This window comes from Durio zibethinus, chromosome 8 (genome assembly GCF_047325235.1).
Source record: "Durio zibethinus cultivar Kanyao isolate XHJ-2024 chromosome 8, ASM4732523v1, whole genome shotgun sequence".
NCBI lineage: Eukaryota > Viridiplantae > Streptophyta > Magnoliopsida > Malvales > Malvaceae > Durio > Durio zibethinus.
Genome location: NC_143169.1, coordinates 28,603,022 through 28,747,200, shown reverse-complemented (window position 1 = coordinate 28,747,200; position 144,179 = coordinate 28,603,022). Strand labels below are relative to the sequence as shown.

Here is a 144,179-nt window from a genome sequence, read left to right as displayed (position 1 = left end):
TATTAATAAATTAGTATTATTTTAATGTGAATAAACTTTTACAAGCAGAAATTATTGTTTTGTAATATAAAAAAAAATCATAAGAATTTGAAATAAATAATTGCTCAAATAGTCATAACTTTTGAACTGGTTTGTTAAACGAATTTATTTTTTTAAATCTATTATTAATTTTTGAAATATTAATAGATTAGTATTATTTTATTTTGAACAAACTTATGTGAACAAAAACATTTGTTTTATGACAAAACAAAAGGTCATAGCGATTTGAAATAGATAATTGTTCAAATAGTAATAATTATTTGAACTGGTTAGGTAAATAGAATTATTTTTTAAATCTCTTACATATTAATTTTTGAAATATTAATAAATTCAATATATATTTTTTTCCAAATAAGCTAGTATGAGTTGCAAAAAAATTGTCATAGAGATTTGAAATAGATAATTATTCAAATAGTCATAATTATTTGAACTGGTTAGGTAAATAGAATTATTTTTTAAATCTCTTACATATTAATTTTTGAAATATTAATAAATTCAATTTATTTTTTTTCCAAATAAGCTAGTATGAGTTGCAAAAAAATTGTTTTATGACAACAAAAATGATTTGAAATAGATAATTGTTCATATAGTCTTAACTATTTGAACTAGTTTGGCAAATAAATTTATATTTTAAATCTCTTAATTATTAATTTTAAGAATATTTTCATATTAGTATTGTTTTATTTTGAATAAGCTTGTATGAACATAAATAATTGTTTTATGGCAAACCAAAAGGTTATAATGATTTGAATTATACAATTGCTCAAATAGTTATAACTATTTAAACTAGTTCGGTATAAAGATTTTTTTTAAATCTCTTACTTATTATTTTTTGAAAGATTAATAAATTACTATTATTTTATTTTGAATAAACATATATGATAAAAATCAATTGTTACATGACCAAACAAGAGGTAATAACGATTTGAAATAGATAATTGTTGAAATGGCCATAATTATTTAAACTGAATCGGTAAATAGATTCACCTTTTAAATTGCTCATTAATTTTCAAAATAGTAATAAATTAGTATTATTTTATTTTGACTAAGCTTGTATGAATTCAAACAATTGCTTTATGACAAAACAAAAGGTCATAACATTTTAAATAGACAATTGCTCAAATGGTCATAACTATTTGAATTTGTGCGATAAACAAATTTATTTTCAACTCTTGGTTATTAATTTTTGTATTATTAAGAAATTAGTATTATTTTATTTTGGATAAGCTTTTTATGAATTGAAACAATTGTTTTATGTTAAAACAAAAGGTCATAATAATTTTAAATAAATAATTATTTAAATAGTCATCACTATTTGAACTTGTTTGGTAAATAGATTTATTTTTTCAAATCATTTCCTTATTAATTTTTTGAATATTAATAAATTTAGATTATTTTATTCTAAAAAAGCTTGTAAAATATGAAACAAATATTTTATGACTAAATAAAAGGTCAAAATGATTTGAAATAGATATTTATTCTAATAGTTCTAACTATTTAAATTGACTCGGCAAACACATTTATTTTTTAAATATCTTACTTATTAATTTTTAGAATATTACTAAATTAGTATTATTTTTAATCAAATAAGCTTCTATGATCAGAAACAATTGTTTTATGACAAAACAAAGATCTTAACAATTTGAGATTGATAATTGTTCAAACAATCATAACTATTTGAATCAATTCGGTAAACATATTTATTTTTTAAATCTCTTACTTATTAATTTTTGAGATATTAATAAATTAGTATTATTTTATTTTGAATAAGTTTGTATGATGAAAAATAATTGTTTTATGACAAAACAAAAAGTCATAACAATTTGTAATAGATAATCATTCAAATGGCTATAATTATTCTAACTAATTCGATAAACAAATTTAGTTTTTAAGTTTCTTACTTATTATTTTAGTAAGTATTAATAAATTAGTATTATTTTATTCCTTCTAAGCTTGTATTAACTGAAACAATTGTTTTGTGACAAATTAAAAGGTTATAATGATTTTAAATAGACAATTGTTCAAATAGTAATAACTATTTGAACTTGTTTGATAAACAGATTTTTTTAGATCTCTTTCTTATTAATTTTTTGAATGTTAATAAATTAGTATTAATTTATTCTGAATAAGCTTGTATAAACTAAAACAATTTTTTTATGACTAAACAAATGGTCAGAACGATTTCAAATAGATAACTATTCTAATAATCTTAACCATTTAAACTAATTCAATAAACAAATTTATTTTTTAAATATCTTATTAATTTTTGAAATATTATTAAATTAGAATTACTTTAATTAGAATAAGTTTGTATGAATACAACATTGTTTTATGATAAAAGAAAAAGGTCATAATGATTTGAAATAGAGAATCATTCACATAGTCTTAACTATTTGAATTGGTTTAGTAATTAGATTTATTTTTTAAATTATTTTGACTATTAAGTTTCAAAATATTATTAAATTAGTATTATTTTATTTTGAATAAAGTAGTATGAATAGGACCAATTGTCTTATGACAAAATAAAAAGTTATAATGATTTGAAATAGATAATTAATCAAATAGTCAAAACTATTTAAAATGGTTTAGTTAATAGATTTACTTTTTAAATCTCTTATTGATTAATTTTTTGAAATATTACTAAATTAGTATTATTTTATTCCGAATAAACTTATATGAATAGAAAAAATTGTCTTATGATAGAACAAAAGGTTATAACAATATGAAATAGATAATTATTCAATAGTCATAACTATTTGAACTGGTTCGGTATACAGATTTATTTTTTAAATCTCTTATTAATTCTTGAAATATTAGTAAATTAATATTATTTTATTTCAAATAAGCTTCTATATTGAAAAGCAATTGTTTTGTCAGAAAACAAAAGGTAATAACAATTTGAAATAGATAGTTATTTAAATGGCCATAATTATTTGAACTAACATAGTAAAATAATTTATTTTTCAAATCTCTTACTTATTAACTTTTGAAATATTAATACAGTAGTATTATTTTATTTTGGATAAGTTTTTGTGAACTAAAACAATTTTTTATGATAAAACAAAAGGTCGTAACGATTACAAATTGATAATTATTCAGATACTCATAACTATTTGAACTTGTTTAGTAAACAAAGTTATTTTTTCAAATCTCTTATTAATTTTTTGAATTTTATTAAATTTGTTTTATTTTATTCCGAATAAGCTTGTATGAATTGAAACAATTATTATATGACTAAACAAAAGGTCAGAATAATTTGAAATTAAAAATTATTCTAATAGTCTTAAATATTTGAACTAGTTAAGCAAATACTAATTTTTAGAACATTATTAAATTAGTATTATTTTTATCCAAATAAGCTTGTATGATTAGAAACAATTGTTTTATGAGAAAACAAATATCATAATGATTTGAGATTGATATTTGTTCAAATAGTCATAACATGCTTTTTAATTATTGAAATATTAATAAAGTAGTATTTTTTTTATTTCGGATAATTTTTAATGAATTGAAACAATTATTTTATGTCAAAATAAAAGGTCTAACAACTTTAAATAAATAATTGTTCAAATGCTCAAATCTATTTGAACTTGTTCGGTGAATAGATTTTTTTTAAATCTCTTACTCATTAAATTTTTGAATGTTAATAAATTAGTATTACTTTATTCTGAATAAGCTTGTATAAATTAAAATAATTATTTTATGACTAAACAAAAGGTCAAAATGATTTGAAACATAAAATTATTCTAATAGTCTTAACTATTAGAACTAGTTTGGCAAACACTTTTTTTTTAATCTCTTAGTTTTTAATTTTTGGAATATTATTAAATTAGTATTATTTTAATCTAAATAAGTTTGTATGAAAAGAAACAATTGTTTTACGATGAAATAAAGATCATAATGATTTGAGATAGAAAATTCTTTACATAGTTAAAACTATTTAAACTGTTTCTGTAACAAATTTAGTTTTTAAATCTTTTATTAATTTTCAAAATATTAATATATCAGTATTATTTTATTTTGAATAATTTTGCATGAACAAAAATAATTGTTTTATTAAAAAATAAAAGGTCATAATGATTTGAAATAGATAATTGTTCAAATGTCAAGGGCTTGGACGCATTGCCTGATAATGCCCAAATGAAAAGATTATGGCTCAAGTAGAGGAAGACTTGGAGGAAAATAAAGAGAAGCTGGCTAAAGAGGATCAAAACCTTAAAAAGTAGAAATAGGTTACCTATGGTGATTGTAGAGCATCTTTAGTCATACAATTTAACTTGAGTATCGCACCTATTAAAAAAGAATACTAGTTGTGTAAAAAAGTGTTCCACACTCGGTCTATTACCCAACAATTTGAAATAAATAATCGTTCAATTAGCCATAAAGATTTGAACTTGTTTGGTAAACAAATTTATTTTTTAAATCTTTTAACTATTAATTGTCTTATTATAAATAAAGTATATTATTTTATTCAAAATAAACTTGTATGAATAGAAAAAATTCTTTTGGTGACAAAACAAAAGGTTATAGCGATTTCGAATAGATAATTGTTCAAATAATTATAATTATTTAAACTTGTTTGGTAAATATATTCATTTTTTAAATTTCTTAATCATTAATTTTCAGAATATTAATAACTTAGTAATATTTTATTTCAAACCAGTTAATATGAACTGAAATAATTTTTTATGATAAAATAAAATGTCTTAACAATTTTCAAATAAATACTTACTCAAATAGTCATGACTATTTGATTTTGTTCAATAAACATATTTATTTAAAAAAATTTTTACTTATTAATTGTTGAAATATTAATAAATTAGTATTATTTAATCTGATTAAACTTTTACAAGCAAAAATTATTGTTTTGTAATATAACAAAAAATCATATGAATTTCAAATAAATAATTGCTCAAATAGTCATAACTTTTTGAACTGATTTGTTAAACGGATTTATTTTTTTAAATCTATTATTAATTTTTGAAATATTAATAGATTAGTATTATTTTATTTTGAACAAACTTATGTGAAAAAAACATTTGTTTTATGACAAAACAAAAGGTCATAGCAATTTGAAATAGATAATTGTTCAAATAGTCATAATTATTTGAACTGGTTAGGTAAATAGAATTATTTTTTAAATCTCTTACATATTAATTTTTGAAATATTAATAAATTCAATTTTTTTTTTCCAAATAAACTAGTATGAGTTGCAAAAAAATTGTTTTATGACAAAACAAAAATGATTTGAAATAGATAATTGTTCATATAGTCTTAACTATTTGAACTAGTTTGGCAAATAAATTTATATTTTAAATCTCTTAATTATTAATTTTAAGAATATTTTCATATTAGTATTGTTTTATTTTGAATAAGCTTGTATGAACATAAATAATTGTTTTATGGCAAAACAAAAGGTTATAATGATTTGAATTATACAATTGCTCAAATAGTTATAACTATTGAAACTAGTTCGGTATAAAGATTTTTTTTAAATCTCTTACTTATTGTTTTTTCAAAGATTAATAAATTACTATTATTTTATTTTGAATAAACATATATGATAAAAATCAATTGTTACATGACCAAACAAGAGGTAATAATGATTTGAAACAGATAATTATTGAATGGCCATAATTATTTAAACTGAATCGGTAAATAGATTCACCTTTTAAATTGCTCATTAATTTTCAAAATAGTAATAAATTAGTATTATTTTATTTTGACTAAGCTTGTATGAATTCAAACAATTGCTTTATGACAAAACAAAAGGTCATAACATTTTAAATAGACAATTGCTCAAATGGTCATAACTATTTGAATTTGTGCGATAAACAAATTTATTTTCAACTCTTGGTTATTAATTTTTGTATTATTAAGAAATTAGTATTATTTTATTTTGGATAAGCTTTTTATGAATTGAAACAATTGTTTTATGTTAAAACAAAAGGTCATAATAATTTTAAATAAATAATTATTTAAATAGTCATCACTATTTGAACTTGTTTGGTAAATAGATTTATTTTTTCAAATCATTTCCTTATTAATTTTTTGAATATTAATAAATTTAGATTATTTTATTCTAAAAAAGCTTGTAAAATATGAAACAAATATTTTATGACTAAATAAAAGGTCAAAATGATTGGAAATAGATATTTATTCTAATAGTTCTAACTATTTAAATTGACTGGGCAAACACATTTATTTTTTAAATATCTTACTTATTAATTTTTAGAATATTATTAAATTAGTATTATTTTTAATCAAATAAGCTTCTATGATTAGAAACAATTGTTTTATGACAAAACAAAGATCTTAACAATTTGAGATTGATAATTGTTCAAACAATCATAACTATTTGAATCGATTGGGTAAACATATTTATTTTTTAAATCTCTTACTTATTAATTTTTGAGATATTAATAAATTAGTATTATTTTATTTTGAATAAGTTTGTATGATTAAAAATAATTGTTTTATGACAAAACAAAAAGTCATAACAATTTGTAACAGATAATCGCTCAAATGGCTATAATTATTCTAACTAATTCGATAAACAAATTTATTTTTTAAGTTTCTTACTTATTATTTTAGTAAGCATTAATAAATTAGTATTATTTTATTCCTTCTAAGCTTGTATTAACTGAAACAATTGTTTTGTGACAAATTAAAAGGTTATAATGATTTTAAATAGACAATTGTTCAAATAGTAATAACTATTTGAACTTGTTTGATAAACAGATTTTTTTAGATCTCTTTCTTATTAATTTTTTGAATGTTAATAAATTAGTATTAATTTATTCTGAATAAGCTTGTATAAACTGAAACAATTGTTTTATGACTAAACAAATGGTCAGAACGATTTCAAATAGATAACTATTCTAATAATCTTAACCATTTAAACTAATTCAATAAACAAATTTATTTTTTAAATATCTTATTAATTTTTGAAATATTATTAAATTAGAATTACTTTAATCAGAATAAGCATGTATGAATAAAACATTGTTTTATGATAAAAGAAAAAGGTCATAAGGATTTGAAATAGATAATCATTCACATAGTCTTAACTATTTGAATTGGTTCAGTAATTAGATTTATTTTTTAAATTTTTTTGACTATTAAGTTTCAAAATATTATTAAATTAGTATTATTTTATTTTGAATAAAGTAGTATGAATAGGACCAATTGTCTTATGACAAAATAAAAAGTTATAATGATTTGAAATAGATAATTAATCAAATAGTCAAAACTATTTAAAATGGTTTAGTAAATAGATTTACTTTTTAAATCTCTTATTGATTAATTTTCTGAAATATTACTAAATTAGTATTATTTTATTCCGAATAAACTTATGTGAATAGAAAAAATTGTCTTATGATAGAACAAAAGGTTATAACAATATGAAATAGATAATTGTTCAATAGTCATAACTATTTGAACTAGTTCGGTCTACAGATTTATTTTTTAAATCTCTTATTAATTCTTGAAATATTAGTAAATTAATATTATTTTATTTCAAATAAGCTTCTATATTGAAAAGCAATTGTTTGGTGAGAAAACAAAAGGTAATAACAATTTGAAATAGATAGTTATTTAAATGGCCATAATTATTTGAACTAACATAGTAAAGTAATTTATTTTTCAAATCTCTTACTTATTAACTTTTGAAATATTAATACAGTAGTATTATTTTATTTTGGATAAGTTTTTGTGAACTAAAGCAATTGTTTATGGTAAAACAAAAGGTAGTAACGATTTTAAATTGATAATTATTCAGATAGTCATAACTATTTGAACTTGTTTAGTAAACAAAGTTATTTTTTCAAATCTCTTATTAATTTTTTGAATTTTATTAAATTTGTTTTATTTTATTCCGAATAAGCTTGTATGAATTGAAACAATTATTATATGACTAAACAAAAGGTCAGAATAATTTGAAATTAAAAATTGTTCTAATAGTCTTAAATGTTTAAACTAGTTAAGCAAATACTAATTTTTAGAACATTATTAAATTAGTATTATTTTTATCCAAATAAGCTTGTACGATTAGAAACAATTGTTTTATGAGAAAACAAATATCATAATGATTTGAGATTGATATTTGTTCAAATAGTCATAACATGCTTTTTAATTATTGAAATATTAATAAAGTAGTATTTTTTTTATTTCGGATAATTTTTAATGAATTGAAACAATTATTTTATGTCAAAATAAAAGGTCTAACAACTTTAAATAAATAATTGTTCAAATACTCAAATCTATTTGAGCTTGTTCGGTGAATAGATTTTTTTTAAATCTCTTACTCATTAAATTTTTGAATGTTAATAAATTAGTATTACTTTTTTCTGAATAAGCTTGTATAAATTAAAATAATTATTTTAGGACTAAACAAAAGGTCAAAATGATTTGAAACATAAACTTATTCTAACAGTCTTAACTATTAGAACTAGTTTCACAAACATTTTTTTTAATCTCTTAGTTTTTAATTTTTGGAATATTATTAAATTAGTATTATTTTAATCTAAATAAGTTTGTATGAAAAGAAACAATTGTTTTACGATGAAATAAAGATCATAATGACTTGAGATAGATAATTCTTTACATAGTCAAAACTATTTAAACTGTTTTTGTAACAAATTTAGTTTTTAAATCTTTTATTAATTTTCAAAATATTAATATATTAGTATTATTTTATTTTGAATAATTTTGCATGAACAAAAATAATTGTTTTATTAAAAAATAAAAGGTCATAATGATTTGAAATAGATAATTGTTCAAATGTCAAGGGCTTGGACGCATTGCTTGATAATGCCCAAATGAAAAGATTATGGCTCAAGTAGAGGAAGACTTGGAGGAAAATGAAGAGAAGCTGGCTAAAGAGGATCAAAACCTTAAAAAGGAGGAAGAGGTTACCTATGGTGATTGTGGAGCATCTTTAGTCATATAATTTAACTTGAGTATCGCACCTACTAAAAAAGAAGACTAGTTGTGTAAAAATGTGTTCCACACTCAGTCTACTACCCAACAATTTGAAATAAATAATCGTTCAATTAGCCAAAAAGATTTGAACTTGTTTAGTAAACAAATTTATTTTTTAAATCTTTTAACTATTAATTGTCTTAGTATTAATAAAGTATATTATTTTATTCAAAATAAATTTGTATGAATAGAAAAAAATCTTTTGGTGACAAAACAAAAGGTTATAGCAATTTTAAATAGATAATTGTTCAAATACTTATAATTATTTAACAATATACTTATAAATACTTACTCAAATAGTCATGACTCTTTGATTTTGTTCAATAAACATATTTATTTAAAAAAAATTTTACTTATTAATTGTTGAAATATTAATAAATTAGTATTATTTTAATCTGAATAAACTTTTACAAGCAAAAATTATTGTTTTGTAATATAACAAAAAATCATAAGAATTTCAAATAAATAATTGCTCAAATAGTCATAACTTTTTGAATTGGTTTGTTAAACGGATTTATTTTTTTAAATCTTTTATTAATTTTTGAAATGTTAATAGATTAGTATTATTTTATTTTGAACAAACTTATGTGAACAAAAACATTTGTTTTATGACAAAACAAAAGGTCATAGCAATTTGAAATAGATAATTGTTCAAATAATCATAATTATTTGAACTGGTTAGGTAAATAGAATTATTTTTTAAATCTCTTACATATTAATTTTTGAAATATTAATAAATTCAATTTATTTTTTTTTCCAAATAAGCTAGTATGAGTTGCAAAAAAATTGTTTTATGACAAAACAAAAATGATTTGAAATAGATAATTGTTCATATAGTCTTAACTATTTGAACTAGTTTGGCAAATAAATTTATATTTTAAATCTCTTAATTATTAATTTTAAGAATATTTTCATATTAGTATTGTTTTATTTTGAATAAGCTTGTATGAACATAAATAATTGTTTTATGGCAAAACAAAAGGTTATAATGATTTGAATTATACAATTGCTCAAATAGTTATAACTATTTAAACTAGTTAGGTATAAAGATTTTTTTTAAATCTCTTACTTATTATTTTTTGAAAGATTAATAAATTACTATTATTTTATTTTGAATAAACATATATGATAAAAATCAATTGTTACATGACCAAACAAAAGGTAATAACGATTTGAAATAGATAATTGTTGAAATAGCCATAATTATTTAAACTGAATCGGTAAATAGATTCACCTTTTAAATTGCTCATTAATTTTCAAAATAGTAATAAATTAGTATTATTTTATTTTGACTAAGCTTGTATGAATTCAAACAATTGCTTTATGACAAAACAAAAGGTCATAACATTTTAAATAGACAATTGCTCAAATGGTCATAACTATTTGAATTTGTGCGATAAACAAATTTATTTTCAACTCTTGGTTATTAATTTTTGTTATTATTAAGAAATTAGTTATTTTATTTTGGATAAGCTTTTTATGAACTGAAACAATTTTTTTAAGTTAAAACCAAAGGTCATAATAATTTTAAATAAATAATTATTTAAATAGTCATCACTATTTGAACTTGTTTGGTAAATAGATTTATTTTTTCAAATCATTTCCTTATTAATTTTTTGAATATTAATAAATTTAGATTATTTTATTCTAAGAAAGCTTGTAAAATATGAAACAAATATTTTATGACTAAATAAAAGGTCAAAATGATTTGAAATAGATATTTATTCTAATAGTTCTAAATATTTAAATTGACTGGGCAAACACATTTATTTTTTAAATATCTTACTTATTAATTTTTAGAATGTTATTAAATTAGTATTATTTTTAATCAAATAAGCTTCTATGATAAGAAACAATTGTTTTATGACAAAACAAAGATCTTAACAATTTGAGATTGATAATTGTTCAAACAATCATAACTATTTGAATTGATTCGGTAAACATATTTATTTTTTAAATCTCTTACTTATTAATTTTTGAGATATTAATAAATTAGTATTATTTTATTTTGAATAAGTTTGTATGATGAAAAATAATTTTTTTATGACAAAACAAAAAGTCATAACAATTTGAAATAGATAATCGTTCAAATGGCTATAATTATTCTAACTAATTCGATAAACAAATTTATTTTTTAAGTTTCTTACTTATTATTTTAGTAAGTATTAATAAATTAGTATTATTTTATTCCTTCTAAGCTTGTATTAACTGAAACAATTGTTTTGTGACAAATTAAAAAGTTATAATGATTTTAAATAGACAATTGTTCAAATAGTAATAACTATTTGAACTTGTTTGATAAATAGATTTTTTTAGATCTCTTTATTATTAAGTTTTTGAATGTTAATAAATTAGTATTAATTTATTCTGAATAAGCTTGTATAAACTGAAACAATTGTTTTATGACTAAACAAATGGTCAGAACGATTTCAAATAGATAACTATTCTAATAATGTTAACCATTTAAACTAATTCGATAAACAAATTTATTTTTTAAATATCTTATTAATTTTTGAAATATTATTAAATTAGAATTACTTTAATCAGAATAAGCTTGTATGAATAAAACATTGTTTTATGATAAAAGAAAAAGGTCATAAGGATTTGAAATAGATAATCATTCATATAGTCTTAACTATTTAAATTGGTTCAGTAATTAGATTTATTTTTTTAATTTTTTTGACTATTAAGTTTCAAAATATTTTTAAATTAGTATTATTTTATTTTGAATAATGTAGTATGAATAGGACCAATTGTCTGATGACAAAATAAAAAGTTATAATGATTTGAAATAGATAATTATTCAAATAGTCAAAACTATTTAAAATGGTTTAGTAAATAGATTTATTTTTTAAATCTCTTATTGATTAATTTTCTGAAATATTACCAAATTAGTATTATTTTATTCCGAATAAACTTATGTGAATAGAAAAAATTGTCTTATGATAGAACAAAAGGTTATAACAATATGAAATAGATAATTATTCAATAGTCATAACTATTTGAACTGGTTCGGTATACAAATTTATTTTTTAAATCTCTTATTAATTCTTGAAATATTAGTAAATTAATATTATTTTATTTCAAATAAGCTTCTATATTGAAAAGCAATTGTCTTGTGAGAAAACAAAAGGTAATAACAATTTGAAATAGATAGTTATTTAAATGGCCATAATTATTTGAACTACCATAGTAAACTAATTTATTTTTTAAATCTCTTACTTACTAACTTTTGAAATATTAATACAGTAGTATTATTTTATTTTGGATAAGTTTTTGTGAACTAAAACAATTTTTTATGATAAAACAAAAGGTCGTAACAATTTTAAATTGATAATTATTCAGATAGTCATAACTATTTGAACTTGTTTAGTAAACAAAGTTATTTTTTCAAATCTCTTATTAATTTTTTGAATTTTATTAAATTTTTCTTATTTTATTCTGAATAAGCTTGTATGAATTGAAACAATTATTATATGACTAAACAAAGGGTCAGAATAATTTGAAATTAAAAATTATTCTAATGGTCTTAAATATTTGAACTAGTTAAGCAAATACTAATTTTTAGAACATTATTAAATTAGTATTATTTTTATCCAAATAAGCTTGTATGATTAGAAACAATTGTTTTATGAGAAAACAAATGTCATAATGATTTGAGATTGATATTTGTTCAAATAGTCATAACGTGCTTTTTAATTATTGAAATATTAATAAAGTAGTATTTTTTTATTTCGGATAATTTTTAATGAATTGAAACAATTATTTTATGTCAAAATAAAAGGTCTAACAACTTTAAATAAATAATTGTTCAAATACTCAAATCTATTTGAACTTGTTCGGTGAATAGATTTTTTTTAAATCTCTTACTCATTAAATTTTTGAATGTTAATAAATTAGTATTACTTTATTCTGAATAAGCTTGTATAAATTAAAATAATTATTTTAGGACTAAACAAAAGGTCAAAATGATTTGAAACATAAAATTATTCTAATAGTCTTAACTATTAGAACTAGTTTGACAAACATTTTTTTTAATCTCTTAGTTTTTAATTTTTGGAATATTATTAAATTAGTATTATTTTAATCTAAATAAGTTTGTATGAAAAGAAACAATTGTTTTACGATGAAATAAAGATCTTAATGATTTGAGATAGATAATTCTTTACATAGTCAAAACTATTTAAACGGTTTCTGTAACAAATTTAGTTTTTAAATCTTTTATTAATTTTCAAAATATTAATATATCAGTATTATTTTATTTTGAATAATTTTGCATGAACAAAAATAATTGTTTTATTAAAAAATAAAAGGTCATAATGATTTGAAATAGATAATTGTTCAAATGGACATGACTTTTTGAACTTGTTTGGTAAACATATTTTATTTTTAAATCTCCTACCTATTAATTTTCAAAATATTAATAAAATAGTATTATTTTATTTTTAATAAACTTGTATGAATAGAAAAATTGTGTTACGACAAAACAAAAGATCATAACTATTTGAAAAAATTATTGTTCAAATAGGTATAATAACTATTTAAACTTACTCAGTAAATAGATTTATTTTTTTAAATCTTATTAATTTTTGGAATATTAATAAACTAGTATTATTTTATTTCAAATACGCTTGTATGAATAGAAACAATTAATTTATAACAAAACAAAAGGTCCTAACTTTTTGAAATACATAATTATTCAAATAGTCGTAACTATTTGAACATGTTCAAAAAATAGATTTATTTTTAAAATTTTTTCTTATTAATTTTTTGGGATATTAATAAATTAATATTATTTTATTTCGAATAAGCTTGTATGAACAAAAAATTATTTTATGACAAAACAAATGTCATAACGATTTGAAATAAAAAATTATTTAAATAATCATAACAATTCAAACTTGTTAGTAAATAAATTCATTTTTTAAATCTCTTGCCCATTAATTTTTGGAATATTAATAAATAAGTATTATTTTATTTCAAATAAGCCTATATGAATTGATACAATTGTTTTATGATGAAACAAAAAGGTTATAACGATTTGAAATATATAATTATTGAAATAGTTCTGACTATTTGAACTTTTTAGGTAAACATATTTGTTTTTGAAATCTCTTACTTATTAATTGTTGAAATATTGATAAATTAATATTACTCTAATCCAAATAAGCTTCTATGAACAAAAACTATTTTATGACAAAACAAGGAGTCATAACAATTTAAAATAAATAATTGTTCAAATAGTTATAACTATTGGAATTTATTCGGTAATAGAGTTGTTTTTTAAATCTTTTACTTATTAAGTGTTTGAATATTAATAAATTTGTATTATTTTAATTGAAATAAGCTTGTATGAATAGAAAAAAATATTTTATGACAAAACAAAAGGTTATAGCAATTTGAAATAGGTAATCGCTCAAATAGTCATAACTATTTGAATTTATTCGATAAACAGATTCAGTTTTTAAATCTTTTACTTATTAATTTTTGGAATATTAATAAATTAAAATTAAATTATTCCAAATAAGCTTGTAGGAACAGAAACAATTGCTTTGTGACAAAACAAAAGGTCATAATGATTTGAAATAGATATTTGTTCAAATAGTCAAAATTATTTGCTTATTAATTTATTTTATTGAGGCCATTTATTAATAAACAAATACATTTATTAATTCTAAAAAAGCTTGTATTATTAATTTTTGTATTAATATGATAATTTAGATAATACATAATAGTCAAAATAGTCAAAATAAATTAATATGATAATTTAGATAATACATAAAAGTCAAAATTATTTGCTTATTAATTCATAGTAAATAAATTGAATTTATTAATATGAATTTAAAATGCCAATGAATTCATTTTTTATGTCCATTACTTATTAATTTTTAGAATATTGATAAATTAACATTACTTTATTCTGAATAAGATTGTATCAATAGAAAAAATTGTTTTATGACAACAAATAGTCATAACAATTAGAAATAAATAATTGTTCAAATTGTTATAACTAATTGATCTGATTTGGTAAATTAATTTATTTTTTAAATCTCTTATTAATTTTCAAAATATTAATAAATTAATATTATTTTATTATGAAAAAACTTATATGAACAAAAACATTTGTTTTACTATAAAACAAAAAGGTCATAACCATTTGAAATAGATAATTATTCATATAGCCTTCACTAATTGAATTGGTTTGGCAAACAAATTTACTTTTTAAATCTCTTAGTTATTAATTTTCATAATATTATTAGATTAGTATTATTTTATTCTGAATAAGTTTGTATGAACATAAATAATTGTTTTATGACAAAACAAAAGGTTATAACAATTTGAAATATATAATTGTTCAAATAGTCATAACTATTTGAACGAGTTCAATAAACAGATTTATTTTTTAAATCTCCTACTCAATAATTTTTGAAATATTAATAAATTAGTACTATTTTATTTCGAATAGGCTTTTATGATGAAAAATAATTGTTTTATGACAAAACAAATGTTCATAAGAATTTGAAATAGATAATTGTTCAAATTGCCATAATTAAACTAGTTCGATAAATTGATTTATTTTTTCAATCTCCAACATCTTAATTTTTGAAATTTTAATAAATTAATATTATTTCATTTTGGATAAGCTTTTATGAATTGAAATAATTATGTTATTATAAAACAAAATGTCACAACGATTTTAAATAGATAATTGTTCAAATAGTCCTAACTATTTGAATTTGTTCGGTAAACAAATTTATTTTTTAAACTTTTTTGCTTATTAATTTTTTGAATAAAATAGTATTATTTTATTTAGAATAAGCATGTATGAACTGAAACAATTGTTTTATGACTAAACAAAATAATTGTTCTAATAGTCTTGACTATTTGAATTAGTTCAGCAAACATATTTATTTTTTAAAACTCTTATTAATTTTAGAATATTATTAGTTTAGCAATATTTTACTCCAAATATGCTTGTATGAATAGAAGCAATTGTTTTATGACAAACCAAAGATCAAAATGATTTTAGATAGATAATTGTTCAAATAGTCATAACTATTTGAACTGGTCTACTAAATAGATTTAGTTTTTAAATCTTTTGCTTATTAATTTTTGAAATATTAGTAAAGTAGTATTATTTTATTTTGGATAAGTTTTTATGAGCTAAAACAATTGTTTTATGACAAAACAAAAAGTCATAACAACTTTAAATAGATAATTGTTCAAATACTCAAATCTATTTGTTCTTCAGTAAACAAATTTATTTTTTTAAATCTCTGGCTGATTAATTTTTTAAATGTTAATAAATTAGTATTACTTTATTTTAAATAAGCTCGTATGAACTAAAATAATTGTTTTATGCCTAAACAAAAATGTCAGAATGATTTGAAATTAATAATTGTTCTAATAGTCTTAATTATTTGAATTAGTTTGACAAACACATTTATTATTTTAAATCTTTTACTTATTAATTTTTGAAATATTATTAAATTAGTATTGTTTTAATCTAAATAAGCTTGTATGAAAGGAAACAATTGTTTTATGACAAAATAAAGATCATAACGATTTGAGATAGATAATTATTCAAATAGTTATAACTATTTGAAATGTTTTCTTGAACAGATTTAGTTTTTAAATCTCTTATTAATTTTCAAAATATTAATATATTAGTATTATTTTATTCTAAATAATTTTGAATGACTAGTTTGTTTTATGCAAAACAAAAGGTCATGACGATTTCAAATAGATAATTTTTCAAACATACATGACTATTTGAATTGGTTCAGTAAATAGATTTATTTTTTAAATCTCCTACCTATTAATTTTTAGAATATTAATAAATTAGTATTATTTTATTTTGAACAAAACTTATATGAACAAAAACATTTGTTTTATGACAAAACAGAAGGTCATAACAATTTTAAATAGATAATTATTCAAATAATCATAATTATTTGAACTGGTTAGGTAAACGAAATTATATTTTAAATCTCTTAATTATTAATTTTTGAAATATTAATAAATTCATTTTATTTTATTCCAAATAAGCTAGTATAAATTGAAAAAAATTGTTTTATGTCAAAACAAAATGTCATAACGATTTGAAATAGATAATTGGTCATATAGTCTTAACTATTTAAACTGGTTCGGCAAAAAAAATTATTTTTTAATCTCTTAGTTATTAGTTTTGGAATATTATTAGATTAATATTATTTTATTTTGAATAAACTAGTATGAACAAAAATAATTATTTTATGATAAAACAAAAAGTTATAACGATTTCAAGTATACAATTGTTTAAATAGTCAAAACTATTTAAATTGATTTGGTAAGCAAATTTATTTTTTAAAATCTCTTACTCATTAATTTTTAAAAGATTAATAAATTAGTATTATTTTATTTCGATTAAACTTGTATGATAAAAAAAAAATTGTTATATGACCAAACAAAAGCTAATAACGATTTGAAATAGATAATTACTGAAATGGCCATAATTATTTGAGCTGATTCGGTAAACATATTCACTTTTTAAGTCATTTACTTATTAATTTTCAAAATATTAATAAATTAGTATTATTTTATTTTGAACAAGCTTGTATGAATTGATACAAATGTTTTATGACCAAAGAAAAGGTCATAACAATTTTAAATAGATAATTGTTCAAATAGTCAAACTATTTAAATTTATTTGGTAAACAAATTTATTGTTTAAAACTCTTCCTTATTAATTTTTGAAATATTAAGAAATTAGTATTATTTTATTTTGGATAAGATTTTATGAACCGAAACAATATAATTGTTCAAATAGTCATAACTATTTAACTTGCTTAATAAACATATTTATTTTTTTTCAAATCTTTTGCTTATTAATTTTTTAAAGCTAATAAATTTGGATTATTTTATTCTAGATAAGCTTGTAAGATATGAAACAAATATTTTATGACCAAACAAAAGGTCAAAACGATTTGAAATAGATAATTATTCCAATAGTTTTAACTATTTGAACTAGTTCGACAAACATAGTTATGTTTTAAATCTCTTATTAATTTTTGAAATATTATTAAATTAGTATTATTTTTAAGCAAATAAGCTTCTAAGACTAAAAACAATTGTTTTATGACAAAACAAAGATCTTAAAAATTTAAGATTTATAATTGTTCAAATAGTCATAACTATTTGAACTGGTTTGGTAAATAGATTTATTTTTTAAATCTCTTATTAATTTTTGAAATATTAATAAATTAGTACTATTTTACTTTGAATAAACTTGTATGATAAAAAATAATTGTTTTATGACAAAACAAAATGTCATAATGATTTGAAATCAATAATTGTTCAAATGGCAATAATTATTTTAACTGATTCGGTAAACATATTTATTTTTTAAAATTTTTTACTTATTAATTTAGGAAATATTAATAAATTAGTATTATTTTATTCCATCTAAGCTAGTATTAATTGAAACAATTATTTTATGACAAATCAAAAGGTTATAATGATTCTAAATAGACAATTATTCACATAGTAGTAACCATTTGAATTTGTTTGGTAAATAGACTTATTTCTTAAATCTCTTTCTTATTAATTTTTTGAATGTTAATAAATTAGTATTAATTTATTCTGAATAAGCATGTATGAACTAAAACAACTATTTTTTGACTAAACAAAAGGTCAAAATGATTTGAAATAGATAATTGTTCTAATAGTCTTAACCATTTGAACTGATTCGATAATCAAATTTATTTTTTAGATCTCTTACTTATTAATTTTTGAAATATTATTAAAATGATTATTATTTTAATCTGAATAAGCTTGTACGCACATAATAATTGTTTTTTCACAAAACAAAGGGTCACAACGATTTGAAATAGATAATTGTTATAATAACAATTATTATATGACAAAACAAAAACTAATAACGATTTGAAATATATAGTTGCTCAAATGGCCATAATCATTTGAACTGATTTGGTAAACTGATTTATTTTTTAAATTTACTTATTAACTTTTGAAAATTAATAAAGTAGCATTATTTTTATTTTGGATAAGCTTTTATAAACTAAAACAATTGTTTTATGACAAAACAAAAAGTTATAATGATTTTAAATAGATAATTGTTCAAATATTTATAAACATTTGAACTTGTTCGATAAATAAATTTATATTTTCAAATCTCTTGCTTATTAATTTTTTGAATATTAATAAATTAGTATTATTTTATTCCGAATAAGCATATATGAATTGAAACAATTATTATATGACTAAACAAAAGGTCAGAACAAAATAAAATAATACTAATTTATTAACATTCATAAAATTAATAAGTAATATAAAATAAATCTATTTACTGAACAAGTTCATATATTTATGACTGTTTGAACAATTATATATTTCAAATTATTATGACCTTTTATTTTTATCGTAAAGTGTATCCAAAATAAAATAATATTACTTATTAATATTTCAAAATTTGATAAGATAGAGATTTAAAAAATAATTTAGTTTATCAAATTAGTTCAAAAAATTATGGCCATTTGAATAATTATCTATTTCAAATCATTATGAACTTTTGTTTTGTCATAAAATAATTGTTTTTCATCATACAAGCCTATTCGATATAAAATTTTATAATACTAATTTTCTAATATTTAAAAAATTAATAAGTAGGAGATGTAAAAAATAAATATGTTTACTAAACTAGTTCAAATAGTTATGACTATTTGAACAATTATATATTTCAAATTATTATAACCTTTTGTTATGTTATAGAACAACTATTTTCTGTTCATACAAGTTTATTCGAAATAAAATAATACTAATGTAATAATATTCTAAAAATTAATAACTAAGAGGTTTAAAAAATAAATGCATTTGCCAAACCAGTTTAAATAGCTAAGACTATATGAACAATTCTTTATTTTAAGTCATAATTACCTTTTGTTTTGTCATAAAATAATTTTTTTAGTTCTTAGTAACTTATTCAAAATAAAATAAAACAAATTTATTAATATTTCAAAAATTAATAAGTAAGGGATTTAAAAAATAACTTTGTTTACCAAACTAGTTCAAATAATTATGACTATTTGAACAATTATCTATTTCAAATCATTATTACCTTTTGTTTCATTATAAAACAAATGTTTTTGTTCATATAAGTTTATTTGAAGTAAAATAATATTAATTTATTAATATTTTGAAAATAAAAAATAAGAGATTTAAAATATAAATTTGTTTACTAAACCAATTCAATTAGTTATACTATTTGAACCATTATTTATTTTAAATTGTGATGACCATTTGTTTTGTCATAAAAGAATTGTTTCTATTCATATAGTCTTATCTAGAATAAAGTAATGCTACTTTTTTAACATTCTAAAAATTAATAAGTAACGGATTTAAAAAATGAATTTGTTGGACAAGTGCAAATAGTTATGATTGTTTGAATAATTATTTATTTCAAATTCTTATGACCTTTTGTTTTATCACAAAAAAATTGTTTCTATTCATAAAAGCTTATCTAAAATAAGATAATTCTAATTTATTAATATTCTAAAAATTATTAAGTAAGAGATTTAAAAAATGAATTTGTTTACCGAACAAGTTCAAATAGTTATGACTATTTGAACAAGTACTATATCAAATTGCTATAACTTTTTGTTTTGTCATAAAACAATTTTTTCTATTTATACAAGCTTATTTTAAATAAAATGATTCAAATTTGTTAATATTCCAAAAATTAATAAGTAAAAATTAAAAAAAAAGTTTTCTAAGCACATTCAAATAGTTATGACTATTTGATCTACTATCTATTTCAAATAGTTATGACCTTTTGTTTTGCCATAAAGAAATTGTTTCTATTCATACAAGCATATTTGAAATAAAATAATACTAGTTTATTAATATTCCAAAAATTGATAAGTAAAAGATTTAAAAAATAAATCTATTTACTGAGCAAGTTCAAATAGTTATGATTGTTTGAACAATTGTTTATTTAAAATAGTTATGATCTTTTGCTTTGTCATAAAACAATTGTTTCTATTCAAACAAGTTTATTTGGAATAAAAAATACTAATTTATTAATATTTTAAAAATTAATAGATAGGAGATTTAAAAAATAAATCTGTTTACTGAACAAGTTCAAATAGTTATGTCAATTTGAACAATTATCTATTTGAAATCATTATAACATTTTCTTTTGTCATTAAACAATTGTTTTTGTTTGTGAAAATTCTTTTAGAATAATATAATACTGATTTATTAATATTTTAAAAATTAATAAGAGATTTAAAAATAAATTTGTTCATGGAAACGATTCAAATAGTTATGACTATTTAAACAATTATCCATCTCAAATCGTTATGATCTTTATCTATGCTTTGTTTGATACCTAATTCAAAAGTGAGAATTTGTACTTTTTTTGTTACTTAATTTTTAAAAATCAATTGATTTTTATTTATTTACTAAGCTTTATGAAGTTTACTTGTCAATTTCTTGACAAGGCCTATTCTTTAATATAAGGTAGGGCCTCATTTAAAAATTTGATATGCATAAAATGGATTAATTTGTTTTTTATATTTGTTTTGATCTTATTGTATATATTATGGTTTGTTTTGATATTTGCTATTAATTGTTTATTATTGTAACTTCAAATGCCCCAAATTCACCATCAACACAATCACCTTCAACACAAGATTTGGATTGAGAGCTTGAAGATAAGATTACGATGACTACCTATTTCGTAGTTTTGATACTCTTTGGTTTTTAAACAACATTATTTCTATATGATTTTCGGGTAGACTTTAGAGAATACACAACATTTAAAAACTAATTCAAATATTTGGTGGATTTGTAAGAACATTGCATTAGATTATTCTACCAAAATGACTATGACAATGACAATTTTATTTTATATATGAGATTTAATGATGTTAATTGTGTCACTAATACTGTGATGATTTATTTTTCATTACTAATATAATTTTATCATTTATTTAGTTATGATTAAATCATTTAATGACTTTTTTTTATATATAGCTAATGAATCTAATGTCACAAAAAAAGCATAAGGTGACATTTGATTTTATTGTGACATTTGACATTATCTTACAATAATTTGCGACAATAATTGTGTCACCAATATTGTGACAATTTATCTTTTGTCACTAATATATTAGATTTTATCATTTATTTTGTGATGGTTATAGCCTTCAATGATGTTTTTCTTCATAAATAACTAACAAAAACTAACGTCATAAAAAAAGCATAAGGTGATGTGTAATTTTATTGTCACATTTGACAATATCTTATAATCATTGGTGATGATAATTATGTCACAAATTCTATAATGATTTACATTTCATCATAAACATATAAGATTTTATCATTTATTTTGTGACAATTATAGCCTTAATGACGTTTTTGTTTACAACTAGTTGATGAAAACTAATGTCACAAAAATTAACGCATAAGGTGACATTTGATTTTATTGTCACAATAGATATTATCTTACAATCATTGATAGCAATAATTTTTGTCACTAATACTATGCCGATTTACCTTTTGTTACTAATTTATTAGGTTTTCTCATTTTTTTGTGACAAATATAGCCTTAAATGACTTTTTTTTTCCATAAATAGCTAATGAAAACTAACATCTCCGAAAAAAAAAAATAGGGTGACATTTTATTTTATCATCACGGTAGATTCACAATAGGTGATGATATTTTGCTTTCATCATATTAGACCTTTTAACAACGGTGCAAATGTGACAAACGTCATGACGTTTAATTTTTTATCATGAAATATATAGGGTGATGAAAAACAAATATTTAGTGACATTATTTGATGCACCACTAATGACCAAATTTGTTGTAGTGCTTGTTCAATAAATAGATTAATTTTTTTAATCTTTTACTTTTTAATTTTCCAAATGTTCATAAATTTGGATTATTTTATTTCGAATAAGCTTCTAAGACATAAAACAAATATTTTATGACTTAACAAAAGGTTTGAATGATTTGAAATAGATAATTATTCTAATAGTTTTAACTATTTGAACTGGTTCAACAAATACATATTTTTTAATCTCTTATTAATTTTTGGAATATTATTAAATTAGTATTATTTTTAACCGAATAAACTTCTATGATTAGAAACAAATTTTTATGAAAAAATAAAGATTTTAACAATTTGAGAATGATAATTGTTTAACTAGTCGTAACTATTTGAATTGGTTCAGTAAACAGATTTATTGTTTAAATTTGTTACCTATTAATTTTTGAAATATTAATCAATTAGTATTTTTTTATTTTGAATAAGCTTGTATGATCAAAAACAATTGTTTTATGACAAAATAAAAAGGTCATAATGATTTGAAATAGATAATTATTCAAATGGCCATAATTATTTTAACTGATTTGGTAAACATATTTATTTTTTAAATTTCTTATTAATTTAGGAAATATTAATAAATTAATATTATTTTATTCCATTTAAGCTTGTATTAATTGAAACAATTATTTTATGACAAATTAAAATGTTATAATGATTTTAAATAGATAATTGTTCAAATAATAATAATAACTATTTGAACTTGCTCAGCAAACAGATTTATTTTTTAAATCTCTTTCTTATTAAATTTTTAAATGTTAATAAATTAGTATTAATTTATTCTAAATAAACTTGTATGAAATGAAACAATTTTTTTATGACTAAACAAAAAGTCAAAACGATTTAAAGTATATAATTATTCTAATATTCTTAACTATTTGAAATGATTCACTAAACAAATTTATTTTTTAAATATCTTACTTATTAGTTGAAATATTATGAAATTAGTATTATTTTAATCAAAATAAGCTTGTACAAATAAAATAATTGTTTTACAACAAAAAAAGAGGTCATAACGATTTGAAATAGACAATCACTCATATAGTCTTAACTATTTGAATTGGTTCAACAATTAACTTTATTTTTTAATTTTCTTGGTTATTAAGTTTTGAAATATTATTAAATTTGCATTATTTTTATTTCTAATGAAATAATATAAATAGAACCAATTGTTTGATGACAAAATAAAAGGTTATAATGATTTGAAATAGATAATTATTCAAATAGTAACACTATTTGAAATTGTTTGGCAAGTAGATTTACTTTTTAAATCTCTTACTGATTAATTTTTTAAATATTAATAAATTAGTATTATTTTATTTTGAACAAACTTATATTAACAAAAACAATTGTTTTATGACAAAACAAAATATAATAACGATTTGAAATAGATAATTGTGCAAATAATTATAACTATTTGAACTCGTTTTGTAAATAGAATTATTTTCTAAATCCTTTACTTATAAATTTTTGAAATATTAATAAATTAATTTTATTCTATGTCGAATAAGCTTGTATGAGCTGAAATAATTGTTTTATGACAAAGCAAAAGTTTATAACAATTTGAAATAAATAATTGTTCATATAATCTTAACTGTTTGAACTGGATCGATAAATTAATTTATTTTTTAAATCTTATAGTTATTAATTTTTAGAATATTACTAAATTATTATTATTTTATTCTGAATAAGCTTGTATGAGCAGAAAAATTATTTTATGATAGAACAAAGGTTATAAAAATTTGAAATAGATAATTATTCAAATAGTCATAACTATTTAAATTGGTTTAATAAATTGATTTGTTTTTTAAATTTATGATTAATTCTTGAAATATTAATAAATTAGTATTATTTTATTTAGAAACAGCTTGTACATTGAAAACAATTGTTTTATGATAAAAAAAAAGGTAATAATGATTTACAATAGATTGTTATTTAAATGGCCATGATTATTTGAACTGATTCGATAAACTGATTTATTTTTTAAATTTCTTACTTATTAATTTTTGAAATATTAATAAACTAGTATTATTTTATTTTGGATAAGCTTTTATGAACTAAAACAATTGTTTTATGATAAAACAAATGGTCATAATGATTTTAAATAGATAATTGTTGAAATAGTCATAACTATTCTAATAGTCGTAATTATTTGAACTGATTTGGCAAAGACATTTATTTTTTAAACCTCTTATTAATTTTAGAATATTATTAAATTAGTATTATTTTTATTTGAATAAGCTTGTATGATCAAAAACAATTGTTTTTTGAGAAAAAAGAAAGATCATAATGATTTGAGATTGATATTTGTTCAAATAGTTATAACTATTGAAGTGGTTCAAAAAAGAGCTTCAATTTTTAAATCTCTTGCTTATTACTTTCGAAAATATTAATAAAGTAGTATTATTTTATTTCAGATAAGTTTTTATGAACTTAAACAATTGTTTTATGACAAAACAAAAGGTCATAATGACTTTAAATAGATAATTGTTCAAATAGTCAAATCTATTTCAACTTGTTTGGCAAACAGATTTATTTTTTTAAAATGTATTGCTCATTACTTTTTTGAATGTTAATAAATTAGTATTTATTTTATTTTGAATAAGCTTGTATGAACTGAAATAATTATTTTATGACTAAACAAAAAGTTAAAACGATTTGAAATAGATCATTATTCTAATAGTCTTAACTACTTGAACTAGTTTGACAAATACATTTGTTTTTTAAATTTCTTACTTACTAACTTTTGGAATATTATTTAATTAGTATTATTTTAATCCAAATAAGCTTGTATGAAAGGAAACAATTGTTTTTGACAAAATAAAGATTATAAAGATTTGAGATAGATAACTGTTCAAATGGTCATAAATATTTGAATTGTTTTGGTAAATAGATTTTGTTTATAAATCTCTTTTTAATTATGAAAATCTTAATATATAAGTATTGTTTTATTTTGAATAATTTTGCATGAACAAAAACAATTATTTTACGACAAAACAATGTCATTATGATTTGAAATAGACAATAGTTCAATAGACATGATTATTTGAACTTATTTGGTAAACAGATTTATTTTTTATATCTCAAACTTATTAATTTTTATAATACTAATAAATTAGTTTTATTTTATTTCAAATAAAATTGTATGAATAGAAACAATTTCTTTATGAAAAAACAAAAGATCATAACAATTTAAAATAAATAATTGTTCAAATAGTCAAACTATTTGAACTTGCTCGACAAATAAATTATTTTTTAAATCTTTTACTTATTAATTTTTGGAATTTTAATAAATTTGCATTATTTTATGTCAAAAAAAGGTTTCACAAATAGAAACAATTGGTTTATGACAAAAAAAAAAAGGTCATAACAATTTGAAATAGATAATTCTTCAAATAGTCATAACTATTTGAACATGTTTAGAAAACATATTTATTTTTAAAAATTTTACTTATGAATTTTTGGATTATTAATAAATTTAAAATATTTTATTTGGAATAAGCTTGCATGAACAGAACCAATTGTTTTATGACAAAACAAAAAAGTTATAATGTTTTGAAACAGATAATTATTCAGATAATCATAACTATTTGAACTTATTTGGTAAACATATATTTTATTTAATTCTCTTACTCATTAATTTTTGGAATATTAATAAATTAGTATTATCTTACTTCAAATAAGCTTATATGAACTGAAACAAGTGTTTTATTGCAAAAGAAAAGGTCATAATGATTTGAAATAGATAATTATTCAAATAGTCATGACTATTTGAAATTATTCAGTAAATATATTTATTTTTTAAATCTTTTACTTATTAATTGTTAAAATATTTAGAAATTAATATTATTTTAATCTGAATAAACTTGTATGAACATAAATAATTATTCTATAACAAAACAAAAAATCATAACAAGTTGAAATAAATAATTACTCAAATAGTCATAACGATTTGAACTTATTTAGTAAACATATTTATTTTTTAAATCTTTTACTTATTAATTGTCTTAATATTAACAAATTTATATTATTTTATTTGAAATAAGCTTGAATGAATAGAAATTTTTTTTTTTACAAAACAAAAGGTTATGCTATTTCAAATAGATAATTATTCAAATGATTATAATTATTTAAATATGTTTAGTACACAGATTCATTTTTTAAATCTCTTTATTATTAATTTTTGGATTATTAATAAATTAGTATTATTTTATTTTGAATAAGCTTATATGAATTGAAATAATTCTTTTATGACAAAACAAAAAGTCATAACGATATGAAATAGATAATTATTCAAATAGTCATGATTATTTGGTCTAGTTCAATAAATATATTTATTTTTAAAATTTTTGACTTATTAATTGTCGAAATATTAATAAATTAGTATTATTTTAATCCAAATAAGCTTGCATGAATAGAAACAATTATTTTATAATAGAACAAAAAGTCCTAACGATTTAAATAAATAATTGCTCAAATAGTCATAACTATTTAAACTAGTTTGATAAATAGATTTATTTTTTAAATCACTTATTAATTTTTGAAATATTAATAGACTATTATTACTTTATTCTGAACAAACCAAGATGATTAGGTAAACAAAACAAAAGGTCATAATGATTTGAAATATATAATTCTTTAAATAGTCATAATTATTTGAACTAGTTAGGTAAATAGAATTATTTTTTAAATATCTTATTTATTATTTTTTGAAATATTAGTAAATTCATTTTATTTTATTCCAAATAGGCTAGTATGAATTCAAACAAACCTCTTTTATGACAAAACAAAAGTCATAATGATTTGAAATAGATAATTGTTTATATAGTTTTAAATATTTGAACTAGCTCGGCAAACAAATTTATTTTTTAATTCTCTTAGTTATTAACTTTTGGAATATTATTAGATTAGTGTTATTTTATTTCAAATAAACTTGTATGAAAAAAAATAATTGTTTTATGACAAACCAAAAGGTTATAACGATTTGAAGTTTACAATTGTTCAAATAGTCATAACTATTTGAATTAGTTTGGTAAATAGATTTATTTTTAAAATATCTTACTTATTAATTTTTGAAATATTAATAAATTAGTTTTATTTTATTTCAAATAAGCTTGTATGAACTGAAATCATTGTTTTATGATAAAACAAAAGGTCATAATGATTTGAAATATATAATTGTTCTAAACCACTTCAACAAACAATTTTATTTTTTAAATCTCTTACTTATTAATTTTTTGAATATTATTAAATTAGTATTATTTTATTTCGAATAAGCTTATATGAACTGAAACAATTATTTTATAATAAAGCGAAAGGTTATAAAATTTTGAAATAGATAATTGTTCAAATAGGAATTGGTTTGGGAAAAAGATTTATTTTTTAAATCTCCTACTTATAAATGTTTGAAACATTAACAAATTAGTATTATTTTATTTCAAATAGGTGTGTATGATAAAAACAATTGTTTTATGACAAAACAAAATTTTCATAACAATTTGAACTAAATAATTGTTCAAATGCCCATAATTATTTGAACCAATTTGACAAACTGACTTATTTTGTAATCTCTAACTTATCAATTTTTGAAATATTAATAAAGTAATATTATTTTATATCAAATAAGCTTTTATGAATTGGAATAATGGTTTTATGATAAAACAAAAGGTCATATTTATTTTAAATAGATAATTGTTCAAACAGTCATAACTATTTGAACTTGTTCGATAAACATATTTATTTTTTTAATTTCTTATGTATTAATTTTCTAAATGTTAATAAATTAGCATTATTTTATTTCAAACAAGCATATATGAGCTGAAAAAATTATTTTATGACTAAATAAAAGGTTAGAACAATTTGAAATAGATAATTGTTCTGGTAGTCTTATCTATTTGAATTGGTTTGTCAAACACATTTATATTTTAAATCTCTTATTAATTTTTAAAATATTATTAATTTACCAATATTTTACTCCGAATAAGCTTGTATGAATATAAACAATTGCTTTATGACAAAACAAAGATCATAATAATTTGAATTGGTTCAATAAACATATTAATTTTTGAATCTCTTATTAAATTTTGAAATACTAAAAAATTAGTATTATTTTCTTTTGAATAATTTTGTATGAATCAATAATTGTTTTATGACAAAAAAAAATGTCATAACAATTTGAAACAAATGATAGTTCAAATGGATATGACTATTTGATCTTATTCAATTAACAGATTTATTTTTCAATCTCCAACTTATTAATTTTTAGAATATTAATAAATTAGTATTATTTTATTTCAAATAAAATTGTATAAATAGAAACAATTGTTTTATGACAAAACAAAAGATTATAACGATTTGAAATAAATAATTATTCAAATAGTCACAACTATTTAAACTCTTTTAGTAAACAAATTTAGTTTTTAAATCTTTTATTTAATAATTTTTGGAATTTTAATAAATTAGTATAATTTTATTCCGAATAAGCTTTTATGAACAAAAAAAATTGATTTATGACAAAAAAAAAGGTCATAATGATTTGAAATAGATAATTCTTCAAATAGTCATAATTATTTAAACGTGTTCAGAAAATATATTTATTTTTTTAATTTTTACTTATTAATTTTTGAAATATTAATAAATTTATATTATTTTATTCAAAATAAGCTTGCATGAACATAACCAATTATTTTATGGAAAAACAAAAGGTAATAATGTTTTGAAATAGATAATTGTTCAGATAGTCATAACTATTTGAACATATTCGATAAATAAATTCATTTTTTAATTCTCTTACTCATTAATTTTTGGAATATTTATAAATTAGTATTATTTTATTTCAAATAAACATATATGAACTAAAACAATTGTTTTATTATAAAAAAAGAGGTTACAATGATTTGAAATACATAATTATTCAAATAGTCATGACTATTTGAATTTGTTTGAAAAATATATTTATTTTTTAAATCTTTTACTTATTAATTGTTGAAATACTAATAAATTAATATTATTTTATTTCAAATAAGCTTGTATGAACAAAAACAATTCTTTTATGACAAAACAAAGAGTCATAACAATTTAAAATAAATAATTGTTCAAATAATCATAAAGATTTGAACTTGTTTGGTAAACATATTTATTTTTTAAATCTTTTGCTTATTAATTGTCTTAATATTAATAAATTAGTATTATTTTATTTGAAATAAGCTTCTATGAATAGAAAAAATCATTTTATGACAAAACAAATGGTTATAGTAGTTTCAAATAGATAAATTGTTGAAATAGACAAACTTGTTCAGTAAACAATTCATTTTTTAAATCTCTTAATTATTAATTTTTGGAATATTAATAACTTAATATTATTTTATTTTGAATAAGCTTATATGAACTGAAATAATATTTTTTATGACAAAACAAAAGGTCATAACAATTTGAAATAGATATGTATTCAAATAACCACGACTGTTTGATCTAGTTCGATAAACATATTTATTTTAAAAAAATTTTAGTTATTAATTATTGAAATATTAATAAATTAGTATTATTTTAATCTGAACAAGCTTGTATAAATAAAAACTATTATTTTATAACAAAAAAAAAAGTCATAACAATTTGGAAGAAATAATTGCTGAAATTGTCATAACTTTTTGAAGTGGTTCGATAAATAGATTTATTTCTTTAAACCTCTTATTAATTTTGAATATTAGTATATTAGTATTTTTTTTCCAAGAAAACTTATATGAATAAAAACATTTGTTTTATGAAAAAACAAAAGGTCATAACAATTTGAAATAGATAATTGTTCAAATATTCATAATTATTTGAACTAGTTAAGTAAACAAAATTGTTTTTTAAATCCTTTACATATTAATTTCTAAAATATTAATAAATTCATTTTATTTTATTATGAATAAACTAGTATGAATTGAAAAATTATTTTATGGCAAAATAAAAGTGATTTGAAATAGATAATTGTTCATATAGTCTTAACTATTGGAATTAGTTCGGCAAAGAAATTTATTTTTTAAATCTCTTAGTTATTAATTTTTAGAATATTATTATATTAGTATTATTTTATTCGAATAAACTTGTATGAACAAAAATAATTGTTTTATGACAGAACACAAGGTTAGAATGATTAGAAGTATACAATTATTCAAATAGTTATAATTATTTAAATTGATTTGATAAATAGATTTATTTGTTAAATCTTATACTTATTAAATTTTTAAAGATTAATAAATTAGTATTATTTATTCTGAATAAACTTGTATGATAAAAAATAATTGTTACATGACAAACAAAATGTAATAACAATTTTTGAAATAGATAATTGTTGAAATGGCCATAATTATTTGAAATGATTTGGTAAATGGATTTATTTTTTTAAATCACTTACTTATTAATTTTTAGAATATTAATAATTAGTATTATTTAATTTTGAATTGTGTGAATTGAAACAATTTTTTTATGACAAAACAAAAAGTCATAATGATTTCAAATAGATAATTGTTCGTATAGTCTTAATTGTTTAAACTGCTTTGACAAACAGATTTTATTTTTTAAATCTCTTAGTTATTAATTTTTGAAATATTATTAAATTAGTATTATTTTATTCTGAATATGCTTATATGTACTGAAAAATTATTTTATAATAGAATAAAAGGTTATAATGATTTGAAATAAGTAATGTTCAAATAGGAACTAATATAGTAAATAGATTTATTTTTTAAATCTCCTACCAATTACTTTTTGAATATTAATAAATTAGTATTATTTTATTTTGATTAGGCTTATATGATGAAAACTAATTGTTTTATGACAAACAAAAGTTTGTAATGATTTGAAATAAATAATTATTTGAAAGGCAATAATTATTTGAATCGATTTGATAAATTGACTTATTTTTTAAATTTCTAACTTATCAATTTTTGAACTATTAATAAAGTAGTATTATTTTATTTTAGATAAACTTTTATGAATTGAAACAATTGTTTTATGATAAAACAAAAGGTATATTTATTTTAAATAGATAATTATTTAAAAAAGTCATAACTATTTAAACTTACTTCGTAAACAGATTTATTTTCTTAAATTTTTTGGTATTAATTTTTTGAATGTTAATAAATTAGTATTATTTTATTTCAAATAAGCTTGTATGAACTAAAAAAAATTATTTTATGACTAAACAAAAGGTAATAATGATTTAAAATAGATAATTGCTCTAATAATCTTAACTATTTGAATTTGTTCGGCAAACATATTTATTTTTTAAATCTCTTACTTATTAATTTTTAGAATATTATTAATTTAGCAATATTTTACTCCAAATGAGCTTGTGTGAACAAAAAAAATTGTTTTATGACAAAACAAAAATCTTAACAATTTGAACTGGTTCGATAAACAGATTTAGTTTTAAATCTCTTATTAATTTTTGAAATATTAAAAAATTAGTATTATTTTATTCTTAATAATTTTGTATGAATAAGGGCAATTGTTTTACGACAAAACAAAATGTCATAACAATTTGAAATAGATAATAGTTCAAATGAACATGACTATTTGAACTTGTTCGATTAACAAATTTATTCTTTTAATCTCCAACTTATTAATTTTTAGAATATTAATATATTAGTATTATTTTGTTTCAAATAAAATTGTATGAATAGAACAATTGTTTTATGACAAAAAAAAAGATAATAACAATTAGAAATAAATAATTGTTCAAATAGTCATAACTATTTAAACTTGCTTGGTAAATAAATTTATTTTTTAAATATTTTATTTAATAATTTTTGGAATTTTAATAAATTATTATTATTTTTATTCCGAATAGGCTTTTATGAATAGAAACAATTAATTTATGACAAAACAAAAAGGTCATAATGACTTGAAATAGATAATTCTTCAAATAGTTACAACTATTCAAATGTGTTTAGAAAACATATTTATTTTTAAAATTTTTACTTATTAATTTTTGAAATATTAATAAATTTATATTATTTTATTTCAAATAAGCTTGCATGAACAAAACCAATTGTTTTATGACAAAACAAAAGTTCATAATATTTTGAAATAGATAATTGTTCAAATAGTCATAACTATTTGAACATGTTCAGTAAACATATTCATTTTTTAATTCTCTTACTCATTAATTTTTGGAATATTAATAAATTAGTATTATTTTATTTTGAATAAACTTATATAAACTGAAACAATCATTTTATTGCAAAAGAAAAAGTCACAATGATTTAAAATAGATAATTATTTGAATAGTCATGACTATTTGAACTTGTTCAGTAAGTATATTTATTTTTTAAATCTTTTACTTATTATTTATTGAAATATTAATAAATTAATATTATTTTAATCTATATAAGCTTATATAATCAAAAACAATTGTTTTATGACAAAACAAAAAGTCATAATAATTTAAAATAAAAAAATTTTCAAATAGTCATAAAGATTTGAATTTGTTCGATAAACAGATTTATTTTTTAAATCTTTTACTTATTAATTGTAAATTTGTATTATTTTATTTGAAATAAGCTTGTATAAATATAAAAAATCATTTTATGATAAAACAAAAGGTTATAGCGATTTCAAATAGGTAATTATTGAAATAGTTATAATTATTTAGACTTGTTCGGTAAATATATTCATTTTTTAAATCTCTTAATTATTAATTTTCAAAACATTAATAACATAGTATTAATTTATTTCAAATAATTTTATATGAATTGAAATATATTTTTTTATGACAAAAGAAAAGATCATAACAGTTTGAAATAGATATTTATTCAAATAGTCATGACTATTTGATCAAGTTTGGTAAATATATTTATTTTAAAAATTTTTTACTTATTAATTGTCAAAATATTAATAAATTAGTATTATTTTAATCCAAATAAGCTTGTATGAATAGAAACTATTATTTTATGATAGATAAAAAGCCATAACAATTTGAAATAAATAATTCCTCAAATAGTTATAACTATTTGAACTGGTTTGATAAATAAATTTATTTTTTAAATCTTTTATTAATTTTTGAAATATTAATAGATTAGTATTTTTTTATTTTGAACAAACTTATATAAACAAAAATACTTATTTCACAACAAAACAAAAGGTCATAAGGATTTGAAATAGATAATTGTTCAAATAGTCATAATTATTTGAATTGGTTAGGTAAACATAATTACTTTTTAAATCTCTTACCTATTAATTTTTTAAATATTAATAAATTCATTTTATTTTATTCTAAATAAGCTATTATGAATTGAAAAAATTGTTTTATGGCAAAACAAAAACAATTTAAAATAGATAATTGCTCATATAGTCTTAACTATTTGAACTAGTTTAGCAGATAAATTTATTTTTTAAATATCTTAGTTATTAAGTTTTGGAATATTATTATATTAGTATTATTTTATTTCAAAATAGCTTGGATGAACAAAAATAATTTTTTTATGATAGAACAAAAGGTTATAATGATTTGAAGTATACAATTGTTCAAATAGTCATAACTATTTTAACTAATTTGGTAAATGGATTTATTTTGTAAATCTCTTACTTATTAATTTTTGAAAGATTAATAAATTAGTATTATTTTATTTTGAATAAACTTATACAATCAAAACAATTATTATATGACCAAACAAAAGGTAATAATGATTTGAAATAGATAATTATTGAAATGGCCATAATTATTTGAACTGACTTGGTAAACAGATTGACTTTTTAAATCACTTAATTATTAGTTTCCAAAATATTAATAAATTAGTATTATTTTATTTTGAATAAACTTGTATGAACTAAAACAATTATTTTGTGACAAAACGAAAGGTCAGAATGATTTTCGATAGACAACTGTTTAAATAGTCATAACTATTTGAATTTGTTTGGTAAAAAAAATTATTTTTTTAAACTCTTGTTTATTAATTTTCGAAATATTAAGAAATTAATATTATTTTATTTTGGTTAAGCTATTATGAACTGAAACAATTGTTTTATGTCAAAACAAAAGGTCATAATGATTTTAAATAATTAATTTTTCAAATAGTCATAACTATTTGAATTTGTCCAATAAATGGATTTCTTTTTTCAAATATTTTGCTTATTAATTTTTCAAATTTTAATAAATTGAGATTATTTTATACCAAATAAGCATGTAAGATATGAAACAAATATTTTATGACTAAACAAAAGGTTAGAATGATTTAAAATAGATAATTATTATAATAGTTTTAACTATTTAAACTGGTTTGACAAATAAATTTCTTTTTTAATCTCTTATTAATTTTTGAAATATTATTAAATTAATATTATTTTTAACCGAATAAGCTTCTATGATCAGAAATAATTGTTTTCTAACAAAGCAATGACCTTAACAATTTGAGACTAATAATTGTTTAAATAGTCATAACTATTTGAATTGGTTTGATAAACATATTTATTTTTTAAATCTCTTACTTCCTAATTTTTGAAATATTAATAAATTAGTATTATTTTATTTTGAATAAGTTTGTATGGTCAAAAACAATTATTTTATGACAAAAAAAAGGTCATAACAATTTGAAACAGATAATCGTTCAAATGACAATAATTACTTTAATTGATTCGGTAAACAAATTTATTTTTTAAATTTTTTCTTATTATTTTTGGAGATATTAATAAATTAATATTATTTTATTTCAACTAAGCTTGTATTAACTTAAACAATTATTTTATAACAAATTAAAAAGTTATGACTATTTGAACTTATTCAGTAAACATATTTATTTTAAAATCTTTTACTTATTAATTTTTAAAATATTAATAAATTAATATTATTTTAATCCGAATAGGCTTGTATGAAGAAAAACAATTGTTTCATGACAAAACAAAAAGTCATAACTATTTGAAATAAATAATTGTTCAAATAGTCAAACTATTTGAACTTATTTGATAACAAGATTTATTTGTTAAATCTTTTACTTATTATGTGTCTACATATTAATAAATTTATGTAATTATATTTTAAATAAGCTTGTATGAATAGAAAATTTTGTTTTATGACAAAACTAAAGGTTATAGCAATTTGAAATAGATAATTGTTCAAATTATCATAATTATTTATACTTGTTCGGTAAACAAATTCATTTTTTAAATCTCTTACTTATTAATTTTTAGAATATTAATAAAATAGAATTATGTTATTCAAATAAGCTTGTACGAATATAATCAATTGTTTTGTGATAAAACAAAATGTTATAATGATTTGAAATAGATAAGTGTTCAAATAGTCATAACTATTTACACTGATCAAGCCAACAGTTTCATTCTTCAAATCTGTTACTTAATAGCTTTCAAAATATTAATAAATTAGCATTACTTTATTTCTAATAAGACTATATAAATAGAAATAATTGTTTTATCACAAAACAAATGGTCATAATGATTTGAAATAAATAATTGTTGAAATACTTATAACTAATTAAATTGGTTTAGTAAATAGATTTATTTTTTAAATTTCTTACTTCTTAATTTACAAAATATTAATAAATTAATATTATTTATTCCAAACAAACTTATATGAACAAAAACATTTGTTTTATGACAAAACAAAAGGTCATAAAGATTTGAAATAGATAATTGTTTAAATAGTCATAATTATTTGAACTGGTTAAGCAAACATAATTGTTTTTTAAATCTCTTACTTATTGAGATTTGAAATATTAATAAATTATTTTATTTTATGTTGAATAAATTACTAAAAATTGCAAAAACATTTACGACAAAATAAAAGGTCATAATGATTTGAAATAAAGAAATGTTCATATAGCCTTAACTATTTGAACTAGTTTAGCAAACAAATTTATTTTTTAAGTCTCTTAGTTATTAATTTTTAGAATATTATTACATTAGTATTATTTTATTTGAATAAACTTGTGTGAACAGAAATAATCATTTTATGAGATAACAAAAGGTTATAACAATTTGAAATATATAATTATTCAAATAGTCATAACTATTTAAACTGGTTCGGTAAACAGATTAACTTTTTAAATCTCTTACTTATTAATTTTTGAAATATTAGTAAATTAGTATTATTTTATTCCGAATAAGCTTGTATGATGAAAAACAATTGTTTTATGACAAAAAAAAAGTTCTTAATGATTTGAAATAGATAATTGTTCAAATGGCCATAATTATTTAAACTAATTTGATAAATTGATTTATTTTTTAAATCTCTAACTTATCAATTTTTGAAATATTAATAAAGTAATATTATTTTATATCAAATAAACTTTTGTGTACTGAAATAGTTATTTTATGATAAAACAAAATGTCATAACGATTTTAAATAGATAATTATGTAAATAGTCTTAACTATTTGAACTTATTCAATAAATAAATTTTTTAAAATTTCTTATTAATTTTCTTAATGTTAATAAATTAGTATTATTATATTTTGAATAAGCATGTATGAATTGAAACAATTATGTTTTGACTAAACAAAAGATCAAAACAATTTGGAATAGATAATTGTTCTAATAGTCTTATCTATTTGAAATGGTTTGGAAAGCACATTTATTTTTAAATCCCCATTGATTTTCAAAATAGTAATAAATTGGTATTATTTTATTCTGAATAATTTTGTATGAATAGAAAAAATTATTTTACGATAAAACAAAATGTCATAACAATTTGAAATAGATAATAGTTCAAATAGACGTGACTATTTAAACTTGTTCGATAAATAAATTTATTTTTTAAATCTCTAACTTATTAATTTTTAGAATAATAATAAATTAATATTATTTTATTCCACAAAAACTTGTATGAATAGAAACAATTGTTTTATGATAAAACAAAAGAACATAATGATTTGAAATATATAACTATTCAAAAAGTCATAACTATTTGAACTTACTCGATAAATAGATTTATTATTTAAATCTTTTATTTATTAATTTTAGAAATATTAATAAATTAGCATTATTTTATTCTAAATAAGCTTGTATAAATAGAAACAATTGGTTTATAACTAAATAAATTGTTTTAACAATTTGAAATAGATAATTATTCAAATAGTCATAACTATTTGAATGTGTTTAGCAAATGTATTTATGTTTTAAATTTTTACTTATTAATTTTTAGAATTTTAATAAATTTATATTGTTTTATTCGAAATAAGCTTGCATGAACAAAACCAATTATTTTATGACAAAACAAATGGTCATATTGTTTTGAAATAGATAATTATTTTGATAGTCATAACTAATTGAACTTTTTTGGTAAACAAATTCATTCTTTTAATTCTCTTACTCATTCTTATATTAACTAAAACAATTGTTTTATACAAAATAAAAGGTTACAATGATTTGAAATAGATAATTATTCAAATAGACATGACTATTTGAAGTTGTTCAATAAACATATTTATTTTTTTAAATCTTTTACTTATTAATTGCCAAAATATTAATAAATTAATATTATTTTAATTTGAATAAGTTTGTATGAACAAAAACAATTGTTTTATGACAAAACAAAAAGTCATAGCAATTCTGTTTGCAAAACTATTTCAAATAATTATGACTATTTGAACAATTATCTATTTCAAATCGTTATTACCCTTTGTTTTGTCATAGAACAAATGTTTTTGTTCCTATAAGTTTGTTCAGAATAAAATAATATTAATTTATTAATATTTCAAAAATTAATACATAAGAGATTTAAAAAATAAATCTGCTTGCCAAACCAATTCAATTAGTTATAACTATTTGAATAATTATTTATTTCAAATCGTTATGATCATTTATTTTATCATAAAGTAATTGTTTCTATTCATACAGTCTTATTCAAATAAAGTAATGCTAAGTTATTAATATTTGGAAAATTAATAAGTAACAGATTTAGAAAATGTATCTATTGGCCTGACCAGTTAAATAATTATGATTGTTTGAGTAATTATCTATTTCAAATCATAATGACCTTTTGTTTTGTCACAAAATAATTGTTTCTGTTCATACAAGCTTATTTGGAATAACATTATTCGAATTTATTAATATTCTAAAAATTAATAAGAGATTTAAAAAATGAATCTGTTTATTAAACAAGTTCAAATAGTTATGGCTATTTGAACAATTATCTATTTCAATTTGCTATAACCTTTTGTATTGTCATAAAATAATTTTTTCTATTCATACAAGCTTATCTCAAATCTATTTACTGAATAATTTCAAATAGTTATGATTATTTGAACAATTATTTATTTCAAATTGTTATGACCTTTTGTTTTTTCATAAAACAATTACTTTTGTTCATACTAGCTTATTCAAATTAAAATAATATTAATTTGTTAATATTTTGAAAATTAATAAGTAAAAGATATAAAAAAATAAATATGTTTACCAAACAAGTTCAAATAGTAATAACTATTTGAATAATTATCTATTTCAAATCATTATGACCTTTTGTTTTGTCATAAAATAATTGTATCAATTCATATAGGCTTATTCAAAATAAAATAATAATAACTTATTACTATTTCAAAAATTAATGAGCAAGAGATTTAAAAAATGAATCTATTTACTAAACAAGTTCAATAGTTATGACTATTTGAACAATTATCTATTTCAAATCCTTATGACCTTTTGTTTTGCCATAAAATAATTGTTTCTGTTCATACAAGCTTATTTCAAATAAAATAATATGAATTTACCAATATTATTTATTTTAAATCATTATGATCTTTTGTGTTGTCATAAAAACAATTGTTTCTATTCATACAAAATTATTCAGAATAAAATAATACTAATTTATTAATAGTTTGAAAATTAATAAGAGACTTAAAAACTAAATCTGTTTACTAGACAATTTAAATAGTTATGAGTATTTGAATAATTATCTATCTCAAATTGGTATGATCTTTGTTTTGTCATTAAACAATTGTTTCTGTCTATACAAACTTATTCAGAGTAAAATATTGCTAAACTAATCATATTTTAAAATTTTATAAGTAAGAGATTTACAAAATAAATATATTTATCAAATCTGTTCAAATAGTTATGACTATTAGAATAATTATCTATTTCAAATCATTCTGACCTTTTGTTTAGTTATAAAATAATTGTTTCAATTCGTACATACTTATTCTAAATAAAAATAATATTATTTTATTAACATTCAAAAAATTAATAAGCAAGCAATTTAAAAACATAAATTTGTTAACCAAACAAGTTTAAATAATTATGACTATCTGAACAATTATCATTTTAAAATCGTTATGACCTTTTGTTTTATCATAAAATAATGTTTCATTTCATAAAACCTTATCCAAAATAAAATAATATTACTTTATTAATATTTCAAAAATTGAAAATTTGGAAATTTAAAACATAAATCAATTTATTCAATCAATTCAAATAGTTATGGCCATTTGAACAATTATCTATTTCAAATCATTTTGAACTTTTGTTTTGTCATAAAACAATTATTTTTCATCATACAAGCCTATTTAGAATAAAAAAAATACTAATTTATTAATATTTCAAAAATTAATAAGTAGGAGATTATTTGTTTACTGAACCAGTTCAAATAATTATGACTATTTGAATAATTATATATTTCAAGTCGTTATAACCTTTTTGTTTTGTCATAAAACAATTTTTTATGTTCATACAAGCTTATTCAAAATAAAATAATATTAAACTAATAATATTATGAAAATTAATAATTATGAGATTTGAAAATAAATTTGTTTGTTGAACCAGTTCAAATAGTTAAAGCTATCTGAATAATTATCCATTTCAAATAATTATGTACTTTTGTTTTGTCGTAAAACAAATGTTTTTGTTCATATAAGTTTGTTTAAAATAAAATAATATTAATTTATTAATATTTTGAAAATTAATAAGAGATTTAAAAAATAAATTTGTTTACCGAACTAGTTTAATTAGTTATAACAATTTAAATAATTATTTATTTCATATCATTATGACCATTTGTTTTGTCATAAAATAATTATTTCTATTGATACAGTCTTATTTGGAATAAAGTAATGCTAATTTATTAATAGTTTAAAAATTAATAAGTAACAGATTTAAATAATGAATCTGTTCACCTGACCAGTGCAAATAGTTATGACTGTTTGAATAATTATCTAGTTCAAATCATTATGACCTTTTATTTTGTCACAAACAATTGTTTCTGTTCATACAAACTTATTCAGAATAACATAATTCTAATTTATTAATATTCCAAAAATTAATAAATAAGAGATTTAAAAACTAAATTTGTTTATCGAACAAGTTTAAATAGTTATGACTATTTGAACAATTATCTATTTCAAATTGCCATAACCTTTTATTTTATCATAAAATAATTTTTGCTATTCTTATAAGCTTATTTCAATTAAAATAATACAAAGTTATTATCCCTTAGATAATTAATAAGCAAAACATTTGAAAAATAAATCTGTTTATGAAATAAGTTCAAATAGTTATGACTATTTGAATTAATATTTATTTCAAATCATTGACCTTTTGTTTTGCCATAAAATAATTGTTTTTGTTTATACAAGCTTATTTGGATTAAAATAATATTAGTTTATTAATATTTTGACAGTTAATAAGTATAAGATTTTAAAAATAAATATGTTTGCTGAACAAGTTAAATAGTTATAATTATTTGAATAATAATCTATTTCAAATTGCTATGACCTTTTGTTTCATCATAAACAATTGTATCATTTCATATAGGCTTATTTAAAATAAAATAATACTAATTTATTAATACTCTAAAAATTAATGAGAAAGAGATTTAAAAAATGAATTTATTTACTGAACAAGTTCAAATAGTTATGACTATTTGAAAATTTATCTATTTCAAATCATTATGACCTTTTGTTTTGTCATAAAATAATTGTTTTTGTTCATACAAGCTTATATTGAATAAAATAATACAAATTTATTAATATTCCAAAAATTAATAAGTAAAAATTTAAAAAATAAATCTATTTTCTGAACACATTCAAATAGTTATGACTATTTGAACCATTATCTATTGCAAATTGTCATGACCTTTTGTTTATCATAAACCAATTCTTTTTGTTCATACAAGCGTATTTGAAATAAAATAATACTATTTTATTAATATTCCAAAAATTAATAAGTAAAATATTTAAAAAATAAATTTGTTTACCGCGTAAGTTCAAATAGTTATAACTATTTGAACAATCATTTATTTCAAATAATTATGATCTTTTGTTTTGTCATAAAGCAATTGTTTCTATTCACATAAGTTTATTCAAAATAAAATAATACTAATTTATTAATATTCTAAAAATTAATAGGTAGGAGATTTAAAAAATAAATTTGCTTACCAAACAAGTTCAAATAATCATGTCCATTTGAATAATTACCTATTTCAAATTGTTATGATCTTTTGTTTTGTCATAAAACAATTGTTTCTGTTCATGCAAAATTATTCAAAATAAAATAATACTAATCTACTAATATTTTGAAAATTAATAAGAGATTTAAAAACTAAATCTATTTACTGAAACAGTTCAAATAGTTATGACTATTTGAATAATTATCTATCTTAGACCGTTATGCTTTTCATTTTGTCACAAAACAATTGTTTCTTTTCATACCAGCTTATTTAGATTAAAATAATACTAATTAATAATATTTCAAAAATTAATAAGTAAGAGATTTAAAAAATAAATGTGTTTGTCAAACTAGGTCAAATAGTTAGGACTTTTTTGTTATAAAACACATTCAAATAGTTATTATTAGTTAAACAATTATTTATTTCAAATAATTATGACCTTTTGTTTTGTCATAAACCAATGTTTCTATTCAAACATGTGTATTCGAAATAAAATAATGCTAGTTTATTCATATTCCAAAAATTAATAAGTAAAAGATCTAAAAAAAATAAATCTATTTACTGAGCAAGTTCAAATAGTTATGACTGGATGAACAAGTATTTATTTCAAATAGTTATGATCTTTTGTTTTGTCATAAAACAATTATTTCTATTCATACAAGTTTATTTGGAATAAAAGAATACTAATTTATTAATATTTTAAAAATTAATAGGTAGGAGATTTAAAAAATAAATTTGTTTATCGAACAAGTTCAAATAGTCATGTCCATTTGAACAATTATCTATTTCAAGTTGTTATGACCTTTTGTTTTGTTGTAAAACAATTGTTTCTATTTATGCAAAATTATTTAGAATAAAATAATATTTATCTATTAATAATTTGAAAAATAATAAGAGATTTAAAACTAAATCTATTTTTTGAAACAATTAAAATAGTTATGACTATTTGAACTATTATCTATCTCAAATCGTTATGATCTTTATTTTTTTATAAAATAATTGTTTCTTTTAATACAACCTTATTCAAATTAAAATAATACTAATTTAATAATATTACAAAAATTAATAAGTAAAAGATTTAAAAAATAAATATGTTTGCTGAACCAATTCAAATAGTTAACACTATTATATCAATTATCTATTTCAAATTGTTCTGACCTTTTGTTTAATCATAAAGCAATTATTTCAATCCATACAAGTTTATTCAGAATAAAATAATACTAATTTATTAACATTCAAAAAATTAATAAGCAAGAGATTTAAAAAGATAAATCTGTTTACTGAACAAGTTTAAATAGATTGGACTATTTGAACAATCAATCTAACTATTTAAAGTCATTATGACCTTTTCTTCCATTATAAAATAATGTTTCAGCTCATAGAAACTTATCCGAAATAAAATAATACTACTTTACTAATATTTCAAAAATTAATAAGTAAGCGATTTAAAAACTAAAACTATTTTTCGAATCAATTTAAATAGTTATGACTATTTAAACAAATATCATTCTCAAATCATTATGATCTTTGTTTTCTCTTAAAATAATTGTTTCTCATCATGCTTATTTGGATAAAATAATAATAATTTAATAATATTTTAAAAATTAATAAGAGATTTAAAAAATAAATATGTTTGCTGAACCAATTCGAATAATTAAGACTATTAGAATAATTATCTATTTCAAATCATTTTAATCATTTGTTTAATCATATAATAATTGTTTTAGTTCATACAAACTTATTCTAAATAAAATAATACTAATTTATTAACATTTATTTATTTCAAATTGTTATAACTTTTTGTTCAAATAGTTAAAACTATATGAATAATTATTTATTCAAAGTGTTATGACTTTTATTTTAGCTCATACAAGTGCATTCAGAACAGAATAAAACTAATGTATTAATATTTCAAAAATTTATAAGTAAGAGATTTAGAAAATAATTCTATTACCAAACCAGTTCAAATAATTATAACTATTTAAAAAATTATCTATTTCAAATCATTAATACTTTTTTTTTGTCATAAACAATTGTTTTTGTTAATATAAGTTTGTTCAAAATAAAATAATACTATTTATTAATATTTAGAAAATTAATTAGTAAGAGATTTAAAAAGTGAATTTGTTTACCGAACCATTTCAAATAGTTTTGACTATTTGGATAATTATCTATTTCAAATCATTATAACCTTTTATTTTGTCATCAAACAATTGGTTATGTTCATACTATTTTATTTGGAATAAATTAATACTAATTTAATAATATTTTGAAACTTAATAACCAAGAAAGTTATCAATATCAAATCGTTAGATCTTTGTTTTGTAATAAAATAATTGATTTTGATCATAGAAGGTTATTCTATTAAATATAATGCTAATTTAATAATATTTCAAAAATTATTAAGTAAGAGATTTGTAATATAAATGTATTTGCTGAACTAGTTCAAATAATTAAAGCTATTAGAATAATTATCTATTTCAAATAATTTTTTACCTTTCGTTTAGTCATAAAATATTTGTTTCATATCTTACAAGCTTATTCAAAATAAAAATATTCCAAATTTATTGACATTCAAAAAATTAATAAGCTAAAGGTTTGAAAAAATAAATCTATTTACTAAACAAGTTTAAACAGTTATGACTATTTGACAATTATTTTTTTAAAATCATTACGACCTTTGGTTTTAATATAAAACAATTGTTTCAGTTCATAAAAGCTTATCCAAAATAAAATAGTACTAATTTCTTAATATTTCAAAAATTAATAAGTAAGAGTTTAAAAAAATAATTTTTTTTACAAAACAAATTCAAATAGTTATGACTATTTGAACAATTGTCTATTGAAAATCGTTATGACCTTTTATTTTGTTACAAAATAATTGTTTCAATTCATACAAGCTTATTCAAAATAAAATGATACTAATTTATTAATATTCTAAAAATTAATAAAAGATTTAAAAAGTGAATCTGTTTACCATATCAGTTTAAATAATTATGGCCATTTCAATAATTATGTATTTCGAATCATTATTACCTTTTGTTTGGTTATATAACAATTGTTTTTGATCATAGAAATTTATTTCGAATAAAATAATACTAATTTATATCTTTCAAAAATTAATAAAAGATGTTTACTAAACCAATTAAAATAATTATGACTATTTAAACAATTGTATACTTCAAATCATTATAACCATTTTATTCTGTCATAAAACAATTATTTCTGTTCATACAAGCTTATTTGAAATAAAATAATACTAATATAGTAATATTTTGAAAATTAATAACTAAAAGATTTAAAAAATAAATTTGTTTGTTGAACTAGTTCTAATAATTAAGACCATATTAACAATTATCTATTTCAAATTGTTTTTGTTTTGCCATAAAACAATTTTTTCAATTCATACTAGCTTATTCGGAATAAAATAAAATGAATTTATTAATACTTCAAAATTTAATATGTAAGAGATTTAAAAAATAATTTTGTTTATCTAATCAATTTAAATAATTATGACTATTTGAACAATTATCTATTTCAAATCATTATGACCTTTTATTTTGTCACAAAATAAATATTTTTGTTTGTATAGGTTTGTTCAGAATAAAAAAAAATACTAATTTATTAATATTTCAAAAATTAATAAGAGATTTAGAAAATAAATCTACTTACCAAAACAATTCAAATAGTTATGACTATTTGAGCAATTATTTATTTCAAATTATTATGATTTTTTTCTATTATAAAATAATAGTTTCTATTCATACAAACTTATTCAGATTAAAATAATACTAATTTATTAATATTTCAACAATTAATAAATAAAAATTTTCAAAAGTAAATATGTTTATTGAACTAGATCAAATAGTCATGACTATTTGAATAAATATTTATTTGAAATTGTTATGACCTTTGGTTTTGTCATAAAAAAATTATTTCAGTTCATATAAGCTTATTCAAAATAAAATAATACTAAGTTATTAATATTTCAAAAATTAATTATTAAGAGATTTAAAAAATGAATATATTTACTGAACAAGTTTAAATAATTGTGACTATTTTAAAAATTATCTACTTGAAATTGCTATAACCTTTTATTTTGTCATAAAATGATTTTTCCTATTCATACAAGCCTTTTTCTAATAAAATAATACAAATTTATTAATATTAAGACAATTAATAAGTAAAAGATTTAAAAAATAAATATGTTCACCAAACATGTTCAAATCTTTATAACTATTTGAATAATTATTTATTTCAAATTGTTATGACTTTTTGTTTTGTCATAAAACAATGGTTTTTATTTATACAAGCTTATTTGGATTAAAATAATATTAATTTATTAATATTTCAACAATTAATAAGTAAAAGATTTAAAAAATAAATATGTTTTCTGAATAAATTTAAATAGTCATGACTATTTGAATAATTGTTTATTTTAAATTACTGTGACCTTTTGTTTTGTAGTAAAACGATTGTTTCAACTCATATAAGCTTATCTGAAATAAAATAATACTAATTTATTAATATTCCAAAATTAATGAGTAAGAGAATTAGAAAATGAATATGTTTACCAAACATGTTTAAATAGTTATGACTATTAGAACAATTATCTATTTCAAAACATTATGGCCTTTTGTTTTGTTATAAAATAATTGGTTCTGTTCATGCAAGCTTATTTCAAATAAAATAATATAAATTTATTAATATTTCAAAAATTAATAAGTAAAAATTTAAAAAATAAGTATATTTTTTGAACACGTTCAAATAGTTATGACTATTTGAACAATTATCTACTTCAAATTGTTATGTCCTTTTGTTTTATCATAAATCAATTGTTTTTGTTCATAAAAGCTTATTCAAAATAAAAGAAAAAATAACTTCTTAAAAGACCAAAAATTAATAAGTAAAAGATTTAAAAAATAAATTAATAAGTAAAATAGTTATGACTATTTGAATAATTATTTATTTCAAATTGTTATGATATTTTGTTTTGTCATAAAATAGTTGTTTCCAATAATACAAATTTATTCGAAATAAAATAATACTAATTTATTAATATTCTAAAAATTAATAAGTTAGAGATTTAAAAAATAAATTTGTTCACAAAACAAGTTCAAATGGTCATACCCATTTAAACTATTATCTATTTCAAATAGTTATGACACTTTGTTTTATCATCAAACAAATTGTTTCTATTCATACAAAATTATTCAGAAAAAATAATACTAATTTATTAATATTTCAAAAATTAATAAGAGATTTAAAAACAAAATCTATTTATCGAACCAATTCAAATAGTTATGAGTATTTGAACAATTATCTATCTCAAATCATTATGATCTTCATTTGGTCATAAAATAATTGTTTTTATTCACACTGGCTTATTCGGAGTAAAATATTGCTAAATTAATAATATTCTAAAAATTAATAAGAGATTTAAAAAATAAATATGCTTATAGAACCAGTTCAAATAGTTAAGACTATTAAAACAATTATCTATTTCAAACCACTCTAACCTTTTGTTTAGTCATAAAATAATTCTTTTAGCTCATACATGATTATTTGAAATAAAATGATACTAATTTATTAACATGTAGAACATCAAAACACAAGAAATTTTAAAAAATAAATTTGTTTACCAAAAAAGTTTAAATAGTTATAACGATTTAAACAATTATCAATTTAAAATAAATATAACCTTTTTGTTTTATCATAAAATAATTGTTTCAGTTTGAAAAAGCTTATTTGAGATAAAATAATATTATTTTATTAAAATTTCAAAAATTGATGAGTTAGATATTTAAAAATTAAGTCAGTTTATCAAATTGATTCAAATAACCGTAGCCATTTGAATAATTATCTATTTCAAATCGTTATAAACTTTTCTTTTGTCATAAAACAATTGTTTTTCATCATATAAGCCTATTTGGGATAAAATAATACTAATTTATTAATATTTAAAAAATTAATAAATAAGAGATTTAAAAAATAAATTCATTTACTAAATTGGTTTCTATTTGAACAATTATCTATTTCAATTACTATAACCTATTATTAAGTAATAAAATAATGTTTTACTTTATATAAGCATATTCAAAATAAAATAATACTAATTTAATAATATTCTAAAAATTAATAACTAAAAGATTTAAAAAATAAATTGTTTGCTGAAGTAGTTCTAACAGTTAAGATTATATGAACAATTATCTGTTTCAAATCGTTATGACCTTTTGTTTTGTCATAGAACAATCGTTTCAGTTCGTACAAGCTTATTCGAAATAAAATAAAACTAATTTATTAATATTTCAAATTTTAATAAGTAGGTGATTTAAAAAGTGAATTTGTTTGTCGAATCTATTCAAATAATTATGGCCATATTAATAATTATCTATTTCAAGTCATTATTACCTTTTGCTTCATCATATAACAATTTTATTTGAAAGTTCAATCTTATTTAGAATAAAATAATACTAATTTACTAATCTTTCACAAATTAATAAGAGATTTAAAAAATAAATCTATTTACTGACTTAGTTCAAAGAGTTTTGACTATTTGAACAATTATAAACTTGAAATTGTTATAACATTTTGTTTTGTCATAAAATAATTATTTTTATTCATACAAGTTTATTTGGAATAAAATAACATTGATTTAATAATATTCCAAAAATTAATAACTAAGAGAATTAAAAAAAAAATTTCTTCATCGAACCAGTTCAAATATTTAAAGACTATAGAATAATTATCTACTTCAAATCATTATGACCTTTTGTTTTGTCATAAAATAAGTTTTTTTTTTTAATTCATACTAGATTATTTGGAATAAAATAAAATGAATTTATTAATATTTCAAAAAATAATAAGTAACAGATTTAAAAAATAATTCTGTTTACGTAACCAGTTCAAATAATTATGACTAATTGAATACTTATCTATTTCAAATCATTATTAAATTTTGTTTTGTCATAAAATAAATGTTTTTATTCATATAAGTTTGTTCAAAATAAAGTAATACTAATATATTAATATTTCAAAAATTAATAAGTGATTTAAAACTTAAATCTATTTATTAAACTAGTTCAAATAGTTATACCTATTTGAGCAATTATTTATTTCAACATGCAAGCTTTTTTGAAATAAAATAATACTAATTTATTAATATTTCAAGAATTAATAAGACATTTAAAAAATAAATTTGTTTGCTAAACTAGTTCAAATAGTTATGACTATTTGAACAATTATCTATTTCAAATTGTTATAACTCTTTTTTTCTATTATAAAAATTTGTTTCTGTTCATAAAAGCTTATTCAGAATAAAATAATACTAATTTAATAATATTGTAAAAATTAATAACTAAGATTTAAAAAATGAATATGTTTGTCAAACCAGTTCAAATAGCTAAGACTATATGAACAATTATTTATTTCAAATTGTTATGACCTTTTGTTTTGTCATAAAATAATTGTTTCAACTCATACAAGCTTATTTGAAATAGAATAAAAATAATTTATTAATATTTCTATAATTTATAAGAGATTTAGAAATTAATTCTATTTACTAAACTAGTTCAAATAATTATAACTATTTCAAATCGTTATTACTTTTTTGTTTTGTCATAAAACAATTGTTTTTGTTAATATAAATTTGTTTGAAATAAAATTGTACTAATTTATTAACATTTAGAAAATTAATCAGTAAGAGATTTAAGTAAATCTGCTTGCCAAACTATTTCAAATAGTTTTGACTATTTGAATAATTATCTATTTCAAATCATTATAACCTTTTATTTTGTCAGCAAACAATTGGTTCTATTTATACTCTTTTATTCAAAATAAAATAATACTAATTTAATAATATTTCGAAACTTAATAACCAAGAAAATTAAAAAATAAATCTAATTACCCAACTAGTTCAAATGGTTAAGACTATATGAATGATTATCTATTTCAAATCATTATGACCTTTTCTTTTGTCATAAAAGAATTGTTTTGCTTGTACAAGCTTATTCAAATTAAAATAATACTAATTTAAAAATATTTTAAAAATTATTAAGTACGAGATTTAACAATAAACTTGTTTATCGAATTAGTTTAAATGATTAAGACTATTAAAATAATTATCTATTTCAAATCGTTTTCATTGAGTCAAAACAATTGTTTCAGTTCATACAAGCTTATTTAGAATAAATTAATACTAATTTATTAACATTTGAAAAATTAATAAGAAAGTGATTAAAAAAATAAATCTATTTGCTGAATAAGTTTAAATAATTATTATTATTTTAAGAATTATCTATTTAAAATCATTATAACCTTTTAATTTGTCATAAAATAATTGTTTCAACTAATTCAAGCTTAGATAGAATAAAATAATACTAATTTATTAATATTTCCTAAATTAATAAGCAAGAAATTTAAAAAATAAACCGGTTTACCGAATTAGTTAAAATAATTATGGCCACTTGAATGATTATCTATTTCAAATTATTATGACCTTTTGTTTTCATAAAACAATTGTTTTTGATCATATAAGCTTATTCAAAATAAAATAATACTAATTGATTAATATTTCAAAAATTAATAAGTAACAGATTTAAACAATAAATCTATTTATCGAACCTTTTGTTTAGTCATAAAATATTTGTTTTATATCTTACAAGCTTATTTGCAATAAAATAATCTAAATTTACTGATATTCAAAAAATTACTAAGCAAAAGATTTGAAAAAATAAATCTGCTTACTGAATAAATTCAAATAGTTATGACTACTTAGACAATTATTTATTTAAAATTGGTATGACCTTTTGTTTTGACATAAAACAATTATTCCAATTCATTAAAGCTTATCCAAATTAAAATACTAATTTCTTATTATTTCAAAAATTAATAAGTAAGAGTTTAAAAAAATAAATTTGTTTACTGAACAAATTCAAATAGTTATGACTATTTGAATAATTATCTATTTAAAATTGTTATGACCTTTTTATTTTGTCATAAAACAATTGTTTTAGTTCATATAGGCTTACTTGAAATATAGTAATGTTAATTTATTAATATTCCAAAAATTAATAAGTGATTTAAAAAGTGAATCTATTTATAAAATCAATTTAAATAATTATGGCCATTTCAACAATTATCCATTTCAAATTGTTATTACCTTTTGTTTGGTCATATAACAATTATTTTTTTATCATACAAACTTATTCCGAATAAAATAATACTAATTTATTAATCTTTCAAAATTTAATAAGAGGTTTAAAAAATAAATATGTTTACCGAACCAATTCAAATAGTTATGATTATTTGAATAATTGTATACTTCAAATCGTTATAACCTTTTGTTCTATCATAAAACAATTATTTATATTCATACAAGCTTATACAAAATAAAATAATACTAATCTAATAATATTCCAAAACTTAATAACTTAGAGATTTAAAAAATAAATTTGTTTACCAAACCCATTAAATAGTTAAGACTATATGAACAATTATCTATTTCAAATTGTTATGACCTTCTGTCTTGTCATAAAACAATAATTTTCAATTCATACTAGCTTATTAAGAATCAAATAAAATGAATTTATTAATATTTAAAAAATTAATAAATAAGAGATTAAAAAAATAATTCTATTTACCTAATCAATTCAAATAATTATGACTATGTGAACAATTATCTATTTCAAATTGTTATAAACTTTTGTTTTGTCATAAAAAAAATGTTTATGTTCAATAAGTTTGTTCAGAATAAAATAATACTAATCTATTAATATTTCAAAAATCAATAAGAGATTTAAAAAATAAATCTATTTGTCAAAGCAATTCAAACAGTTATGACTATCTAAACAATTATTTATTTCAAATCATTATGGATTTTTGTTTTGCTATAAACAATAGTTTATATTCATACAAGCTTATTCAGATTAAAATAATATTAATTTATTAAAATTTTAAAAATTAATAAGTAAAAATCTTAAAAAAATAAATATCTTTACCGAACTACATCAAATTGTAATGACTATTTGAATAATTATCTATTTTAAATCATTATGACCTTTTGTTTTGTCAAAAAAAATTATTTCAATTCATATAAACTTATTTGAAATAAAGTAATACTATGTTATTAATATTATGAAAATTAATAATAGAAAGATTTCAAAAATGAATCTGTTTATCGAACAAGTTTAAATAATTATGACTATTTAAACAATTATCTATTTGGAATCACTATAATTTTTTGTTTGTTATAAAATGACTTTTTCAATTCATACAAGCCTATTTTGAATAAAATAATATAAATTTATTAATATTGAAACAATTAATAAGTAAAAGATTTAAAAAATAAATCTATTCACCGAACAAGTTTGAATCGTTATGACTATTTGAACAATTATTTATTTCAAATTTTTGTGATTTTTTTGTTTCGCCATAAAACAATTGTTTTTGTTCATACAAGCTTATTTGGATTAAAATATTATTAATTTATTAATATTTTGACAAATAATAAGTAAAAGATTTAAAAATAAATATGTTTACCGAAGAAGTTCAAATAGCCATGATTATTTGAATAATTATCGATTTCAAATCATTGTGACTTTTTGTTTTGTAATAAAATAATTGTTTCACTTCATATAAACTTATTTAAAATAAAATAATACTAATTTATTAATATTCCAAAAATCAAAGAGCAAGAGAATTAAAAAAATGAATCTATTTACTAAACAAGTTCAAATTGTTATGACTATCTGAACAATTATCTATTTCATTGTCGTAAAACAATTGGTTTTGTTCATGCAAGCTTATTTCAAATAAAATAATATAAATTTATTAATATTCCAAAAATTAATAATTAAAAATTTTAAAAATAAATTAATTTTCTGAACATGTTTAAATAATTATGACTATTTGAACAATTATCTATTTCAAATCATTATGACCAACTGTTTTGTCATAAATGAATTATTTCTTTTCAAACAAGCTTATTTTGAATAAAATAATACTAATTTATTAATATTCCAAAATTAATAAGTAAAACATTTAAAAATAAAATTTGCTTATTGAGTGAGTTTAAATTGTTATGACTATTTAAACAATTATTTATTTCAAATCATTATGCTCTTTTGTTTTGTCATAAAACAATTGTTTCTATTCATACAAGTTTATTCAAAATATAATAATACTAATTTATTAATGTTTTAAAAATTAATAAGTTGAAAATTTAAAAAATTAATCTATTTATTGAACAAGTTCGAATAGTCATGTCTATTTGAACTATTATCTATTTGAAATTGTTATGATATTTTATTTTGTCGTAAAACAATTATTTTATTCATACAAAATTATTCATAAAAAAATAATATTAATTTATTACTATTTCAAAAATTAATAAGAGATTTTAAAACTAAATCTCTTTACCGAATCAGTTCAAATAGTTATAACTATTAAACAATTATTTATTTGAAATTGGTAAGATCTTTGTTTTATCCTAAAACATTTATTTCTATTCATAGAAGCTTGTTCAATGTAAAATACTACTAAATTAATAGTATTCTAAAAATTAATAAGGATTTAAAAAATAGATGTGTTTGCCAAACAGTTCAAATAGTTAAGACTATTAGAACAGTTATCTGTTTCAAATCATTCTGACCTTTTCTTTAGTCATAAAATAATTAATTCAGTTCATATATGCTTATTCAAAATAAAATAATACTATTTTATTAACATTCAAAAAATTAATAAGCAAGAAATTAAAAAAATAAATCTGTTTATCGAACAAGTTCAAATAGTTATGACTATATGAACAATTATCTATTTAAAACTATTATGGCCTTTTATTTTATCATAAAACAATTGTTTTAGCTTATAAAAGCTTATCCAAAATAAAATAATATTACTTTATTAATATTTTAAAAATTGATAAGTTGGAGATTTAAAAAATAAATCAATTTATCAAATTAGTTGAAATAATTATGGCCATTTGAATAATTATCTATTTTAAATGTTATGAACTTTTGTTTTGTCATAAAACAATTGTTTTTCATCATACAAACCTGTTCAAAATAAAATAATAGTAATTTATTAATATTTCAAAAATTAATAAGTAGGAGATTTAAAAATAAATTTGTTTACCAAATTAGTTCAAAAGGTTATGACTATTTGAGCAATTATATATTTCAAATTGTTATAACCTTGTGTTCTGTCATAAAACAATTATTTCTGTTTGTACAAGCTTATTCAGAATAAAATAATACTAATGTAATAATATTATGAAAATTAATAACTAAGAAATTCCAATAAATTTATTTGAACCAGTTTAAATAGTTAAGGCTATATGAACAATTCTTTATTTCAAATTGTTATGACCTTTTGTTTTATCGTAAAATAATTTTTTCAGTTCTTAGTAACTTATTCGAAATAAAATAAAACAAATCTATTAATATTTCAAAAATAATCAGCAAGAGATTTAAAAAATAATTATCGATTTCATATCGTTATGACCTTTTGTTTTGTCATAAAATGAATGTTTTTTTTCAAATAAATTTGTTCAAAATAAAATAATATTAATTTATTAGTATTTTCAAAATTAATAAGTAAGAGAGTTAAAAAATAAATTTGTTTATTAAACCAATTTAATTAGTTTAACTATTTGAACAAATTTTATTTCAAATTATTATGACCATTTGTTTTATCATAAAACAATTGTTTCTAGTCATACAGTCTTATTCAAATAAAATAATGCTAATTAATAACTAATGAATTTCAAAAATGAATTTGTTAGTTTGCTTAGTGCAAATATTTATGATTGTTTGAACAATTATCTATTTCAGATCATTATAATCTTTTGTGTTATCGCAAATCAATTATTTCTATTCATACAAGTTTATTTGAAATAACATAATTCTAGCTTATTAATATTCCAAAAATTAGCAAGTAAGAGATTTAAAAAATGAATCTATTTGTTGAACAAGTTAAAATAGTTATGACTATTTATCAATTATCTATTTCAAATCACTATAACCTTTTGTTTTGCCATAAAACAATTTTTGCTATTCATACAATCTTATTTCAAATAAAATAACACAAATTTATTAATATTTAAACAATTAAAAAAATAAAATATTTAAAAAATAAATCTATTTATCGAATAAGTTTAAATAGTTATGACTATTTGAATAATTATTTATTTAAATCATTACGACTTTTTTTTTATAAAAAATTATTTTTGTTCATACAAGCTTATTTAGATTAAAATAATATTAATTTATTAATATTTCCTCAAATAATAAGTAAAAGATTTTAAAAATAAATATGTTTACCCAAAAAGTCCAAATAGCCATAACTATTTGAATAATTATCTATTTCAAATTGTTATGACCTTTTGTTTGATTTTAAAATAATTGTATCAGTTCATATAGCCTTATTCAAAATAAAATAATATTAATTTATTAATATTCCTAAAATCAATGAGTAAGAGATTTAAAAAATGAATTAGTTTACTGAACAAGTTTAAATAGTTTTTACTATTTGAACAATTATCTATTTCAAATTGTTTTGACATTTTGTTTTATCATAAAACAATTGTTTCTGCTCATATACGGTTATTCCAAATAAAATAATATAAATTTATTAATATTTCAAAAATTAATAAGTAGAAATTTAAAAAATAAATCTATCTTCTAAACACGTTCAAATAGTTATGACTATTTGAACAATTATATATTTCAAATAGTTATGATCTTTTGTTTTGTCATAGAACAATTGTTTCTATTCATACAAGCTTATTCGAAACAAAATAATACTAATTTATTTGTATTCCAAAAATTAATAAGTAAAAGATTTTAAAAAAATCTGTTTATTAAGCAAACTTAAATAGTTATGATCGTTTGAATAATTATTTATTTCAAATAGTTATGATATTTTGTTTTGTCATAAAATAATTGTTTCTATTCATACAATTTTATTTGAAATAAAATAATACTAATTTATTAATATTCTAAAAATTAATAGGATGGAGATTTAATAAATAAATTTATTTATCAAACATGTTCAAATAGTTATGTCCCTTTGAATAATTATCTATTTCAAATCATTATGAGATTTTTTTTGTCATAAAACAATTGTTTCTCTTCATACAAAATTATTTATAATAAAATAATACTAATTTATTAATGTTTTAAAAATTAATTAGAGATTTAAAAACTAAATCTGTTTGTTGAATCAATTCAAATAGTTATGACTACTTGAACAATTATCTATCTCAAATTATTATGATCTTTATGTTGTCATAAAATAATTGTTTCTTTTCATATAAGCTTATTCCGATTAAGATAATACTAATTTAATAATAAAAAATAAATGTGTTTTGCCGATCTAGTTCAAATAGTTAAGACTATTAGAACAATTATCTATTTCAAATCATTCTGACCTTTTGTTTAGTCATAAAAAAATTATTTCAATTTATACAAGCTTATTTGAAATAAAATAATACTAATTTATTAATATTCAAAAATTTAATAAGTAAGAGATTTTAAAAAATTAATATGTTTATGTAACAAGTTTAAATAGATATAACCATTTGAACAATTATCTATTTAAAATCATTATGACCTTTTGTTTTGTCATAAAACAATTGTTTCAATTCATTAAAATTTATCCGAAATAAAATAATACTACTTCATTAATATTTCAAAAATTATTAAGCAAGAGATTTAAAAACTAAAGCTATTTTCCAAACCAGTTCAAATAGTTATGATCATTTGAACAAATATCAATCTCAAATCGCTATGGTCTTTGTTTTGTCATAAAAAAACTATTTCTTATCATATAAGCTTATTTAGATTAAAATAATACAAATTTAATAATATTTCAAAAATTAATCAGTAAAAGATTTAAAAAATAAATGTGTTTGGCGAATCATTTCAAATGGTTAAGACTATTAGAATAATTACCTATTTCAAATCATTCTAACCCTTTATTTACTCATAAAATAATTGTTTCAGTTCATACAAGCTTATTTAGAATAAAATAATACTAATTTATTAACATTCAAAAAAATAATAAGCAAGAGATTTGAAAAATAAATATGTTTACCAAACAAGCTTAAATAGTTATTATTATTTGAACAATTATCTACTTAAAATTATTAGTTCTAATAATTATGACTATTTGAATAATTATCTATTTCAAAATGTTATAACCTTTTGTTTTGTCATAAAATATGTTTTTGTTCATATAAGTTTGTTTAGAATAAAATAATAAAAATATATTAATATTACAAAAATTCATAAGAGATTTTAAAAATAAATCTTTTTATCAAACTAGTTCAGATAGTTATAACTATTTGAGCAATTAATTATTTCAAATCGTTTTGACTTTTTGTTCCACTATAAAAAAATAGTTTCTATTCATACAAGCTTATTTAGATTAAAATAATACTAATTTATTATTATTTTGACAATTAATAATTAAAAAGTTTAAAACATAAATATGTTTACCAAACTAGATCAAATAGTCATGACTATTTAAATAATTATCTATTTCAAATTATTATGACTTTTGTTTTGTCATAAGAAAATTATTTTAGTTCATATAAGGTTATTCGAAATAAAATAATAGTAATTTGTTAATATTCCAAAAATTAATAATTAAGAGATTTAAAAAATAAAACTATTTATTGAACAAGTTTAAATAATTATGACTATTTAAACAATTATCTATTTGGAATTGCTATAACCTTTTGTTTTGTCATAAAAAGATTTCATCTATTTATACAAGCCTATTTCAAATAAAATAATTCAAATTTATTACTAACAGATAATTAATAAGTAAAAGATTTAAAAAATAAATCTGTTCACCACAAAAGTTCAAATCGTTATGACTATTTGAACAACAAATTATTATAACTTTTTATTTTGTCATAAAATAATTATTTTTGTCATACAAGCTTATTAAAATTAAAATAATATTAATTTATTAATATTTTGACAATTAATAAGCAAAAGATTTAAAACATAAATATGTTTACCGAACAATTTCAAATAGTCATGACTATTTGAATAATTATCCATTTCAAATCATTATGACCTTTTGTTTTGTAATAAAAAAATTGTTTCGGTTAACATAAGTTTATTTGAAGTAAAATAATACTAATTTATTAATATTCCAAAAATTAATGAGTAAGAGAACTAGAAAAATGAATCTGTTTGCTAAACAAGTTCAAAGAGTTATGACTATCAGAACAATTATCTCCTTAAAAATATTATGACCTTTTGTTTTGTCAGAAAACAATTGGTTTTGTTCATACAAGCTTATTTCAAATAAAATAATATAAATTAATTAATATTCCAAAGTTATAAGCAAAAATTTGAAAAATGAATTTTTTTATTAAACACGTTCAAATAGTTATGACTATTTGAACAGTTATTTATTTCAAATCGTTATGACCATTTGTTTTATCATAAACCAATTATTTCTATTCATGCAAGCTTATTTGGAAAAAATAATACTAATTTATTAAAATTCTAAAAATTAATAAGCAAAAGATTTAAAAAATAAATCTTTTTACCAAGCGAGTTCAAATAGTTATGACTATTTGAATAATTATTTATTTCAAATCATTATGATCTTTTGTTTTATCATAAAACAATTGTTTCTATTCATAAAAGTATATTTGGAATAAAATAATATTAATTTATTAATATTCTAAAAATTAATAAGTTAAAGATTTAAAGAATAAATTTGTTTGCCGAACAAGTTCAAATAGTCATGTCTATTTGAACTATCATCTATTTCGAATTGTTATGACATTTTGTTTTAACATAAAATAATACCAATTATTCAAAATAATTGGCATTCATACAAAATTATTTAGAATAAAATAATACAAATTTATTACTATTTCAAAAATTAATAAGGATTTAAAAAATAAATGTGTTTACTGAACTAGTTCAAATAATTAAGCCTATGAGAACAATTATCTATTTCACATCGTTCTGACCTTTTATTTAGTCATAAAATAATTGTTTTAATGTATACATGCTTATTCAAAATAAAATAATACTAATTTATTAACATTTAGAAAATTAATAAGCAAGAAATTAAAAAAATAAATCTGTTTACCAAAAAGTTCAAATAGTTATGACTATTTAAACAATTATCTATTTAAAATTATTATGACCTTTTATTTTTATTGTAAAAAAATTGTTTCAATACATAAAAGCTTATCCAAAATAAAATAATATCACTTATTAATATTTCAAATTTTGATAAGTCAGAGATTTAAAAAATGAATTAGTTTATAGAATCAATTCAATTAATTTTGGCCCTTTGAGTAATTATCTATTTTAAATCATTATGAATTTTTGTTTTATCATAAAATAATTATTTTTCATCATACAAGCCTATTCGGTATAAAATAATACTCATTTACTAATATTTTAGAAATGAATAATTAGGAGATGCAAAAAATTGATCTGTTTACTGAATTAGTTCAAATAGTTATGACTATTTGAACAATTATATATTTCAAATTGTTATAAGCTTTTGTTATATCATAAAACAATTATTTTTGTTCATAAAAGTTTATTCAAAATAAAATAATACTAATGTAATAATATTCTAAAAATTAATAACTAAAGATTTAAAAAATAAATGTATTTACCAAACCGGTTCAAATAGTTAAGACTATATCAACAATTCTTTATTTTAAATCATTAGGACTTTTTGTTTTATCGTAAAACAATTTTTTCAGTTTTTAGTAACTTATTTAGAGTAAAAAAAAAACAAATTTATTAATATTTCAAAAATTAGTAAGAGATTTAAAAAATAATTATGTTTGCCAAATCAATTCAAATAATTATGACTATTTGAACAATTATTTATTTCAAAACATTATTACCTTTTGTTTTGTCATAAAACAAATGCTTTTGTTCATATAAGTTTATTTGGAATAAAATAATATTAATTTATTAATATTTTGAAAATTAAGAAGTAAGAGATTTAAAAAATAAATTTGTTTACTAAACCAGTTGAATTAGTTATAACTATTTGAACCATTATTTACTTTAAATCGTGATTACTATTTGTTTTGTCATAAAAGAATTGTTTCTATTCATATAGTCTTATTCGGAATAAAGTAATGCTAATTTATTAACATTCTAAAAATTAAAAAGTAATGGATTTAAAAAATGAATTTGTTAGCCTGACGAGTGCAAATAGTTATGATTGTTTGAACAATTATCTATTTCAAACTGTTATGACCATTTGTTTTATTGCAAAACAATTGTTTCTATTCGTACAAGCTTATCTAAAATAAGATAATTCTAATTTATTAATATTCAAAAAATTAATAAGCAAGAGATTTAAAAAATGAATTTTTTTACTAAACAAGTTCAAATAGTTATGATTGTTTGAACAATTATCTATATCAAGTTGCCATAACTTTTTGTTTTGTTATAAAACAATTTTTTTATTCATACAAGCTTATTTTAAATAAAATAATACAAATTTTTTAATATTCCAAAAATTAATGAGTAAAAATTAAAAAAAAAGTTTTTGAACACATTCAAATGTTTGACTATTTGATCAATTATCTATTTCAAATAGTTATGACCTTTTATTTTGTCAAAAACCAATTTGTTTCTATTCATACAAGCCTATTTGAAATAAAATAATGCTAGTTTATTAATATTCCAAAAATTGATAAGTAAAAGATTTAAAAAATAAATTTGTTTATCGAGCAACTTCAAATAGTTATGATTGTTTGAACAATTGTTTATTTAAAATAGTTATGATCTTTTGTTTTGTCATAAAACAATTATTTCTATTCATACAAGTTTATTGGGAATAAAAAAATACTAATTTATTAATATTCTAAAAATTAATAGGTAAGAGATTTAAAAAATAAATCTGTTTACTGAACAAGTTCAAATACTTATGTCCATTTGAACAAATATCTATTTAAAATCGTTATGATCTTTTATTTTGTCATAAAACAATTGTTTCTATTTGTGCAAAATTATTTAGAATAAAATAATACTAATGTATTAATATTTTGAAAATTAATAAGAGATTTAAAAACTAAATATGTTTACGGAAACAGTTCAAATAGTTATGATTATTTAAACAATTATTTATCTCAAATAATTATGATATTTATTTTGTCATAAAATAGTTTGTTTCTTTTTATACAAGTTTATTCAGATTAAAATAATATTAATTTAATAATATTCCAAAAATTAATAAAAGATTTAAAAAATAAATGTGTTTGTCAAACCAATTCAAATAGTTAATACTATTAGAGCAATTATTTATTTCAAATTGTTTTGACATTTTGTTTCATCATAAAATAATTATTTCAGTTCATACAAGCTTATTCAAAACAAAATAATAGCAATTTATTAACATTTGAAAAATTAATGAGTAAGAGATTAAAAAAAATGTTTATCAAACAAGTTGTAATACATTTGACCATTTAAACAATTATCTATTTAAAGTCATTACGACCTTTAGTTTTGTCATAAAACATTTGTTTCAATTCAAAGAAATTTATCCGAAATCAAATAATACTACTTCACTAATATTTTGAAAATTAGTAAGCAAGAGATTTAAAAATTAAATCTGTTTTTCGCACCAATTCAAATAGTTATGACCATTTGAACAAATATCAATCTTAAAATAGTTATGATCCTTATTTTGTCATAAAACAATTGTTTCTAATCATACAAGGTTTTTAGATAAAAATAATATTAATTTAATAATATTAAAAAAATTAATAAGAGATTTAAAAAAATATATGCTTGTCGAGCCAGCTCAAATAGTTAAGACTACTAGAATAATTATCTATTTCAAATCATTTTGACCTTTGGGTTAGTCATATAATAATTGTTTTAGTTTATACAAGCTTAATCAGAATAAAATAATACTAATTTATTAATATTAAAAAAATTAATAAGCAAAAGATTTGAAAAATTAAATCTGTTTACTAAACAAGTTTAAATAGTTATGACTATTTGAACAATTATCTATTTAAAATCGTTATGACCTTTTTATTTTGTCATAAAACCATTGTTTTAGTTCATAAAAGCTTATCCAAAATAAAATAACACTATTTTATTAATATTTCAAAAGTTAATAAGAGATTTAAAAAATAAATCAATTTACCAAAATAGTTCAAATAATTATGGCCATTTGAACAGCTACCTATTTCAAATCGTTGTTGCTTTTTATTTTGTCTTAAAATATATTTTTTTCAATATACAATTTTATTTGAAATAAAATAAAACTAATTTATTAATATTTTAGTAATTAATAAGAGATTTAAAAAATAAATTTATTTACTAAACTAGTTTAAATAGTTATGACTATTTGAACAATTATCTATTTCAAATTGTTATAGCCTATTGTTCTATCATAAAATAATTATTTCTATTTATACAGACTTATTTAGAATAAAATAATACTAATTTAGTAATATTCATAAAACTAATAAGTAAGAGATTTAAAAATAAATATGTTTACCCAATTAGTTCAAACAGTTAAGACTATATAAACAATTATTTATTTCAAATTGTTATGACCTTCTGCTTTATTATAAAATAATTATTTTAGCTCATATAAGCTTATCCCAAAAAAAATAATATTACATTATTAATATTTCAAAAGTTAATAAGGGATTTAAAAGATAAATCAGTTTATCCAAATAGTTCAAATAAGTATGGGCATTAGAACAACTACCTATTTTGAATCGTTATTACCTTTTCTTTTATCTTAAAAATTTTTTTTTCAACATTAAGCTTATTTGAAATAAAATAAAACTAATTTATTAATATTCCAAGAATTAATAAGAGATTTAAAAAGTAAATCTATTTACCAAACAAGTTCAAATAGTTTTGACTACTTGAATAATTATCTATTTCAAATTGTTATAACCTTTTATTCTATCATAAAATAATTATTTCTATTCCTATAGGCTTTTTTGAATAAAATAATACGAATTTAGTAGTATTCTAAAAATTAATAACTAAGAGATTTTAGAAAATAAATCTATTTTTCAAACTAGTCCAAACAGTTAAGACTATATGTACAATTATTTATTTCAAATTGTTATGACCTTTTATTTTTTCATAAAGCAATTATTTCAGCTTATATAAGCTTTTTCGAAATAGAATAAAACTAATTTATTAATTGTTCAAAATTTTGTTAGAGATTTAGAAAATAATTTTATTTACTGAACCAGTTCAAATGATTATGACTATTTGAACAATTATCAATTTCAAATCATTATTACTAATTTATTAATATTTATAAAATTAATCAATAAGAGATTTAAAATGTAAATCTATTTACCAAACCATTTTAAATAGTTTTGACTATTTGAATAATTATTTATTCCAAATCATTATAACCTTTTATTTTGTCATCAAACAATTGGTTCTGTTGACACTATTTTATTTGAAATAAAATAATAATAATTTAATGATATTTTGAAACTTAATAACCAAGAAAATTAAAATAATCTAATAGCCAAACAAGTTCAAATAGTTAAGACTAAATGAATGATTATTTATTTCAAATCATTATGACCTTTTGGTTTCTCATAAAATAATTATTTTGTTTGTACAAGCTTATTTGGATTAAAATAATACTAATTTAATGATAGTTCAAAAATAAATAAGAGATTTAAAAAATAAATTTGTTTACAAGACAAGTTTAAATAGTTATACTATTTGAATAGTTATTTATTTGAAATCATTATAAACTTTTGTTTTTGTCATAAAATAATTGTTTCTATTCATACAAGTTTATTCGAAATAAAAGAATACTAATTTATTAATATGATAAAATTAATGAGTTGGAGACTTAAAAAATTAATCTGTTTACCAAATAAGTTCAAATAGTCACATCTATTTGAACTATTATCTATTTCAAATCATTATGACATTTTGTTTGGTCGTAAAACAATTATTTTTATTCATACAATATTATTCAGAATAAAATAATACTAATTTATTAATATTTCAAAAATTAACAAGAGATTTAAAATCTAAATCTGTTAACCAAACTAGTTTAAATTAGTATAACTATTTGAACAGTTATCTATCTCAAATCATTATGATCATTGTTTTGTTATAAAACAATTGTTTCTATCCATACAAGCTTATTCAAAGTAAAAATATTGGTAAACTAATAATATTCTAAAATTAGTAAGCAATAGATTTAAAAAGTAAATGTGTTTGTAGAACCAGTTCAAATAGTTAAGAATATTAAAACAATTATCTATTTTAAAGTGTTCTGACCTTTTGTTTAGTCATAAAATAATTGTTTTAGTTCATATATGCTTATTCAAAATAAAATAAAATTATTTTATTAACATTCAAAAAATTAACAAGCAAAAAATTTTAAAAAATAAATATGTTTACTGAACAAATTCAAATAGTTATGACTATTTGAACAATTATCAATTTAAAATCATTATGACCTTTTGCTTTATAATAAAACATTTGTGTCAATTCATAAAAGCTTATCCAAAATAAAATAATATTACTTTATTAATATTTTAAAAATTGAGAAATTGGAGATTGAAAAAATAAATCAATTTATCGAATCAGTTCAAATAATTGTGGCCATTTGAACAATTATCTATTTCAAATTGTTATGAACTTTTATTTTGTCATAAAACAATTGTTTTCATCATATAAGCCTATTCGGAATGAAATAATACTAATTTATTAATATTTCAAAAATTAATGAATAGGAGATTTAAAAAATAAATATGTTAAGCAAACTAGTTCAAATAGTTATAACTATTTGAACAATTATATATTTCAAATCATTATAACCTTTTCTTTTGTTATATAACAATTATTTATGTTCATACAAGCTTATTCAAAATAAAATAATACTAATCTAATAATATTATTAAAATTAATAACTAAGAGATTTAAAAAAAAATTGTTTGCCAAACCAGTTCAAATAGTAAAGGCTGTATGAATACTTGCCTATTTCAAATCGTTATGACCTATTGTTTTGTCATAAAACAAATGTTTTTATCCATATAAGTTTGTTTGGAATAAAATAATATTAACTTATTAATATTTTGAAAATTATTAAGAGATTTAAAATATAAATTTGTTTACCAAACTAGTTCAATTAGTTACAACAATTTGAATAATTATTTATTTTAAATCGTTATGACCATTTGTTTTGTCATAAAACAATTATTTCTATTGATACAATTTTATTTGGAATAAAATAATGCTAATTTATTAATATTCTAAAAATTAATAAGTAACGGATTTAGAAAATGAATTTGTTGGCTTAACCAATGCAAATAGTTATATCTATTTGAACAATTATCTATTTCAAATCATTATGACCTTCTATTTTGTCACAAAACAATTGTTTCTATTCATACAAGCTTATTCGGAATAGCATAATTCTAATTTATTAATATTTCAAAAATTAATAAGTTAGAGATTTAAAACTAAATCTGTTTATTGAACAAGTTAAAACAATTACGATTATTTGAACAATTACCTATTTCAAATCGCTATAATCTTTTGTTTTGTTATAAAATAATTTTTTCTATTCATACAACCTTATTTCAATTAAAATAATACAAATTTATTAATATTCAGTTAATAAATCAAAGATTTAAAAAATAACTATATTACTGAATAAATTCAAATAGTTGTGACTATTTGAACAATTATTTATTCAAATCATTATGACTTTTTTGTTTTGTCATAAAATAATTTTTTTGTTCATACAAGCTTATACGAATTAAAATTAATATTAATTTATTAATATTTTGACGATTAATAAGTAACAGATTTTAAAAATAAATATGTTTATTGAACAAGTTTTGATAGTCATAACTATTTGAATAATTATCTATTTCAAATTGTTATGACCTTTTATTTCATCATAAAACAATTATATTAGTTCATATAGGCTAATTCAAAATAAAATAATACTAATTTATTAATATTTCAAAAATTAATGAGTAGGAGATTTAAAAAATAAATTTATTTACCAAACAAGTTCCAATTGTTATGGCTATATAAATAATTTTCTATTTCAAATCATTATGACATTTTGTTTTATCATAAAATAATTATTTCTGTTCATATAAGCTTATTTCAAATAAAATAATATAAATTTATTAATATTCCAAAAATTAATAAATAAAATTTTAAAAAATAAAATATGTTTTATGAATACGTTCAAATAGTTATGATTATTTGAATAATTATCTATTTTAAATAATTATGACCTTTTGTTTTGTCATAAACTAATTGTTTCTATTCATACAAGTGTATTCAAAATAAGTAATGCTAGTTTATTAATATTCCAAAAATTAATAAGTAAAAGATTTAAAAATAAATCTATTTACCGAGCAAGTTCAAATAGTTATGCTTGTTTGAACAATTATTTATTTCAAATAGTTATGATCTTTTGTTTTATCATAAAACAATTGTTTCTATTCATGCAAGTTTATTCAAAATAAAATAATACTAATTTATTAATATTTTGAAAATTAATAGGTAGGAGATTTAAAAAATAAATCTGTTTACCGAATAAGTTCAAATAGTCATATCTACATGAATAATTATCTATTTCAAAATGTTATGACCTTTTGTTTCGTCATAAAATAATTGTTTCTATTCATGTAAAATTATTCAAAATAAAATAATACTAATTTATTAATATTTTGAAAATTAATAAGAGATTTAAATACTAAATCTATTTACCAAAATAGTTTAAATAGTTATTACTATTTGAATGATTATCTATCTCAAATCGTTATAATGTTTATTTTGTCATAAAAGAATTGTTTCTTTTCATATAACCTTACTCAGATTAAAATAATACTAATTATTTCTTCTCATAAACCAATTATTTTTATTCATGCAAGCTTATTTGGAAAAAATAATACTAATTTATTAAAATTCTAAAAATTAATAAGCAAAAGATTTAAAAAATAAATCTTTTCACTAAGCGAGTTCAAATAGTTATGACTATTTGAATAATTATTTATTTCAAATCATTATGATCTTTTGTTTTATCATAAAACAATTGTTTCTATTCATAAAAGTATATTTGGAATAAAATAATATTAATTTATTAATATTCTAAAAATTAATAAGTTAGAGATTTAAAGAATAAATTTGTTTGCCGAACAAGTTCAAATAGTCATGTCTATTTGAACTATCATCTATTTCGAACTGTTATGACATTTTGTTTTAACATAAAATAATACCAATTATTCAAAAGAATTGGTATTCATACAAAATTATTTAGAATAAAATAATACAAATTTATTACTATTTCAAAAATTAATAAGGATTTAAAAAATAAATGTGTTTACTGAACTAGTTCAAATAATTAAGCCTATGAGAACAATTATCTATTTCAAATCGTTCTGACCTTTTATTTAGTCATAAAATAATTGTTTTAATGTATACATGCTTATTCAAAATAAAATAATACTATTTATTAACATTTAGAAAATTAATAAGCAAGAAATTAAAAAAATAAATTTGTTTACCAAAAAGTTCAAATAGTTATGAATATTTGAATAATTATCTATTTAAAATTATTATGACCTTTTATTTTTATTGTAAAACAATTGTTTCAATACATAAAAGCTTATCCAAAATAAAATAATATTACTTATTAATATCTCAAATTTTGATAAGTTAGAGATTTAAAAAATAAATTAGTTTATAGAATCAATTCAATTAATTTTGGCCCTTTGAATAATTATCTATTTTAAATCATTATGAATTTTTGTTTTATCATAAAATAATTATTTTTCATCATACAAGCCTATTCGGTATAAAATAATACTCATTTACTAATATTTTAGAAATGAATAATTAGGAGATGCAAAAAATTGATCTGTTTACTGAATTAGTTCAAATAGTTATGACTATTTGAACAATTATATATTTCAAATTGTTATAAGCTTTTGTTATATCATAAAACAATTATTTTTGTTCATAAAAGTTTATTCAAAATAAAATAATACTAATGTAATAATATTCTAAAAATTAATAACTAAAGATTTAAAAAATAAATGTATTTACCAAACCGGTTCAAATAGTTAAGACTATATCAACAATTCTTTATTTTAAATCATTAGGACTTTTTGTTTTATCGTAAAACAATTTTTTCAGTTTTTAGTAACTTATTTATAGTAAAAAAAAAACAAATTTATTAATATTTCAAAAATTAGTAAGAGATTTAAAAAATAATTATGTTTGCCGAATCAATTCAAATAATTATGACTATTTGAACAATTATTTATTTCAAATCATTATTACCTTTTTTTTTGTCATAAAACAAATGCTTTTGTTCATATAAGTTTATCTGGAATAAAATAATATTAATTTATTAATATTTTGAAAATTAAGAAGTAAGAGATTTAAAAAATAAATTTGTTTACTAAACCAGTTGAATTAGTTATAACTATTTGAACCATTATTTACTTTAAATCGTGATGACTATTTGTTTTTTCATAAAAGAATTGTTTCTATTCATACAGTCTTATTCGGAATAAAGTAATGCTAATTTATTAACATTCTAAAAATTAAAAAGTAATGGATTTAAAAAATGAATTTGTTAGCCTGACGAGTGCAAATAGTTATGATTGTTTGAACAATTATCTATTTCAAACTGTTATGACCATTTGTTTTATTGCAAAACAATTGTTTCTATTCGTACAAGCTTATCTAAAATAAGATAATTCTAATTTATTAATATTCAAAAAATTAATAAGCAAGAGATTTAAAAAATGAATTTTTTTACTAAACAAGTTCAAATAGTTATGATTGTTTGAACAATTATCTATATCAAGTTGCCATAACTTTTTGTTTTGTTATAAAACAATTTTTTTTATTCATACAAGCTTATTTTAAATAAAATAATACAAATTTTTTAATATTCCAAAAATTAATGAGTAAAAATTAAAAAAAAAAGGTTTTTGAACAATTCAAATGTTTGACTATTTCAAGTAGTTATGTTTATTTTGTCAAAAACCAATTTGTTTCTATTCATACAAGCCTATTTGAAATAAAATAATGCTAGTTTATTAATATTCCAAAAATTGATAAGTAAAAGATTTAAAAAATAAATTTGTTTATCAAGCAACTTCAAATAGTTATGATTGTTTGAACAATTGTTTATTTAAAATAGTTATGATCTTTTGTTTTGTCATAAAACAATTATTTCTATTCATAAAAGTTTATTGGGAATAAAAAAATACTAATTTATTAATATTCTGAAAATTAATAGGTAGGAGATTTAAAAAATAAATCTGTTTACTGAACAAGTTCAAATACTCATGTCCATTTGAACAATTATCTATTTAAAATCGTTATGATCTTTTATTTTGTCATAAAACAATTGTTTCTATTTGTGCAAAATTATTTAGAATAAAATAATACTAATGTATTAATATTTTGAAAATTAATAAGAGATTTAAAAACTAAATATGTTTACGGAAACAGTTCAAATAGTTATGATTATTTAAACAATTATTTATCTCAAATAATTATAATATTTATTTTGTCATAAAATAGTTTGTTTCTTTTTATACAAGTTTATTCAGATTAAAATAATATTAATTTAATAATATTCAAAAAATTAATAAAAGATTTAAAAAATAAATGTGTTTGTCGAACCAATTCAAATAGTTAATACTATTAGAGCAATTATTTATTTCAAATTGTTTTGACCTTTTGTTTCGTCATAAAATAATTATTTCAGTTCATACAAGCTTATTGAAAACAAAATAATAGCAATTTATTAACATTTGAAAAATTAATGAGTAAGAGATTAAAAAAAATGTTTATCAAACAAGTTGTAATAGATTTGACCATTTAAACAATTATCTATTTAAAGTCATTACGACCTTTAGTTTTGTCATAAAATGTTTGTTTCAATTCAAAAAAACTTATCCGAAATAAAATAATACTACTTCACTAATATTTTGAAAATTAGTAAGCAAGAGATTTAAAAATTAAATCTATTTTTCACACCAATTCAAATAGTTATGACTATTTGAACAAATATCAATCTTAAAATAGTTATGATCCTTATTTTGTCATAAAAAAATTGTTTCTAATCATACAAGGGTTTTAGATAAAAATAATATTAATTTAATAATATTCAAAAAATTAATAAGAGATTTAAAAAAATATATGCTTGTCGAGCCAGTTCAAATAGTTAAGACTACTAGAATAATTATCTATTTCAAATCATTTTGACCTTTGGGTTAGTCATATAATAATTGTTTTAGTTTATACAAGCTTAATCAGAATAAAATAATACTAATTTATTAATATTAAAAAAATTAATAAGCAAAAGATTTGAAAAATTAAATCTGTTTACTAAACAAGTTTAAATAGTTATGACTATTTAAACAATTATCTATTTAAAATCGTTATGACCTTTTTATTTTGTCATAAAACCATTGTTTTAGTTCATAAAAGCTTATCCAAAATAAAATAACACTATTTTATTAATATTTCAAAAGTTAATAAAAGATTTAAAAAATAAATCAATTTACCAAAATAGTTCAAATAGTTATGGCCATTTGAACAGCTACCTATTTCAAATCGTTATTGCTTTTTATTTTGTCTTAAAATAATTTTTTTTCAATATACAATTTTATTTGAAATAAAATAAAACTAATTTATTAATATTTCAGTAATTAATAAGAGATTTAAAAAATAAATCTATTTACTAAACTAGTTTAAATAGTTATGACTATTTGAACAATTATCTATTTCAAATTGTTATAACCTATTGTTCTATCATAAAATAATTATTTCTATTTATACAGACTTATTTAGAATAAAATAATACTAATTTAGTAATATTCATAAAATTAATAAGTAAGAGATTTAAAAATAAATATGTTTACCCAATTAGTTCAAACAGTTAAGACTATATAAACAATTATTTATTTCAAATTGTTATGACCTTTTGCTTTATTATAAAATAATTACTTTAGCTCATATAAGCTTATCCCAAAAAAATATTATTATTTTATTAATATTTCAAAAGTTAATAAGGGATTTAAAAAATAAATCAGTTTATCGAAATAGTTCAAACAAGTATGGGCATTTGAACAACTACCTATTTCGAATCGTTATTACCTTTTGTTTTATCTTAAAAAATTGTTTTTCAACATTCAAGCTTATTCGAAATAAAATAAAACTAATTTATTAATATTTCAAGAATTAATAAGAGATTTAAAAAGTAAATCTATTTACCAAACAAGTTCAAATAGTTTTGACTACTTGAATAATTATCATTTCAAATTGTTATAACCTTTTGTTCTATCATAAAACAATTATTTCTATTCCTACAGGCTTTTTCGAAATAAAATAATACTAATTTAGTAGTATTCTAAAAATTAATAACTAAGAGATTTTAGAAAATAAATCTATTTTTCAAACTAGTCCAAACAGTTAAGACTATATGTACAATTATTTATTTCAAATTGTTATGACCTTTTGTTTTTTCATAAAGCAATTATTTCAGCTTATATAAGCTTATTCGAAATAGAATAAAACTAATTTATTAATTGTTCAAAATTTTGTAAGAGATTTAGAAAATAATTTTATTTACTGAACTAGTTCAAATGATTATGACTATTTGAACAATTATCAATTTCAAATCATTATTACTAATTTATTAATATTTAGAAAATTAATCAATAAGAGATTTAAAAAGTAAATCTATTTATAGTTTTAACTATTTGAATAATTATTTATTCCAAATCATTATAACCTTTTATTTTTGTCATCAAACAATTGGTTCTGTTGATACTATTTTATTTGAAATAAAATAATAATAATTTAATGATATTTTGAAACTTAATAACCAAGAAAATTAAAATAATCTAATAGCCAAACAAGTTCAAATAGTTAAGACTAAATGAATGATTATTTATTTCAAATCATTATGACCTTTTGGTTTCTCGTAAAATAATTATTTTGTTTGTACAAGCTTATTTGGATTAAAATAATACTAATTTAATAATAGTTCAAAAATAAATAAGAGATTTAAAAAATAAATTTGTTTACCAAATCAACTTAAATGGTTAAGACTATTAGAATAATTATCTATTTCAAATTATTTTGACCTTTTGTTTAGTCATAAAACAATTGTTATAGTTCATATAAGCTTATTCCGAACAAATTAATACTAATTTATTAACATTCAAAAAATTAATAAGAAAGAGATTTAAAAAAATAAATCTATTTATCAAACAAGTTCAAATAGTTATTACAATTTGAACAATTGCCTATTTAGAAGCTTTAAAACCTTTTGACTTGCCATAAAACAATTTTTCAGTTAATACAAGCTTATTTCGAATAAAATAATATAAAGTTATTAATATTAAGATAATTAATTAGTCAAAGATTTAAAAAATAAATATGTTTACCGAATAAGTTCAAATCATTATAACTATTTGAATAATTATTTATTTCAACTTATTATGACTTTTTATTTTATCATAAAATAATTGTTTTTGTTCATTCAAACTTATTCAGATTAAAATAATTTTAATTTATTAATATTTTGACAATTAATAAGTAAAAGATTTAAAAAATAAATATGTTTATCGAACAAGTTCAAATAGTCATGACTATTTGAATAATTATATATTTCAAATCATTATGACCTTTTCTTTTGTAATAAAATAATTGTTTTAGTTCATATGAGCTTATTTGAAGTAAAATAATACTGATTTATTAATATTTTAAAAATTAATGAGTAAGAAAATTGAAAAAGGAATCTGTTTATCAAATAAGTTCAAATAGTTATGACTATCTAAACAATTACCTATTTCAAACATTATGGCCTTTTTTTTATCTTAAAACAATTGGTTCTGTTCGTGTAAGCTTATTTCGAGTAAAATAATATAAATTTATTAATATTTTAGAAATTAATAAGTTAAAATTTAAAAAATAAATCTATTTTCTTAACTTGTTTAAAAATTTATGACTTTTTGAACAATTATTTATTTCAAATCGTTATGACCTTTTGTTTTGTCATAAACTAATTGTTTCTATTCATACAAGCTTATTCATAATAAAATAATATTAATTTATTAAAATTTCAAAAGTTATTAAGTAAAATATTTAAAAAATAAATTTGTTTGCAAGACAAGTTTAAATAGTTATAACTATTTGAATAGTTATTTATTTGAAATCATTATAAACTTTTGTTTTTGTCATAAAATAATTGTTTCTATTCATACAAGTTTATTCGAAATAAAAGAATACTAATTTATTAATATAATAAAATTAATGAGTTGGAGACTTAAAAAATTAATCTGTTTACCAAATAAGTTCAAATAGTCACATCCATTTGAACTATTATCTATTTCAAATCATTATGACACTTTGTTTGGTCGTAAAACAATTTTTTTTATTCATACAATATTATTAAGAATAAAATAATACTAATTTATTAATATTTCAAAAATTAACAAGAGATTTAAAAACTAAATCTGTTAACCAAACTAGTTTAAAATATTATGACTATTTGAACAATTATCTATCTCAAATCATTATGATCATTGTTTTGTTATAAAACAATTGTTTCTATCCATACAAGCTTATTCAAAGTAAAAATATTGGTAAACTAATAATATTCTAAAATTAGTAAGCAATAGATTTAAAAAAGTAAATGTGTTTGTAGAACCAGTTCAAATAGTTAAGAATATTAGAACAATTATCTATTTCAAATCGTTCTGACCTTTTGTTTAGTCATAAAATAATTGTTTTAGTTCATATATGCTTATTCGAAATAAAATAATATTATGTTAATAAGCAAAAAATAAATATGTTTACCGAACAAATTCAAATAGTTATGACTATTTGAACAATTATCAATTTAAAATCATTATGACCTTTTGCTTTATAATAAAACATTTGTGTCAATTCATAGAAGCTTATCCAAAATAAAATAATATTACTTTATTAATATTTTAAAAATTGAGAAATTGGAGATTGAAAAAATAAATCAATTTATCGAATCAGTTCAAATAATTGTGGCCATTTGAACAATTATCTATTTCAAATTGTTATGAACTTTTATTTTGTCATAAAACAATTATTTTTCATCATATAAGCCTATTCGGAATGAAATAATATTAATTTATTAATATTTCAAAAATTAATGAGTAGGAGATTTAAAAAATAAATCTGTTAAGCAAACTAGTTCAAATAGTTATAACTATTTAAACAATTATATATTTCAAATCATTATAACCTTTTCTTTTGTTATATAACAATTATTTATGTTCATATAAGCTTATTCAAAATAAAATAATACTAATCTAATAATATTATTAAAATTAATAACTAAGAGATTTAAAAAAAAAATTTGTTTGCCAAACCAGTTCAAATAGTAAAGGTTGTATGAATAATTACCTATTTCAAATCGTTATGACATTTTGTTTTATCATAAAACAAATGTTTTTATTCATATAAGTTTGTTTGGAATAAAATAATATTAACTTATTAATATTTTGAAAATTATTAAGAGATTTAAAATATAAATTTGTTTACCAAACTAGTTCAATTAGTTACAACAATTTGATTAATTATTTATTTTAAATCGTTATGACCATTTGTTTTGTCATAAAACAATTATTTCTATTGATACAATTTTATTTGGAATAAAATAATGCTAATTTATTAATATTCTAAAAATTAATAAGTAACGGATTTAGAAAATGAATCTGTTGGCTTGACCGATGCAAATAGTTATATCTATTTGAATAATTATCTGTTTCAAATCGTTATGACCTTCTATTTTGTCACAAAACAATTGTTTCTATTCATACAAGCTTATTCGGAATAGCATAATTCTAATTTATTAATATTTCAAAAATTAATAAGTGAAAGATTTAAAAACTAAATCTGTTTGAACAAGTTAAAACAATTACGATTATTTGAACAATTACCTATTTCAAATCGCTATAATCTTTTGTTTTGTTATAAAATAATTTTTTCTATTCATACAACCTTATTTCAATTAAAATAATAGAAATTTATTAATATTCAGTTAATAAATAAAAGATTTAAAAAATAACTATGATTACTGAATAAATTCAAATAGTAGTGCTATTTGAACAATTATTTATTTCAAATCATTATGACTTTTTTGTTTTGTCATAAAATAATTTTTTTGTTCATAAAAGCTTATATGAATTAAAATAATATTAATTTATTAATATTTTGACAATTAATAAGTAACAGATTTTAAAAATAAATATGTTTATTGAACAAGTTTTGATAGTCATAACTATTTGAATAATTATCTATTTCAAATTGTTATGACCTTTTATTTCATCATAAAACAAATATATTAGTTCATATAGGCTAATTCAAAATAAAATAATACTAATTTATTAATATTTCAAAAATTAATGAGTAGGAGATTTAAAAAATAAATTTATTTACCAAACAAGTTCCAATTGTTATGGCTATATAAATAATTTTCTATTTCAAATCGTTATGATATTTTGTTTTATCATAAAATAATTATTTCTGTTCATATAAGCTTATTTCAAATAAAATAATATAAATTTATTAATATTCCAAAAATTAATAAATAAAATTTTAAAAAATAAAATATGTTTTATGAATACGTTCAAATAGTTATGATTATTTGAATAATTATCTATTTTAAATAATTATGACCTTTTGTTTTGTCATAAACTAATTGTTTCTATTCATACAAGTGTATTCAAAATAAGTAATGCTAGTTTATTAATATTCCAAAAATTAATAAGTAAAAGATTTAAAAATAAATCTATTTATCAAGCAAGTTCAAATAGTTATGCTTGTTTGAACAATTATTTATTTCAAATAGTATAATCTTTTGTTTTATCATAAAACAATTATTTCTATTCATGCAAGTTTATTCAAAATAAAATAATACTAATTTATTAATATTTTGAAAATTAATAGGTAGGAGATTTAAAAAATAAATCTGTTTACCGAATAAAGTTCAAATAGTCATATCTACATGAATAATTATCTATTTCAAAATGTTATGACCTTTTGTTTTGTCAAAAAATAATTGCTTCTATTCATGCAAAATTATTCAAAATAAAATAATACTAATTTATTAATATTTTGAAAATTAATAAGAGATTTAAATACTAAATCTATTTACCAAAATAGTTTAAATAGTTATTACTATTTGAATGATTATCTATCTCAAATCGTTATGATGTTTATTTTGTCATAAAAGAATTGTTTCTTTTCATACAAGCTTACTCAGATTAAAATAATACTAATTTAATAATATTCCAAAAATTAATAAGAGCTTTGAAAAATAAATGTGTTTGTAGAATTAGTTTAAATAGTTAAGACTATTATAACAATTATCTATTTCAAATCGTTATGACCTTTTGTTTAGTTATAAAACAATTATTTCAGTTCATACAAACTTATTCAAAATAAAATAACTGTAATTTATTAACATTTGAAAAATTGATGAGCAAGAGATTTAAAAAATATAAATTTATTTATCAAACAAGTTCAAATAGATTTGACTATTTGAACAATTATCTATTTAAAGTCGTTATGACATTTTGTTTTGTCATAAAACAATTGTTTCATTTCATAAAACCTTATTCAAAATAAAATAATACTACTTTATTAATATTTAAAAAATTAATAAACAAAAGATTTAAAACTAAAGTTGTTTTTTTGAACTAGTTTAAATAGTTATGAATATTTGAACAAATATCAATCTCAAATCATTATGATCTTTTTTGATCATACAAGCTTATATGGACAAAATAATACTAATTTAATAATATTCCAAAAATTAGTGAGAGATTTAAAAAATATATATATTTACTGAACCAGTTCAAATAGTTAAGATTATTAGAATAATTATCTATTTCAAATCATTCTAACTTTTTATTTAGTCCTATAATAATTGTTTCATTTTATACTCACTTATTCGAAATAAAATAATACTAATTTATTAACATTCCAAAAATTAATAGGCAAGAGATTCGAAAAGATAAATGTGTTTATCGAATAAGTTCAAAGAGTTATGACTATTTGAACAATTATCAATTTAAAATCATTATGACCTTTTGTTTTGTCATAAACAATTGTTTTAGTTCATAAAAGCTTATCCAAAAGAAAACAATACTACTTTATTATTATTTCGATAGTTAATAACTAAGAGATTTAAAAAATAAATCAGTTGACTAAATAAATTCAAATAATTATGGCCATTTAAACAACTATTTATTTCAAATTATTATTACCTTTTGTTTGTCATAAAACAATTGTTTTTAAAAATAGATCTTTTTACCAAACCAGTTCAAATAGTTATAACTATTTGAACAATTATCTATTTCATATTGTTATAACATTTTATTCTATAATAAAACAATTGTTTCTATTCATACAAGCTTATTCGAAATAAAATAATACTATTTTAGTAATATTATGAAAATTAATAACTAAGAAATTTAAAAAATAATTATGTTTGCTGAACCAATTTAAACAGTTAAGACTATATGAACAATTATTTAACTTAAATTGTTATGACCTTTTGTTTTGTCATAAAATAATTATTTTAGCTTGTAAAAATTTATTCGAAATAGAGTAAAACTAATTTATTAATATTTCAAAAATTTATAAGAGATTTAGAAAATAATTCTATTTACAAAACCAGTTTAAATAATTATAAGTATTTAAATAATTATCTATTTCAAATCATTATTACTTTTATTTTGTAATAAAACAATATTTTTTTTTGTTAATATAAGTTTGTTTAAAACAAAATAATACTAATTTATTGATATTTATCAAACCAGTTCATATAGTTATGAATATTTGAGCATTTATTTATTTCAAATTGTTATGACTTTTCATTGTGTTATAAAACAATAGTTTCTGTTCATTCAAGCTTATTTGGATTAAAATAATACCAATTTAATAATATTTCAACAATTAATAACTAAAAAATTTAAAACATAAATATTCTTACCGAACTAGATCAAATAGTCATGACTATTTGAATAATTATCTATTTCAAATCGTTATGACCTTTTGTTTTGTTATAAAAAAATCATTTCGGTTCATATAAGCTTATTCAAAATAAAATAATATTAAGTTATCAATATTCTGAAAATTAATAATTAAGAGATTTAAAAAATGAATTTGTTTAACGAACAAGTTTAAATAATTATGACTGTTTGAACAATTATCTATTTGAAATCGTTATAACCTTTTGTTTTGTCATAAAATGATTTTTTTTCTATTCATCAAGCTTATTTTGAATAAAATAATACAAATTTATTAATATTAAGACAATTAATAAGTAAAAGATCTCTTATTTTGAATAAAATTATACAAATTTATTAATATTAAGGCAATTAATAAGTAAAAGATTTAAAAAATAAATCTATTTATTGAACAATATCAAATCTTTATAACTATTTGAAAAATTATTTATTTCAAATTGGTATGACTTTTTGTTTTATCATAAAATAATTGTTTCTATCATACATGTTTATTTCGATTAACAAAATATTAATTTATTTATATTTTGACAATTAATAAGTAGAATATTTGAAAAATAAATATGTTTTTTGAACAAGTTCAACTAGTCATAATTATTTGAATAATTATCTATTTCAAATCATTGTGACCTTTTGTTTTGTAATAAAACAATTGTTTTAGCTCATATAAGCTTATTTGAAATAAAATAATACTAATTTTTTAATATTCCAAAAATTAATGAGAAAGAGAATTAAAAAAAGAATCTTGTTACCTAACATGTTCAAATAGTTATGGCTATCTGAATTATTACCTATTTCAAATCATTGTGAACTTTTGTTTTGTAATAAAATAATTGTTTTAGTTCATATAAGCTTATTTGAAATAAAATAATACTAATTTATTTATATTTTCTAGAAATTAATTAGAAAGAGAATTAAAAAATAAATCTTGTTACCAAACATGTTCAAATAGTTATGACTATTTGAACAATTATCTATTTTAAAATATTATGACATTTTGTTTTCTTATAAAATATTTGGTTCTATTCATACAAGCATATTTCGAATAAAATAAAAAAAATTTAATAATATTTCAAAAATTAATAACTAAAAGTTTAAAAATAAATATATTTTCTAAATATTTTCAAATAGTTATGACTATTTAAACAGTTATCTATTTAAAATTGTTATGACATTTTGTTTTGTCATAAACCAATTGTTTCTATTCATAAAGGCTTATTTTAAATGAAATAATACTAACTTATTAAAATTTCAAAAATTAATAAGTAAAAGATTTAAAAACTAAATTTGTTTATTGAGCAAGTTCAAATAGTTATGACTATTTGAACAATTATTTATTTCAAATCATTATGATCTTTTGTTTTGTCATAAAACAATTGTTTCTATTCATACAAGTTTATTCAAAAATAAAATAATACTAATTTATTAATATTTTAAAAATTAATAAGTTGAAAATTTAAAAAATAAATTTGTTCACCAAACAAGCTTAAATAGTCATGTCCATTTGAACTATTATTTATATCAAATTGTTATTATATTTTGTTTTGTCATAAAATAATTGTTTCTATTCATACAAAATTATTCAAAATAAAATAATACTAATTTATTAATATTTCAAAAATTAGTAAAAGATTTAAAAACTAAATCTTTATATTGAACCAATTCAAATAATTATGATTTTTTGAACAATTATCTATCTCAAATCGTTATGATATTTTTTTGTCATAAAGCAATTGTTTTTGTTCATACAAGCTTATTTGGAGTAAAATATTGATAAATTAATAATATTCTAATAAAAGATTTAAAAAATAAATGTGTTTACCAAACTAATTCAAATAGATAAGAAAATTAGAACAATTATCTATTTCAAATCGTTTTGACCTTTCGCTTGTCATAAAATAGTATTTTTAGCTCATGCATGCTTATTCAAAATAAAATAATACTAATTTATTAGCATTCAGAAAATTAATAAACAGGAAATTTTAAAAAATAAATTTGTTTATCAAACAAGTTCAAATAGTTATGACTATTTGAATAATTATCTTTTTGAAATAAATATGACCTTTTGTTTTATCATAAAACAATTTTTTCAATTTATAAAAGCTTACCTGAAATAAAATAATATTACTTTATTAATAATTCAAAAATTGATATATTAGAGATTTAAAAAATACATCGAACTAGTTCAAATAATTATGGCCATTTGAACAATTATATATTTCAAATCATTACAAACTTTTGTTTTTTCATAAAATAATTGTTTTTCATCATACAAGGCTATTTGGAATAAAATAGTATTAATTTATTAAAATTTCAAAAATTAATTGGAAGGAGATTTAAAAATATATCTATTTACTGAATCAGTTCTTATTTAAACAATTATCTATTTTAGATTGTTGTAACCTTTTGTTCTATCGTAAAATAATTGTTTCAATTCATATAAGCTTATTTGGAATAAAATAATACTAATTTAATAATATTCCCAAAATTAATAACTAAGAGATTTAAAAAATAAATTTGTTTGCTGAAGTAGCTTCAACAGTTAAGACTATATGAATAATTATCTATTTGAAATCACTATGACCATTTGTTTTATCATGTAACAATTGTATTTGAGCATTCAATTTTATTCGGAATACAATAATACTTTTTATTAATCTTTTAAAAATTAATAAGTAAGAGACTTAAAAAATAAAATATATTTACCAAACTAGTTCAAACAGCAATGACTATTTGAACAATTATAAACTTCAAATTGTTATAACCTTTTGTTTCGTCATAAAAGAATTATTTTTGTTCATACAAGCTTATTCGAAATAAAATAATACTAATATAATAATATTATGAAAATTAAAATCTAAGAGAATTAAAAAATAAATTTATTTGGCGAATCAGTTCCAATATTTAAGACTATATGAACAGTTATCGATTTCAAATCGTTATGACCTTTTGTTTTGTCATAAAATAAATTTTTTTGAATTCATAATAGTTTACTTGGAATAAAAGAAAAAGAATTTATTAATATTTCAAAAATGAATAAGTAAAAGATTTAAAAAATAATTCTATTTACCTATCCAGTTCAAATAATTATGATTATTTGAACAATTATCTATTCCAAATCATTATGACCTTTTGTTTTGTCATAAAACAAATGCTTTTGTTCATATAAATTTTTTTGGACTAAAATAATACTAATCTATTAATATTTCAAATATTAATAAAAGATTTAAAAAATAAATCTATTTATCAAACTAGTTCAAATAGTTTTGACTATTTGAGCAATTATTTATTTTAAATCTTATGACTTTTTGTTCTATTATAAAATAATTGTTTGTGTTCATACATGCTTATTTGGACTAAAATAATACTAATTTATTAATATTTCAACAATTGATAAATAAAATTTAAAAAATAAATATGTTTACTAAACTAGATCAAATAATCATGATTTTTTGAATAATTATCTATTTTAAATCGTTATGACATTTTGTTTTGTCATAAAAGAAATGTTTCAGTTCATATAAGCTTATTCAAAATAAAATAATACTAATTTATTAGTAATTCAAAATTTCATAATAAAGAAATTTAAAATGATGAATCTGTTTACTGAAAAAGTTTAAATAATTATGACTGTTTGAACAATTATCTATTTGAAATTGCTATAACCTAGTGTTTTGTCACAAAAGAATTTTATCTATTCATACAATCTTATTTCAAATAATATAATTCAAATTTATTAATATTAAGACAATTAAAAATGTAAAAGATTTTAAAAATAAATTTGTTTACCAAACAAGTTCAAATTGTTATGACTATTTGTGTAATTATTTATTTCAACTTGTTATGGCTTTTTGTTTTATCATAAAACAATTATTTCTGCTTATACAAGTTTATTTAAATTAAAATAATATTAATTTATTAATATTTCAACAATTAATAAGTAAAAGATTTAAAAAAATAAATATGTTTGCCAAATAAGTTCAAATAGTCATGACTATTTAAATATTTATCTATTTCAAATCATTATGACTTTTTCTTTTGTAATAAAACAATTGTTTCAGTTCATATAAGTTTATTTGAAGTAAAATAATACTAATTTATTAATATTTCAAAAATTAATGAGTAAGAGAACAAAAAAAAAATCCATTTACCAAATAAGTTCAAATAGTTATGACTATATGAACAATTATCTATTTTAAAACATTATGACCTTTTGTTTTGCCACAAAATAATTGGTTTTGTTCATGCAAGCTTATTTTGAATAAAATAATTTAAATTTATTAATATTCCAAAAATTAATAAGAAAAAAAATGTTTTCTGAACACATTCAAATAGTTATGACTATTTGAACAATTATCTATTTCAAATCATATGATCTTTTGTTTCATCATAAACTAATTGTTTTTGCTCATAAAAACTTATTCAGAATAGAAATGATACTAATTTATTAAAATTCTAAAAATTAATAAGTAAAAGATTTAAAAAATAAATATGTTTAACGAGCGAGTTCAAATAGTTATGACTATTTGAACAATTATTTATTTCAAATCATTATGATATTTTGTTTTGTCATAAAACAATTGTTTCTATTGATACAAGTTTATTTGAAATAAAATAATACTAATTTATTAATATTCTAAAACTTAATAAGTTGGAGATTTAAAAAATAAATATGTTTGCCAAACAAATTCAAATAGTCATATCCATTTGAACTATTATCTATTTTAAATCATTATGACATTTTGTTTTGTTGTAAAACAATTGTTTTATTCATACAAAATTATTTAGAATCAAGTAATACTAATTTATTAATATTTCAAAAGTTAATAAGACATTTAAAAGCTAAATTTGTTTACCAAACTAGTTTAAATAGTTATGACTATTTCAACAATTACCTATCTCAAATAGTATGATCTTGTTTTGTCATAAAACAAATTGTTTCTATTCATGCAAGCTTATTCTAAATAAAATAATGCTAAACTAATAAATTCTAAATATTAATAAGAGATTTAAAAAATAAATGTGCTTGCCAAACCAATTATAATAGTTAAGACTATTAGAATAATTGTCTATTTCAAATCATTCTGACCTTTTGTTTTGTCAGAAATTTTTTTTTTCAGTTCATACAAGCTAATTTGAAATAAAATAATATAATTTTATTAATATTTAGAAAATTAATAAGTAAGAAATTTAAAAAAATAAATCTATTTACTGAATAAGTTCAAATAGTTATGATTATTTGAACAATTATCTATTTAAATTTGTTATAAACTTTTGTTTTATCATAAAACAATTATTTTAGTTTAATAAAACTTATCCAAAATAAAATAATATTACTTTATTAATATTTCAAAAATTGAGAAGTTGGAGATTTAAAAAATAAATCAGTTTATCGAATTAGTTTAAATAATTATGGCCATTCAAACAATTATCTATTTCAAATTGTTATGAACTTTTTATTTTGTTATAAAACAATTGTTTTTAATCATACAAGTTTATTTGGAATAAAATAATATTAATTTATTAATATTTCAAAAACTAAAAAGTAGGAGAATTAAAAAATAAATATACTTATCGGACTAGTTTAAATAGTTATTACTATTTGAATAATTATATATTTCAAATCATAAAATAATTATTTATGTTCATATAAGCATATTCGGAATAAAATAATACTTATCTAATAATATTATGAAAATCAATAACTAAGAGATTTAAAAAGTAAATTTTTTTGTCAAACTAATTCAAATAGTTAAGGATATATGAATAATTATCTATTTCAAATCGTTATAACCTTTTGTTTTGTCGTAAAACAAATATTTCTGTTCATATAAGTTTGTTTTGAATAAAATAACATTTATTTTTTAATATTTTGAAAATTAATAAGAGATTTTAAAAAATAAATCTATTTACCAAACCAATTCAAGTAGTTATAACAATTTGAACAATTATTTATTTCAAATCATTATAACCATTTGTTTTGTCATAAAACAATTGTTTCTATTGATATAGTCTTATTCATAATAAAGTATGCTAATTTATTGATATTCTAAAAATTAATAAATAACGGATTTAAAAAATGAATCTACTGGCCTGACTAGTACAAATAGTTAAATAAATTTATTTTTTAAATCTCTTAGTTATTAATTGTCAAAATATTATTAGATTAGTATTATTTTATTTTGAATAAGCTTGTATGAATAGACATAATTATTTTATGAGAAAACAAAAGGTTATAACAAATTAAAATATATAGTTGTTCAAATAAGTATAATTATTTGAAGTGGTTCCATAAATAACATTATTTTTTAAATCTCTTATAAAATTTTAAAATATTAATAAATTAGTTTTATTTTATTATGAATAAACTTGGATAGGTTGAAATAATTGTTTTATAACAAAACAAAAGGTTATAATGATTTAAAATAATAGATAATTATTCATATAGTCTTAACTATTTGAACTGGTTTGATAAACAAATTTATTTTTTAAATCTCTTAGTTATGAATTTTTAGAATATTATTAATTTAGTATTATTTTATTCGAAATAAATTTATATGAATAGAAATAATTATTTTATGACAGAACAAAAAGGTTGTAACAATTTGAAATAGATAATTGTTCAACTAATCATAATTGTTTGAACTAATTCAGTAAATAGATTTATTTTTTGAATCTCATATTAATTCTTGAAATATTAATAAATTAGTATTATTCTATTTCAAATAAACTTGTATGTTCAAAATTATTATTTTATGACAAAACAAAAAGTACTAACAATTTTATTTCAAATAAGCTTGTATGTTGAAAAACGGTTGTTTTATGACAAAATGAAAGGTAATAAAATACATAATTATTTAAATATCCATAATTATTTAAAATTGATTTAGTAAACTGATTTATTTTTTAAATCTCTTATTAATTTTTAAAATATTAATAAAGTAGTATTATTTTTTTTTGGATAAACTTTTGTGAACTAAAACAATTGTTTTATGACAAAACAAAAGTTCATATCGATTTTAAATAGATAATTATTTAAATAGTTATAGCTATTTGAACTTATTCAGTAAACAGATTTATTTTTTTAAATATATTCCTTATTAATTTTTGAAAAGTTAATAAATTAGTACTATTTTCTTTCGAATAAGCTTTTTTAAACTAAAAAATTATTTTATGACTAAACAAAAGGTCAAAATGATTTGAAATAGATAACTATTCTAATAATCTTAACTATTTAAATTGATTCAGCAAACATATTTATTTTTTTAATTATTTATTAATTTTGAAAATATTATTAAATTAGTATTATTTTTATCTGAATTAACTTGTATGATCAGAAACAATTGTTTTATGACAAAATAAAGATCATAATGATTTGAGATTGATATTTGTCCAAATAGTCGTAACTATTAGAATTACTTTAGAAAACAACTTTAGTTTTTAAATCTCTTGCTTAATAATTTTTAAAATATTAATAAAGTAGTATTAGTTTATTTCGGATATGTTATTAATTGAAACAATTGTTTTATGACAAGACAAAAAGTTAAAACTATTTTAAATAGATAATTGTTGAAATAGTCATATCTAATTAAAATTGTTCAGTAAACAGATTTATTTTTTTAAATCTCTTGCTTATTAATTTTTTGAATGTTAATACATTAGTATTATTTTATTCTGAATAAGTTTGTATGAACTAAAATAATAGTTTTATGACTAAACAAAAGGTTAAAACGATTTGAAATAGATAATTATTTAAATAGTCTTAACTACTTAAATTGGTTCGACAAACATATATATTTTTTAAATCTCTTACTTATTAATTTTTAGAATATTATTAAATTAGTATAATTTTAATCGAATAAGCTTATGTGAAAAGAAACAATTGTTGTATGACAAAATAAAGATCATTACAATTTGAGATAGATAATTGTTTAAATAGTTATAACTATTTGAATTGGTTTAGTAAATAGATTTAGTTTTTAAATCTCTTATTAATTTTCAAAATATTAATAAATTTGTATTATTTTATTTTGAATAATTTTGTATGAATAGAAACAATTGTTTTACCACAAAACAAAAGGTCATAATAATTTAAAATAGATAATTGTTCAAATGGATATAACTATTTGAACTTGTTCGATAAACATATATTTTTTAAATCTCCTACGTATTAACTTGCAAAATATTAATAAAGTAGTATTATTTTAGTCTAAATAAACTTATATGAATAGAAACAATTGTTTTATGACAAAACAAAAGATCCTAACTTTTTGAAATAAAAAATTGCTCAAATAGTCATAATAATTTGAGCTTACTTAGTAAACAGATTCATTTTATAAATCTTTTATTTATTAATTTTTGAAATATTAATAAACTAGTATTATTTTATTTCAAATAAGCTTGTATGGACATAAACAATTTGTTTATCACAAAACAAAAGGTTATAACTATTTGAAATAAATAGCAAATATTCAAATGAGAACTCCAAAGGTCGAAGGGGGGAAAGGTTCCATGTGAACAGCACTTGAACATGGATTAGTTGATCCTAAGAGATGGGGGGAGTTAGTCCAACAGTGTATTGAGTGTGAGCTTTGAAAAGGAATCAGGTTAAAATTCCTTAGCCAGAATGCGGAGGCTAATGGCAACGTTAGGGAGTTTGGAGTCATCGGCAGGGCCTCGAGAAGAGTTATCTTTTTTGTTTAACTGCCTACCCACCTTAGAAATGGTCGAAATAGCACCACACGTCACGTGGTGTTTGGTAAACCCTCAACGGCCCTTGAAAACCTAAAAGATCATACTATCCGTGTCCAATTGTACTTATAAATCCATCAAGTTTCTAAGGTGAATAGCCTTTAGTTGATGGAACAATGTAGGCAAAGGAAATTGACAAAATGGATCTGTAATCTTGAGAAAAGGATTGGCTCTAAGGGCTAGGCATAAGGGTCCCAGTGTCAAACCATCAGCTACTTGAGCACTACTCGAGTTGCTTCCATGGCGAGAGTAGGTCATCGCATGCTGACCAAGGGATGGACTGGGAAAGGCTCCCTCAAGGGCTTTTCTCGGATGATGAATAGTTAACTCAGAACTGATATAGACAAGGGGAATTTGATTGTTTAATTAAAAGAAAAGTATTGTGATGGTCATTACGAATGTTCATGCAATGTGATTTCTACCCAGTGCTTTGAGTGTCAATGTGAAGAAATTCAACCAAGCATGGGTAAATGACAGAAGTAACTATGACTCTTTTAAAGTAGCCAAATGCCTTGTCATCTAATTAGTGATGCACATTAATGGATTAATGAGATTCCCATTGTCCCTGTCTACCATCTAGTGAAACCAAAGCCAAGGGAACAGGCTTGGTAGAATTAATAGAAAAAGAAGACCTTATTAAGTTGACTTTAATCTAACTTTGTGAAATGACTTGAGAGCTCTAGGATAAGTGGGAGACCTCAAATGAAATTGAAATACCACTACTTTTAACGTTATTTTACTTATTTTGTGAATCAAAAGTAGGGCACGACCCTTTTTTTGGACCCAAGGCCAGCCTCAGTTAGTCAATCTAGGCAACAAACATTCTTAGGTGGGGAGTTTGGCTAGGAAGGTAAATTTGTTAAAAGATAATATAGGTGTCCGAAGATGAGCTCAATGAGAACAGAAAACATATGTGGAACAAAAGGGTAAAAGCTCATTTGATTTTGATTTTTGGTACGAATATGAATTATGAAAGCATGGCCTATCAATCCTTTATACCTTTGGAATTTGAAGCTAGGGGTGTCAGAAAAGTTACCATAGGGATAACTGGCTAGTGGTAGCTAAGCATACGTAGCAACATTGCTTTTTGATCCTTCGATGCCAACTTTTCCTATCATTGTGAAGCCAAATTCACCAAGTGTTGGATTGTTCACCCACTAATAAAAAACATGAGCTGGGTTTAGACTATCGTGAGATAGGTTAGTTTTACCTTATTGATGGTAGTGTCGCAATAGTAATTCAACCTAGTAGAGAGGAATTGTTGATTCACACAATTGGTCATCGTGCTTGGTTAAATGTTAATGGTGCAAAGCTACCATGTGCTAGATTATGACTGAACACCTCTAAGTTAGAATTTAGGCTAAAAGCGATGCATGTGCTTGTCACCTGATTGTCAACCCACAGTAGAAGCCTATGGCCCCCAAAGGTACATGTTGTAGGTGCAACCTCTAAGGTGAACAAATTATGCGAGCCTCCTTAGAGCTTAATTCCCACAAAGTGATAGGTAGAATCCTTTGTAGATGACTTAATTATGTGATGGAGTACTGTAAGTGGTAGAGTGGCCTTGCTGCCATTGTGCCATGATCCGCTAAGATTTAGCCCTTGGTTGCTTTAATTCATCCTTTCCTTTCACACCCATTGAAGTCTATTCACTTTATTTTTTTAAACCATACCTCTTTGGGCTAGGGGATGAATGGTGTTCTCCATTGCAATCAATTGGACTGGTGGATGACATCCCTACCTCAAGCATCCAAGTAAATGACAACCAAATGCCTTTGGTATTTGTTATAGGAATAGGCTCACCCTTGGTGCAACTGGCCCTTGGATCAGTTCTGCCTGCACACCATTGACAGCACTTGGCCTTTGGTTTGTACGAGCAATCACATCCAACACCATTGGCAGATGTTGGCCTATTATTTCCTCAAATACATCAGCAAATGCTAGCCTCTTAGTTCAGAATGCTACCTCGAACACCATCGCTAGATGCTGGCACTTGTAAAAAATTATCAACCTACGAGACTCAAGTGCTTAGCATAATTCTAGCTTGTCAAAGATTGTACTATAGTATTAGGCATTCTAGAAGCCCACAAATTTGATCTTCCCAGGATTATGTTTAGGCAATCCCGCACATGGGTTTGATTGTGCGCTCACACCTTGATCATCAGTGCCTGCACCTAGGTTTGATTGTGAGACCACACATTGCTCACAAGTGCATGTACCCGGACCTAGCTCAATTCTACCAAACCTAAAAACCTTGCTTGTGTCTCTGGAGTTTTGATTACTAACCATACCATTGTTTTTGGTAGTTCCCTATGACCTAGGACTCTAGTAAGCCTTATGGCTTGGTTTGCTTGGTAGTCAAACCCTGTCATACTAGAATTGAGACTATTTCTCAACTTAAAGATAACCCTTGGGCTTGGACTAGCTTGCAGACCATGACACATACACATGCCTCAATTCATCTAAGTGCTCACCAGTGCCTACACCTGAGCCTGGCTCAATTCTATAAAACTTAAACACTGTGCCTGAGCCTCTAGAGTCTTGATCACTGCCTATACCACTATTCTAGGCTAGTGCCCTCAACCTAGGCCTCTAGTAGGCCTTAAGGCTTGGTCCCCTTGGCAATTAGACCTTTTTTTATTAGAACTGGAACTACTCCTTGACTCAGAGAGAACATTGGGTCATGGACCAGCATTTAGATCATGACACATGCACTTGCCTCGACCACCATTGAGACATGTTGGCCCTTAGCCTTTGCACATAATTTGACCTCTATCAACACATGCTAGCCTTTTGTATAAGTAGTTCCCTTAAACACCATTGGCATATGCTAGGCCACGCACTGAATGTGATATCCTGGGCCTAGAACATATACCATGCACACTACTATCAAGCAGTTGGTGGGTTAAGGCACATCTTTACATTTTTGCCATACGAATGCCATTTTAATGACTTGCAAATTCATCTAAATGTTCACTAGCACCTGCACCTAAGGTTGGCTCAATTTCTTGGAACCCGAACACCATGCTTGAGCCTTTAGAGTTTTGATCACTGCCCATACCATTATTATTTGCTAGTGCCCCATAACCTGGGCCTCCAGTAGGTCTCAAGGCCTAGTCCCCCTAGTAGTTGGAACCTTTTCTACTAGAATTGGAACTGTTCCTCAACTTAGAGAAAACCTTTGGGCCTGGACTAGCTTGTAAACCATGATATAAGTACATGCCTTAACCACCATCAGGATATGTTGGCCCTTGGTCTTGACACATACTTTGACCACCAATAACACATGTTGGCCCTTTGTGTGAGTAGTTCCCTTGAACACCATTGACACATGCTAGGCCGTGCACCATACATGAGTATCCTGGGCCCAAGCCTCATACAATGCATACCATGATTGGGCAGTCAGTGGGTTCCTACACATCTTCACATTTCTGCCATGCCAATGCCATTTTTATGGCATATAAACTCACATAAGCACTCACTAGTGCCCGCACTTAGGCTTGGCTCAATTTTGCCAAACCCGAACACCGTGCTAAAGCCTCTAGAGTCTTGATCACTGCTCGTACCACTATTTTGGGCTAGTTCCTTATGACCTGGGCCTTCAGTAGGCTTCAAAGGCTAGTTCCCCTTATAATCAAACATTTTTTCTTATTAGAACTAGAATTGCTCCTTGACTCAAAGAGAACCCTAGGCCTGGATCAACTTATGAATTATGACACATGCATATGCCTTGACCACCATTAAAGGATGCTGGCCCTTGGCCTTCGTGCATGCTTTAACCACCATTGGCACATGCTGGCCCTTTGTGCAAGTAGTTTCCTTGAACACCAATGGCACATGCTAGGCCATACACCAAGCACAGATATCCTGGGCTTAGGTTATATACTATGCGTACCATGATCGAGTAGTAGATGGGTTCATGAACATCTTTATACTTTTGCCATGCTAATGCCATTTTTATGGCTTATAAATTCATATAATGCTTACTAGCTCCTGCACCTTGGCTTGGCTCATTTCCACTAAACTTGAACATCGTGCTTGAGCCATTAGAGTCTTGATCACTGTTCTTACCACTATTTTGGGCTACTTCCCTAGACCTAAACTTCCAGTATGCCTCAAGGCCTAGTCTCCCTAGCTATCAGACTTTGTCTCGCTAGAATTGGAACTGTTGCTCGACTAAAAAAGAGCCTCTAGGCCTAGACTAGCTTGCAAACCATGGCACATGCACATGCCTCGACTGCCATCGGGACATGTTCACCTTTGGTCTTAGCATATGCTTCAACCATCATTGGCATGTACTGGCCCTTTGTGCGGGTAGTTCCCTCGAACATCATCGGCACATGCTAGGTCGTGCACTAAGTGCAGGTATCCTAGGCCATAGTCATGCGCCATGTACACCACAACCAAGCAGTAGGTGGGTTCAAGTGTCAACGTTCATAAGCTAGTACAAGCCAAAGTATTCTCTTCAAGTTAAGTAGCAGTTCAAGTTCTAACGAGATAGAGTTTGACATTTAAGGAGACCAGGCCTTTAGGTTCACTAAATGTCTAGGTCATATGGAACTAGCCCAAAATAATGGGATAGGTAGTGATAAAGACTCTAAAGGCCTAGGAAAGGTGTTTAAGTTGGGTAGGATTAAGCTAGGCCCAGGGGTAGGCGTTGATGAGCATTGCACCAGCATCTAATCAAACCTAGGTGAGAACATTGATGATTAAGGAGTAGGTACATGGTCGAGCCCAAGTATGGGCACACCTGAACACAATCCTAGGAGGATCAGTTTCTAGAAGGCCTAATATTTAGCATGATATTATCAACTCGAAGATTATGAAGCAACACCAATCCCTTAGAATCAAGAATTATATCTTATCTCCTAAAATCATAGGATTCAAGCTAGTGTAATCCCTAGAGTTTAGAAATGTATCTTGGCACTAATTATAAGGGGGACTCAGTTATAAATAGAGAGATTTTTATCCTTATTGTACACACACTAGAACCATTGAGTAATAACATCCTTACTTTTGCCTTAAACTTTGTTTTATTCTTTTGTTAGCCTTTCTGTAAGCACTTATTGTGGCCTTTCATTTCGTAACTTACTAGGTGGCCAAGCCTTGTAGTCTAAAGTGCCTATACACCGTTTCTTATGTTAGGCTAATTTGGGATGCAGAAGAGTCCATTCTTGAGTCTTGGAGTTGTGCAAACCTGAAGCTTGACTCTTGACCAATGACACAAGCACATCTTCATATTTTTACCATGCAAATGCCATTTTTATGGCTTGTAAATTCATAAAATGCTAACCAACACCCGCACCTAGGCTTGGCTTAATTTTTCCAAACCTGAACATCGAGCCTAATCCTCTAGAGTCTTGATCATTGCCTATAAATTCATAAAATGCCAACTAACACACACACACACACCGCTAGGCTTAGCTCAATTATGTCAAACCTGAACATTAGGCCTAAGCCTCTAGAGTCTTGATCACTACCTATTCCATTATTCTAGGCTAATTCCTCATGATCTGGACTTTTAGTACACCTCAAGGCTTGGTCTCCCTAGCTTTCAGACCTCGTCCTACTAGAATTGGAACTATTTCTCTACTCGAAAAGAACTCTTGGTTTTAGACCAGCTTACAGACTGTGACATATGCACATGCCTCAACTGCCACCAAGACATGTTGGCCTTTGGTCTTGGCACATGCTTTGATTACCAGTGACACATGTTGGCCCTTGGTGTAGGTAATTCCCTCTAATATTATTGGTACATGCTGGGCTATGCATCATGCAAACCATGACTGGGCAATAGTTGGGTTCAAACACATCTTCATATTTTTTCCATGCCAGTGCCATTTTTATGGCTTGTAAATTCATATAACAGTCCCCTATGCCTTCATGTGAAGTTTCATGGCAAGATGACTCATTTTTTGTTTTTCATGATTTTTAAAATTTTTCATGGTTTGGGATTTTTTTAAATTCTTTTAAAAGGATTTTTGGCCCTAAATTTAGTATACATGATACTTGTATTTTTGTAGGCATCCATAAAAAAATTTAGCTAAGAACTCATAGTGTAAAAGATCTTATGGCCATTTGAAAAAAGCATCCCCATTTTAAACACTTGAATGGCTACTGGTTGCAAACCTATAAAAGCTCTTATGCTTTTTTAAAGGGTTGTGAGTTGTTGAGGTTCTTTGGGGATAAAGGGTCAATATAAGGGCTAAAGACTAGCACCCATTATACATCATGTGCACATGCCTCCTGGTCCCCTTCCTCAATCATTGAAACCCTCAATGCCATTGACTAGGTTCTCCAACAATCTTTCGGTGATGGTGCCCTAGGCAAAAAATATGATACCAGTATATGCCTGAGCCTAGCATGTGCATCAGGGCCCAGAATCAAACTTTAGCCAAGGCCTCGACCATTATTAGGACATGGTACGGGCACATGTCGGTATATGGTACGAGCATATGCCGATATATGGTATAGGCACATACCTTGACCATCATCAGCATGAGCTGGCCTTTGGTAAGGCACCTACCTCAACCACCATTGGCACTAGCTAGCTTTGGTATGGGTAATTGCCTTGACCACTATTGTTACATACAGGCCCTTGGTGAAGGCACATGCCTCGATTAGTATTGGTAGAAAATGGCCTTTGGTGTAGGTAGTTACCTCAAACACCATCAACATATGCTGGCCTTTGCTACGAGCACTTGCCTTGAACACCATCAGCATATGCTGGGCCTTGATACGGGCACATGCCTTAACCACCATCAACATTTACAAACCCTTGTGCAAGATATGCTTGTTTGAAAGAAGTTCCCTATTATAGACACTTTAATGTCTACTGCTAACATATCTGTAAAATCTATCATGCCTTTTAAGGGTGATTGTCTGTCCCTTTTTTTCCCCCAATGAGGGAATAGGTGTGCATGATAGGCTTGTTGTTGCAAACATCCATGACAATGTCTTTAGAGCAAAATCCAGGCCATGCATGCCTTTCGATCATGTTGTCAAGCAGCTAGTTGCTTTAGTGTCCTATAAGAGCTCATGGCCTTAACTGGTTGGTCTGCATATGGAAAAAAAGGCTCAATTGTGCCGAGCTCAAGCTCATGCCTATGATTGATGCTTCCTTAAACCCTAGACCAAGTCCCTAAATTGGGCAATATCTTCTTAAAGTGGTGCAAGTAGAAGCTGCAACCATTGACTTAGTCTGGCTAAGTCTCTTGAGTATTTGGCAGTCTCATGGTCCCTTATCATCGACCACCCGTGCATGTAGCCCATGCTACCAAACACCCTATGAACAAATCCTAAAATCAAGCAATATCCCCTTAGGGTGGTGGCTGCAGAGGTTTCGTGTGCTATCTCGACTAGACCAAGCATTGGTGGTGTCGTGCCATTGTTGCCTATTGGATGGCAAGGGCAGTCTTATGGCCCTTGCTTATGTTTTTCCCATGCGAAGTGGTTATGGCATGGCCTCCTACATCATTTCCTCTTCTCGCTCATCGAGTAATTGATTGGGTGGGTTGTGGACTAGTGTGCATGGATGCTACCACTTGTATGCAATAAGCATATAAGTGATGTTATGATTATGCATGTTGGCAGGCTCTATACTCGATGCATCAAATTGTCAACCCATCATCCTTTTCAATCTCCCTCTATGTGGTCATTGTACCTTAGGGGTGCAATCGAGATCCTATGCTACATACCTAAATTGATGTAACTGGATGTCTTGCAATCCATCATTCTTCTTGTATCTTTAAGGGCTTTGGTTCAAACCTCAATCACATGTTGTGTCCTAAGTGTGCCACCCAAAACTCTATAGCCACATTGGTGCACTAGTGTTTGATTGTGCTATTAGATGTGGAATGTTTTATGGGTACAGGCTTTCGACCCTTGCATATCTATTGCTATGCATTTTTATGAGCTTGACACACATGATGCTTATGCTTTGTGGTGGCTATCTCTGTCTCTCAGTCAGTGCATTGAGGCCTATGCAGTGCCAATATCCTAAAGGAATGCTTACTTGGTTGATCCTGCCAAGTAGTCATATGCTTGTCTCGAAGATTAAGCAATGCTTATGTAAGTTTGAACTAATTTAGATAGTGAAACTATGAATGGCTTATTAAATCAATTATAAGTTATTTGATGGTATCTACTAATAGGATAACTGTAGTAATTCTAGAGCAAATATGTGCAACAAACCCCAACTTTTGGAAAGGATGCATTCATTAGATAAAAGGTCTACACAGGCTTTGCCTATTACTTTGATAATTCATGATAACTTGATAGGTCACACAACCTATATGCCAAAGATGCATCATTCAAAATATTGCCCTATCAACTTTTGATAGTAGGACAATGGCCTACTATAGTGGTGATGGGTGATGGAGAATTAGGGTTTGATTCTAAAGAGAGAGCTTGAGAAACGTCTACCACTTCTAAGGAAGGTAGCAGGTGCATAGATTACCCAATCCTAACATAGGGAGGTAGTGAAAATAAACAACAATACCAAGCTTTATAAGTCTAGTAATTGAAATAAGTACAATCTAAATCCCTTAAGGGGATCCATTCGAAGGTAAGTCTAGAGCTAGCAGTTACGACAATTCCAGCTCCAATAGCATATATTTAAGTTTTTGCAGTTAAAAAGCTTATAGTTGAAACTAGGATTGGGTCATGCGTTCCACCTCATAGTGAGCACCAAGCTACTCTTCCCTACTATTGGTGAGGCATTCCTAGCCTTAATTGGCCAAATCATTCCTCTAACATTGTTACTTTGAAGAAATTAGAGTGCTCAAAGTAGGCTTGTGCTTGTATACATTAGTATGGGATAACATCATAGGCTTTTAGTCTTAGTGTGTTAGCCTTTGAGATAGGAGTAATGATTAACAGAGACAATTAGGGGCTTTCAAAATTCATAGTTAGAGGTAAAATTTTTGGATTTATGAAAGATGAACAATTGCAAAAGCATTTGCTAAGGATGTTTTCATTAATCAATAATGAAAGTTAAGGCTTAAAGATGATCAAATACCATCCTAGTCTCAACCATAAATGATTTCGACTAAGGATCGATGGATATTGCTTTTAGAACTCCACCAACACCTTATGAGAAATCAAAGTCTTTGGGTTTCGGAAGAGTATGGTCGCAAGGTTGAAACTTAAAGGAATTGATAAAAGGGCATCAGTAAGAGTACAACGTGTGGCTTAATTTAACTTAAGAAAGGGAAACTTACTAGGTCTAGACATAGTAAGGATTGACATATTGAGAGCTCTTTTTTTATTCTATGGGTGGTGGTGCATGGCCATTCTTAGTTGGTGAAGTAATTTGTCTAGTTAACTTCATTAAAGAATAACACCTTTACCTGTTAACTAGGTACGCGGAGGTGATCCTTCATGGCTAGCTTCTTAGAGGGACTATGGCCACCTAGGCTGAGAAAGTTTGAGGCAATAATAGGTTTGTGATGCCATTAGATGTTCTTGGCCGCACACTCGCTACATTGATGTATTCAAAAAGTCTATAGCCTTGGCTAACAAGCCTAGGTAATCTTTGAAATTTCATCGTGATGGGGATAGATCATTGTAGTTGTTGGCTTTGAACAAGGAATTCCTGGTAAGTGTAAGTTATCAACTCATGTTGAGCACGTCCCTACCCTTTGTACACCACCCATTGCTCCTACCGATTTAATGGTTTGATGAAGTGTTCGAATCATGGTGACATGGACAATTCACTACTTATGATATCACGGGAAGTCCACTGAACCTTATCATTTAGAGGAAGAAAAAGTCGTAACAAGGTTTCAGTAGGTGAACATACAGAAGGATCATTGTCCAAAGGATCATTATTGAAACCCACTTAATGAATGACTCATGAACACGATAATGAAACACCAAAAGGGTGAGGGTGCATTCATGCCCTAAGCCCTTTTTAGCCTCAGGTGGGTGTGACATTTCATTCTACCTCTTGGAGGGGTGAAATGATTGGTATTACTGCCTATGACTGAATAACAAAGCCATAGTGTGAATTGTACCAAAGAACCAGAATGAAAAAGAATGCATGTGCCAACATCATCCTATTCGTGATGTGTGCATAGTCAGCATTGTGACTCTTTTTGTCATAAAAAACCAAAAACGACTCTCGACAATGGATATCTCAACTCTTACATTAAAGAAGAATGTAGTGAAATGCAATACTTGGTGTGAATTGCAAAATCCTATGAACTATCGAGTCTTTGAATGCAAGTTATGCCCTAAGCCATTAGGTCGAGGGCACGTTTGCCTGGGTGTCATGCATTGTCACCCTTTCTAAACTCCTATCCATTGAGCTCTAGGTGAAAGGGGTGGAAGATGGCCTCTTGTGATCTTGTCAGTCATGGTTGGCCTAAAAGTGAGTCCCTGGCAATGATAGCACTGTGACCATTAGTGGTAAAGCCCTTAATGTGCCTTATATTTGATGACATGTACTTGTTGTCCACCCAGACCCTATTAGATCCATTGTATCACTTGGTCGATGCTCACATCATGACCTTAGGTTAGGCAAGATTACCCACTAAGTTTAAGCATATCAATAAGTGAAGGAAATGAAATTAACCAAGATTCCTCTAGTAGTGACAAGCAAACTGAGAATAGCCCAGCTTGAGAATTGGACACCTTCAGTGTCTAAATTGTAGTATGAAAAAGTGTCTTCAATGGTGGACTGGGCCCAAGTACGCTAAAAAGGGGTGCTAAGAGGGTGAGAGCCTTATTGTGCCTAGACCTTTTCATAGCGCTAGGCATTGTCTGTGAGTTGGGTTATTTGGGAATGCAACCCTAGTCAAGGGGTAAATTCTATCCAAGGCTAAATATGGGTGAGAGACCGATAGCAAACAAGTACTATGAGGGAAAGATGAAAAAGACTTTGAAAAAAGAGTTAAAAAATGCTTAAAATTATCGAAAGAGAAGTAGATGGGGGTTGACAATGCACCTTGATCAGATGTGGAATAGTGAGGGCCGATTCGCTGATCAGCTCAAGGCATGGATAGACATGGGTCATGAAGGTGGCCCAAGCCTAGGCTTTCGATATGCTTATAGAGATGTTATCACCGTGATCATGGAATGCAGCACAAATCATCTCGGTATGCCTTAACACTGGCATGCTCTAGGCATTAGCCTGTGGTCTCACCATCTGACCCATTTTCAAACACAGACCAAAGAGTCTAACATGTGTGTTAGTCAATGAGCTAAAACACCCATAAGGTGCAAGGAAGTTGATTGGTAGGATCTCTCACAGGTGCACTACCAACTGACCTTGAACTTTTTTATGAAGGGTTCAAGTGTGAGCTGCCTATTAGAACCCAAAAGATTGTGAACTATGCCTAAACAGGCAAAACCAAATGAAACTTTGGTGGAGGCTTGCAATTATAATGATGTGCAAATTATTTGTATGACTTAGGTATAGGGGTGAAAGACTAATCGAATCATCTATAGCTGGTTCCCTCTGAAGTTTCCTTTAAGATAGTTAGAGCCTTTGGCATGTTCTATAGGGTAAAGCCAATAATTAGAGGCATTCGATGGACAACTCCCTCGATCTATTCTCAAACTATAAATAGGCAAGATGGCTTGTGTCACTAGCTAAGCTTTCTCTTAATGAAGTAATAGACTATGTGGCATTTGGATGGATGCTTCCCCACAAGTAGCCAATGATAGTTTGATATCTAAATAGGCAACCAACAAGCCACAAATTAATCTTAAGAATATATAACGATATATTGGGCCATATTAGGAGCACACCAAGGCAACTTTCGATGTTCCCATAAGAAAAAATTGTTTTATTAATATCAAGAAAGTATAACAAGTATAAAAAGAGCACCGAGTCTTCCCACCATCATTGGGGCCAGAGAGGTAGCCCTAGATGGGTGGTCTAACATGTACCTTAGTCAGTGAGGTAGCCCAATAATATGTCGATTGCTTAACCCTTTGGAAGAGATTAATAGATCTTATATTGATGCTACTAAGAATCATTACAAAGTTTGAATGGGGACACTTTTTCCAAGCTAATGAGATCTACCCTCATTTTTGGCACCTTTACTTAGTCATGGCCCTATATATGGGTGGCTCATTACATCCTATGCTCAATTGTGGCCCAATACAAGGTTGGCTCATGACATCTTCCCCTACCTATTTGGTCGATGACCTCATTGACTTGTTGGCATAGAATTCTTCAATATTTTGCTTGAATACGTGGAGGACATGATCTCTCTCCCAACTAGTTTCTTCTAGTCCTAAGCTCTCCCAGTCCACTAAATATTCGTGAACTATTCTTTGAGATACTCAAGATACCTTGTCAACTAAAATCTCTTTAAGTCGATGTTCTGATGGTGGCCTCATGGTAATGGCAACTTTAGTTGATTCACCTCAACTTGTATCTATGGGGTTTGCATGATAGGGCTTTAAGTTGTTCACATGGAACACTGGGTGCACCTTCATCCATTTTGGTGGGTCGATTTTATAAGAGGCATTCCTAACTTTGGAAAGGATCTTCACTGGGCCCTAATACTTATGCTCCAACCTATGATCCTGCTTCTTTAGGAACCTAGTTTTTTTAGGCACTAATTTGATAAAAACAAGATCACCAACTTTGAATTGCTATGCCATTTGACCCTTATCTGCCCATTTCTTCATGTGGTTCAATGCCTTTTCTAAGTCTACTTGCATAATTTCTGTGTTTTGTATTGATTTTTTGCTAAGGTTAAAGGGTCATGGATTCTTTGCTCGATATGGCTCAAGGGATGTATGTAGTGGTCTTCGTAGTTATTCAGTGAACACTTTAAATGGACTTTCTTTTATGGAAGAACATTTGTTGGAATTAAAACAAAGCCAAGCTACATTCAACAATAAAGGCTAATTCTTCTAATTAGCTTGAACAAAGTGTCCTAAGTACTCTTCCAATAACCCATTAAATCATTTAGTTTGACCATTAGCTTGCAAGTGATAACTTGAAAAGATGTCGAGCTGAGATACCAAGATCTTGAAAAATTCTCTCGAAAATGACTAGTGAATCTTGGATCCCTGTCACTAACAATGTTTTCAGAAAGGCCCTAATACTTGAGTACATGTTTAAATATTATTCAAGCCATATCTTCCATAATGTAATACTTTTATCAATGTAGCATATTTAAAGAAATGGTCAATCTCTACTAGAATAGACACAAGATCACCAACCTTAGGAAGGCCCAATATGAAGTCAAGGGAGAAACTTACCTAAAGTTTTGTGGGCATAAGTAATGGTTCAAGTATGCCTGTCGGTTTCTTCTTTTCAACTTTGTCCTGTTGGTAAATATGGCAAGTCTTTGTATAGTCCATCACATCTTGCCATATGTGAAGCCAACAATAGTTTTGTTTTAGTAAAGCTAAAGTACGTTGCCAACCAAGGTGACCTGCCTATGGTGTATCATGGCATTCCCTAGCATCTATCTTAGACCTCCTACTTTTGGCACAAACAACCAAGGACCTTTTGTCAATAAAACCCCATTTTCTTGCCAAAAGTACTTGGACTTCCCTTCTTCTACTAGCTCAGGATGGCACTTGCTTGTGGATCTTTCTTTAGATTATCTTCAATTAGCTTATGAATATCTATTGTGACTTTACTAGCTACCATCAAGGCAATTCTCCTAAGGGTAGCTAGCTTTGCCTATCTATTCAGTGCATCTACCACTTGATTGGTTATTCTAGTTGTGTGCTCAAAACAAAATTCAAATTCAGCTAGAAACTCTACCATCTAGCTTGCTTAGCCATGAGCCTTAGTTAGGTGAGAAAATGACTAACTATCGTATTGTCTATCTTAACTACGACTTGTGAACCTAACAAATAATGCCGCCATGGTTTCAAACAATGGATTATCATTAGAAGTTCTTTCTTTTGAGCCATATATTACATTTTAGCTTCGCTTAACTTTTGACTTTCAAATGCTATAGGGTGCCATTCTTGTAAAAGCACTCCCCCAATAGCGAAATTAGATGCATTTGGTTAAACTTCAAAAGGCTTCCTAATGTAAGGGAGAGTTAAGATAAGGTCCTTCATCATGGCTTTCTTCAAGCCCTCAAAAACCTCTTGACATTCACTTGTCCAACACCATTTATGCTTCTTTTTCAATAGCTCCATGAGAGCCATGATTCTATGATAGTATCTTTCCACAAATCTCCTATAATAGTTAGCTAACCCCAAAAATGAATGGAGTTCACCTAACATTCTTTGGTGTTGCCTAATCTTTGATAACCCTAACTTTTTCCATGTCCATTCGAATGTGGCCTTGTTTAACATTATAGCCTAAGAAGTGAATTCATGTTTGAGCAAATGCACTTTTTTATCATTTAACATACAATTAATGGTCTTGAAGTATTTGAAACATAAGATGTGGGTGCTCTTGGTGCTCTTCCAAGGTAGAACTATAGACTAGTATGTTACCTAAATAGATGACCACAAACTTGTCAAGATAGTCATGGAACACTTGATTCATCAAGGTACAAAATATGGTAGGGGCATTAGTTAATCCAAAAAGCATAACAAGAAATTCAAATGCACCATACTACATTACATAAATGGTTTTTGGCTCATCTCTTTTAGCAATTCTAACTTGATGATAGCCAGATCTCAAGTCTAATTTGAAGAAGCATTTGGCCTATCTTAGTTGATCAAACAAATCTGTAATAAGAGGAATAGGATATTTGTTTCTCATAGTGACTTTGTTCAATGCACTATAGTCCATACATAACCACAAACTCTCATTAATCCCATCTTTGTAAATTGGCATAGCAATATAAGAAGGCTCCCTTCTCTTTACTCATTTCTTGAATTGTAATGTTGAAATCATTTTCTTTCTATTCTTATGGAGGATTGTGGCTGACACAACACATAACCTTTCCCCCAAGAACAATAAACAACTAGCAGTAGGGATTGGGACTGCCAGATCCAACATCATGAAGCCCAATCCTAGGATAACATCAAAGTCATCCATGAGGGAAATCATGAAGTCTACATTTCCATTCCATGGCCTTAACTTGCTTATCACACTTTTAGAGCTTCCACTGATCACAAAGGCTAACGAGTTAACTGCTTTCATTTGCCCACAGTGTTTATTAACCTAGGGACCACACCTTTTTGCTTTCTCTAGTTTGATAAAGGTATCAATTACACCTATATCTACCATGGCGTTTATGGTTTTACCATTGAGTACTAGGTCCACATACATCGAACCTCTCACAGATTCTTTCTTTATCATTTTTAGTTGGGTACAAAAGGTATTAAGGAACCATATTGAGCCCATCCATGATGGCTCCATTTAACTTCTTCAACAGTTTTGACTACTTTGGAGGACTCTTGAAAGAAGGCTCTCAAAGCATTAAAGGCATTTCTACGTGGGCATTTGGCCACCTAATGTGACCCCTTGCATAAGAAACAAGCTGGCAGTTGCTTCAGATTGAAATTTGATACATTGTTTGCCTTGGGTTGGGTATTGTCTCAACTAGTAGGCATCTTATCTAATCGTTCATTGAAGGGTCTATCTATTTTGACCATTTTTCTACCATTCCCAAAGTTGGAGTTATTGCCACCTGATAGATGGTTCTTTCATTTTGAAGGGGCATTGTTATAGTCATTAAGATGTTTGGTGGCAGCCATAGTCGTGGCCACATCTTGCACTTTTTATCTTTGTAATTCCATCCTAGCCCAAGGTTTGAGGCCCTCTAGGAATTAGAACATCTTGTATTTTTTAGAGTTGTCTCTAATGTCCAACTCCAAGGTAGAAAAGCTCCTTAAAAACTCTCACATTGTTTTGTTCACACTAATTCTGGAAGCATCATTCAGGCCATATACTCCACATTCTCAGGGAAGAACTCATTTTTCAACTCTTGCTCAAAATTTGCCCAAGTTTTAATAGGGCATTCATTACCTACAAATTTTGAACACCACTATAGCTTGGCATCCATGGCAAGGTATATTGAAGCCATTGCAACTTTATCTTTCTTTGATTATGTGTGCAAAGCTAAAAGAATTATTTTATGTCAAACAGGAAGTTCTCAAGCTCTTTGACATCTCTTGCCCCCTCATTACATCGAGGCTTTGGCACTTTGGCCCTTTTCCCTTTCTCCACGAGCAAAAACTTGACCTGACCATGGCCATTTGTAGCATACTCACTTGGGCCCTAAGCTCCTCAAACTCTCTCTAGAGGACACTCAAGGCATCTTTGGTCTCCTTACCCAAGTTAGGTAGAGTATTAGAAAACTCCCACTGGGATATCTTGATCCCCTTCAGTGGATCATGAGTTACCATATGAGCTTTTAAGGTAGCCACCATGGCCTCAAGCTCCTCGATCCTTTGTTGATCATTAAATCCACCACTCATAGCCATTTTATAAATTCTCTAGCACTTCTCAAATGTGCTCTAATACTACATGTCACAGGCTAAGCTCTCACTTAATGAAGTAATAGACTGTGTGGCACTTAGATGGATACTTCTACATAAGTCAGTCAAGGATAGTTTGATATATGAATAGGCAACCAACAAGCCATAAGTTAATCTCAAGAATACACAACAATATATCGGCACATAATGGGAGCACACCAAGGTAACCCCTGGTGTTCTCATAAGAAAAAATGTTTTATTAATATCAAGAATAGTATAATAAGTACAAAAAAAGCATTGAGTCTTCCCACCATCGTCGAGTTTAGAGGAGTAGCCTTAAATGGGTGGTCTAGCACATACCTTAGCTAGTGATATAGCCTAACAATACGTCAACTGCTCACCCCTCTAAAGAGCTTAAGAGATTTTACACCTATGCTACCATGAACCATTACAAAGTTTGAAATAGGGACACTTTTTCCTAGCCTATGAGATTTACCCTCCACCTTGGCACCTTTACTCAATCATGGCCTTATACATGGGTGGCTCATGACATCCTATGCCCGATCGTGGCCCTATACAATGTTGACTCATGACAATGTGGTTGCTTCATTTAGCTATGCCATAGAATCGAGAGATCTAAGTAGGCCATTTTTGGTAAGCAAAATTGGTGATATGAGATGAACTAGAAGCCAAGTTATGGTGCCCAATTGTGCTCTAACCTAGAACCCATAAGGGGTGTTGGTTGATTAAGATAGTAGGATGGTGGTCATGGAAGTCAAAATCCACTAAGGAATGTGAAACAAGTCACTTGCCAAATCAACTAACCCAAAAAATGGATGGCACTTAAGCATGTGACCTATACCCAGTTATTGGGGTAAGGGCCAAGCCTCGATGAGTAAGAGGACACAGTAGTCATCACAAAACCCAGGGTGTGAACCTAGGTGAAGTGACCATCGGTGCAGATCTTGGTGGTAGTAGCCAATATTCAAATAAGAACTTTGAAGGCCAAAGAGAATAATGGTTCCATGTGAATGGCACGGGTTAGTCGATCCTAAGAGAAAGGGAAAGCTCGTCTGATAGCATATCTAGCATGAGTTTCGAAAGGGATTTAGGCTAAAATTCCTTAATTAGGATGCAGTAGCTAACGACAACATTAGGGAGTTTGGAGAAGTCGACGAGGGCCTTAGGAATAGTTATCCTTTTTGTTTAATGGCTTGCCTACCTTGGAAATGGCTTAGTTGGAGGTAGGGTCCAACAACCAAAAGAGCACCACATGTTTTATGGTGTCAAGTGTGCCTTTGGTGGCCCTTAAACATCTAGAGGACCAAGTGCCATCCATGCCTAGTCGTACTTATAACTGCATCAGGTCTCTAAGGTGAATAGCTTCTAGTCGATGGAACAATATAGGCAAGGGGAGTTGCAAAATGGATCCATAACCTTGGGAAAAAGACTAGCTCTAAGGGTTAGGCATGAGGGGCCCAATCTCAAACCTATCAGCTATTGATACATTGCTCAATCTACTCTCATGGTGAGAGCAGGTTGCCATGTGCTGGTCAAAAGGATTGGGAATTACTCCCTTAGGGGCCTTTCCTATGTGAAAGCAATCAAATTAGAATTGGTATAGACAAAGGGAATCCACCTATTTAATTAAAACAAATTAATGCAATGGTTTCTGCATATGCTCACGTAATGTGATTTCTATCCAGTGTTCTAAATGTCAAAGTGAAGAAATTCAAATAAGCACGGGTAAATGACAAGAGTAACTATGACCTTTTTAATGTAGCCAAATGCCTCATCATCTAATTAGTGTGTCACATGAATGGATTAATGAGATTCCCACAGTCTCTACCTACTATCCATCAAAACCATAGCCAAGGGAATAGGCTTGAAAGAAATAGTAGGGAAAGAAAACCTTATTGATCTTGGCTATAGTCTAACTTTGGGAAATAACTTAATCAGTGTAGGATAAATGGAAGGCCTTGAGTGAAATTGAAATACCACTACTTTTAATGTTATTTTACTTATTCCATGAATTGGAGGTGAGGCATGACCCCTTCTTTTGGACCCAAGGCAGGCCTTGGTCAATCAATCTGGGCATAAGACATTGTCAAGTGGGGATTTTGGCTAGGGTAGCACATCTATTAAAAGATAACACAGGTGTCCCAAAATGAGCTCAACAAAAATAAAAATCTCACATGGAACAAAAGGGTAAAGGCTCATTTGATTTTGATTTCTAGTACAAAAATAAACCATGAAAGCGTGGATTATAGATCCTTTAGACCTTCAGAATGTGAAGTTAAAGGTGTTAAAAAGGTTATCATAGGGCAACTAGCTTGTGGCAGCCAAGCATTTATAGTGATGTTGCTTTTTGATCCTTTGATGTTGGCTATTCCTATCATTGTGAAGCAGAATTCACCAAGTGTTGGATTGTTCACCCACCACTAGGGAATGTGAACTGGGTTCAGACTGTCATGAGGCAAGTTAATTTTACCCTACTAATGGCAACATCATGCTAGTAATTCAACCTAGTATGAGAGGAACCATTGATTTACACAATTGGTCATTGTGCTTGGTTGAAGAGCTAGTGGCAAAAAGCTACCATGCGTTGGATTATGACTAAATGACTCTAAGTCAAAATCTGAGCTAGAAGTGACACACGTGCCCATCACTCAATTTCGACCCATCATAGGGGCACATGTTAGCCCTTTGTGTGAGTAGTTACCTTGAACACCATCAACACATGCTGGGTTGCACACCATGCACCCCATGACCTGGTAGTAGGAGGGTTCAGGCACATCTATTGTGCCAATGCCATTTTTATGGCTTCTAAATTCATATAAGCACTCACTAGCACTTGCACTTGGCCCTGGCTTAATTTTATTAAAACTAAACAATGTGCCTAAGACTTTGGTGTCTTGATCACTACCTGTACCATTATTTTAGGCTAGTTCCCCATGACCTGGGCCTCCAATAGGCCTTAAGGTCTAGTCTCTTTGGTATTTGGACCTTGTCTTACTAGAATGCTCCCTGACTTAGAGAGTACCCCTAGGCTTGGACCAATTAGCGAACTACGACACATGCACATGCCTCGACCACCTTTGGGTCATGTTGGCCCTTGGTCTTGGCACATACTTTGACCACTATCGACACATGTTGGTCCTTTATGTGGATAGTTCCCTCAAACACCATTGGCACATGCTGAGTTGCACACCACGTGTAGGTATCCTAGGCTCAGGCTGCTCACCTTGCACACCATGATTGGAAAGTATGAGGGTTATGGCACATCTTAATTTTTCTTCCATGCCAATGCCATTTTTATGGCTTGTCAATTCATCTAAGTGCTCACTAGCACCCATACCTGGGCTTAGCTTAATTCTACTAAACTTGAACATTGTGCCTAAGCCTCTGAAGTCTTGATCACTGCCCATACCACTATTTTAGGCTAGTGCCTTATGACCTGGGCCTCTAATAGGCCTCAAGGCCTAGTCCCCCTAGCAATCGAACCCTTTTTTGATATAATAGGAACTTCTCCTTGACTTAGAGAGAACCAATGGGCTTGGACCAGCTTGCAAATTGTGATACAAGCACATGCCTCAATCACCATCAAGACATGTTAGCCTTCGGTCTCTATACATGTTTGAACCACCATCAGCACATGCTAGCCTTTTGTGTGGGTAGTTTCCTCAAACACCATCAACACATACTAAGCCATGCACCACACGCGAGTATGTTGGCCTGGGCTACGCATAATGCACACCATGATCAGGCAATAGTTGGGTGTAGCCCTATCTTCATATTTTTTTAATGTGAATGCCATTTTTATGTTTTGTAAATTCACATAAGTGCTCACTAAGGCCTACACCTAGGCTTGGCCCAATTCTACTGAACTTGAACGTCATGCTTAAGCCTTTTGAGTTTTGATCACTGGCCGTACCAGTATTCTAGGCTAATTCCCTATGGCTTAGGCCTCAAGGCATGGTCCACCTGGCAATCAAACCATTTCCCACTAGAACTAATACTACTCCTTAACTTAGAGAGGACCCTTAAGCTTAGACTAGCTTGCAGGTAACACATGTACATGCCTCGACCACCATTGCGACATGTTGAACCATGGTCTTCACCCATGATTTGACCACCATCGGCACATGCTGGCCTTTTGTGTGGGTAGCTCCCTTGAACACCATTGGCACATGCTAGAATGTCCATCAAGCATAGGCATCCTAAGCTCGAACCATGCACTATGCGCACCATGATCAGGTAATAGGTAGGTTCAGGCACATCTTCATATTTTTACTTTGTTAATGCCATTTTTATGGCTGGTAAATTCATATAATGCTCACCAGTGCCCACAACTAGGTTTGGCTCAATTTTGCCAAACCTAAACATCGTGCCTGAGTCACTAAAGTTTCGATCATTACCTATACCACTATTTTAAGCCAGTTCCCCATAACCTGGACCTCCAGTATGCCTCAAGGCATGGTCCCCTAAGCTATCAAACTGTGTCCCACTTGAACTGGAATAGCTCTTTGACTCAGAAAAACCCTATGGGCCAAACCAATTTGTTGACCATGGAACATGCACATGCCTCGGATGCCATTGAAACATGTTGGCCCTTGGTCTCAGCACATGTTTCAACCACCATTGGCACATGCTAGGTCATACACCAAGCATGGGTATCTTGGGCTCAGGCCATGCATCGTGCACACCATGATTGGGTAATAGGTGGGTTTAGGCACATTTTCATATTTCTGCCATGTCAATGCCATTTTTATGGCTTGTAAATTCATATAAGGCCTCACTGGTGCCAGCACCTAGGCTTGGCTCACTTTTACCAAACCTGAACACTATACCTAAGCCTCTAAAGTCTTGATCACTGCTCATACCACTATTTTGGGCTAGTTCCCCATAGCTTGGGCCCCAAGTAGGCCTTAAGGCCTGGTCCTCTTGCCATTCAGGCCCTATCCTACTAGAACTAGAATTGTTCCTTGACTCGGAGAGAACCCTAGGTCTTGGACTAGCTTGTAGACTCTGACGTAAGCCCATCCTTGACAACCATCAGGACATGTTGGCCCTTGGTCTCAGCATATGCTTCAACCACCATTAGTACATGTTTACCCTTTGTGCAGGTAGTTTCATCAATCATTATTGATATATGCTAGGCTGCACACCACACGCGAGTATCCTAGGCTTGAGCCATGCATAATGCACACCACAATTGGGTAATAGGTGGGTTTAGGCACATCATATTTCTACCATGCCAATGCCATTTTTATAGCCTATAAATTCACATAAATGCTTACCAATGCTCGCACTTGGGCCTAGTTCAATTCTGCCAAAGCTGAACACTGTGCCTGAGCCTCTGAAGTCTTAATCACTGCCCATACCATGATTTCAAGCTAGTTCCCCATGACCTAGGTTCCCATTAGGCCTCAAGGCCTAGTCCCCCTAGCAATCAAACCTTGTCCAACTTGAACTAGAAATGCTCCTTGACTCAAAGAGAACCTTTGGGCATGGACTAGTTTGTGGACTATGACACATGCACATGCCTTGACCACCATCAAGACATGTTGGCCTCGATCTTTGCATAAGGTTTGACTGCCATTGGCACATGCTAGCCCTTCATGTGGGTAGTTTCCTCAAACACCATTAGCATATACTGGGTTGCATACCAAGCATGGGTATCCTGGGCTCGGACTGTGCATCGTGTGCAGTTAGACCAGATAGTACATGGGTTTAGGCACATCTTCATATTTTTGCCATGCCAATGCCATTTTTATAGCTTGTAAATTTATATAATGCTCATTAGCACCCGCATCTAGGCTTGGCTTAATTTCATTGAACTTGAACATTATGCTTGAGCTACTAAAGTCTTGATCACTACCCATACTACTATTTTGGGCTAGTTTCCCATGACCTAAACCTCTAGTACACCTTAAGTCCTAGTCTTTTTGGCTATCGACTCTATCCCACTAGAGCTAGAACTAATCTTCAACTTAAAAAGACCTCTAGGCCTAGACAACTTGTTGTCCATGGCACATGAACATACCTAAAATACCATTAAGAGATGTTGGCCCTTGGTCTTGGCATATGTTTTAACCACCATCCACACATGTTGGCCTTTTGTGTAGGTAGTTCCATTAAACACCATCAGTACATGCTAGGTCATGCACCAAGCATAGTTATCCTAGGCCTGAGCTATGCACCATGCGTACCATGACTGGGTAGTAGGTGGTTTCAAGCACATCTTCAAATTTCTACCATGCCAATGCCATTTTTATAGCTTGTAAATTCATATAACGCTCACTAGCACTCATACCTAGGCTTGGCTCAATTTTATCAAACCTAAACATTGGGCTTAAGCCACTAGAGTCTTGATTATTACCTATTCCACTATTCTAGGCTAGTTACTCGTGACTTGGACCTCTAGTATGCCTTCAAGCCTAGTCTCCCTAGTTGTCAGACCCTATTCTACTAGAGTTGGAACTATTCCTTGACTCAGAGAGAACCTCTACACCAGGACTAGTATATGGACCATGACACATGCACATGCCTTGACTGTCATTAGGACATGTTGGCACTTAGTCTCGACACATGCTTCGACCAGCATCGACACATGCGTTGACCACCATCGACACATGCTTTGACTACCATTGGCACATGCTAGCCCCTGGTATGGATAGTTCCCTTGAGCACTAACTGCACATGTTGAGCCATACACCATGCGTGGGTACCTTGGTCCCAGGCTATGCATCTTGTGCACGATCGAGCAATAGGTGGGTTCATGTGCATCTTTATATTTTTGCCATGCTAATGCCATTTTTATGGCTTGTAAATTCATATAACGGTCCCCTAAGCCTTCTTGTGAAGTTTCATGGCACGATGACTTGCTCTCTATTTTTTATGATTTTAAAAATTTTTCACAGTTCAAGATTTTTTGAAAATTTTTTTAGAAGTTTTGGATCGATGTGCATGGATACTGCCACTTGTACTTAATGGGCACATGAGTGGTGCTATGGTTGTATGTGTAGGTAGGCTTCATACTCGATGTATAAAACTATCGACCCATCATCCTCTTTAATCTCTCCCCATGTGGTCATCATACCTTGAGGGCACAATTAAGATCTTGTGCTACATGCCTAAATCAATAGAAACATGACGTCTTTCAATCTTGCATCCATCTTGTGTCCTTAAGGGCTATGGGTCAAACATTAATTATGCCCATGTCCTAAGCATGCCTCTTAAACCTTCGTGGCCACTTTGGTGCATTGGTGTTCAATCGTGCTCTTAGATATGGAACGTTTTATAGGCATAGGCTCTTGGCCCTTATTCATTCGATGCTATGCATTTTACGTGCTCGACATGCATGATGCTTATGCTCTATGTTGGCTCTTTCCACTACTAAATTGGTTTGTTGAGGCCCATGCAGTGCCAACATCTTGAAAGAATGCTACCTAGTTGATTTGGCTAGTAGTAGTATGCTTGTCTCAAAGATTAAGCCATGCATGTGAAACTATGAACTAATTTAGATTGTGTAATTGTGAATGGCTCATTAAATCAATTATAGTTTGTTTGATGGTATCTATTACTCGGATAACCATAGTAATTCTAGAGCTAATATGTGAAACAAACCTTAACTTTTGAAAAGGATGCATTTATTAGAAAAAAGGTCGAAGCGGGCTTTTCCTATTGCTTTGATAATCATGATAACTTGATGAATCGCACAGCCTTTGTGCCAATGACGCATCATTCAAAATTTTGCCCTATCAACTTTCAATGGTAGGATAGTGGCCTACTATGGTGGTGATGGGTGACAAAGAATCAGGGTTCAATTTTAGAGAGGGAGCTTGAGAAATGGCTACCACATCCAAAAAAGGTAGCAAGTGCATAAATTACCCAATCCTAACATGGAGAGGTAGTGACAATAAATAACAATATTAGGATTTAAGAGTCTGGTAATTAGAATGAGTACAATCTAAATCCCTTAATGATGATCAATTAAAGGGCAAGTCTGGTGCTAGCAACTATAGTAATTCTATCTCCAATAGCATTTATTTAAATTGTTGTAGTTAAAAAGGTAGTAGTTAAAACTAGGGTTAGGTCATTTGGTCTGTCTTATAGTGAACACTGATATACTTATCCCTAGTATCGATGATGCACTCCTAACCTTAATTGGTAAGGTTATTAATCTAGCACTATTACTTTAAAGAAATTAGAGTGCTCAAAGTAGGCATACACTTGTATACATTAGCATAGGATAACATCATAAGATTTTGATCCTATTGTGTTGACCTTCAAGATCGAAGTAATGATTAATAAAGACAATCAAGGGCATTCAAATTTCATAGTCAAAGGTGAAATTATTGAATTTAAGAAAGATGAACAACTATGAAAGCATTTACCAAGGATGTTTTCATCCAATCAAGAATGAAAGTTGAGGGCTCAAAGATGATCAGATACTATCCTAATCTCAACCATAAATGATGCTGACTAGGGATTGGTGGATATTACTTTTAGGACTATGCTAGCACCTTATGAGAATCAAACTCTTTAGGTTATAGAGAGAGTATGGTTATGAGTTTGAAACTTAAAGGGATTAATGGAAGAACACCACCAAGAGTAGAGCCTACAACTTAATTTGACTCAACATGGGGAAACTTAGTAGGTCTAGACATACTAAGGATTGATGGACTAAGAGCTCTTTCTTGACTTTATTGGTGGTGGTGCATGGCCATTCTTAGTTGGTAGAGCGATTTGTCTAGTTAATTCCATTAACAAATGAGATCACAGCTTGCTAACTAACTACATAAAGGTGATCCTTCACGGCTAGCTTCTTAAAGGGACTATGGTCACTTAGGTCAAGGAAGTTTGAGGCAATAATAGGTCTACAATGCCATTAGATGTTCCAAGCCACATGTGTGCTACACTGATGTATTCAATGAGCCCATAGCATTGGCTAACAAGCTAGGTAATCCTTGAAATTTAATCATGATAGGGATAGATCATTGTAAATGTTGGTCTTCAATGAGGAATTCCTAGTGAGCATAAGTCATCACCTTGCATTGACTATATCCTTACCTTTTGTAGACATCACTCGTTGCTCTTACCAATTGAATGTTCTAGCAAAGTGTTCAAAAATAGAGAGGTAGTGACAATAAATAACAATACTGGGCTCTATGAGTTTGGCAATTAGAATGGGTTTTTTTAAATCCCTTATTGAGGATTCGTTGGAAGGCAAGTCTAGTGCCAGTAGCTATGGTAATTCTAGCTCCAATAGTGTATATTTAAGTTGTTGTAGTTAAAAAACTTATAGTTGGAAATAAGGTTGAGTCATCTAGCTGACCTCATGATGAGCAATGATTTACTCATCCCTATTATCGATAATGTGATCTTGGCCTTATTTGACTGGGTCATTCCTTTGGCGCTATTACTTTGAAAAAATCAAAATGCTCAAGTAAGCCTACACTTGTATACATTTTCATAGGGTAACATCATAGGATTTTAATCCTATTATGTTGGCCTTTGATATCAGAGTAATGATTAATAGGGATAGTCAGGGGCATTCATATTTCACAGTCAGAGGTGAAATTCTTGGATTTATGAAAGATGAACAACTATGAAAGCATTTGCCAATGATGTTTTCATTAATCAAGAATGAAAGTTGGGAGCTTGAAGATGATCAAATACCATCCTAATGTCAACCATAAATGATGTTGACTACGGATCGATGGATGTTACTTTCAGGACTTTGCCGACACCTTATGAGAAATCAAAGTCTTTAGGTTTCGAAGGGAGTATGGTCGCAAGGTTGAAACTTAAAGGAATTGATGGAAGGGCACCACCAAGAGTGGAGCTTGCAGCTTAATTTGACTTAACACAAGGAAACTTACTAGGTCTATACATAGCAAGGATTGATAGATCGAAATATCTTTCTTAATTTTAAGATCTTTCTTAATTTTATAAGTGGTGTGGCATGGCCATTGTTAGTTGGTGGAGTGATTTGTCTTATTAATTCCATTAACAAAACGAGACCTCAACTTGCTAACTAGCTACACAGAGGTGATCCTTTGTGGATAGCTTCTTAGAATGACTATGGCCACTTAGGATAAGGAAGTTTGAGGCAATAATAGGTTTGTGATGCTCTTAGATGTTCTAGGCTACATGCACGTTAGACTGATGTATTCAATGAGAGGTAATCTTTGAAATTTCATCATGATGGGGATAGATCATTGTAATTATTGGTCTTGAACAAGGAATTCCTAGAAAGTGTGAGTCACTAGTCTCACGTTGACTATGTCTTTACCCTTTGTACACATCACCTATTGCTCTTACTAATTGAATGGTTCGATGAAGTGTTTGGATTATGGCAATGTGGATGGTTCATTGCTCATGATGTTATAAGAAGTCTATTGAACCTTATCATTTAGAGGAAGGAGAAGTCATAACAAGGTTTCTTTAAGTGAACTTGCGGAAATATCATTGTATAAACTTGCTCAATGAACAACCCATAAATACATTAACAAAACACTAAAGGGACGAGGGTGCCTTTGTGCCTTGAGCCCCTTTTGACCCTGGGTATGCATGATGATTGATTTGTTTAGCCTCCCAGGTAGGTGAAATGATCAGTATCATCATTTGTAGCTAAATAACAAACCCCTAGCATGAATCGCACCATGAAATTGAAACAAAAAAGAAAGCATATGCCATCAACATCTTATTCATAGTGTGTGTGCATGTGCCATCAACATGCTAGGCCATTCACCATGAATAGGTATCCTAGCCCCTTGTTGTACACCATGATTGAGCTATAGGTGGGATCGAGTGCGTTTTCATATTTTTACAAAGCCAGTGCCTTTTTTGTGGCTTGTAAATTCATATCAGTGCTCACTAGCATCTGTACATGGGCCTAGCTCATTTCTACCAAACTTGAACACTATGCCTGAGCCTATAGAGTCTTGACCACTACTTGTATGTCATGAGTCAACCTTGTAGAGGGCCAGAACCAGGCATAGGATTTCATGAGCCACCCAAATATAGGGCCATGAGCAGGCATGAGATGTGCCAAAGAGGAGGATAGATCTCATATGCTAGGAAAAAATGTCCCCATTTCAAACATTATAATGGTTCTAGGTAGCACAGCTATAAAATCTTTTAAGCTCTTTAAAAAGGGTGAGCAGTTGGTATATTACTGGGCTACATCATTGGCTAGGATATTGAACTATCCTTGGTTGACTTATATGGAAACATCCATCCAAGTGTCATATGGTTTATTGCTTCATTGAGAGAAAACTTAGTCCATGACATGTGGTATTAGAGCATTGTTGAAAAGTGCTAGAGATGGCTACAAGTGGTGGATTTAATGACTGACAGAGGATCGAGGAGCTTAAGCCATACTGGTTGCCTTTAAACCTCATGTAGTAACTTATGGTTGACTAAGGTAGATTGAGACATCCCAACTGGAGTTGCCTGATACTCTACATAGATTGGGTGAGGAGACCAGAGATGCCTTAAGTGTCATTTAGAGAGAATTTGATAAGCTTAGGGCCCAAATGAGTGTGCTACAAATGGCTATGGCCAGGTCAAGTTCTAGCTCAATAGAGAAAGGGAAAAGGGCCAAACTGTTGGAGCCTTGATGTTACGGGGGGTAAGAGATGCCAAAGAGCTTGCAAACTTCCTATTTGACATAGAAAAATAATTTTGAGATGTACACATAAAATCAAATGAGGATAAGGTTACAATGGCTTCAATGTACCTTGATAGGGATGCCAAGCTATGTTGGCATTCAAAATTTGTAAATGATGAATGCCCTATCAAAATTTGGGTAGATCTTAAGCAAGAGTTGAAAAACCATTCTTTCTTGAGAATGTGAAGTATATGGCCCAAAGGAAGTTTCAAGAATTTGTGCAAATAGGAATGGTACAAGAGTTTGTGAGGAGCTTTCCTACCCTAATGTTGGACATTAAAGACATCTCTAAAAAAGATAAGATGTTTTATTTTCTTAAGGGCCTCAAACCTTGGGGCAAGATAGAATTGCAAACATAAAAGGTGCAAGATGTGGCCATAGTGATGGTTGCCACTAAACATCTTAATGACTGTAACAATGGGCCCTAAAAAAGAAAGAACCTTCCATCAGTTGGTAGTAACTCTAACTTTGGGAATAGGGGAAAGATGGCCAGAATGGACTGACCCTTCTATGGGGGATCAGATAAGAGGCTTCCTAGTCAAGACAATACCCCACCCAAGGTAAAAAATGCATTGAATTTCAAGCTGAAGCAACTGCTAGCTTGCTTCCTATGCCAAGGGCAACAATGGGTGGCTAAATGCCCATATAAAGATGCCCTTAATGCTCTAAGATCCTCTCTAAAAAACCTTTCAAAGTGCCTGAAACTATCAAAAGAGTTAAGGAGGAGCTTGTAAGGATGGGCTCAATATGGTTTCTTAGTGCTCATTGTACCCAACTAAACATGATAAAAAAAAACCTAGGAGAGGTCTGATGTATGTCGACCTAGTACTCAATGGTAAAACCACAAAGGCCATGATAGATACGGGTGCAACTAATACCTTCATCACACCAGAGGAAGCAAAAAGGTGTGGTTTCAAGGTTAATAAGGACTGTTGGCAAATGAAAGTGGTTAACTCACCAACCTTTGCAATTAATGGAAGCTCTAAAAGTGTGATGACTAAGTTGAGGGCATAGGAAGGAAATGTAGATTTCATAGTAGCCCCATACATGACTTTGATGTTGTCCTAGGATTGGACTTCATGATGTTGGCTTAAGTAATCTCAAACCCCATCACTAGTTTTTTATTGTTTTTTGGGGAGTGCTCGCATATTGTGCTAGCCACGATCCTCCCTAAGAGTGGGAAGAAAATGATTTCAGCATATAATTCAAGAAAGAGGTAAAGAGAGGGAAGCCCTTCTATATGGCCATACGAATTTACAATGATGGGATTGAGCTAGAATTGATACTTGATAGGGTGTAGAAAGTATTGAAAGAGTTTGAGAATGTGATGCCAGAGCAATTTCCCAAGGTCTTACCTCTTTGAAGATTGGTAGACCATGAAATTAAGCTTCTCCCAAGAGTTAAGCTACTAGCTAGAGGCCTATATTGTATGGCTCCACGAAAATTGGTTGAATTGAGAAAACAATTAGATGACCCCTTAGAAGCCAAATTCATTAGGCCATTAAAAGCACTATTCGGGGTACCCATGCTATTTCAGAGAAAGCATGATGGAAGTTTGTGGTTATGTGTGGACTATAGGGCCTTGAACAAAGTCACTGTAAGAAACAAATATCCTATTCCTTTTATTATGAATTTGTTTGATCAACTAAGCTAGGCCAAGTACTTATCCAAATTGGACTTGAGATCTGGCTATCATCAAGTTAGAATTGTTGAAGGAGATGAGCCAAAAACCACTTGTGTAATGCAGTATAGTGCATTTGAATTTCTTGTATGCCTTTTGGTTGACTAATGCCCCTGCCACATTTTGTACCTTGATGAATCAGGTGAACCATGACTAACTTGACAAGTTTATGGTCATCTATTTAGATGACATAGTGTTTTATAGTTCTACCATGGAAAAGCACCAAGAGCACCTGTGTCTTGCATTTCAAAGACTATAAGACCATCAACTATATGTTAAAAGGGAGAAATGTGCATTTGCTCAAACCAAGATTCACTTTCTAAGCCAAATTCAAATGGACATAGAAAAAGCTAATGCTATTAAGGAGTGGGCAACACTAAAGAATGTCAGTGAACTCCTATCATTTTTAGGATTAGCCAATAATTATAGGAGATTTATTGATAGGTACTATTGTACAATCACAACTTTCATAAAGCTATTGAAAAAAAAAGTATAAATGGTGTTGGACAAGTGAACATCATGAGGCTTTTGAGGGTTTGGAAAAAACCATGATGAAGGACCCTATCATGGCTCTCCATGACATTGGGAAGCTTTTTAAAGTTCAAATAGATGCATTTGGTTTTACTTTTAGGGGAGTGCTTTTGCAAGAATGGCATCTGATAGTATTTGAAATTTGAGTGAAGCTAAAAGGATATATACGTTTTAAGAGAAAGAACTCCAGGCAGTAATCCATGGTGACATTATTTGTTGGGTTCACAACTTGTAGTTAAGATAGATAATGCAATGGTTAGTCATTTTCTCACCCAACTGAGGCTCAAAGCTAAGCAAGCTAGATGGTAGGAGTTTTTAGCCAAATTTGAATTTTGTTTTAAACACACAGCTAGAAGAACCAATCAAGTGGCAGATGTATTAAGTAGATAAGCAGAGTTGGCTACCCTTAGGAGAATCACCCCTATGGTGGCTAGTAAAATCACAATAGATATTTGCAACCTAATTAAAGATAATCTAAATAAAGACCTATAGGCTAGTGCCATCTTGAAGCTAGTAGAAGGTAAGTCCAAGTACTTTTGGCAAGAAAATGGGGTCTTATTGACCAAGGGTCCTTGGTTGTTTATGTCAAAAGTAGGAGGTCTAAGATAGGTGGTAATGAGGGAATGCCATGACACACCATGGGTAGGTTACCTTGGTTTGCAACATACTTTGGCTTTACTAAAACAAGGCTATTATAGTACTCACATGTGATAAGATAAGATAGACTATATGAAAACTTACTTCATTTGCCAATAGAACAATGTTGAAAAGAAGAGACTAGCAGGCATGCTTGAACCATTACCTGTGCCTACAAAACCATGGGAAAATATCTCTATTGACTTGCCTTCCTAAGGTTGTTGATCTTGGGTCTATCCTAATGGTGATTGACTATTTCTCAAAATAAGCTATGTTCATTCCCGCCCAAAAGTATTACATCATAGAAGATACTGCTCGGCTAGTATTTAAACATGTAATCAAGATTTGGGGCCTCCCTTAAACCATTGTTAGTGACAGGGATCTGACATTCACTTGGCCATTCTGGAGAAAACTTTTCAAGATCTTAGGATCTTAGTTCTACATCTTTTAAAGTTATCACCCTTAAACTAATGGTCAAATCAAACAATTTAATGGGTTGTCAAACGAGACTTAAGACACTTTGTTCAAGCTAATAAAAAGAATTAGCCATCATTGTTGGATGTAGCTCAGCTTTATTTTAATTCCAATAAGTGTTCTTTTGTAAACAAGAGTCCATTTAAAGTGGTCACTGGACAACTACCAGGACTATCGTATACATCCCTTGAGCCATATTGAGGAAAAATCTAGGAGCCTTCAACCTTAGCAAAGAATGGAGACAAAACATAAAAATTGCACAAGCATACTTAGAAAAGGCATTGAAGCACGTGAAAAAGTGGGTAGATAAAGGCCAAAGGGCACAACAATTTAAAGTTGGTGATCTTGTTCTTGTCAGACTAGTGCTTTAACAAAACAAGTTCCTAAGGAAATAGGATCGTAGGTTGGTGCATAAATATGATGGTCCATTTAAGATTCTTTCCAAAGTGGGGAATGCCTCTAACAAAATCAACCTACCAAATTGGGTGAAGGTGTATCCAATGTTCCATATGAGCAACTTAAAGCCCTAACATGTAAACCCCATAGATGCAAGTCACGATGAATCAACCAGGGCTACCATTACCATGAAGCCACCATCAAAACATTGAGTTGAAGAGATTTTAGCTAACATGGTATCCTAAGTATCTCGAAGAATAGTTCATAAATATTTAATGAAGTAAAAGGACTTAGGACCAAAGTAACCTAGTTAGGAGAGATACCATGGCCTTTGAGCATTGCAGCTAAAGATTGAAGAATTTTACGTGAACAAGTAAATGAAGGCATTGATAGAATAGGTGGGGGAAGATGTCATGAGCTAACCTAGTATAGGGCCATTACTGGGCATAAGATGTCATTAGCCACCCATGTATAGGGCCATGATTGAGTATAGGTGCCAAGGGGGATGATAGATCTCATGTGCTAGGAAAAAGTGTCCCTATTTCAAACATTGTAATGGCTTTAGGTAGTATAGCTATAAATTCTCTTAAGCTCTTTAGAGGGAGTGAGTAATCGGTGTATTGTTAGGCTACCACGCTGGCTAAGATATCAAACTAAGCTAATATATGTGAAAGTTTCCATCCAAGTGCTACACGATCTATTACTTCATTGAGTGAAAGCTTAGCCTGTGACACCATACCACTATTTTGGGCTAGTTCTCAATGACCTAGGCCTTTAGTATGCCTTAAGACCTGGTCTCCCTTATTATCAGACCTTGTTTCACTAGAATTAGAATTGCTTTTTGACTCAGATAGAACCTTTAGGCTTAGACTAGCTTACAAACCATGACACATGCATATGTCTTGACCACTATCGAGACATTTTAGCCCTTGGTCTCAGCACATATGTTGACCACCATTGGTATATGCTAGCCCTTGGGGGGTTGTTGCCTTAGACACCATTGCCAGATGTTGGCACTTGGTACAGCATGTATATCATGACCCTCCCACCACTTTTTTATCCCTTCCAAGCCACTTGTCTACCCCTTAAGTGCCATTGACACCTAATGGCACTTGGTGCATGTGTCAGAAGCTCTGACCATAAGCCACACGACGTGTGGCCTTAGATAGGGAATTGACTTTCTATGCCTAAGTAAGCCTACAAAACTCAAGTGCTCAGCATAATTCCAACTTGTAAAGATTATGCTGTAGTATTAGGCTTTCTAGAACCCCTTGAATTTGATCTTCCCATGACTATGTTTAGGAGTGCCTACACTTGGGTTTGACTGTGCTCCCACACCTTAATCATTAGTGCCTAAGCTTGGGTCTGATTGTGTGCCCACACATCACTCACAAGCACCCGCACTTAGGCCTAGCTCAATTTTGTCAAACTTGAACACTGTGCCTGAGCCTCTAGAGTCTTGATCACTACTCATACCACTGTTTTATGCTATTTCCTTATGAGCTAGGCCACCAGTAGGCCTTAAGGTTGGTCCCCCTAGCTATCAGACCCTATCCCACTAAAACTGGAACTGCTCCTTAACTCAAAGAGAACCTTTGGGCCTAGACCAGCTTGTGGACTATGACAAGATGACTCGTTTTCCATTTTTCATAATTTTTAAATTTTTTCATGGTTTAGATTTTTTTAAAAATTTTTTTAGGATTTTTGGCCCCAAATTTGGTATACATGATCCTCGTATTTTTGTTGGCATCTATAAAAAAATTTAGCCAAAAAATATAAATGTAGAAGATTTTGTTGCCATTTGAAAAAACATCCCCATTTTAGACATTTGAATGGCTACTGGTTGCAAACTTGTAAAAGCTCTTATCCTCTTTAAGGGGGTGTGAGTTGTTGAGATTCCTTAGTGGATAAAAGGCCAATATAATGGCTAAAGACCAGCACCCATCACACATCATGTGTGTACACCCCCTGACCCCTCACTCCCAATAATCGGAACCCCTAATACCACCAGCTAAGTTCTTAGATGATGGTGCTGTAGGCAAAAAAATGTGGCACCAGCACATGGCCAAGCCCAGCATGTGCACCATGGCCCAAAATCAAACTTCAACTAAGGCCATGACCATTAATGGCACATGCAAGTGCACGGTTCAGACATATACCTTAACCATCATTGGCACAAGCTGGCCTTTGGTATGAGCACTTTTTGATGATCATCAGCACATGCTAGCCCTTGGTGCTAGCACATGCCTTGACTAGCATCAGTAAAATCTAGACCTGGTGCAAGTGTCATGCCATGGGCAAGTGCGCCAGGCATATCAGGTGCACTAACACATGAGCCAGAGCTTGAAGCCCGTATACCAGGTGTGCTGGCGGGTATTTATGTACAAGGCCTAAGAGACAAGGCCAGTATGCCAGCATAGCTTACAGGCTAGCCCATGAGGCCAAGGCCTGGCCTACAGAATGGCCGTACCATATCTAGAGGGGCCTAAGGTGGGAGATATGGAAGATCTTCTAAAAGCTTACAAGATCAGCAAGAGCCTTCTGGCAGATTTGGTTGACCCTAGAATTCAAGAGTTAGAATCCTAATTGATTGTAATCTTTGTAATTCCTTGATTTTAGCCTTGATTCTAGGGATATTGCCATTAAGTGTAGCTGGAGCCTCAACTATAAATAGAGGGCTACTCCACCCTTATTTGTACACAATCAGACACTTATGTTTCAGTGAATACAAAACATATTCCAGTAATCTATCCTATTTTCCCATTTCTCTCAAACTTGCGCATTCAACATTTTTGATTGTTCTAGTACCCGCACGCTGGTGTTTTAGGTTGACTTAGGCTACAAGGAGGTGATTCCAAGCCTAAGGTCATACGGATTCTGAGTCTAAGGTCAGAGCCTGTGATAGTTGGTATCAAAGCAAGCTTGGTTCTGTGTGTTTTGTTGTTCAGGTTAGATCACAGTCGAGGAGATGGCATCCCAGAGTGACGTTGCTAGCCAATAACTAGAGGCTCAAGAGTAGGGGTATGGAAGAGGCAAAAAGGCCAGTTCGAGAGACATCTGGTCTACCATGGATGATAGGCTGGCCAAGGTGGAGGTGAGCATAGGTGACATGCAAGAGAAGCTTGAGGATGTGAAAACTCACATTGAAGTGCTAGACTTCATGAAGGAGGAGCTCAATGGTGAGTTGCAAGCTGCTCTCAACAAAGGCATGGATGTGATCATCTAAAAGAATGAGACCTTGGAGGCTGTGGTGGAGGCCTTAAGCAAAAGAATGAAGGAGCTCACCAGTGAGCTCATTGCTTGCAAGGCTACCATTGGGAATGGCATGTTTGTTGGAGTGTCTAAGTCCAAGATAGATGTCCCCAAGCCTAAAGAGTTCAAGGGAACTAGGGCAGCCAAGGAAGTAGACAACTACTTATGGGGTATAGAGCAGTATTTCTAGGCCATGGGCATGTAAGACGAGACAATAAAGGTAAGTTCCACTACTATGTATCTCACTGATGTAGCCTTATTGTGGTGGAGGCACAGGTGTGATGATGTTAGGCATGGAAGCACCAAGATTGGAACCTGGGCAGAGTTCTAAAAGGAGTTCAGAGAGCAATTTTACCTAGAGTATGTCGACAATGAGGCACGGGCAAAGTTACGTAGGCTGAAAAGGGGACATAAGGGAGTATGTCTAAAAATTCTTTGAACTAATGCTATAGATATCAAATCTAGGTAAGAAGGATGCCTTATTTGCTTTCATGGATGGGCTAAAGCCGTGGGTGAAGCATGAGCTACAATGGAAGGGAGTTCATGACTTGGCTAAAGCCATGACTATTGCTGAATCCTTGATAGAGTTTAAGCTTCTAAACAAGTTCGAGTCTTTCAAGCCCAAGGGTAAGGGGAGGGATTAGAAGGACTAGAAGAAGCAGTCTAAAGGGAAGGACCATGACTGGGAGTCAAAGGATGGGGACCAAGATTGTTCAACCAAGGATGTCGAGAGAAAGCCATCAGCAGGCAAGTGGAAAACAAGGGGGGACTGAGAGCCACTAGCATGCTACTTATGTGGAGGGAGACACATAGCAGGCAATTAACTACAGAAGGGCAAGCTGGTTACTATAAACAAGGAATCTGATGAGGAGCTGGAGTTAGGGGTAGCAAAGCTTAGGTCATTGGTGCTCAATGCTATCCAAAGTAAGGGAAGCTGCAAGCTAAAGGGCTTAATGTTTACAGATTTGATGGTTACAAGTCAGAAGGTGAGTGCACTAATGGACACAAGTACCTCACATCTTCAGGTAATGGAGCCCAGAAGCTCAAACTAAAGGTGTAGAAAGGGACTGGTACCACTAAAATGGTGAACTCCAAGGAAGTTCCAGTCATTGGAGTAGCGCGGAGAGTGGAGTTCAACTTAGAGATTGGAAAGGCAAAGAGACCATTGAGGTAATACCCCTTGATGACTATGAGTTTGTGATTAGGTTGGATTTCCTTGTTCAGATTAATGCCCTCCTTATGCCTTTTGCCAATTGTATTTACATTCTGGATGTACGGTGCCAATGCCTAGTACCATTGAGGAGAGGGTCTGGAGTTGGGTCACGGGTGGTGTCAGCCATCCAATTTACCAAAGTGGTAAGTAGAGAAAAAGATACCTTCTTGGCAGCCTTGAAGTATGAAGAGCCAAGGGAGAAGGAGATCGAGTCACCCTTGGAGGTGCTAAAGGTGCTAAAGGTGCTGAAGACCTTTAGTGATGTGATGCCCACAAAGCTACCTAGCCAGCTACCACTTAAGAGGGAGGTGGATCATAAGATAGAGCTGGTGTCTGAGGCCAAGCCACCAGCTAGAGCCCCTTATCGAATGTCCTTACCAGAGCTGAAGGAGTTAAGGAAGTAGCTCAAAGAGTTAGTTGATGCTTGTTTCATCAAGCCATCGAAGGCACCATATGGTGCACCAGTTCTATTCCAGCACAAGCACGATGGGTCATTACAGCTATGTATAGACTACTGGGCTTTAAACAAGCTGGCCATCAAGAACAAGTACCCTATCCCACTAATTGCGAACTTGTTCGACCAACTTGGGAGTGCAAGGTGGTTCACCAAACTAGATTTAAGGTCGGGCTACTACCAAGTTAGTATCACAGAGGAAGATGAGCCAAAGGTAGCATGTGTCACTCAGTATAGTTCGTATGAGTTCCTGGTCATGCCATTCAGACTCATGAATGCCCCAGCAACATTCTGCACCCTTATGAATAAGGTATTTCAGTTGTTCCTTGATTGGTTTGTTATGGTTTATTTGGATGACATTGTGATCTATAGCCAAACTTTGAGAGAGCATGTAGACCACTTGAGACAGGTGTTTGAGGTGTTGTGGGTATGCAAGCTATTTGTCAAGAGGGAGAAGTGCTCATTTGCCTAGCAGGAGATCCCATTCCTAGGCCAAATAGTGGGAGGTGGCAGGATACACATGGATGAAGGCAAGGTGAACGCCATCCTGGAGTGGGAACCACTAGCCAAAGTCACTGAGTTGAGGTCATTCCTTAGGTTAGTTAACTACTACAGGCTCTTCATCAAAGGTCACTCAGCAATAGCCATGCCATTGACTGATTTGCTCAAGAAAATGAGAGTATGGAGCGTAGGGTGCTAGGAAGCCTTTGACAGGTTGAAGTAGGCTATGATTGAAGAGCTAGTCTTGGCCTTGCCAGACCATGCCAAGCCATATGAGGTGCATATGAATGCATCAGACTTTACCATATGGGGCGTGTTAATGCAGGAGGGATATCTAGTCGCGTTTGAGACTAGGAAGCTGAATGAGACTAAGCACAAGTACATGGTCTAAGAGAAGGAGATGACTGCAGTGGTGCACTTCTTGCGCACTTGGCATCATTACCTATTGGGGTCAAGGTTCATGGTTAGGACAGACAATGTGGCGACCAGCTACTTCTAGACACAAAAGAAGCTATCCCATAAGCAGGCGAGATGGTAAGATTTTCTTACAAAATTTGATTTCCAAATGGAGTACAAGCTAGGGCAAGCGAACCTGGTGGCAGATGCCCTGAGTAGGAAGGCTAACCATGCTACATTAGCCAACCAGAGGGGTTACTAGTGCCACACATCAAGAAGGGACTTGTGCATGATCCTACAGCCAAGGCTCTTATGAAGTACGCCCAGCAAGGTAAGACTAGGTGGTTTTGGGTGCAATATGGTTTGTTGTACACTAAGGGTAGTAGACTATTTGTGCCACAGTATGGGAAGCTCCACAACGAAGTTTTCCAAGAGTGCCATGATTCAAGGTGGGCTGGACAGCCAGGAGTGAGTTGCACCTTGGTGTTGCTAGAAGATCGGTATTACTGGCCGCTTATGAGGAACGATGTGGAGGCCTATATGAAGACTTGTCTTATGTTTCAACAGGACAAGGTAGAGCTTAAGAAACTAGGTAGTCTCTTAGAGCCATTGCCAGTGCCAGAGCGACCATGGGAAAGTGTTTCTCTGAACTTTATAGTCGGTCTACCAAAGGGAGAGAGGTTTGGAAGCATCATGGTAGTGGTGGACAGGTTTTCCAAGTATGGAATCTTCATTCCAGCAACCAATGAGTGCCCAACCGAGGAGGTAGCTCGATTGTTCCTGAAGAACATGGTTAAGTACTAGGGAGTACTGAAGACCATTGTTAGTGATTGGGATGGGCATTTCACGGGCAAGTTCTAGACTGAGTTGTTCAAGCTATTGAGGTCAGACTTGAACTTTTCCACCAGCATGCATCCGTAGATCGATCGACAAATAGAGCGTATGAATGGACTATTGGATGTCTACCTCAGGCACTATGTGAGTGCCACACAAAAGTACTGGCCAAAGCTGCTAGATGTTGCATAGTTTTCCTACAACTTGCAAAGGAGCGAGGCAATGAACCAGAGCCCATTTAAGGTTATGATAGGTCAACAACCACTAACACCTGGTTCGATTGTTGCAAGTTATACAGGGTCAAATCCAGTAGCATACAAGTTTGCCAAGGCATGGTAGGAGCAAACTGACTTGGCCAGAGTTTGTCTACATAAGGTGGCAAAGAGGTCGAAGAAGTGGGTAGACTAGAATAGGTGGGATGTGCAGTTCCAGGTTGGAGACTTGGTGTTGGTGAAGCTGCATCCCATTGTGCACCACAGTGAGCTGCATAAAGGCCTAGTTCAAAGGTATGAGGGACCTTTTCGAGTAGTCAAAAAGGTAGGCAAGGTTGCCTACAAGCTAGATATGCCACCCAAGTTGAGGGTACACCCGACGGTTCCATGTAAGCATGCTCAAGCCGTTCCATGAGGATGAAGGAAATCCAAGATGGGTAAAGTCAAAATGTGCACCATTGGGAGCAAGGGCCTCATATGAAAAGGAGGTCCACAGCATCATAGCTGATCGAGAGGTGAGATAGAAAAACTATCGACTAAGATAAGAGTACTTGGTGCGTTGGAAGGGACTTCCAGACAGTAAGGCGAGTTGGGAACCAACAAAGGACTTATGGCAATTTAGAGACCAGATCAAGTTGAACCATGTAGAGGACATAATAAGGGCATTACATAATCAGGTGGGAGAGAATGTCATGCCCTGGGCGAGCACGCCAAGCACATCAGGCGCACCAGCATGCGAGCCAGAGGTTAAAGCCCGAACACCAAGCACGCTAGCAGGTATTTGCGTGCAAGGCCTAGGTGACAAGGCCAAATGCCCGCATAGCTTGTAGGCCAGCCCATGAGGCCAAGGCCTGGCCTGTAGAATGTCGGCACCACATCCAAAGGGGCCCAAGGTGGGAGATATGGAGGATCTTCTAAAAGCCTACATGATCAGCAGGAGCCTCCTGGCATATTTGGTTAACCCTAGAATTCAGGAGTTAGAATCTTGATTGATTGTAATCTTTGTAATTCTTTTATTTTAGCCTTGATTCTAGGGATTTGCCATTAAGTGTAGCTGGAGCCTCAACTATAAATAGAGGGCTGCTCCACCCTCATTTGTACACCATCAGACACTTTTGTTTCAGTGAATACAAAGCATATTCCAGCAATCTATCATGTTTTCCCGTTTCTCTCAAACCTGTGCATTTAGCCCTGCCCATTGTTCTAATGCCCGCACGCTGGCGTTTTAGGCTAACTTAGGCTACAATGAGGTGATTCCAAGCCTAAAGCCGCACGAATTCTGAGTCTAAGGTTGGAGCCCATGACACAAGCATATGCTTCGATCAGCATCGATAAAAGATGGCCCTTGATGTGAGTAATTACCTCAACCATCATTAGCACCTACGGATCCTTGGTCCTGGATATGTTTATTTGAAAAAATGTCCCTATTTTAGACATTTTAATGTCTACTGCTAGCATATCTATCAAATCTCTTATGCTTTTTAAAGGGTGGTTGTTTGGGCCCCTTGTCCCCCCACAAAGGGAGTAGGTGTGCGTGATGGACCTATCGTTGTGTTCATCAACAACAATGTCTTTGGAGCAAAATCCAGGCCGTGCATGCCTTTTTGTAGTGTTGTCCAGTGACTGGTTACTTTGGTGACTCACAGGTGCTTATGGCCTCGATTGATTGGTGTGCATACTAAAAGGGCTCAATTGTGCCAAGCTTAAACTTATGCCTATGGTTGATGCTACCTTAGACCCCAAACCAAGTCTCTAAATCTTGCAATACTTCCTTAGGGTGGGGCAAGCAGAAGCTAAGGTCATAGGCTTGGTCTGGCCAAGTCTCTTAGGTATTTGGTAGTCATGGCATCCTTTCTTGTCGACCACAAAAATGCCTTGGCTTGGCCAAGCCCTTGCATGTAGTTGAGGCTACCTAAGACCCCAAGAACAAGTAATTGAATTGAGTAACATCCCTTGTGCAGGTGATAGAGGAGTTTGCATGTGCGGTCCTAGCCAGACCAAGTATTGTGGTGTCATGCCATTGTTATCTGTTCCTTGTATTTTCCCATGCCATGTAGTTGTAGCATGGCCTTGCACATCATTTCCTCCACTCACTCGTTGCATAATTGATTGGGTAGGTTGTGGATCAGTGTGTGTGGATATTGCCAATTGTACATAATGGGCATATAAATAGTGCTATGGTTATGCATGTTAATAGGCTCCATGCTTATTGCATCAAACTATCAACTTGTCATCTTCTTCAATCTCCCCCATGTGGTCATCATACCCTGGGGGTGCAATCAAGATCCTATGCTATGTACCTAAATCGATAAAAACTAGATGTCTTGCCATCCTTTATCCATCTTGTGTCTTTAGGGGCTATGAGCCAGACCTTAATTACGCCCAGTGTCCCAAGTATGCCACCCAAACCTCTATGGCCACATTGGTGCATTGGTATTCAATCGTGCTCTCAAATGTAAAATTTTTTATAGGCATGGCTCTTAACCCTTGTTCATCTAATGCTATGCATTTTACGTGCTTCACACACTTAACGCTTATGCTTTGTTTTGTCTCTCTTTGCCACTCAGTCATTGTGTTGAGGCCCATGTGGTGCCAACATCCTAAAGGAATGTGACTTGGTTGATCTTGCTAGTAGTCATAAGCTTGTCTCAAAGATAAAACCATGCATGTCTAAGTATGAACTAATTTAGGCTGTGTAATTGTGAATGGCTCATTAAATCAAATTATAGTCTACTTAATGGATTTACTACTCGAATAATCATATTAATTCTAGAGCCAATACGTGCAACAAACCCTAATTTCTAGAGGGATGCATTTATTAGATAAAAGGTCGATGAGGGCTTTTCCTATTGCTCTGATGATTCATGATAACTCAACAAATTGCATGGCCTTTGTGCCAGCGATGCATCATTCAAAATTTTCCCTATCAATTTTTGATGGTAGTGGCCTACTATAGCGGTGATGGGTGATGGAAAATTAGGGTTTGATTCTATAAAGGGAGCTTAAGAAATAGCTACCACATCCAAGGAAGGCAGTAGGTGCATAAATTACCCAATCCTAACATGAGGAGGTAGTGACAATAAATAACAATACTAGGCTCTATAAGTCTAGTAATTGAAATGAATATAATCTAAATCCTTTAACAAGGATCCATATGAGGGCAAGTCTTATGCGAACAACCATAGCAATTCTAGCTCCAATAAATATATTTCAATTGTTGCAGTAAAAAAGCTCATAGTTAGAACTAAGGTTGGGTCATCGGTCCATCTCATGGTAAGCACCAATCTACTTGTCCCTACTACAGATGATGCCCTCATTGCCTTAACTAGCCAGGTCATTCCTCTAGTGTTATTCCTTTGAAGAAATTAGAGTGCTTAAAGCAAGCCTACACTTGTATACATTAGCATGGGATAACATTATAGCATTTTGATCCTATTATGTTGGCCTTCGAGATCAGAGTAATGATTAATATGGACAATCGGGGGCATTCATTTTTCATAGTCAAAGGTGGAATTCTTTGATTTATGAAAAATGAACAACTATGAAAGCATTTACCAAGGATGCTTTCATTAATCAAGAATGAATGTTAGGGGCTTGAAGATGATTAGATGCCATTCTAGTCTCTACCATAAATGATGCTGACCAGGGATCAGAGGATGTTATTTTTAAGACTCCGCTAGCACCTTATAAGAAATCAAAGTTTTTGGGTTTTGAGGGGAGTATGGTCACTAAAAGGCACCACCAAGAGTGGAGCATGCAGCTTAATTTGACTCAACATGAGGAAACTTACTAGGTCCAGACATAATATGTATTGACTGATTGAGAGCTCTTTCTTGATTCTATGGGTGGTGGTGCGTGGCTTTTCTTAATTGGTGGAGTGATTTATCTAGTTAATTTTGTTAATAAACAAGACCTCAGCCTGCTAACTAGCTATAAGAAGGTGATCCTTCATGGCCAGCTTCTTAGAGGGACTATGGCCACTTAGGCCAAGGAAGTTTGAAGTAATAATAGGTCTATTATGCCCTTAGATGTTATGGGCCACAAGCATGCTACATTAATGTATTCAACTAATCTATAGCCTTGGCTGACAGGCCTAGGTAATCTTTGAAATTTCATCATGATGGGGATAGATCATTGCAATTATTGGTCTTCAACGAGGAATTCCCAGCAAGTGCGAGTCAATAGCTTGTGTTGACTAAGTCCCTACCTTTTGTACACGCTGCTTGTCACTTTTACCGATTGAATGGTCTAATGAAGTGTTTGGATTATAATGATGTGGACAATTTTCTGCTTGCAATGTCATAAAAAGTCCACTAAACCTTATCATTTAGGGGAAGGAGAAGCCGTAACAAGGTTTCTATAAGTGACCCTAAAGAAGAATCATTGTCAAAACATGTTTAATTAACAACTTGTGAATGCGTTAATGAAACACCAAGGGGGTGAGGGTGCCTCTATGCTCGGAGTCCTTTTTAGCTCTAGGCATGCATGATGGTCAATTTGTTTTGCCTCCTGGGTAGGTGAAATGATCGATATCATCTTTCATGACTAAATAACAAACCCTTGACATGAATCATGCAAAAGAACTAGAATGAAAAAGAGCATATGTGTGATGACCATCCTATTTGCGATATGTTAATAGGCGTTACCATGACTCTTTTTGTCATAAAAAACAAAAATGACTCTTGACAAATGATATCTTGGCTCTTGCATCAATGAAGAACACAGCAAAATGTGATACTTGGTGTGAATTTTAGAATCTCATGAACCATCGCATCTTTGAATGCAAGTTGCACCCCAAGCCATTAGGTTGAGGGCATGCCTGCCTAGGTGTCATGCATCATCACCCCCTCCAACCCCCCACCCATCAGGCTTTGGGTGAGAAGGCAAAAGATGGCATCCCGTGATCTCATCAGTTGTGGTTGGCCCAAAAGTGAGTCCCCAACAATGATAGTGCCATAATCATTGGTGGTAAAGCTTTCAACATGCCTCGTCTCCAGTGATGCACACTCATCATCCATCTAGACCCCATCAGACCCTTTGTGTTGCTTGGTTGATGCTTGCATCATGACCTTAGTTAGGTGGGATTACCTATTGAGTTTAAGCACATTGATAAGTGGAGAAAAAGAAACTTACCAGGATTCACTTAGTAATGATGAGCAAACTGAGTAGAGCCTAGCTTGAGAATTGAGCACCCACGACGTCTGAATTGTAGGTTGGAGAAGCATCCTCAATAGTAGACTATGCTGAACTCCCTTAGAAAGGGGCACCAAGAGGGTGAGAGCCCTATTTGGTTGAGACCATGTCACACCATGAAGCATTGTCTGTGAGTCAGGTTGTTTAAAAATGCAGCCCTAATCGGGTTATAAATTCTGTATGAGGCTAAATACACTTGAGAGATCGATAACGAACAAGTATTGTAAGTGAAAGATGAAAAGGACTTTGGAAAAAGAGTCAAAGAGTGCTTGAAATTATTAGGAAGAAAGCAGATGGGGCTAGTACACACCCTAGTCAAATGTAGAATGGCAAGAGCCAGTCTGTCGATCAGCCAATCTGTCGATCAGCTCGGAGAATGAACCAACTTAGGTCACAGCAGTGGCCCAAGCCCAAGCTTTTGATAAGCTCTTAGAGATATTGTCACCATGATTGTGGAATGCAACACACACCACATTGGTGTAACTTGGTACCCATATGCTCATGACATCAACCTATAGGCTCCCAATATAGCCCATCTTAAAACATGAACTAAGGAGTTTGACATGTGTGTAAGTCAATGGGCTAGAAAACCCATAAGGCATAAGGAAGTTGATTAGTGGGATACCTCATGGGTGCATTACCTACCAACCTTGATCTTTTAAGAAGGGTTTGAGTGTGAGCATGCTTGTCAAGACCTAAAAGATGGTGAACCATACCTGAGCAAGGTGAAGCCAAAGAAAACTTTGATGGAGGCCTACAGTGATATTGATGTTGAAATTGTTCATCTAACTTAGGTATAGGGGCAAAAAACTAATCAAACCATCTAAAAGCTAGTTCCTTTTGAAGTTTCCCTTAGGATAGTTGCACCATTAGTGAGTTCTATACGGTAAAGCTAATGATTATAGGCATTAGGGGTGCAATGCCCTTGACCTATTCTCAAACTTTAAATTGGAAGGATGATGCTACTACTCCATTGAGCCATGCCATGGAATCAATAGCTCTAAGGGGGCCATTTTTGGTAAGCAAAACTAGCAATGTGGGTTGAGCTGAAAGCCAAGTTACAGTGCCTAACTACATGCTAACTTAGAACCCACAAAGGGGTTGGTCAATTAAGATAGCAGGATGGTGGTCATAAAAGTCAAAATCTACTAAAGAGTATATAACAACTCACCTACCAATCAACTAGACCCAAAAATGGATGGTGCTTAAGTATGTGACCTATACTTGGCTGTCGGGGAAAAGACTGGGCCCTGATGAGTGAGAAGGCAAGGCGATCATTGCAAAACCCATGGTATGAGCCTGGGCAGAGCAACCGTCGGTGTAGATCTTGATGGTTGTAACAAATATTCAAATGAGAATTTTAAAGGTTGAAAAAGGGAAAGGTTCCATGTGAATGACACTTGCACATGGGTTAGTTGATCCTAAAAGATGGGGGAAATTCATCTGATAGCATGTCTAGTGTTAGCTTTAAAAGGGAATTGGGTTAAAATTCCTAAACCAGAATGCGGTAGCTAACAACAACATTAAGGAGTTTAGAGACATTGGTTATGGCCTTAAGAAGAGTTATCTTTTCTGTTTAATTGCTTGCCCACCCTAGAAACGATGCAACCAGAGGTAGGGTCTAGTAGCAAGAAGAGCATCGCACATCATGCAATGTCTAGTGCACCCTAATGGCCCTTAAAATCCTAGAAGATCAAGTGCCATTTATGCTTGGTTGTACTCATAATCACATTAGGTCTCCTAGATGAACAGCCTCTAGTTGATGGAATAATGTAGGTAGGGGAAGTCAGCAAAATGGATCTATAAGCTCAAGAAAAAGATTAGCTTTGAAGGTTAGGCATGTGGGTCCTAGTCTTGAACCCATTGACTGTCAATGCACTACTATAGCTGTTCCCATAGTGTGAGTGGGTCATAGCTTGCTAGCTGAAGGATGGACTAGGAATGCCTCCCTTATGGGCTTTCCTCGAGTGATGAACAATCAACTCAGAACTAGTATAGGCAAAGGGAATCCGACTATTTAATTAAAACATAGCATTGTGATGGTCCTTGTAAATGCTTATAGAATATGATTTTTGCCAGTGCTTTTATTGTCAAAGTGAAGAAATTTAACCAAGCACGGGTAAGTGACAGGAGCAACTATGACTCTCTTAAGGTAGCCATATGCCTTGTCATCTAATTAGTAACAAGCATGAATGGATTAACAAGATTCCCACTGTCTCTGTCTACTATCTAGTGAAACCATAGCCAAAGGAATAGGCTTGGTAGATTCTACGGGGAAAGAAGACCCTGTTGAGCTTAACTTTAGTCCAACTTTGTGAAATGACTTAATAAGTGTAGGATAAGTGACAACCCTTAGGTGAAATTGAAATACCACAACTTTTAATGTTATTTTACTTATTCCATGTATCAGAGGTGGGGTATGACTTTCGGACCTAAGGCCAACCTCAATTGGTTGATCCTGGCAAAAAACATTGTTAGGTGGGGAGTTTAGTTGGGGTAGCACATATGTTAAAAGATAATGCAAGTGTCCTAAGATGAGCTCAATAAGAATTGAAATCTCATATGAAATAAAAGGGTAAAAGCTCATTTGATTATTATTTACAGTATGAATATCAATGATGAAAGCATGGCCTATCAATCTGTTAGACCTTCAAAATTTCAAGCTAAAGGTGTAAAAAAAGTTACCTTAAGGATAACTGGCTTGTGGTAACCAATCGTTCATAGTGACATGGCTTTTTCATCCTTTGATGTAAGCTTTTCCTATCATTATGAAGCAAAATTCACCATGTGTTTGATTTTTCACCCACCAATGGGGAATGTGAGCTTAGTTTAGACCATCATGAGATAAGGTAGTTTTACCCTACTGATGGCAGTGTCGTAATAGTAATTCAACCTAGTGTGAGAGGAACCATTGATTCTCACAATTGGTAATCGCACATGGTTGAAAAGTTGGTGGCGTGAAGCTACCATGCGCTAGATTATGACTAAATGCCTTTATGTCAAAACCTAGGCTAGAAGTGATGCATGCACCTGTTGCCTAATTGCTGACCTGCAATAGGGGTCGATGCCCTCTAAGGGTATATGTCATAGGTGTAGCCCTTGCAATAGACAAGCCGTATGGGCTTTCTTAGAGCTCAATTCCAACCAAGTGATGGGTAGAATCCTTTGTAGATAACTTAAATATGTGATGGGTATTATTGCCTCATATGCCATTAGTAGATGCTAGCCCCTTGGTATAGGATGTTGCCTTGGACATCATTGCTAAATGCTGGCACTTGGTGCAAGCACTTGCTTCAACCATTATTGGTGCAAGTGGGCCCTTGGTACGGGTTGTTGCCTTAGACAACTTTTTAGTAGATGTTGGCACTTGGTGCAGCATGTGTACCATAAACCTCCCACTCAAGATACTTGTCTGCCTCCCGATCGCCATAGGCACCAAATGACACTCAATCCATATGTCATGGTCTTTGATCTTGCCAAACTTTGAACGACCTTGGATAGGGGATTGACTTTGTCTGCCTAAGTCAGCCTACAAAACTCAAGTGCTCAACACAATTCTAGCTTGTCAAAGATTGTGTTGTAAAACTAGGCCTTTCATAAGCCCATAAATCTAATCCTCTTGATACTGTGTTCAAGCGTGCCCACACCTGGGTTTGATCGTGCACTTGCACATCGATCATTAGGGCCTGCACATGGGTCTGTCTATGTGCCGGCACCTTCATCATCAATGCCCACACTTCGGTCTGATTGTGTGCTTAAGAATCACTCACCAGTGCCAGTACCTAGGCCTAGCTCAGTTCTGCCAAACCTGAACACCATGCTTGAGCCTCTAGAGTCTTGATCACTGCCATACCATTATTCTAGGCTAGTTCCTTATGACCTGGGCCTCCAGTAGGGCTCAAAGCTTAGTCACTCTGGCTAACCCTATCCTACTAAAACTAGAACTATTCCTCAACTCAGAGAGAACCCATGTGCTAGGACCTGCTTGCAGATTGTGATCATCCACATGCCTCGACCACTATCAGGACATGTTGGCCCTTGGTCTTGACACATGCTTTGACCACCATCAGCACATGCTAGCCCTTTGTGCGGATAGTTTCTTTGAACATCATTGGCACATGCTAGGCTGCACACCATGTGTGGGTATAAACAAGGGCCCTTCCCCACATTTGTAGTTAACAAAAGATGTAACAAGAGAAAAGTAAGAGGAACCAAGTCATAGACTTAGCCATATTAGAGACTTAAGGTAGACATTAGAGTCATTGTATGGTCATTGAGCAATTGAACATAGCATCAAGTAAATAGAAAAACAATTGCTTTAACGCTCTTTTTTAGATTTCTACTAAGCTCCTTGGAAGCCAATGGAATGCATGGCACAAGTGTTCAGAAAAGAGTTAGAAAAGAGGTTGACTTATATCCATGGATGGTAGTTTCTAGCCTATGGCTGCATGGGTGCTAGGCTTAGGCCTCTAGCCCATGACAATTGGTATCAAAATAGGTTTTGACCAAGGGGGATTAGAACTTTTGTTATGACCAGTGTTGATGCGAGTTTGAGTTGTACAAGCAACATGTGTGCTAATGTGCTACTTATGATGATTGCTTGCATGTGAGGTTGCATAGTGTTGGCATTGTTGGTTGTTAGAGCCAAGAGTAGGGCATAAGGACACTTGAGGGCTCATAAGGATGTGTGGGAGATCCTTACTTCTAGCTTCACATTTATGGTTAAGTGAACAGGTTATGTGCATTAGGGCCACCCACTTATGTGTAAAGAGAGAAAGGCTAGTTCAAAGGAGAGACTGTCAACCATGAAAACCTATTTGAAGACACTAAGGATCATATGCAAGTGCTAGACTCAATATGGGAGGAGTCCAAAAAGGGGTAAAAACCATGGGTAATAATAGAGTAAAGTGGTAGGGTATGGAACTTAAAGTAAGAGTATTGCCATTGTTGAGTTGGTGGTCGAGGCTGAGTGCACTAAGTCTCCACAGCCCAACAGTAAAAGTTAAGCCCAAGGGCAAGGGCTTGAGTTGAAGAGATAAGAATAGTAGTTCTTCAAGGGAAAAAGAGGCCAATGAAGAACCACAGCATCGAAAGGCAAGGACCAACGGTTTGGTCCAGGATAAAGGTACAGTGACCATGTCTTTTAACTGCTTATTATGCTTAGGACCATATATGGCCAATAAACAGCCAAAGTGGAAGAAGCCTGGAGCCATTGTAAGGACTTAGAGAGAGTGCAATGGCAAAAGTTACAATGGCAATTAAGCCGAGAAGAAGGGATCTCTTAGGCTCCTGATGAAGGTAAGGTAAGTGTGGTCGAAGAAAGTGTAATGGCCTAGCTGTGAGCATTGCACACCCTGCATCAATGTGCCCTATACGTCTCGAAGGGCCCATTAAGTGTGAGAAGAGGGTAAAGACCCTATGGTGCAAAGGAAAGGGTAATGGCACATCGAACATAGAAGTGCTACACTTTTCAACATGCCAGGATTTGTGAAAGCCTACATGACATGAGTGCTACATGTCCCAAAAGGTCCATTGAGTGTGGGGAGAGGGTAATGGCATGTCACTAGCTAAGGCATTGCATGCTTTGACAAGCATGGTTTCATAAGAACCACATTGGGATCACAATCAGAGCAAAGGATAACTATGAAGGTTTATTGAGAACCATCATGTAACAATAACCAAAATATGCCAAAAACCATCAAAATAAGAATGGGACATCAATCCAGCATGCACATATAGTGAAAGAATAAGATCCCTTAGTAATGAGGGTGTTACTAGAATGAATAGGGGAGAATTTCATGGTCTGTATGCAAGTCCTAAGCTAAGAGGGTTAAGATATGTAGCTTGTTTGAGTTGGTATGGGTGAAGGACCAAGAAAGATCAAGACCAAGGTCCTTAAAGCACATATGAGGCTCAAATGTGTGGACCAGGGCCTAAGCTAAGGTACAAAAGCATGGCAAGGTGAGCAACCTAGTGTCGAGAATGGGGATTTCTCATTGGAAAGATCTAAAATGGCCTAAAAGAGTGGCACTGGCAAATAAGCACAACAGGTTCTAGATTAGCCTAGAGACAAGCCATGTTCATGGGCACAAAAGAGCCTGGAGAAGCATGGAGGCCAGTCAACTACATGGCACCAAAATAGCCTAGTATGGGAATAGTTACGTGTACTGTAGCCCAAACGAGGAAGGCTTTAGAAGGCTCTAGCTATGGGTAGAGCAGTGACCAAATGGGGAAGGTTTAGGAACCCACTAGGTAGGGCACTCAATAAGAGTGCTTGGACTCTTCCAAACCCAAGGCTTAACGAGGAGCTTGGAATAAGCTTGATTCTACAAGTGCCTTAGCTGACCTAAGAAGTGTCTAGAGGCCATGGAAGGCTCTAGAAAGCCTATAAAGGCAACACACTTGGATCAATAAGGGCCATATGTGCTGGGGAGGCCTAGGTATAAATAGAGGCTTCCCCCTTATTTGTAGTTAACAAGAGAACCAATAAGAGAAAAATAAGAGGAACCAAGGCATAGACTTAGCCATATTAAAGACTTGGGGATAGACATAAGAGTCATTATAAGGTCATTGAGCAATTGCACATAGCATCAAGTAAATAAAAATTACAATTGCTTTAACTCTTCTTCCTAGCTTTCTCCCAAGCACCTTGGGAGCCAGTGGAATGCACGACAAAAGTGTTTAGCACAGAGTTAGAAAAAAGGCTAACTTAGGCACATAGATGGCAGTTTCTAGCCTAAGGTCGTATGGGTGCCAGGCTTAAGCCCCTAGCCTATGATAGTTGGTATCAGACCAAGTTTCAATAGAGGGGGATTAGAACCTTCATTATGTGCAGTGTTGATGTTAGTTTAAGTTATGCGAGCAACTTGTATGCTAGTGTGCTGCTTGTGATGATAGCTTGCATGGTATGGGTATTGTTGGTTGCTGGTGCTGAGAATAGGGCACAAAGATGCTTGAGTGCTCATAAGGATGTATGCGAGATCCTTAGTTTGAGCTTCACATTTGTGGTTGGGTGCATAGGTGATGTGCATGATGGCTACCCACCCATGTGTAAGGGGAGGAAGGCTAGTCAAAAAAGTGGTTATCATCCATGAAATTTAGTTTGAGAACACCAAAGATCATATATGAGTGCTAGACTCTATGTCAGAAGAGTGCATAAAAGGGTAAAAGCCATGGGTAAGAGCCGAGTGAAGCGATAGTGTATGAGACTTGAAACAGGAGTATTACCATTGCTAAGTCAGTGGTTGAGGTTTAGTGCACTAAGTCTCCATAGTCCAAGGGTAACAACTGAGCCTAGGGGTAAGGGCTTGAGTGAGAAAGATAAGAGTAGCAATTCTTCAGAGGAAGAGGAGGCCAATAAAGAGATACAACAATGGAAGGCATGGAATAAGGGTTTGATCTAGGACAAGTATGATGACTATGCCCTTTAACTACTTCTTATGCTTAAGACTACAAGAGGCCAAGGAACACCCATAGTAGAAGAAGCTTAAAGCCATTGAGAGGATTTAGAGAGAGTTTAAGGTAATGGCACATTATGCACAAAGATAAGGTAATGGCACATCACCAACTAAGGCACTACATGCTTTGAAAAGCATGGTTTTGTGAGAACATCATTGGGATTGTGATCGAAGTAAAGGATGACTATGAAGGTGTACTGAGAACTATCATATACTAAAAACCATCATGTGCTAAAGACCATTGAGATAAGACGGGACATCAATCTAGTGTGCACATGTAGTGAAGGAATTACATTTCCTAACAATAGGGGTGTTGCTAGAACAAGTGAAGGACAATGTCATGATCCATGCGTAAGTTCTAAGTTTAAAGGATTATGAGACATAGCTTGTTTAAGTTGGTGCAGCCGAAGGACCAATAAGGATCGAGACCAAGGTCCTAAAGGCACATATGAGGCATGAGTGTGCAGACTAGGGCCTAGGCTAAAGTTCGAGAGCATGGCAAGGTGAGCAACCTAATGTCAAGAATAGGGAGGGCTCGTTAGAAAGATGGCTCTAGATTAGCCAGGAGATAGGCTAGGTGCATTGGCATAAAAGAGTTTGGAGAAGCTTGGAGGCTAGCCTAGTGTGAAAGTACTAAAGGTTCTAGAATGGCCTAGAGCAAGAACAGTAGTAGGTATTGTAATGCCCAGATGAGGAAGGCTCAAGAACGCCCTAGTTATGGGTAGAGTAATAACTAGACAAGGAAGGTTCTGGAACTCATTAGGCATGAGCACTTAGCAGGAGTGCCCAGACTCTTCTGACCTAAGGTTCAACAGGGAGCCTAGAACAAGCTAGATTCTATAAAGGCCTTAGCCAAACTAGGATGCGTTTAGGGGCCATGGAAAGGTCTAAAAGGCTTACAAAAGCCACACACTTAGATCAATAAAGGCCATATATGTTGAGAGCCTCAGGTATAAATAGAGGCCTTCCCTCTCATTCGTAATTCATAGGAGAAGCAACAAGAGAAAAGTAAGAGGAACCAAGGCATAGACTTTGTCAGATTAGAGACTTGGGGATAGACATAAGAGTCAATGTAAAAGCAATTGTGCATACCATCAAGTAAATAGAAATAGAATTGCTTTAACTCTCTTTCCTAGCTTTCTTCCAAGCTCTTAAGGAGCCAATGGAGTCCATAACACAAGCATTTAGCATAGAGTTAGAAAAGAGGCTATCTTAGGCACATACATAGTAGTTTTTAGCCTAAGGCCACATGGGTGCTTGGCTTAAACCCCCAGCCTATGACACCTACTACTGATGCTACCCTAAACCCTTGACCTTTTACCAAGTCCTTGAATCAAGTAATGGCTCCCTAAGGTGGTGCAACCAGAAGCTACGATCATAGGCTTGGTCTAGCCAAGTTTTTTAGGTATTTGGTAGTCTTATGGCCTTTTCTCATTGACCATAAAAATGCCTTTGTCTAGCCAAGCTCGTGCATGTGTCATGGGTCGGGGTTTAAGCCTAAGAGTGGAAAGGTCCCATGTGAATAGCACTTACACATGGGTTGGTCAATCCTAAGAGATAAGGGAAGCCTATCCGATAGTGCATCCAGCATAAGCTACAAAAGGGAATCAGGTTAAAATTCCTAAACTAGGACATGATGATTGATGGCGACATTAGGTAGTTTAAAGACATCAGTAGGAGCCTTGGGAAAAGTTTTCTTTTTTGTTTAACAACCTGCCCACCTAAAAAATGGCTCAATCAGAAGTAGGGTTTAATGGCTAAAAAAAGCACGGCATGTTGCATGGTGTTCAGTGCGCCCCCAATAGGCTTTGAAAATCTAGAGGACTGAGTGCTATCTGCACTCGATGGTACTTATAATCCATCAGGTCTCTAAAGTGAATAGCTTCTTGTCAATGGAATAGTGTTGGCAAAAGAAGTAAGTAAAATGGATCTGTAACCTCGACAAAAGGATTAGCTCTGAGGGCTAGGTATGGAGGTCCCAATCCTGAACCCATTTGGTGTTGGTGCACTGCTTGAACTGCTCCCATGGTGAGAGTAGGTCACTACATGCCAATCAGGGGATGGTTGGGAATGGCACCCTCAGGGGCATTTTTTAAGTGATAAATAGTTGACTTAAAACTAGTACAGACAAGAGGAATTTGACTGTTTAATTAAAACAAAGCATTGCGAAGGTCTCTACGGATGCTCACGCAATGTGATTTCTACCCAGTGCTCTGAATGTCAAAGTGAAGAAATTTAACCATGCACAGGTAAATGGTAGGAGTAACTATAACTCTTTGAAGGTAGCCAAATGCCTCATCAACTAATTAGTGATGCACATGAATGAATTAATGAGATTCCCACTATCCCTGTCTGCCATCTAGGGAAACCATAGCCAATGGAATGGGCTTGGTAGAATCAATAGGGAAAGAAGACCTTGTTAAGCTTGACTCTAGTCCAACTTTGTGAAATGACTTGATAGGTGTAGGACAAGTGGGAGCCCTCGAGCAAAATTGAAATACCACTACTTTTAACATTATTTTACCTATTCGATGAATCAGAGGCAAGGCATGACCCCTTATTTTAGACCCAAGGCTGGCCTTGCTCGATTGATCATGGTAGAAGACAATGTCAAGTGGGTAGATTGGCTGGGGTAGCACATCTATTAAAAGATAATGCAAGTGTCCGAAAATGAACTTAATGAGAATAAAAATCTCATGTGGAACAAAAGGGTAAAAGCTTGTTTGATTCTAATTTCCAATATAAATATGAACTATGAAAACACGGCCTATCAATCATTTGAAATTTAAAGCTAGAGGTGTTAGAAAAGTTAACACAAGGATAACTAGCTTGTGGTAGCCAAGTGTTCATAGTGACATTGCTTTTTGATCCTTCGATGTCTGCTTTTCTTACATTGTGAAGCATAATTCACCAAATGTTGGATTGTTAACACAGTAATAGGGAATGTAAGTTAGGTTTAGATTGTCATGAGATAGGTTAGTTTTACCTTACTGATGGCAGTGTCACAATAGTAATTCAACCTAGTATGTGAGGAACCATTGATTCATTCAATTGGTCATCATACTCAATTAAAAAGTTAGTGCCATGAAGCTACCAAGCTTTGGATTATGACTAAATGCCTCTAAGTAAGAATCTAGGCTAGAAGCAATGCACATGCCGATCATTCAATTGCCAACCTATAGTCGGGGCCCATGGACCAAAAGAACAAATGTCGTAGGTGCAGCCCTCATGGCAGACAGGCCATCTAGGACTCTTGGAGCTCAATTATCATTGACCAATGGGTAGAATCCTTTACAAATGACTAAAATACGTAATGGGGTATTGTAAGGGGTAGAGTGGCCTTACTACCACAATCCACTAAGATTCAGCCCTTTGTCACTTCAATTCATTCCTCCCCCTACCGCACCCATCAAAGTCTTCTCACTTGATTTTTTTACACCACACCCTTTTGGGGTTGGGAAAAAATGGTGTTCTCCATTACAACCGATTTAGCCAAGTGATGAAATCCCTAGTAGACCCAACAAAGCACAGGCCTAAACAAACATAACAGATAGAGCATTCTAGAAGGATTTGGAGACTACTAAGGATAGTATATTTCCCTGTACAATTTAAAATCTTGATATATATCTCATGTAATCTCTTTGTAATCTTAGACTTTATAATAGCCATTGGATTGAGTCAATCCTAGCCTTGATTCATAGGGGCTTCAACTATAAATAGAGGGCTTTCATTCCCTCATTTGATGTACACATCATAACTTGAATAATACAAGTTTTCTCTTTCCTATCTCTATTGTTCTCTTTAGCTTTCCATTAAACATCTTATGTGTAGCCTTGTCTAGCAGTAACTTGGGTGATTGGCCCTAGAGTACTGCGTGCCTATGCATTAGTTCAATTAAAGGCTGATCTAAGACACCGAATGAGTCCATTCTCAAGTCTTGGAGTTGCACGAGTCGAAGCTAAGTCTTAACCCATGATAATTGGTATTAGAGCAGGATTTACTTCAAGGTTGTGTTTAGTTCACACTCAAAGTGTTCAAGGAAATGGCAACTCTAAGATATGTTGGTATCTAACAACTAGAGGTCTAGGAGCCAACCTATGGAAAGGGGAAAAAGGCTACCTTGAAAGACATGATGTCAATCATGACTGGCCATTTAGCTAAGTTGAAGGTGATAGTGTTAAAACTTAGGGAAAAGTTTGAGGAAACTAAAAAGGAGATGAAGGAAGGATTTCATGGTGTGCTCAACAAAACCATCCATATGTTCACCCAAAAGAATGAATCCTTAGAGTACATGGTTAAGGTGATGTGCAAAGAGATGAATGAGCTCAAAGAGGAGCTAACAACATGCAAGGCAACCATTGGAAATGGTGTGTTAGCTATAACAACTAAGGCTTAAGTGGCAGTTCCCAAGCCAAAGGAGTGTAAGGGAGCTAGGTCCATAAAAGATATGGAAAACATTCTATGGGAAATGGAGCAATACTTTCAAGCCATGGGCATTGATGAGGATGCCACTAAGGTAAGTATAGCCTCTATGTATTTGGTTGACATTGCATTGTTATGGTGGAGATGCAGGTGTAATGATGCAAGCTATAGAGATGCTATTGTCTAGACTTGGGAGGAGTTCATGGCAAAGTTTAAGTAGTAGTTCTACCCTAAGTATGCTAATGATGAGTTAAGGGTGAAAATTTAGAAGCTTAGTCAAAAAGGCAAGGTATGGGAGTATGTTTGAGAGTTTTTAGAACTAATGCTTCAAATTTCAAACCTTCGAGAAGAGAAAGGTCTCTTTTGTTTCATGGATGGACTCAAATCATGGGCCAAGAATGAGTTACAATGAAAGGGTGTCAAAGATCTGGCCAAAGCCATGATAGCTACTAAATCCTTGGTAGAGATTTGGCCATAAAAGAAGTTTGAGTCATTTAAGCCAAAATGTGATGGCAGAGACCGATAGTCCATGGAGGGAGACAAAGACCAATAGTCCAAGGATGGGGACAAAGGTCGATAGACCAAGAATGGTCAAGGCAAGCCACCAAATGGAAAGTAGAAGCCAAGGTAGTGGAACAATAAGGATCGTGAGCCACTGCTTGTTACATTTGTAAAGGTCCACACTTGTCGAGAGTTACCCTAAGAAAACCTAGCTATCTACCATCAACAAGGAGGATGGTGATGAGTTAGGGAAGGAAACCATGAAGCTTGGTCTGATAGTGATAAATTCAATCTAGGCCAAAGGGTGCCGCAAGTAGAAAGGATTGATGTTTGTAGACATGATAATTGAGGGTAAGAAACTGAATGCACTTATAGACACAAGAGTATCTTATTTATTCGTATCTGGAGATACAACCCAAAAGTTAAACCTAAAGGTATAAAAATGGGCTATTATGACAAAACAGTTAACCCTAAAGAGATCCAACAATTGACATATCACATGGAGTGGAGCTATAACTTGGGGAGTGGAAAGGCAAGGAATCAATCGAGGTAATTCTTTTAGATGATTATGATCTTGTTGTTGGTTTAGAATTCCTTGACCATATTAGTGCACTTGTGGTGTCTTTCCCCTTTTGTATTTGCATATTGGATAGTCGATACCGATGCATCACGTCGATGAGATAAGAATCAAGGTCAAGGACCAAGATGCTGTTTGCCATAAAATTGCCTAGGAGAGTGAGTAGAAAAAAAAAAGACACTTTCCTTATAGCCTTAAAGATGGAAAAGTCCAAGCAAAACAGTGTTGACTACCCCTTGGAAGTACTAGAGGTGCTAGAGTCATTTAGAAACATGATGCCA

General features: G+C 27.4%; 3 non-coding genes and 6 pseudogenes across 3 annotated transcripts; all 9 read left to right on the top strand.

The window, feature by feature from the left end:
- The first annotated feature begins 86,356 nt into the window (after positions 1-86,356).
- LOC149517853 (25S ribosomal RNA) lies at positions 86,357-88,746 on the top strand (annotated as a pseudogene).
- Positions 88,747-95,137: 6,391 nt separating this feature from the next.
- LOC149517852 (18S ribosomal RNA) lies at positions 95,138-96,941 on the top strand (annotated as a pseudogene).
- A 303-nt stretch (positions 96,942-97,244) lies between these two features.
- LOC149517851 (5.8S ribosomal RNA) lies at positions 97,245-97,400 on the top strand. Its single transcript, XR_016344333.1, has one exon. It is a non-coding gene; the product is annotated as a 5.8S ribosomal RNA (ribosomal RNA).
- A 233-nt stretch (positions 97,401-97,633) lies between these two features.
- On the top strand, positions 97,634-106,296 carry LOC149517850 (25S ribosomal RNA; annotated as a pseudogene).
- Positions 106,297-110,939: 4,643 nt separating this feature from the next.
- LOC149517849 (18S ribosomal RNA) lies at positions 110,940-112,573 on the top strand (annotated as a pseudogene).
- A 15,787-nt stretch (positions 112,574-128,360) lies between these two features.
- Positions 128,361-130,134, top strand: LOC149517848 (18S ribosomal RNA; annotated as a pseudogene).
- Positions 130,135-130,425: 291 nt separating this feature from the next.
- On the top strand, positions 130,426-130,581 carry LOC149517847 (5.8S ribosomal RNA). Its single transcript, XR_016344656.1, has one exon. It is a non-coding gene; the product is annotated as a 5.8S ribosomal RNA (ribosomal RNA).
- Positions 130,582-130,813: 232 nt separating this feature from the next.
- On the top strand, positions 130,814-134,187 carry LOC149517846 (25S ribosomal RNA). The gene has a single exon (XR_016344419.1). It is a non-coding gene; the product is annotated as a 25S ribosomal RNA (ribosomal RNA).
- A 6,103-nt stretch (positions 134,188-140,290) lies between these two features.
- Positions 140,291-141,785, top strand: LOC149517845 (25S ribosomal RNA; annotated as a pseudogene).
- The last annotated feature ends 2,394 nt before the right edge of the window (positions 141,786-144,179 follow it).